The sequence below is a fragment of the Silene latifolia genome, chromosome 3, assembly GCF_048544455.1.
Source record: "Silene latifolia isolate original U9 population chromosome 3, ASM4854445v1, whole genome shotgun sequence".
NCBI classification, from domain to species: domain Eukaryota; kingdom Viridiplantae; phylum Streptophyta; class Magnoliopsida; order Caryophyllales; family Caryophyllaceae; genus Silene; species Silene latifolia.
The window spans coordinates 133,757,825-133,902,003 of record NC_133528.1 but is presented as its reverse complement, the minus strand read 5'-3'; the positions used below and the strand labels follow the sequence as shown (position 1 = coordinate 133,902,003).

The 144,179-nt window shown below is 38.6% G+C and overlaps 1 long non-coding RNA gene, 2 other non-coding genes and 1 pseudogene across 3 annotated transcripts; 2 read left to right on the top strand and 2 right to left on the bottom strand.

Moving 5' to 3' along the window:
• Positions 1 to 6,109: 6,109 nt before the first annotated feature.
• Positions 6,110 to 6,216, bottom strand: LOC141650295 (small nucleolar RNA R71). Its single transcript, XR_012546335.1, has one exon. It is a non-coding gene; the product is annotated as a small nucleolar RNA R71 (small nucleolar RNA).
• A 7,352-nt stretch (positions 6,217 to 13,568) lies between these two features.
• LOC141646309 (uncharacterized) lies at positions 13,569 to 19,322 on the bottom strand. The gene is made up of 3 exons (XR_012545493.1): positions 19,241 to 19,322; positions 18,159 to 18,237; positions 13,569 to 13,654 (listed from the first exon to the last, which is right to left on the bottom strand). It is a non-coding gene; the product is annotated as an uncharacterized LOC141646309 (long non-coding RNA).
• A 32,242-nt stretch (positions 19,323 to 51,564) lies between these two features.
• LOC141650361 (small nucleolar RNA R71) lies at positions 51,565 to 51,671 on the top strand. The gene has a single exon (XR_012546400.1). It is a non-coding gene; the product is annotated as a small nucleolar RNA R71 (small nucleolar RNA).
• A 14,551-nt stretch (positions 51,672 to 66,222) lies between these two features.
• Positions 66,223 to 133,024, top strand: LOC141648087 (acyl-CoA C20 Delta5-desaturase-like; annotated as a pseudogene).
• Positions 133,025 to 144,179: the final 11,155 nt, after the last annotated feature.

The window sequence follows — 144,179 nt, the reverse complement described above, 5'->3', positions numbered from 1 at the left end:
GATGCCGATGTCTCAATAAAGGGATCTAAATCTGATGCATCAATGACGTCACTGCATAGTCAGTCTTCTTTCAGTATTCTAATGCAAGACTCTCAAGATCCTTATGAAGATTTTATTTTAAATCCGAAAGAAATAATTCCGGATGATGGGTAAAAGAAGAAAGGAAAGGACAAATGTCTATTCTAACTTTAATTTGGAATTGACATAAGAGTTTAGGTGTCCAGGACAGCTGTCTGTCTTTTGTTCTTTATTAAAGTTACTTTTGTAAAAGCATTTATAATGCTTAATTATATTGTCTATAATGACGTAAGTGCTTACGTATTGTTATTTGTCTTTCCTTATCCCTCTGCCTATAAATAGAAGGCTTGCCTCTTTTCTAAAGGCATCAAGCTTTCTAACGCCTTCTCTCTCTCTCTCTATAAAACTCTCTTGTAAAAAATCAATAAATAAATCAAGCATTCTTCTTCTGATCACGACTTAAGTTTGTAAGTATTTTCTTTGTTTTTCTTTTTTGTTTTTTTAATTCACATTTTAGATTAAGGATGAGCCTTATAGCCTAATCCTCTGTATTACACTATGACTATCTGAACTAATAATTATTTAGACTCCATGATTCTTATACTGGGTGCGGTGCTGGTGCTTTTATACCTTGGCCTGTTTTTTGGAGATAGTATAAACTTGGGTTATTATTGTTATAGGCTCATGGGATCGTCCTGTTTGCTCGTGTTTGCCTGGGATTGGCATTTTGGGTGTTTGGAGTGGTCATTGAGCTTGTAACCATATTAACCTTTGAGTTTTGTAAAACTGCTACTGTCTCCTTGGCTGGGTTTAAGAGCTCCCCATTTTGGTATCGGAGCCATGTTAGTTGAGGATAATTACTTGGTTTGGTTAGTTATAGTGTAATACATCTTTTAATTATGAATCTTATAAAGTATGGTTTTGGTAGTAAAAATACTATCAAGAATGATGTTAGTTATGAGGTTGACTTACCTAGAGACTTAGATCTGCTTAATAAGTGGACTATTCCAGAAGTGGAATTAAAAACCATCTATAAATTAGGGTTTTTTGAATTATTAGGATTAAAACAAGTAGTTAAGACTACTGAAGAATCTGTATCTTTGCATAATGAAGAGATGTTTTTACAACTATTAACCAATAGAGACCTTGATCCTTACAGGACAAAGGACTACAAGTTTATTCATGTAGGTTTAGTACAAATTGCTTTTAAACCATTGACCTTAGAAGGACTGCCTGAAAGTTTTGTTGCAGCCTTAAGGGATGGAAGAAATTTGGACTGGAAAAAGTCTATTATGGGAATTATAAAATCTAGTCTGGCACATGGACCAGTTTATTTTGATGTTTATCCTAATTTAACTCTTTCGTTATGTGGTAGTAATATTCTAGATGCTTTGACTTTAAATATTAAAACTCGTGGTTATAATTATGCTCCAGGGTCAGAAGTTATCTGTATATGTTATAGAATTTATTATAAACCTTTATACACGATGAACCCTCATTGTAGAATAGCTGATAAGCCTCTAAATGAGACTATAGTTACAGAAACCAATTTCCATAAGTCAGATATTACGACTAGAAGAAAAATTAAGTGGGAGGAAATAGACTTTCCTGATAGTTGGAAAATAGAAAGAGCTATGAAACCACAGCTTAAGGTTGACACAAACCTTTTAGATGTGTTACAGACAAGTGATGGGCCTGTAGATTTAATTTTTAAAAATCAAGCAAATCTTTTGAAAGATAAGTCTTATAGACTATCCAGATCTAGTTCAGTTAGATCTTTTATTTCCCCTTTAGATTATGAGTTGGACAGACCTGCTCCTTTTAGGGCCTCTACTTCTCAATTAGAGGAAGAAAGTGATAATTTGCAAGATATAAGAATAAAGAATTTAGAGAGGTGTAAAGAGAACATTCTCATAGGACAAATTGATGAACCTCAATATAAGACTTTGTCTCAAGCTAGTTTTAACTGTCTTAATGGATAGGTAAGGAAAGATAGATTTTAGCTTTAGAAGCAAAGCTCGATATGTTATTAAGGAAGAATTTAAGTTGTATAAATGGGAAAAGTTTAGAACTTGGTTCCTAAAAAGCTTTACTAATGAGCAAAAAGTTAAGCTTCAGAATAAGTTTTATGAGGAATGTACGCAAAGAAATGAGATCATGTATTTTGCCCCATGGTTTTTCTCTACCTATGTAGGACCAAATTTGTCTGTCATGGAAAGACAGTATAAATTGACAGAAAACAGAACTGTTAAAAGTGTTTATCCTCCCTTGGAAGGATTTCATTTAGGAACTTGTCAGTTTACTGCTTTATCCAGTATTTATCAGTCATCTGAAAATGCTCTAGCTTTAAAAGCTACGCAGTTAAATGTGTTGATTGAACAGCAGAATTATGCTAATCTTATATTACACATTGTGGGAGAACATTTAAGTTCTTTACAGGAGAAAGTTAATAATATTGAAAAAATTGTGATTTCTTTAAAGGATAAAGTTAGTACTGGAAATTTGGGAGTAATTCCCCAGAATATTCCGAGTACCTCTAGACTAGGACCTTCAAAAGTAAATATACAAAGTCCTTACGATATACAAGATTTTATAACAAAGGCTCCTGTGAATTGGGAGAAAGCTCTCAAAGAGCAAGAAGATTTAAGTAAGCAAGTTGAGTTGAAGCTCAAACAAAAATTTGATAAATTATCTATAAAGACTCTTAATAATGGTTTTGTGCAAAGTCTTTCGGATAATGAAAATAACCGTAGACAAGTTATAAAGGATGAGTTAAATAAAATGGATAAAAGGTGGGCAGATAAGCCTACTCAAAGGTTATTTTATTACAATAGACCTTCACCTATAGATGTTCTTCATGAGGAACAAGAATACCATTTGAATAATGGTTATAGTGGAAAATGCATCTATGAATGGAACATAGATGGCTTTACAGATAAACAAATTTATAATCAGATCCACATGATTATGATGTATAGTACTATGTGCAAAATTGCTGGAAATAGCGATGTTGTTATTGCCAAGATGATTACTGTAGGATTTACTGGCCAATTGAAAGGTTGGTGGGACAATTGTTTGTCTCAAGAAGCTCGGACTATGATTATTGATACTAAGATTGATATGTCTGATGGTATACGGAAGGAAAATGCTGTGTATACCCTTGTAGTCAACATAGTTGAACACTTTACAGGGAGATATTCTGATAATAATGAGAATATTAGAACCCTATTACAAAATTTAAGATGTAAAACTCTTACAGATTTTAGGTGGTATAAAGATACTTTCCTTAGTAGAGTTATGGAATTACCAGAAGCCTCCAGTGAACACTGGAAGTCTAAGTTTGTGGATGGTTTACCTTATCTTTTTGCTGAGAGGGTTAGGAATAACCTTAGAAATAGGTATACCTCTATTCCTTATGATAGCTATACATATGGTAGTATCATAGGAACTTGTATTCAGGAAGGTTTGAACATTTGCAATGAGCTCAAATTAAATCAGCAATTAAAGAGACAGAATCTACTGGAAAAGAATCAATTAGGTGAATTTTGTAACCAGTTTGGAATGGATGTCCCTAATCATCCTAAAAAAAAAAGGTATAAGAAAATTTATGGTAAAAACTTTGAGGAAAAACCTTATTATAAAAGGAGGAAAAACCTTATTATAAAAACCTTATTATTATTATTATTATTAATTTTTTTTTTTATTTTTTTTTTTTTATTATGATGCGCGCAGCTTTCATTAAAATAAAAATAAGAGTTTACATGAAATTGGTGGGGAGCCGAGAGACAATATGGGCTCCCACACCCTTAGCAATAGCAAAGCTAAGTCTAGTAAAAATGTAAGCGGCTTATGCGTGTCATTTATATGATGTTTTACACCTCATTTTACACGCATTTCAGAGCTCATTTGTGTAGTTTAAGCTACCATTTCCCCTATTTCCGTCTACTTTCGTGTTTTTGTACTTTATTGCAGAAATGTGAAGAATTCAGCGGAAATCAAGCTAAATCTGTCCCCGAGTATCCTGCATTGCATTTGACGTGAAGTATTCACTTAAGGAACGAGCTTGGTGCGCATTTCAAGGCTCAAAGGACAAGTCCACGGGATTATAGAAGTCAAGTACCAGGTAAAGCAGTCAATCGACCAGTACCCTTAGTCGATCGACCAACCTGCGGGTTCCAGAAGCTACTGTACACTGCTACTCAGTCGATCGACCGCCATGCTTAGTCGATCGACCAAGCCGCTACTTCAGACGAGAATTAAAAGACCGAGGAATAGAAAGCCCAAGGCGTATTAGGTTTTGCGAATAATGTTACGTTATAATCTATATAACGTAACCTAGAACATCAAGTTTTGATCTAAGTTTTTACATCTAATTTTTATTCAAGTTTTTACTAAGTTCTTTAGTCAGTTTTCAACATTCAAGAATTAGGGTTCTTAATATTATTTCGTACAATTACTTTTGCATTCGGGTTCTGGATCTCTCGCTGAAATTTCAATCGGTATTCTTCTGCTAATATTTTAGTTTGCTTTATTATCGTTTTGTAGGATAGAATTGCTAGTTAGTTTCCCGAAACCGATTCATCGTTTATGTTAATTGTTTGTTCTATTATTTCAAGCATGAATTCTTCTGTTTATTTCGTTGGTTTTATTGTTGTTATCATTCTTAGTATGAGTAGCTAAATTATTTGTGCTAGGATGTAGGGGAATTATAGTGTAGGCGGCATAGAATTAACATGGCCTGAAAATCGCGTGTCAGTCGATCGACTGCCATACCTTGTCGATCGACTGACCACGTGAGGTTACCTTCGTTTTAATTGATTTAATTGTTGTATTTGACGAATCGAATGCATGCGACTAGTTTAATGCTTAATATATGATTGACCCATTAGATCGAGAGATAGGGAAAGTTGTTAGATCACCAATTAAAATGACTAAACTATGCTGAGATTCAAAGATAGGTAAAGTTTAGATTACAAGTCACTTTTCAGGACGAGAGTCAGTATTAGTGATATTAGGGACTTGTAGCGAGATCGAAAGATGCTATTTGTTAAGAGTGGACCGAGAGGACCTCTTTATTTCTTACCTCATATGTTTGATTTAGACCTACTTAGTATGCTGTCGCCGAAACTATAGTGAACCGACCATCCTAGTACTCTTCTTTTATCTGTTTTATTCACGTATTTAGTTTATTGTCTTTTATTACTCGTAGCTATAGACCAAATCAACTCAAAACCCCCACATTCGTTACTTAGACTAAAATTGAGACAGCTATTAATTACATTCGCCTCCTTGTGGTTCGACCCTGTTACCACTAGCCTAGGATAGTTTTAATAGGAATTATAAATACTATTTTTGGTACTCACAACGACGGGTATCAAATTTTGGTGCCGTTGCCGGGGAGGCAATTGTTCTAGTTTTTAGTTGTTTTATTTTAGTCTATTTCTTAGTTTAAGGGACATCTGTTCCTTAAACTCTTCTTATACTTTTCTTGTAGTTTCATCTTATGCGCAGGTCACAGGGCGGTGAACTACTACCATTCAATCCTGAGCTTGAGAGAACTTTGCGAGCAATGAAAAGATCGTTTCAAGATCAACAGTCAGAGGAAGAGCCTGGTTCTCATTCTAGCTTTTACGAGAACGAGCTGTTCGAAGAGAATCCACCTTCATCTCCAGTCTCTACTTCATCAGTCGAGACTGTCACATCTCCAGAGATGGCCGAAGAATCGAGTATAGCTAGTCACTCTGAACCGACAGCTGCGAATCTTTACAAAGGATTTGCATTACCAGGGGAAGACAGAAAATTCGAGCCGAAGCCTTCTTATATTAGTTTGGTTGAGAAAAACCAATTCGGGGGAGCTGCAAATGAGGATGCAGCTAAGCATATGGAGATATTTATCGATTATTGCTGCTCCATATCCCCACCAGCCGGCTTGACCCCAGACCAAGTAAAGGAGACTATGTTTATCTTCTCCCTTCGTGATGCTGCAAGGGAGTGGTATAGAGACTTGGATCGATCTGCTCATGGGATCACCGACTGGAATTTTTTGGCATTGGCATTCTACAAGAAATACTTCTCTGCCTCAAAGACGAATGCCATTAGAGCTCAGATCACGAGTTTTAAACAAGGGCCAGATGAAAACTTTCATGAAGCGTGAGTCCGTTTTAAGAAGTTGGTCCGAACCATTCCGCACCATGGGTTCGAAAAATGGAGCTTGTGCAATCAGTTCTATAATGGACTGTATGACGATCAGAGGGCTATTTTGGATGCTGCAGCCAATGGCCGATTTGCTGATAATATGGGAGAGACTAAGGGGTGGAAGATCATTGATGACTTAGCCACCCACAAAGCTGAGTATGGGAATTCCAGAGGGAATCAAAGAAGGAGTGTTGAATCTCCTTCTGTAGCTGCACTTGAAGCTCTCACTGCGAGATTTGATAAATATGAATTGGGAGGAGCTTCAAAAGGAGGTATTTACCATGTAAATGCTGTTTCAGATGGTCCTTTCGTCTGCAAAAGGTATGGAGCTGAGGGACACGTTTCAGAAAATTGTCCTAGTCCCTTTGAGTCTTGTGCTGCCTTTCAACATTATAGGCAGACAAACACCTACTATGAGCCTAATGTTCATCCCAACTTGAGGTGGAGTAGCCAGAATGTCCTAAATCCAACTCCACCTCTGCAGCAACAGCAGCAGCAAAGTTATGTGCCCCCTCACAAGCAACCATATAAAAAACCTCCCTATGTGCCGCAGCAGCAACAATCCCAAAATTCCGACTTTGCTGAATTTAAGAATATGTTACAAAAGGAGTCCCAAGCTAGAGAGGTCGGAATGAAACTTCTAGAGAGCCTAATTGCTCAATTGGCTAGCAAGAGTACCACTCGAGCTCCGGGACACTTACCGACTCAAACTGACCAAAAGGAGACCCTTAATGCCATAACTTTGAGGAGTGGGTCTACCCTGGAGGGGCCTGCTATGGTCGAGGACGCTGCTGAAAAGAATGAGGCGGAACTGAGTCAAAAGAAAGCTGTAACGAATAATAGCAAGAAAAAGGCGTCTACCAGGTATATCAGTCGATCGACTGATGTACCTGGTCGATCGACTGAAGTGCGAGTTACAGGAGCTTCTGGAACTGTAGACCCCAGTCGATCGACTGACCAACCTGGTCGATCGACTGGAACCGCTGCTGATATTGAGCAATTTCGTCCTCCAATGCCCAATAATCTGAGAGACCACTTGTTTCGGGGTATGACAACTCCAAAGGTTTTGGGGCAAGACCCGAGTGCTGATGGGTCAGTCCCGGCTCCGAAGTACGACCCAATGTCGATCAATGGTTCATATTTGAGACGGTCTGAAGAGGGGTCAAGCTTCAATAAAGACAAGGTCGTGGACTTCCAGCCTAAGTCCGCGGATGCCGGCATGCGTGACTTAGAGGAGAGGGCTAAGTTACTTCTTACAGCCTCTTATCCAGAGAGATTAGTGCCGACAAAGGAACAGGTATCTTTCAATAAATTTGAAAATGTTGTTCGTAGTCTTAACGTACAAGTACCTTTCCTAGAATTAGTGAATCAAGTGCCTGCTTATATGAAGTTTATGAAGCAATTACTTTCTAAAAAGAGGTCACTTGAAAAAGTGCATACTGTCGCACTCACTAAAGAGTCGTGTTCTTATTTGACTCACACTGCACCCCATAAGCTAGAGGACCTGGGTAGCTTTTCCGTTCCTTGTAATATAGGTACCTTCTCTATCGAGAAGGCATTATGTGACCTAGAAGCTAGCATTAGCGTCATGTCCTTGAGTCTTGCTAGAAAGTTAAAATTGAATAGGTTTGCAGTTACGGACATGACCATTCAGATGGCTGATCGCTCTGTGGTCGAGCCTATAGGAGTCCTAGAGGACACCCCTTTGCAAATAGGGAAGTTTTTCTTTCCTGTAGACTTTGTAGCCCTAGATATGCCCGAGGATGCCCACATACCTATCATTCTAGGTAGGCCATTTCTGCACACTGTTGGTGCAGTTATTGATGTTGGTTCTGGGACCCTGACCTTCAAAGTAGGGAAGCACTCTATTGTCTTTGCTCAAACAGCTAGGAAGAAGGACCCCATGTGGCCTGTCATTTGTAACACGGTTTCTGAAAAAAAATCATATTTTGTGCTTCCTGATATGCCTGTCTCTATTCCTATTCCTGTTGTAACACCTCCGCCCCAGACTGGGAGCAAAAAGGAGGAAGATTTTGATGTTTTAGACATTGCAGGAGCTGGTTTGGGGAAGGAAGAGCTGCATGTTGCTCCAGCTATGAAGGAGCAAATCGTTTCGAGATGCGGTCTAGGGTGCCTGAGCTATGGCACTGATGAGGAGCTTGAAGATGAGCTAGCCAGAGTGAGGAAGTCCGACTTGGACTTTGACGAGCCGGAAGAGGTCATTCATTGGGGAGATGACGAAGCTGTTGATCCGTCAAGTTCTACGGATGTTAAAGTTGAGAACGGTGCAACTGAGAAGATGAGCACCGTTGAGGCTACCTCTTGTAGCCAGAAGCCGACGAAGTGGGCCATTCCATGGCCGTTCTTGATCAACTATCAGTTGATTGAGATTTCATCAAAAACTTTCATTTTATTGCTTTTAAACTATTTTTATTGATTTTGTGTGCGCGAGACTTCGCATTTATTTATTTTGCTTAGGATTTTTAAGCACTTTAGACTTTAATTTGAGTTTTGCGCAATTTTGGGCGCGTATTATTGTGCACTTGCATGTTTTTAGACCTCATTAGCTCAAGTTATTGAGCAAATACGGAGAAATCAGAAGGTTACAACAGCATTCCCAGTCGATCGACTGATTACCCTGGTCGATCGACTAAGGCACGACTTCCAGGAGCTTCTGTTCCTGTTCACTCTGGTCGATCGACTGGGCTATGTGGTCGATCGACCACCCTGCACTGCTGTACCTGTTCACGACCTCTCCCCTGCTGTGTTTGGTCAATTTGCGGAATTGAGGGAGTTTTCTACTCCACTTTATCTTCCGTCAAATTATTTATTTCTTCTATTTTCTCAATTGTGCACATAATTACCGCTTCATTATTGTCTTCTCGATTTTATGCGTGGTTTTGTTTGTCTTTCAGGTACTTATTGGTAGCACGGCTGGCTACTGAAACCTCCTAGCTCACGCTGGTTTGGGGAGGTTTTCTTTTTGCTTGCCCTAAAGTCTTGTGAGTTCCCGATTTTCACTTCATGTCTTATTTACTTAATTTTCTCGCAAATTCCCGTTTTCCATTTTTCTTCATTACATGATTTTGCACATTGGAGACATTGTGCGATTTGGTTTGGGAAAGGGTTTTGCGTCGCATATCATTTGCTTGCATTCACGTTTACATTTCAGTTTGCATTTGTTTATTTCATTTCTCATATATGTCAAAATTTCAAAAAACAAATTGGAAAAAATCAAATTTCAAAAAAATGCACGTTTATTTTAGCATATAGGTCGAGTCGGAACGGTAGTATTTCAATGATGATATTGCAATTTCATTTGTTTATGCCTAAGCCTTGCTAATTGACATGTTATTAGTAGAATCGTATATGTGCATATCTACGAGTTTTTCGTTGATTTCTTGCTGGACTTGAGACTTGACTTAGATATTTGGCAAACTACTTATATTTTCTGAGTTATTAGAGCCTATAACTGGTGTCATCTATGACAAGTTTATCTAGGAATGTGAATAGTACTCCTTATGAGACATGTTACATAAATATGCATAAATATGAACTTAATCTGCTTAATACCTGTATGCATTCGGTTTATGGTTTGTTGACACATGTGGTAGAGGTTTCCCTTTATTCGTTTTGCCCATAAGCTTCACACTGCCAAAAATAGCCTTTTTGTCCCATTACTACATCCTACATTTAGCCTGCCTTTGTCAAGCTAGTAGTTTAGTTTTTGGGATTGTTACTCGTTTTTGGTGGCATATGCTCTGTTGAGAGGATGATTGGAAAATGGAAAAGGAAAGAAAGAAACAAAAAGAAAAGAAAAAGAAAAAAAAAGATGAAAAATATTTCGAAAAAGAGAAAAAAAGAGTTCTGTACTGTTTAATGTGGTCGATCGACTGGCATCATTGGTCGACCGACTGGGTTCCGAAGAGAATCAATTCGCATAATTTCACATCCTTATCTTATGGCGATTTTTGCTCCCATGTTGCATTAGTATCTTATGGGGAGTTAGTTGATTACTTCTATACTAGAGATTGTGAGTCTTGTGCTTTCTATAGCACCGTTTCGTTTGATTATGAGCAAGAAGTTGGATGTTGTCATATGGTTCCATTTTGGTACTAGCTTGATCACCTGTACCTCCACTTTTCCATAAATGTTTTGCCTCTTCTTACCCATACCTCACATATCCATATATACCTCGGCATGTGTCATGGTCTTTTGTTGGTTGGAATGCATATGTACGGTCATAGAATTTCTTTCATATTATATTGCAGGCATGTTCTTATAGGTCGTAGTTAGGTGAGAGTCTTTACAGAATGAATTCTTTCTATCTTTACATATATTCACCTTGTGCTTATTTGAGTGATTTGAGCGACCCGTGAGAGTCTGTAATGATAAGTCTCTATAGTTGACGGTTCAGCAGTTTTTAACGACTTCATAACTCGGTTGCATGATTCATAGTTGCTAATTGATTGTTAGTTATTGCAATAAAATGGTTTAGGCTTTACATGTTGCAACTCACTCTGAGATTGAACTCGTTCCATTAGGTCATTAGATCGAGTTTAGTTCTTGCTGGGGGCCAAGCAAGGGTTTGGTTTGGGGAAGTTTGATGCGTGTCATTTATATGATGTTTTACACCTCATTTTACATGCATTTCAGAGCTCATATGTGTAGTTTAAGCTACCATTTCCCCTATTTCCGTCTACTTTCGTGTTTTTGTACTTTATTGCAGAAATGTGAAGAATTCAGCGGAAATTAAGCTAAATCCGTCCCCGAGTATCCTGCATTGCATTTGACGTGAAGTATTCACTTAAGGAACGAGCTTGGTGCGCATTTCAAGGCCCAAAAGACAAGTCCACGGGATTATAGAAGTCAAGTACCAGCTAAAGCAGTCGATTGACCATTACCCTTAGTCGATCGACCAACCTGCGGGTTCCAGAAGCTACTGTACACTGCTACTCAGTCGATCGACCGCCATGCTTAGTCGATCGACCAAGCCGCTACTTCAGACGAGAATTAAAAGACCGAGGAATAGAAAGCCCAAGGCGTATTAGGTTTTGCGAATAATGTTACGTTATAATCTAATAAAACGTAACCTAGAACATCAAGTTTTGATCTAAGTTTTTACATCTAATTTTTATTCAAGTTTTTACTAAATTCTTTAGTCAGTTTTCAACATTCAAGAATTAGGGTTCTTAATATTATTTCGTACAATTACTTTTGCATTCGGGTTCTGGATCTCTCGCTGACATTCCAATAGGTATTCTTCTGCTAATATTTGAGTTTGCTTTATTATCGTTTTGTAGGATAGAATTGCTAGTTAGTTTCCCGAAACCGATTCATCGTTTATGTTAATTGTTTGTTCTATTATTTCAAGCATGAATTCTTCTGTTTATTTCGTTGGTTTTATTGTTGTTATCATTCTTAGTATGAGTAGCTAAATTATTTGTGCTAGGATGTAGGGGAATTATAGTGTAGGCGGCGTAGAATTAACATGGCCTGAAAATCGCGTGTCAGTCGATCGACTGCCATACCTGGTCGATCGACTGACCACGTGAGGTTACCTTCGTTTTAATTGATTTAAATGTTGTATTTGATTAATCGAATACATGCGACTAGTTGAATGCTTAATATATGACTGACCCATTAGATCGAGAGATAGGGAAAGTTGTTAGATAACCAATTAAAATGACTAAACTATGCTGAGATAAAAAGATAGGTAAAGTTTAGATTACAAGTCACTTTTCAGGACGAGAGTCAGTATTAGTGATATTAGGGACTTGTAGCGAGATCAAAAGATGCTATTTGTTAAGAGTGGACCGAGAGGACCTCTTTATTTCCCGCCTCATGTGTTTGATTTAGACATACTTAGTATGCTGCCGCCGAAACTATAGTGAACCGACCATCCTAGTACCCTTCTTTTATCTGTTTTATTCACGTATTTAGTTTATTGTCTTTTATTACTCTTAGCTATAGACCAAATCAACTCAAAATGTGACACCCTCATGTATTGCGGAAAAGTAAACACGTAATTCTAGAATAAAACTGCATGGATATGTTTGTAATAGGTTCATTTGGGTAAAAACCTGTAATTTTTAAAACCTGAACCTGTTATAAAGATATCCAAATTGGAAGGTGTCAAACATACAAGGTCTAACTAGAAGTTTCATAACCTGACCATCGCTAAAGTCGCGAATAGCAAATTATACAACCAAATGTAAAGAGGGAGACATATGTCCCTAAAATGTATGTGACATAAAAAGGGTTTAAGGGTCACCATAAAATAAAACCAGTCTAGGTCCCAAGGTTACTTTGCTCGCTAGCTCGTCCATGTACCCCATATATGCATCACCTACCTGTCATTCGCATTTTATACAAATGCGAAAGCCACAGTCAGTGGGGAGTAACTCCGAGTTCTCCCAGCCACGAAATGTCATAATTAATATAACATGTAAACATAAGAATATGAATATGAATCACACACTGCCTTAGCATATAGATGCTAAGGCAATCGTGCTTATCATGTGAACAACAATATAACGCCACATAGTCCTAGCATGGGAATACTAGACCGACTCATACTACACTATCATGTGAATCACATAACATCCAGGAATCCAAACTCTATCAACCATAGCCGGCTTGCATCTCACCTTCTATGATTCATAGAATCATCAAATAAGAAAGGGCAATATATCAAAGACAGGCATAAGTTCTTAGTCCCGTCAATAGTCACTTTGTAACTCGAGTCTATACCACGAGGTAGGGAAGGTAATCGAACCGGTATCTTGGCTCAGCGGTTACTATTAAGAAAACATGGCCAAGAGACAACACAACCCTAGCCTAAAATCTGCGCAGACCTAGACAATGCGGATACACACCACCGCACCCAAGACCCACAACCTTTTTTTAAAACAAAGTGAAGTGAGTACCCTAAGGACACCACCGAAGGGTTGGCTAGTACTTAAGCCGACCACTTACTATCAAAATAAGTACCGAGGTCATGCCCCAACTTGGATATAAATCCACTAGTCAAAGAACACAAAGGCTATCAAGCAAAGAACATATACTCGTCGAGACTATAAAGACCTATCTATGATGAAGGCCGAAGTACTCACCTAGGACCTAGTCCCAGCTAGTCCCAGCTTGAATACTTTAGCCCACACCACACAAGACAAATAGGACACCCACTTAACCATAAGAGGGCAAAGAGTCCAACTTACCAACATAAATGCTAACATTCTATCATGTGAAAGGCGAAAGTAACACATTATCAATCACCTAAACACTTAACAAACAACAGGCACACCTTAACTACTAATGTGACATTAACTCGTCGAGTAACTCGGAATAGTTACCTTAAGCTAGCAAAGAGACAAGCAATAACTTGAGAAAGCTTCTAAAACCCAAAATTACTCTTCCTCTTCAACCACATATGAGCCACCTAAAATAATTATGTGAAACGACGATATTAACGAATTATCTTTATATAAAATATGAGACGGAAATTAATTTAAATCAAAACATGTAAATCATATTCATTAGCTACTGTCTTATGTTCATAAACCATTATGAACCTCCCTTTTGACAGGCATACCAAGAAAATTTTCACAACTTTTACGCCCTAGAAACAGTCCCATAAAGCACCATTTTATCCGTCCCAAAACTGATCCCAAACCAGCCTGTCACGGCTCCCAAAACCGAGGCCAAAACAGCCCACACGGCCTCCATTTCGATCGTCCCAAAACAAACAAAGTCGCACAAAATCGTATCAAAACAGAGTTCAATCAATCCTAAACCAGTCCTAAATTAAACCGAGTCAAAACAGTCCCAAAAATGTCCCAAAGTACCTGCAAAGCGGACTCAAAAACAGTCCTAATTTACTGCACAATACCACAACTAAACAAGATCCCAAATAGCATCCCAAAACGATCTCTACATATCAGTATCCACCGTCTCAAATATACCACTTACTAGCTAGCATCCCAAATGATCCCTAGAGGTCAGTATACACCGTCTCAACTATACAACTGACTAATTAACATCCATAATGATCCCTATATATAATTATACACCGTCTCAACTATAAAACAGACTAACCAGCTTTCAAAATACACATATTTAACAAGTAATACTGAGTAACCTATCATTATTACCTTTTTCCGATTGAACTAATCATTTATGACTAACAATTATTCTACCAGACCGTCTATTTAGTACATACAACCGTCTTATAATAAACAAAGCTAAAAATATAAATTGGGTTTGTAAAAATACATAACGAAAATGAATTTTACTTACAACGGATTGACGAGAACGACGAAAGGAGCGCTATGGAACAAAAATAATTGAAAACGGATAAGGAACGAAGTACCGACGTCGATCAACAGATCAAATTTGAAAAGGAAATAAGAATTCGCGAAGAAGAAAAACAAAAAGAACGAAGAAGAAGAAAAGTTGACGTGAGAAATTAGAAATGAGACAAAGACACCTAGCCTTTGCTATTTATTATACGTACGTTTCTTCGTCGTTAAGAAACTTCGATCGTTATTAAAATCGTTTCGAGTTAAATTTAACCGATTTAAGTAAAAGTTTCTGTAATAAAACGGGATCAATAATAAATAAATTTAATGAGTGAAAATAAAATAAACTCAGCTAGTTAACGTAAATAATACAATATCAGCTTGAATCGGAATTATTAGCGATTTTTACGAAACTAACGGATATTAATAAAAATTGCTATTTTAGTGAAATAAGCTCAAAATAGCTAATTGGACGGTTTTGTTCCCAAAATTCATCTAGGGTTCACTTAAAACAACTTTCGTAAGGACTCGTAAAGAAACGGAAATTATTAAATAAATAAACTCGAACTAACTTTAAATAAACTTATTAATGATTATTAAAATTAACGTATCGAATTATGATGAAATTAATTAATTAGCTAAGCATATATATATAAATCGTTAAATGATGTAATTAAATTCAAAATAGCAATTAACAGAATTTTATCCAACTTAATAAAATACGGGGTGTTACAATCACCCCATCTTTTTTAAAAAGTTTCGTCCTCGAAACTTGAAAGTAGAAATGGGAGGTTATGAAAATAAAACTTGAATTTTTGAAATTGGTAACCCAAAATATTAAAAGGTTGCAAATAGTAAGAATTAAAATTCTTTCAAAGTTTCAAATAAAATTTTCTCATCGAACCGATTCTCATCAAAGGAACGGAAGTGCTCTCGTTGCGCATTCAAGAACATCACATTCCAAATCCAAGATAAGGTCAAAGGCAAATCATTTGTATAAATCGAAAATCAAAATACTTTCAGAAACATTAATGAAAAGTTTTCAAATGTATAAGTCTCATTCATGGAACGAAATTGCTCTTGTCGTGCACACAAGAGCGCTAACTTTCCAAGTCAAAGACAAATTTAAAACCGAAAATCACTCGTCGACAAGAGTAGAACAAGTTATTAAACAGTTCTAATAACGAGTTCTAACATCCGATCAACGTTAAAATAAAAAGAAAAGGTAATTTACCCAAATTTTCTTTTGCAAAAAGCCAAAATAGAAATAAAGGTTTCACTTTTAAACCCAATTGGGGGTCAAATCCCTGAAAATGTAACATTAAACTTTGACAAAGAAGTTATAAATAGATCAAAGTTAACAGAAATTGGATAAAATTTAAAAAAAATCTCAGGTTTAGCAACTCAAAACTATGATAAAGAAGTCTATACTCAAAGAGCAATTAGAGAATTAAATCGAATTTTCATTTTCAAATCTTTAAAATAGGTTAGGTTTGCAGAAGTGACATAAACTTTAAAAAAAAAGAATCGAAACTGGTAGCTTGAAAGTTTAGAAGTTGTACAAAAAGGAAAGTAACTTAGATAGCATAAAAACAAAGTATGTTAAGAGTGCTCTAACTTAACCAACAAAAGAGCTATAATGACTTTCATAGGGTAAAAATTGAAGTCAAAATTACAAGGATGTTAAAGATAGAGTTTCACAAGATACGAGTGTCAAACTTAAAGGAGGAGCAAGATGAAGTGAGGAAATGAGGTATGAACGGTAACGCTTATGATCAAGGAGAAAGGGAAATTAGCCAACAAGGGAACGCCAGACACTCTTATCTCAAACAACAACATCACTCAAAACGGTTCCGAAAACTTCCTAACAACAAAACTCATAACCACATCACTCCCAAGGGTTTCCTCAATCGCTTATGTTACCTCATCCTAATCTATTCCCTGAAACAAGGTACTCCACTATAAGTGTGATCTCATCGCTCCAAATCCTCAAACATCCAGAAACAACTTTCACAAGCCTAAGGTCAAGGCTTCCAACAAAGCTATATTCGTATCCAACTAGTGACAACTATGGGTTCCTTAAAAAAATAAACCTTCAATCAAGAATCCCAATACCAAGCTCCAACTCCAAGAGAAGGTTCCTCAAATATTCCACAAGGTTCTCATTTCAAAACAAGGTAGTAACATACCAACCCCAAAATCTGAAAAATCAATAGGATCTCAAGTTTCTCTATCCTTTTACTTATCAAGGATTCCCAAAAGCGGAACTACACCCACTACACTCGCTACGACATCATCCCATCATCTCAGGTACTCAATGCGACCTCAAGGTCTATAAAACTATAGGGTTAACAAATTCTTCTCAATACTAAATCTCTCTCAACTCAAGAACTCTCAAGAGCCAACTAATAATCCCACATTAGCTTTTCTCATATGGTCATACCCATTATCAAACTCTCATGTCCAAAGTGATTATGGAAGCCAATCACAACTCGACTTACTTAGTCAAGGAACTAGGTATAAGAATCACTAAGTATGTCTCATCACCTTACCTAAGTCTTTCTAACATCACGACTTCTCAAAGCCAGGGTTAAGGGTCAAACACAAACAATCTCCTCAAAAGTCGAATTTTCCAACCCAGGTCAACATTCCTCAAAAGAAAGAGTACTATCAAATGGCGTTAAGGGAGGATAAGAAAAGAACAAAAGACAAGTTAGGAGTACAAGCGTAGCTTTTAAAGTAAAACTGAAGGGAGTTTAGAAGGAGGATAAGCACCAAGAGATTAAGAATAAGGCGAGATACAAAAAGAAAGAGAAACATCTTCAAGGAAGTAAAAGCATTCTTCAAAGGTTGAACAAATCTTCAATCCTCAGCAATCGGCACTAAATCTTGATCTTCGTAAAATATAAGTGTCCTTTCAATGGAATGGAGATACTCTTGGCGATCACTCAAGAACATCAATATTCCAATTCAAAGACATAAAAATACATTTTTACACCAACAAATGATAAAACTAATTATCAGACGTCTCCAATAACAAGCTTTAACACTAATTGACGTTAAAACCAGTGAAAAACATTAAAATATTTTCAAAACCTTTAGTTCAATTTTTTTTTTATAATAAGGGTAATAAATCCATTAGCTATAGATAAGCTCATGGTCATTGATCCAAGAACGCAACAATTATTAAATGACAATCAACAAACAGGTTAGTACCTAACAAAGAACAAACACAAAGAGACTACAACATAAGATCCTAAATCTACCCATCCTACCTGTCTCTCAAGTTTATTATTTTAAGGTCAAGTTATTTATAGTAGGGTGCACAAACGTGCGTCGGGAGCAAATATGCTCGATACCAACCGACACCCTCATGTATTGCGGAAAAGTAAACACGTAATTCTAGAATAAAACTGCATGGATATGTTTGTAATAGGTTCATTTGGGTAAAAACCTGTAATTTTTAAAACCTGAACCTGTTATAAAGATATCCAAATTGGAAGGTGTCAAACATACAAGGTCTAACTAGAAGTTTCATAACCTGACCATCGCTAAAGTCGCGAATAGCAAATTATACAACCAAATGTAAAGAGGGAGACATATGTCCCTAAAATGTATGTGACATAAAAAGGGTTTAAGGGTCACCATAAAATAAAACCAGTCTAGGTCCCAAGGTTACTTTGCTCGCTAGCTCGTCCATGTACCCCATATATGCATCACCTACCTGTCATTCGTATTTTATACAAATGCGAAAGCCACAGTCAGTGGGGAGTAACTCCGAGTTCTCCCAGCCACGAAATGTCATAATTAATATAACATGTAAACATAAGAATATGAATATGAATCACACACTGCCTTAGCATATAGATGCTAAGGCAATCGTGCTTATCATGTGAACAACAATATAACGCCACATAGTCCTAGCATGTGAATACTAGACCGACTCATACTACACTATCATGTGAATCACATAACATCCAGGAATCCAAACTCTATCAACCATAGCCGGCTTGCATCTCACCTTCTATGATTCATAGAATCATCAAACAAGAAAGGGCAATATATCAAAGACAGGCATAAGTTCTTAGTCCCGTCAATAGTCACTTTGTAACTCGAGTCTATACCACGAGGTAGGGAAGGTAATCGAACCGGTATCTTGGCTCAGCGGTTACTATTAAGAAAACATGGCCAAGAGACAACACAACCCTAGCCTAAAATCTGCGCAGACCTAGACATGCGGATACACACCACCGCACCCAAGACCCACAACCTTTTTTTAAAACAAAGTGAAGTGAGTACCCTAAGGACACCACCGAAGGGTTGGCTAGTACTTAAGCTGACCCCATACTATCAAAATAAGTACCTGAGGTCATGCCCCAACTTGGATATAAATCCACTAGTCAGCAACACAAAGGCTATCAAGCAGTGAACATATACTCGTCAGAGACTATAAAGACCTATCTATGATGAAGGCCGAAGTACTCACCTAGGAACCTAGTCCCAGCTAGTCCCAGCTTGAATACTTTAGCCCACACCACACAAGACAAATAGGACACCCACTTAACCATAAGAGGGCAAAGAGTCCAACTTACCAACATAAATGCTAACATTCTATCATGTGAAAGGCGAAAGTAACACATTATCAATCACCTAAACACTTAACAAACAACAGGCACACCTTAACTACTAATGTGACATTAACTCGTCGAGTAACTCGGAATAGTTACCTTAAGCTAGCAAAGAGACAAGCAATAACTTGAGAAAGCTTCTAAAACCCAAAATTACTCTTCCTCTTCAACCACATATGAGCCACCTAAAATAATTATGTGAAACGACGATATTAACGAATTATCTTTATATAAAATATGAGACGGAAATTAATTTAAATCAAAACATGTAAATCATATTCATTAGCTACTGTCTTATGTTCATAAACCATTATGAACCTCCCTTTTGACAGGCATACCAAGAAAATTTTCACAACTTTTACGCCCTAGAAACAGTCCCATAAAGCACCATTTTATCCGTCCCAAAATCGATCCCAAACCAGCTGTCACGGCTCCCCAAACCGAGGCCAAAACAGCCCCACACGGCCTCCATTTCGATCTGTCCCAAAACAGTCTGAAAGCCGCACAAAATCGGTATCAAAACAGTTCAATCAATCCTAAACCAAATCTAAATTAAACCGAGTCAAAACAGTCCCAAAAATGTCCCAAAGTACTGCAAAGCGGACTCAAAAAACAATCTAATTTCTTCGCACAATACCACAACTAAACAAGATCCCAAATAGCATCCCAAAACGATCTCTACATATCAGTATCCACCGTCTCAAATATACCACTTACTAGCTAGCATCCCAAATGATCCCTAGAGGTCAGTATACACCGTCTCAACTATACAACTGACTAATTAACATCCATAATGATCCCTATATATAATTATACACCGTCTCAACTATAAAACAGACTAACCAGCTTTCAAAATACACATATTTAACAAGTAATACTGAGTAACCTATCATTATTACCTTTTTCCGATTGAACTAATCATTTATGACTAACAATTATTCTACCAGACCGTCTATTTAGTACATACAACCGTCTTATAATAAACAAAGCTAAAAATATAAATTGGGTTTGTAAAAATACATAACGAAAATGAATTTTACTTACAACGGATTGACGAGAACGACGAAAGGAGCGCTATGGAACAAAAATAATTGAAAACGGATAAGGAACGAAGTACCGACGTCGATCAACAGATCAAATTTGAAAAGGAAATAAGAATTCGCCAGAAGAAGAAACAAAAAGAACGAAGAAGAAGAAAAGTTGACGTGAGAAATTAGAAATGAGACAGCAGCCTGCTAGCCTGCTATTTATTATACGTACGTTTCTTCGTCGTTAAGAAACTTCGATCGTTATTAAAATCGTTTCGAGTTAAATTTAACCGATTTAAGTAAAAGTTTCTGTAATAAAACGGGATCAATAATAAATAAATTTAATGAGTGAAAATAAAATAAACTCAGCTAGTTAACGTAAATAATACAATATCAGCTTGAATCGGAATTATTAGCGATTTTTACGAAACTAACGGATATTAATAAAAATTGCTATTTTAGTGAAATAAGCTCAAAATAGCTAATTGGACGGTTTTGTTCCCAAAATTCATCTAGGGTTCACTTAAAACAACTTTCGTAAGGACTCGTAAAGAAACGGAAATTATTAAATAAATAAACTCGAACTAACTTTAAATAAACTTATTAATGATTATTAAAATTAACGTATCGAATTATGATGAAATTAATTAATTAGCTAAGCATATATATATATAAATCGTTAAATGATGTAATTAAATTCAAAATAGCAATTAACAGAATTTTATCCAACTTAATAAAATACGGGGTGTTACACAAAACCCCCACATTCGTTACTTACACTAAAATTGAGACAGCTATTAATTACATTCGCCTCCTTGTGGTTCGACCATGTTACCACTAGCCTAGGTTAGTTTTAATAGGAATTATAAATACTATTTTTGGTACTCACAACGACGGGTATCAGCGGCTACCCGAGCCCCCGCATCCTGCGATACTGAGAATTTCTGGATTCGCTTGAGCAAGGCAATAGCATCCGAACCCAGCTCCCCAAGTGAAGAGAAAGAGAAAGGAAGGAAACCATAACCCGCTACCGCGCACAAATCCCCATACTTAGCACACTTTCGCTGAGCAGCATCAGCGATAACCCGGCCAGGCACAAAATCCGTCATCCCAGTCTGAGTCAAAGGAGAAGAACCTGTCAAGTCAACGCACACATCACGCCCCCTGTCCCAAGAATAAAGCAGTAAATCCGCAGGACGAAGAGAGCCACCATGTCCATCAACCAAACCGATATCAACCTCCTTTCCCGCAGAATACCATCTATAGCGGATGTCAAAAAGAGTGTCCCTGACAAGGTTATGCCGATGTTTAACGCCCACAAGATATCGGACAAGAAACAGCGTGGTCCCCAAAAACATCCTCGAAAAAACGCGAGAGCAAGCTGGACAGGGGCCTAGATACCGTGAATAACGGAACACCCAGACGATACCCCAGCACACTACGGTAAGTCCTCCCGTTCATAGTCTGACCCAACCCCGAGATAGGAACCGCACGTAACCAATCAGAGGAGTGAGAACCCTGCTGAGACTGCCTTAGAGCAAGCTGGCGTGGTGTCAAAGAGAAAATAAACTCTGAGGCAGCAGCAACCGTCGCGAAATAAATATCTGCCAATTTCTTCATGAGTTTGGGGCAGCAATTTCACTTGGGTTACTTAAAATACCAGATCCTGTAGTCGTAGTAAACACCTGTGCGGCATCATCAAAAGCAGCGCCAGCAGCTACAATACCAGAAGGGTCGAGGAGCTTAGCCGCAAAACCCAAAGACTATAAACGGACGCAATAAAAGCATAAAATAAAACATCTCCCGCCGCATAGACACCAAGACCACCAAGCTGAAAAGGGAATGTAGCAAGGCGCCACTGCCAATCCCCAAAACCCGGCCCTGACGCGGTGACAATACGTTCCAAGCTAGAACGAAGAGCGGCATCAAAAGGAAGATGGACAGATCCAAAAACACTAGGGGAGCAAGTACGAAGTGAGAAGAATCCATTAGCTCAATGGTCTTGGTTACTCTCTTCGCCACAATCCCACTGCTAAAATCAGAACAAGCACTGACAGGTCCACCCAAAACTGTGACACCACGCAATGGCCGAGAAATAGAAGGAGGAATAACCCCAAAACTGTGACACCACGCAATGGCCGGGCTGGAATGACAAAACTCCACCCAACGGGAGAGAGCCGGGCAATGATGGCGGACCTCCTAAAGCATGGTCGAACGATCAACAAGGTTGAACGCATTCTGCAAATCAACCAGCAACATAGAAAGCCCCACCTGAGCCCCTCGATCCTCAATAAGCAGGTTCAAGGCATGCAAGATAGCCTCTCCTCCATCGGACACACCCACCCCGAACTGAAGCCCATCAAAAAAAGAAGATAAAGATGGACCAACCATAGAAGCACCAACCTTAGAGACAAGCCGTCTCCAAACCGTACCAACAGCAATAGGACGAACCCCACCACCCGGTGTAACGAGTGGCGTAAGAGGGGCGCTGGCAATGTACTCACCCAGAGGAAGAGGACACCGACCCTCAAGAAAAAGATTAACCACCCTAGTAATAGAATTGATCAAATCGTCAGAGATAGCCACAGCAGCGCCACTCAAACAGTCCATAAGGTAATGGGCACGAAAACCATCCCTCCCACAAGAAGTACCACGTGGGAAACTCCGAATCATATCCAAGACCACCGCCGATGAGGCAACTAGAGGATGATGTTCCCCAGACAAAGGAGGCAATGTAGGAGGCGGCGCGACATGATGTTTCTCACGCAGGGCCACAAGAGTGGCATCGGAGTAGGGGGCAACCCCAGAGGAAGAAAGCACCCGGACAACAGCAGTATAGTGGCCATCAGAAATCTTCCGCCGACATTGGCGGAGGTTAAGCTCACTCAGATCCAGATCCTCTTCTACGGAATAAGAAGAAGGACCCTCATCAAAACACTCATGTAACAACTGCAAACCCCCCCCCCCCCCCCCTCATGCGCCCCCCAAGCAAGGATAGCCCTGGCAATACTCTCATCCTGATGCTGACGCCGAATAGCAGACTGACACTCATGATTACTCCGAGGAGCGAAAGTCTGAAGCAAACAAAGCGGTAGAACTACCAAACGAACCCAGCGGGAGAGATCACTAGGGGCATCAAACACCGCATCCAAGGCCCCTTTCAAAGCCCTAGCAAACCCAAGACGGCATTTAGGAGGAATGGATTTCACTGTGTGAAGGCCTAAAGACAACAAACGATCCAGCGAAGATATAGACCACTGAACGAGCTCGACACTATCATCAGAAGAAACCGGAGTAGAAGGAGCCAAAGGTCTTGGAATACCATGAATATGGAAGGTGTAGAGGCCATCAACACACTCAGGATGCATCACAATTTCACCCCGACTATGCCGACATCTAGCTCTAATAGTATGGGTTTCAAAACACACCCTACACAACCAGAGCCCCATCCGTCTCAAAGAACTCTCGGCATCGGAATAAACAGTCAAACTATCAGTAAGAGTCTGACGCTTAAGTTCCAACGCACCATCCTGACAATGTCGGACCTGAAAATATTTCTGCCAAGCTGCCTTAGTTAGGCCCTTACCAAAACCATCCCGACACCCAAGAAGACCCGAAAAAGGACAATGGTACCGCACAAGCACGGGCATGAAGGAACATTCCCCCCCCCCCCCCTGCACAAGGAACTATAGAGCCACCAAAAACCACCACCCAAACGAAAACCACTAAACAGGCTCACGTACAAGCAGCTAAGAGCTCAAAATGTACCCGCTACTGACAGCCAAAATGGTAACCCAGCTGACCACCAACGCACCACCCACTCCGGTGATGAGCAAGAACCAATCGCACCCACCACCAAAAGCTAACGGCAAAAGCACCCCAAAACCCCACAAAACCGCTATACGAAAACACCCACATAAACCAAACACCAGCAACAGGGGTGGAAAAGGTGGCCGAACACCGGAGATCAGAAAGCAAAGGGAACCAGCAACACGGGATGGAGAAAAAAAAATGGAACCGAAACCGAAAACGAAAACAAAGAATTACGCTAAAAACACCACGAAATGCACTTACCAGCCGTGGGTCAAAGGACAGAGCCGTCGAACCACCACCTTAGACCGGCGACGTGATGTCTGGTGGCCTAATGGTGGTGGTAGTGGGAAAAACTGACATAGGAGACGACACAAAACCCCCGAATGACAGCCACTCCCTCACGCAAACCCGTCGATAAAGAAAGCCGTATAAAATGGCAAATAACCACTACCCAGACCAGCGATGTGAGGTCTAAACAGTCGGATTGGTGTGGTGGTCAGTAGCCGTCGGCAGATAGGCGTTAGACGGAGACGATCGTATGCCCTAATATAACACACTGCCCTAATCTTACAACCTCTACAGCCCCCAACAACCCTAACAGACGCCGACGATGAGATGGCCGGAGAAGGACTAGGGTGGTGACGGTGAAAAAGGTGGTGGTGACGGAACAAGACTAGGGTAGCAGCAGTCGGCTGGTGATCGTCGCTTGATCACAAGTGGCTTTTAAACCCTTAACTCTTTAAGGATTACCGGAAAGCTTTATAGCAGCTCTAAGAGATGGTAGAAATTTAGATTGGCAAAAGTCAATTATGGGAGTGGTCAAGTCTAGTTTAGCTCATGGTCCAGTTTATTTTGATGTTTATCCAAATTTACAGTTATCTTTAACAGATACTAATATTCTTGATGCTTTAACTTTAAATGTTAAGACTCATGCTTATAATTATGCTAAAGGATCCGAATTAATATGTATTTGCTATAGAATTTATTTTAAACCTTTATACACATTAAATCCCCAGTGCAGATTAGTTGATAAGTCTATTAATGAGACTATTGTTATTGAGACTAATTGTAATAAATCTAATATTACAACTAGAAAATCTATTAAATGGGAAGAAATATCTTTTCCTGAAAACTGGACAATTGTGAAGGCAATGCCTCCACAACCTATTATGCAAAATAATTTGCTAGATGTTAAACAAACTCTAGAAGGAACGGTTACTCTAAATTTTGGTGACAATCATTTCAGACCAAGAAGTAGTACTTCTAGATTAACTAGATCTATTTCTAATAGAACTTTTATTTCAGCCTTAGACCATGATCTGGATATTCCTAGCCCATCTAGATACTCAACTTCTCAAATAAGAGATAAAGACATTATTGAAACTGATGAAGATGTTTTAAGACTTCATTCAGATACAATTTTAAAAAGACAACCCAAAAAGGATATGGAGACTATGTCTCAAATGAGTTTTAATTTTAATGATTAATACATCTTTATTGGATTTCACCTCTGGTTCAGAAGCCAGAAAGATTATTAGCAGTGAATTCAATTCTCCTATATGGGAAAAATTTAGAAATTGGTTTTTTAACAATTTTGATGATAGTCAACAAAAGATTCTTCAAGATGAATTTTATGATTTTGTATTTTAAAAAAAAGAAATTAAACTTTTTGTTCCTTGGTATTGTTCTACCTATCTATCTAATTATTTAACTGTGCTTGAGAGAAATTTCAAACTTTTAAATGGTGATGATTTAAAGGGAGTTTATCCTCCTTTACAATCTTTTAAGCTTGATGGATGCTGTTATATGGCTCTTTCAAAAAAATTTGATAACGATGTAGCCGTAATTACTACAAATCATATTAATGGTTTAATTCAGCAAAATAATTATGCTAATTTATATTTAAAAATTCTTGGTGATCATATTACCGATTTACATAAAAAGACTGACAAAATCATTAGTTTAATGAATAATTTGGCTCAAGATAGAATGGACAAATTTAAAACTGCATCTTCTAGAATTCCTAATATTCAGGATCCACCGGAAATAAAGAATTTTAAATTCAAGCCTGATCAAGAAACAACATTAACTGAAAAGTTAATTAGTACTTTGGCTGATAAAGTAGCCAGTCTTAGTATCAAGACCCTAGATGATGAATTAAATCCAGAAAATGATGACAGTGTTAATGTTATCAAAAAGAATAAACGGTTTGATAAGCCGATTAATACACAATATTATAATACTAGACCATCACCAATGGACCTCCTTTATGAAGAGCAAGAGTATCACATTAATAATAGTTATAGTAGAACTCATATTTATGAATGGAATATAGATTGTTATTCTGAAAAGCAAATTCATAATTATGTTCATAGGATGCTTATGTATTCAACTATTTGTAAAAATTCTAATAATGACGTCGTTACTGTTGCTAAAATGATAGTAGCAGGTTTTACTGGTCAACTAAAGGGTTGGTGGGATAATTATTTATCTGAAGAGGAAAAACAGGCTATGTATAATACGGTATAAACTGAAAATGGTGTAACTTCGCATCAGGCTGTTTATACTTTGGTCATAAATATTATTGACCATTTTACTGGCCAATATGCTAATAATCAAGAATCAACTAGGACACTTTTACAAAATCAAAGGTGTAAAAGTTTAACTGGTTTTAGATGGTATAAAGACAAATTTCTTAGTAGAGTTATGATACTACCAAAGACTAATAGCTCTCATTAGAAAGCCAAATTTATTGATGGTTTACCTCATTTGTTTGCTGAGAGGGTAAGGAAGACCCTTAGAGGTAATGATACTTCTATTTATTATGAACGTTATAATTATGGACAACTAATAAAAGTTTGTACTCAAGAAGGTTTAAACCTTTGTAATGAGATTAAGCTTAACTAACAACTAAAACACCAAAATCTAAGTTGAGAAACACCAATTAGGTGAATTTTGTGAACAATTTGGTATGGATATGCCTTCTTCGTCTAAAAAAAAGAAGAACAATAATATTGATCATAATTACCATAAATATAAGAAAAGGAAGTATTCCATGAAGAAATTAGAAGATAGATCTCAAAGTAAATTTCATAGACAACAATATAAAAAGAATTATAGGAAAAAGGGTTATACTCCTTCCAAACAAATAAGATGCTTTAAGTGCAATAAAAAAAGGTCACATGGCAAATAATTGCTGGACACAGAAACAGATCAATAATTTAGAGATTGATGATGATATTAAAGATAAACTGTCAAAATTATTTTTAGACAATAATGATAAAAGTGAAACTGAAGGCATTTCTAGTAGTTCTAGTAATGATAATGTCAAAATCATTGATAATAGTTCCGATACTTCTGAATCATCCAGTTCGGAATGTACACCTTATGGTATGGGAAAATCTTGTACTAGTCCAATTAAGGATGATTTTTATAATTTGGTATCTCAATTCCAAGAAAATTATATTAATACCCTTGATAATGATCAATGGATAAATTTATTGAAAATAATTCAAGACCCTGAAACACTGTCTAAGATTATTGAAAATATTCCTAGCACTTCTCAAAGTACTAATAAGTACAATAATGATAATATCGTTACTGATAGAAATCCTTATACCATGAAAGAAGTTTATAAGCTTCTTCAGATTAAAGAAAAAGACTCTAATCCTACTCCTACTTCTTTACATGATATTTTAAAAGAAATAGATATTTTAAAGTCTGAGATAAAAGATTTAAAAGTTCAAGATAAACGTAATGACAAAAGAATTTCTAATTTAGAAATTCTAGTTATTTTCCAAGAAGAAATTTTTAAAAATAATAATTTAGTTAATAATGATGATAATCAGAATATTAATTTGGGAGATGATCAATTACATAAAACCCCTGATAAATCTAATAAGTTTCTTCAAACTTTAGAAATTACTACAAGCCAGAAATGGTATGTAAAAATCTTACTCCGGACTGATAATCAATATTTAAAGAATTTACTGCTTTAATTGACACTGGAGCAGACTTGAATGTCATACAGGAAGGGTTAATTCCTACCAAATATTTTGAAAAAACCACTCAAACTTTATCTCAAGCAGGTGGAGATAAACTTGATATTCAGTTTAAACTTCCAAAAGCAAATGTTTGTGACAATGACACTTGTATTCCTTTAAGTTTTTTACTTGTTAAAAATAAACTTTCAGTTCCAGTCATACTTGGAACACCTTTCATCAATAAAATTTATCCTTTTCAAAGTGTTGATAAAAATAGGTTAATTGCATCTTATAAGGATAAAACTATTACATTCAATTTTATAATGAAACCCTTTGTTAAGACTATACATGAAATGTATGATCAAATATCTTTAAAAGAAAATCAACTATGTTTTTTAAAACATGAAGTTAATATTTTAACTATAGATGAAAAACTTAATAATCCTAAGTTAAAAGCAAAGATTTTTGAAATCGAAAACCAATTTTCTTTGGCTATTTGCAATGATCATCCAAATCCCTTTTGGAGTCGGAAAAAACATATAGTTGACCTTATTTATGAAGAAAATTTTAAAGAAGAAAATATTCCTACTAAGGCAAGACCTTGTCAAATGAATTCAGAATATTTGTCTTTTTGTAAAAAAAAAAAAAAATCTCTTATAGAGAAAAAACTTATAGGACCATTCAAATCACCATGGTCTTGTACAGCTTTTTACGTAAATAAAAATGCTAAGAAGGAACGAGGAGTTCCTAGATTGGTTATTAATTATAAACCTTTAAACAAAGTTTTAAAATGGATTAGGTTTCCTATACCTAACAAAAAGGATTTACTTGATGGATTATACGATGCAATCATATTCTCGAAATTTTATTTAAAATCTGGTTATTGGCAAATTCAAATTAACCCAGCAGACAGATACAAGACTACTTTTAATGTTCCATTTGGACAATATAAATGGCATGTAATGCCATTTAGATTAAAAAATGCACCTTCTGAATTTCAGAAAATTATGAATGATATTTTTAATGATTACAGTAATTTTATTATTGTTTATATTGATGATGTTTTAGTATTTTCCAAAACCATAGAGGATCATTTTAAACATCTTAACATTTTTAAGAAAATTGCTATTTCAAATGGTTTAGTTATATCCAAAACTAAAATGTCTCTATTTCAAACGAAAATTCGTTTCTTGGGTCATAATATTGAAAAGGGAAAAATCATTCCTATAAACAGAAGTATTGAGTTTGGGTCTAAGTTTCCAAATGAAATTACTGATAAAACTCAGCTTCAAAGATTTTAAGGAAGCTTGAATTATATTTCCCCTTATTACGCGGATTTAGCAAAAGATACAGCTATCCTCTATGACCGACTAAAAAAGAGTCCTAATATGTGGTCTAAAGATCATACTAATGCTGTCAAGAAAATTTAAGAGTAAAGTTATATATTTACCATGTCTTATGTTAGCCAATCCTTATTGGGATAAAATTATTGAGACTGATGCTTCGGACATTGGTTATGGAGGAATTCTTAAACAGGTTAATCCTTTGGATAAAAAAGAATATTTGGTCCGATTTTATTCAGGAAAATGGAATTCAGCACAATCTAATTATGCAACTTTTGCAAAAGAAGTTCTTGCGATAGTAAGATGTGTTTTAAAATTTCAAAATGATTTATATAATCAAAAATTTATAATTAGGACAGATTGCAGTTATGCGAATTTTATGTTTCAAAAAGATTTTAAACATGATGTTTCCAAACAGATGTTGCAAGATGGCAAGCACATTTAGCCCCTTTTGAGTTTGAAATTTTTTATAAAAAAGGTTCTGAAAACCATCTCCCAGATTTTTTTAACAAGGGAGTATTTATCTATTTAATGTTTAATCTTTCAGGAATGTATCGTGGTACTGGTCGTGGCACTTATCCCTCTAATAGAGGGAGAGGAAGATATTTCCCTAATAAGGGAGGTAATTCAGAATCAGGACCAAGTAATATCTTGATCCATCATGGAAACAGAAAGCTTATAGCTAAATCTTTCAATGATGAAATCATAGAAAAAGAAGAACTCGATGAGTTCAGATTATGGAAACAAAAGGGACAAGATCAAGTCTCTCCTTCCTTTAGGAAGATAATAAAGGAATCGATTGATGAAAAAGAAAAAATGGTTAAAAAAGGAGAAGAAAGAATTATACTCCTTCTTAATATGGCTGATAAAAGATGGGAAGATCAGCCCTGGCTTCTATGTGAGAGATATCTCATAAATAGCAATTATACAATAGAGTCATATAAAAACAGAATTTTTTATGAAAACATACTTTCATCAAATCAAATGGTTGTGAAATCAATCATTTCACTACTATTGACGCAGAAATTTATAATTTCTCAAAAATTATAATTTGAAAGGTTATATCCATTGAAGAATGGGGAATCACTTCTCTCAAAACAAAATCCTTAATTATCAAAGGAACTCGTATTGAGTATAATTATTGGGATTATATTCAAGCATTTGATAAAACTTTTTTATATGAAAATGAGTACAGAAGTCATACTTGGTTCATAAAAATTAGCCAAGAAATTTATAACCAAATTATACCGCCCTGGTTAATAAAATGGTGGCAGTTCTATGGAACATCAGAGGAAATATTACCTCAATTATTTAGAGATCTATATAATGAATGGAAAAAGGTTATACCAAATGCTCCAGAGGATAATATTCCTGGAATTATCCAAATGCAATTTTTTATTGAATTTTCTATTCCTTGGATTTGGAAATTTATTCCAAAAACCCGGTTATACCCATGAAAATTTATTTTTTTTTAAAAAGAGAATCATATTCTCACTTCTGGGACACCATGCTCAGAGAAAATAAAGACACTAAAAACCTCAATTGTAGCTCTACTCTTGATCTTATTCAAGAAAAAATTGATAGTTTTACTATTCTTTACCTCAATAATGAGGATGATCAATCAGATGGTGTGTTGGAATATGTGTCCTCCGAAAATAATTCGATCACAATTGTCGATCATATTGATCACATGTTTAAATCTCATTTTAAGAATACGTAAGGGATGATTCATTTTATAGTCAACTGATCAGCATTAATCGGTAACGATTGGCTCGCTAGAGTTTGACGTTACTGTCGTGGGACGGTGGTGGTCAGTTGATCCCTTAAGGTCACACCTAAAGGATGATGCCCTTATCTATAAAGTTGGTTAATTGTATGACGATTCAAGTTGATCAATTCCTTAAAATTGAACAATTCGATTTGTGCGAGAGAATAATTATCTTATTGTAATGGGATTAAATAAGATTTATTTTAGTAATAAAATGCTTTGTTACTAAAATTGTTTATTGTTTGAGAAACAATAGAGATAAGAATGAATGGTTAATTATAATTACAAGATGTTGTGAATTATAATTACATGACCCATTTTATTTATGTGATCAAGTATCACTAGTCAATTTATTGGATGTACTTTAATTAATTCATAAAATGATATTTATGTGATAAATATGCATTAAATTAATTAATAACATGTATCATACTACATGTGACATATTGTGTGACAATTGACAAATTGACAAAATAAAATGGTGGTCCATATTATGAGTAAACCGAAATGGAGGAGGAGTTAGTGGGTTGTGGTTATTTTATTTTATGTGATAAAAAAAAAACAATGATGCCTACACCTAATAGTCTTACACCTACTCTTACACATCTATTTCTTGTGAAGACAAAAAGTGGAAAGTACATGCCATATACTCCATTCCAACCGTGAAACCTCCATAATTAAGAGGATTTTATTTTCTCTTATTATTCATTCTAAGATAACACATGCAAAAGGTTCATAAAATTATGCTCTCTTCTCTCTCTTTAATCTTCATAAAAACATGAGATTTTTGATTCAAATTGTTCATAAAAGATTACTAAAATTATTAGTGTAATATATGAGTATTAGTAATCAATTTTAAGGTAAACTACTAAACTAATATCTAGCTAATATTATTTAGTGGGGATAAGGGATAATCTTGGGTGCAATCAAGAGGAGAATCTCGATTACGGGATTTTGGAGGATCATCCTTATATTCATGGAAAGCTCAAGAACTAACAAGAAGGAGATCTTGTTGGTGCCCAATATGACCGAAAATTTGTTGGTGAGAAAACGATTTTCTCATCTTTTGTCATTAAGTTTGCATGCATAAGATTTAATTAATTTTATGACTAAATTAATTTTGAAACATATATGAATATGTTTTATAATGAGATATATATTTTCACACAAGCGGTATCAAGAGAACAAGGTTGTTTGCATGCAAATCGGTTATTGGTTTTCCGAGTTATACGATTAACATTTAAAACTCATAAATTTGTGTTATTATGATATATCAAGAAATTTATTATGCATGTTAAAGTTTCTGATCCTAAAATGTATTTAGGATATTTTGGTTAATTTATGAATTTTTATTGTTCATTTTATTTAATAATGGCATTAAAATGTGATTTTATGATAAAAATGTTATTTTTGGACGAAAATTAGCTAAACATTGAATTTCATCTGGTTTTTCGATATGTTTTCACATATATTATTTTTAGATGATATGGAAATTTTCAAAATTTTTGAAGTTCTTATGCTCGAAATATGTATTTTTCATGATAAAAATCGAATTTAAATGAAAAATAGGTTAATATGAGAAATATTTCGAATCTGGTCATAAAAATTTAGTATATTGTCACATAAAATTTTACAAGATGTGTGTAAAATAATAGGCTATAATCAAGTCTTCATGCATGATTTATGGATTTTTGATAAAAATAGCATAAGTAGTGACTTAATTAGTGAAAAATTGCTAAAACATACTTCATGACTAAGTAAAAACGTCACATGTTGCATTTTATTATCTTTTTCAGATTTAAAATTGAAAAGTTTATGAATATAATTTTTCTCATGATTTTATGATTATAATTGATAAATCCGATAAACCGCAACATTGTTTTTCCCGATAAATTTCAAAATTTTTAACCTAAGTTTTTTGAACATTATGAGTGTCATGGTATTTTTCCAGAATGTTCATGAGTTTAAATTTCAAATTTCAAATTTATTTGAAATTTTTGTGATTTATTTGAAGTTTTTAGCATTTTTATTGTAATTTTGAGTCCTCTAATGAACAATTTTAAGAAATATAAGTTAATTATAGTCATATTGTTAGTGGAGACTAATTTTGAGTCCTAAGATGGTTAGGATAATTAACTTGTGCATAAATATGATTTTATGTAATTTATTGTGATTTTAAAAGGTTGAATCACGCAAATCCGTAAAAACCGTTTAATATACGATATTGGCTACTTAAAGGCGATTTAGCATAAAATTGGGCATGTTCATACATATTATAATGTTGCATTTTATTTATGATTGTAATAATTTTATTTTATGTAAATTTTTGAATTATGTAATTTTACTTAGTATGGCCTTAGTTTTTAATTGGTATTACCCGAAATGTATGGGAATATCGATTCGGTTGTAATTTATTGTGATCTCGTATCACCGTTTTGTAATTTAATAGATTTATTTTATTTTAATTATAAATGTATAATAGGAAATTATGTAATTTGTTATGTAATTTATTTATTTCGGAGTTCCTTGAAGACGGTGTCACTCAAGGAAGACGATCCATTAAAGACGGTGTTACCTCGAGATGTGTGCCAAAACCGAAGTTCAAGGGACCAATGGAGTTGGTTTCCGAATTTGTAATAGTTTATTAGATTTACTATTCTAGGAAGGCCATACTAGGATTTATTTTTATGCTTTGCATTTTATTTATATGTTGCATGCATCGCTAAATCGCCATAACTAAAATATGCATTGTCATATTAATCGAGTTTATCGACCGTGTCAATTACAATTATCGTAGTTCACCGCTTTAGTTCACTTAAAACGTGATAGATAATAAATTGACATGATCTCTCGCTAAATAAACAATTGAGACTTAGCTTTACCAAAAAGTAGAAACCATGAAAACCTATTTCGCGAGGGAGTGCACTCGGCCACCCCGGGGTACAAACCTTGTTACGTAGGGGAAGTGGGTGATAAATTTCTATCCACCGAATTCATGTTGATGAGGGTTTCATCGGCTACTCCGTGCCCAAGTTAATGTGAATTTGGATCATGGACACATTTATTCGAAATTTGGGTTGAACTCAACAAAAGTATCGTTAAGGGTTTCATCGGCTACCCCGTGCCCTTGTCGGATGTGTTTTGGGCTAAAGATAAATGTTAATGTAATTTTATCGGCCGAGAGTTCTAAAAGTAGAATCGATTAAAGAGTTAATCCACCGAGTTATATTGATAAGGGTTTCATCGGCTACCCCGTGCCCAAGTTAAAATGAATTTGGATCTCGGAATCATTTATCATAGTTGGGTAGAGGTCACCATGTAAATGCTTTACTTGTTATTTACAAGTATTAATAAAACGATAAATGTTAAGTTTTCAACTATTCCGTTATCCTTTTGTTCTATTTCTTTACCTCTTTTTATACGATATCATTTCGATTCAAAACTCCATTAAAACATTGTAACTAAAGACAAATTTGAATTTTGCTTTTAAAACCTCAAATGAACCATTGCTAAGGATCTCTTGTAAAGAGTATAGATATAAGTTATTCATTATCAAACAGGTTTTTGATTCTTGACTAACACATCTACTTACAATGGATTGTTTTTCATATACTTAATTGAATTAAGTACCTTGAAGCGATAAATTGTTTTGGTGATTAGATTTGTCAGAATTCGTAATTGACCAATATAACGCAACCACTTCAATGAAAGTTTTAAGACTAAAACGATTGAATTGAAGAGTAGTCTTCATAAGATTCAACTTTGCTTCTCTAAGTAAAGAATCTTTGAAATGAGTGGGAGCATTCTCTTAAACCGTTAAGAAAAGGACGAGGTTCAAGAAGTAAAATTAGAATGGAATTAATACAAGGTAATGTTAAAGGTAAAGTTGTTGAGAATGACGATACTAAACCTATCAATCCTGACCGATAAAGTTTCCATTGTCTTAAATGTTGGACACTGGAAAGGAAACTACCCCAAATTATTGAAGAATCAACAAATTAGTTGTGGGACATCTAATAGGATCTTCTTCTTTAAATGTTTATATGATTGACATAAATTTTGCTAGTACCATTTCGTCAATATTAGAAACCGGTGGTGGTTTTCATCATTGTATGTGATACATAGAATGATTAGAATATGACGACTAGCAACAATGACGTTGAGAGATAGAGTCATTATGTAATCAATCTAGTTTTGGGTTTATAGTTGTACTTAATTATGACTATTAATAAGAATATAAACTTGTTAAGATACAAAATAGGTTTCACTTTTGTGACCCTGTACACCACGATTTGATGTATGGCTAGCCCATTATCAAGGTGAGTATATTCTAAACCAAACTAGAATGATATATCATGAAGATGATACAAGACTCAAATTGGTAACCTAAGATTAAACCTTAAATTCTAGAATAATGAACGCAAAGAGTTATCGAGTACTCTTGAAACCATTAGATTGTTAATGGTTTATGCGTATCTTGTATTCAAAGCAAGATATCTCGTGCTTTTGGTTGAAAAGGAAATCGAGGTTGTAAATCATTGATACAGAATAGGTTGATCATTTTCTTTTACCATCAATTTTAGTTAACACCAATATGGTTACTTAATAAAGTAAAAGGAGAAATATTTGAAGGAGTTCAAAGAGTTCCATGAATCACGATCAAGTCGTGATGGAATTATCAAAGTGAAGACTTTGATATAAGGCAAAGGAAATGTGATATAGTATCACAAATTAATCTCTCTTAACACACATTATGGGATAATGTGTGGTTGGATAAGAATTCAAACGCTGTTCGATATGGTTTGGACTTCAATCAAGTTATTTTGAGTTACTTGATCCTTTTAGGGATTTTATCATTTTGTCTAAGTTGTTTTTCCACTAAACCTAAACGATACATATGAGATATGAAATGGTAGAGTATCATGCTTGTAAGTTTTCACAAGAAACAAATGCTCATTTTTCCCTTTCAATTATCACGAGTACTACGGATTTTGCGGCTCGTGAAACTGTCTTTCCAAAATACAAGTTTATTTCTAGAAGACAGAGTGGGAGAAATTATTCAAGAGTCACAAAGAATGTTATGTCCTACTGGTCTTTCTTGACTACATGAGACGTTTTGTGTAAGACGTTGTTTCTTCAAAACCTAGGAGGTTAAAGTCATCACTTGTTGAAAATGATGAATAAGCAACTTACAAAGAAATTGTTTGATTCAAGTTGATTACTTCTGGAAAGAAATGAACATATGACTTACATAAGAGTATATAAGTCACAACTCATTACAAGGCTTAGAGCCATGAACATATGACTTACATGAGAGTATATAAGTCACAACTCAATACAAGGCATAGAGCCATGAAAATCTGAAATAAAAAGGCTTGATTAGTGACAAAGGGTTTTTGTACTAATAAAGAGAGATTTCAAAGCAAGATTGGTGGCAAAGAGTTTTGCACTGGTTGAAATGCTTAAGTCTATTTGGATCTTCTTAGGGATTGTGTTTCATTATTATGAAATACATAGCGAGTGAATCTAAAACCCACTTCTTCAATTAGAAGGAATGTATTCAATACATGTCTTGAGTTTTGTAGATTCTTGCAATCCTAAGATAATGTGAAACTTAAGAGAGGGTCTTAAGTAGGACATCAATGAGTTGGAATCAATGATTTGATCATGGTATAAAAACTTTTCTCGATAAGACGAGAAACTGTGTTTATACATAAAGTTTAGTGGGAGTTACGGAAATTTTAATTAGTCTAATATGTGGATGACACATTGATCATTGGGAATGGTTTAAGACTTGGAGATATATATAATACATCTTTAATATCTAGATTTATGGAGATAAATCCACATGATATTAGCGTCAGATAAGAAGTCTTACGTTGATAAGATTCATGACTAGTTCAATTAAGTTGAACATATTTGATTGATTCCATTTGCTTCCGCTGCCGAATCAATTAAAAAGGAAATGATGTATAACACTTCATATACTTTAAGTATGATGAATTGTTTCAAATCGAATTTAAGTAATAGTTACCAAGTAAGCCATAAAGATTACCCTTAAATGCATACAGAAGCATTAAGGATGTAATGCAAAGTATTTTTGATGCATTTTTGTGTAAGGGCGTTACACAAATGACAATTGACAATTGAGATTGTGCATGGTTTCCGACAAAACCATAATCAAAACATATTAGGATGGTTAAGATACCATTGTGTCTATGTTATTTAAGAAATAGATTTTCTAGAATCATTCTAGGCAATAAAGAACAATCAGAAATATATACAACGGAAATTGAGTACACTTGCAATCATGAGATGTGCAAGAAGGATGAGTCCCGCACACTGTGAAAACAGTAGGAGCTATTCTAAGGCTAGAGGGCCTATGTCTTGATTGGATCTCGACACGTACTCATAAAGTTTTGTAATGCAAATGTATACATTACAAAGGAAAACGAGTATGTAGTGAGGTTGAGTAAGGTACAAGAAGTTGATAAAACCTACTAACCAAAGCCTTCTCATAGGCTTACCATGATGGGTCATGTCATTTCAATTGAATTGAGATGAATAACTACATTCAAGATCAAACTGGATTATAGAATAATAAGTAGTAATCAGGCATTGACTATTCATATGTGATAATCGCATTTGTCGTTCGAGTTTTACTTTAAAACTCTTTTATTATACTTTGTTACATCCAAACGGGTTGTAGAGACAATTGAACCCCGTTAAAGTGAACCTGGATTAACATGGTATTCGCCCATAGTCACTTGTATGAGGTGACGTCTCGAAGTGACTAGAGTGTGATGCGATTGATGGCAAGTTCAAGTGCCATAGAGTCATGTGAGATGACTAGTCGATCACATAGGCAGACTGTTAGGAACACTTTGTCGGGCAGTGACCGCTTATAGAGTTCTGGCAAATTTATATAGCCTGGTCGTGGCGAGAGCTACTATAGTATTCTAATGAGTCGATTCTTTTGACTAAAGACTGTTCGCCTAAGATGGCACAGTTTCAGATTAACTTTGATTTATGTTACTACGACCTTCGTAAGTGGGGTCAAATGGGCATATTTTGGGTTATGATGGCTGTGGCTAGTCGAAGGGTATAAGTGCGATAGGAATTGTCCACCCCCTTGTCAGGGTTAAAACAATATCTCAGGGCCACTCGAGGAGTAATGAACTGGAAATGCGTGGCCACGCTCGGAAGGTATCTATGGTAGATAAATTCCGGTTAATCAGTTATTCTCCAGATCGAGGAAACCACTCTCGATATGATCACTTGCAAGTACGACCCGAGAGACACCTTGCATTGAGTGGGAGATAGTAATAGGACAAGAGAATTTGTGACGCACACTTGTCGAGGACAAGTGGGAGATTGTTGGAATATGTGTCCTCTGATAATAATGCGATCACAATTGTCGATCATATTGATCACATGTTTAAATCTCATTTTAAGAATACGTAAGGGATGATTCATTTTATAGTCAACTGATCAACATTAATCGGTAACGATTGGCTTGCTAGAGTTTGACGTTACTGTCGTGGGACGGTGGTGGTCAGTTGATCCCTTAAGGTCACACCTAAAGGATGATGCCCTTATCTATTAAGTTGATTAATTGTATGACGATGCAAGTTGATCAATTCCCTAAAATTGAAAAATTCGATTTATGAGAGAGAATAACTATCTTATTATAATGGGATTAAATAAGATTTATTTTAGTAATAAAATGCTTTGTTACTGAAATTGTTTATTGTTTGAGAAACAATAGAGATAAGAATGAATGGTTAATTATAATTACAAGATGTTGTGAATTATAATTACATGACCCATTTTATTTATGTGATCAAGTATCACTAGTCAATTTATTGGATGTAATTTAATTAATTCATAAAATGATATTTATGTGATAAATATGGATTAAATTAATTAATAACAAGTATCATGTGACACCCCTCGATGAGGCATCAAAAGAACTATTAAATCTAAGCGGAAAATACGAAATTTTTAAAACCTTTAAAAGTTTAAAGTGCAAAATCCATCATAGGTTATCAAACGACAACGAAAAGTAAGATAATTAAGTTTTACAGTTAAAAACAAAGTTCGTTGGGGAAAAGATATCCCACGAATAGACACAAGTCCAACGATAGGTGAGTCTAAGCAAACTATAACTAAGGTCCAAGGGTCAACGTTCTCGCTAGCTCACACGTCTTCCCCATAATCTGCATCACGAACCTGTCATTCATGTAAACATGAACGCCACAGTCAGTGGGGAGTAACTCAGGGTTCTTCCAGCCACAATATGTCAAGATACATGTAAGCAAGAACTTAAATAAACATATTGATCATACATCTTACTTGAATAATAATGAACAAGGGAATATAACGATAATCATAACGAGATAGGCATATTGCATTCAAAATGAGATAGGCATCGAATCATATGAAGAAGATAAGTGACGGATCAATTGAATAGAAAATGCATGGGTGGAAACCAATAGCCATTACTTGAAAACCTCTTAACAACCATAGCACGGGACGTGGCTACTAATGTCACATTCATACTTATGGCTTGCATCTCACCATAAGAACGGATGGGAACATCAATCCCGGCGATCATATCGCAACTAGGGCTTGCATCTCACCACTAGTATCCGATAGGACCAAGACTCTCACAAACATCATAGAAGACATGCATTCTCATATATAAGAACACGCCAAGGACCGTAACAAGCAAATACATTTACAAAGGATTGACTCAAAACAAGACAAACCCCTAGACTCCAACCTCCTGGTAGGACGACGCTCATATACGGTCCTAGTCTAAATCTGGCCAGACTCTCGGGATGGACGTCACCCGATTCGATATGCGGTGACCGATCCGCATCCAAGACTCGATCCATGACACCTAGCCGTGCCCCAAGGTCGAGTAACCCCGAATCGGAACAATGGTACCTAGCCGTACCCCAAAGTCCGAAGAGGCGGAAGGAAGATAGCCCAACTCGGAGACAATGGCACCTGATCGTGACCCAATGTCCGAGGGTAAATAAATAAGGAATGTCGAGTAGTCACACAATGTAAACTGTCACGCTCCGGTCACAAGTACGAGTAACAATAGTTTGCATGAACATAACGTCAATAAGTCTTATATTAACCAAATACCAATAAGGAAGAAGATGCATGCATAAACCATTGATCATAGGGAGTTACAAGTGAAAAGGAGCATACAGGGACTCCCAAATGAGGGGTACCGCCCCATTGACAAAGATGCCAAAGTCAAAGTTTTAAATAAAACTTACAAGGTGCTCTCCCAGTAGGTTGGTGGACCTATTGCCGCCCACCGGCTGGGAGTACAAGCCAAATCCCAATTTCACAAAAACCATCAGTGTACTCCCAGCCGGTCAGTAGACCGGCTGCCGGTCACCCGGCTGGGAATACGCCCAAAGCACAAAATCACATAAAACCTTCAATGCACTCCCACCCTGGCAAGAGACCGGCATCACGCCACCCTACTGGGACTACAAGCTTACGAAATTATGTCCAAAACTTACAGAATCTCCCAAATGGCAGACCACCACGCACTGGCCGACCGCCGGGAGTACATACACACGGTTTCAATGCAAATCGACTTCCAAACCATTTGAAACCAACACAAATCGTTTCCCAACAATTGTTTACGTATCCTAGCATGATTCTAACTCGGAAAAACAACAGATTTGAGAAGGAAATCCAACAATTACGGATTTAAAGCAATAAAGATTGAAACTTTAAATCAAACATGTGAGAAATTCATATGAAGATACAATTCAACCAAAATTCAAGTAGAACACAACCAAAATCAGATTTCAACATTTGAAAGGTTAAATTAACAAACAAAACACACAAACTTTAACATAAAAGTCGAGTAACCCATCACCGTTACCTTTTTGAACTTAAATCCACAAAAGACTCGTCTACCTTTCAAGAATCCACTTCCGGGTCAACTAACCTTTCTCCTAAACATAAGAAAACACAAAATAAGACTAAAAATCGAAACTAGAAAAAGGGTACCATGTAGAGGATGGCTCGACAGCCCTATTAATGGAGGAAAGGTAGTTGTTTTCCTACCTAGAAAGAAGGAGGGCGATGAGAGGAAGAGATAGACGCGAAAATCGTTGAAAACCGATGAGAAATGAAGGTTTTATGGCCAATTTAGTGAAGGAGGTGGAAGTTGTGTAACAATGGTGTTGTAGTTGTGTGTTTGTTGGAAAATTTCAGAATTTAGGAGTGAGGGAGATGGAGTTGTGAGGGTTTAGTTGGGGGTTTTGTGAAGGGAAAAGAGAAGGGAAAAGCCTATAAGTTATAAAAAGCCCAACAAGTCAAATTGAGTCGGTTTCCACTAGAATTTTCGTCTCAAGCCCACTATAACTCAAGACGGGAAATATTATTAATATCATCATTATTATCCGACCAAAATATTTATTTTATATAACTTAAGCTTTAAAAATATAATATTTGTACAAATCATGTTTAATAATGAAATTAAATACTTTAAAATATAATTAAGACAATAGAATGGTTAATTAAATAATAAATGTCAAAATGGAAAATTCGCGGGTGTTACAATCACCCCATCTTTTAAAAAGTTTCGTCCTCGAAACTTGAAAATAGAAATGAAAAGTCATATAACAATAAAACCGGAATTTTGAAATCGGTAACCAAAACATTAAAAGGTTACTTGTAGTAAGAATCGAAATCCTTTCAAAAGTTTCAAATAAAATTTTCCGACAGAACCAGATTCTCATCAAAGGAACGGAAGTGCTCTCGTTGCGCATTCAAGAACATCACATTCCAAATCGAGGATAAGGTCAAAAAGCAAATCATTTGTATAAATCGAAAATCAAAATACTTTCAAAAACATTAATGAAGAGTTTTCAAAAGTATAAGTCTCATTCATGGAACGAAATTGCTCTTGTCGTGCACACAAGAACGCTAACTTTCCAAGTCAAAGACAAATCTAAGACAAAAGTCACTCGTCGACAAGCGTAGAACAAGTTATTAAACGTTTCAAATAACGAGTTCTAACATCCGATCAACGTCAAAATCAAAAGAAAAGGCAATTCACTCATATTTTCTTTTGCAAAGGTCAAAATGGAAATAAAGGTTTCATTTCTAAATTCAAAAGGGAGTCAAATTCCTGAAAATATAATATTAAACTCTTGACAACGAAATCATAAGTAGATCAAAGCTAGTTAGAAATTGAGCAAAGTTAAAAGTGACTCGGGTTTAGCAATTAAAAATCAATAGAAAGGAGTTATACTCGTAGAACAAAAGGAGAACTAAATCAAATTCTCATTTTCAAACCTTTAAAATAGGTAGGGTTTTGTAAGATTAACATAAACTTTTAACCATGGATCAAAATGGTAGTTTAAAATGTTTAGAAATTTTATGAATTGAAAAGAACTTAGATATCATGAAAACAAAGTACGCTAAGAGGGTTCAAACTTAACCAACAAAAGAGCTATGATGAACTACCTAGGAGAAGAGTTGAAATCGAATCTACAAGGATATCAAAGATTGAATTTCATAGGTTAACATCAAATTTAAAGGAGGAGCAAGTAGAAATGAGGAAAAGAGGTATGAACGGTAACACTTATGGTCAAAGAGGACAGGAAATTAGGCAACAAGGAAACACCAGATACTTAAATCTCGAACAACAAAGTCACCATGAACGGTTCCGAAAACTTCCTAACCACGAAACTCATAACCACATAACTCCCAAAAATTTCCTCAAAATACTCACAATTTACTCTTATGCTATCCTGTGGGTCAAGTCACTCCACCACAATTGTGATTCCATAACCCTCGAATATAAGCCATCTATAAACGATTTCCACGAAAGATCAAAACTACTAACAGAGTTACACACATAACCAACTATCGACTACTAGGAGTTCTCACTATGGTAAAATCCTAAATCAAGGTCAAAATCTCAAGGTCTTTATACTTTCTAACACTCCAAACCAAAATCTTATTCACGCCCGAATTCACAAGCATAGATGATCACGTTCCCCAAATCATAAAGACCACCAACCAAAAGTAAATAGGTTTGTCATACAGTTTTTCCTACCCAACTCAGCTCAAGTTCCACTAATCCAATATTGACGAAATCAAGGTTTTACAAAGAATCCTCAAAGAGAATCTCACTCACTCTAAAACGTAGCCAACAATGCCATCACTCCACTAAAGAAACAAAGAGCAATAACTAGGTCAAGAAATGATAGGAAATTTCAAGGGAATACATGAACATGACGAGATGTGAGATTAAACGAGTCAAATAATAAAGATAACTAGTTAACGCCAACAAGTGATATTAGAGTTAGAGAGGTATTTAAGGCAAGGGAATGACAAGTGAACTTTTATACTTAAGAATTAAATCTAATCAAGGTATGAACGAAGGAAAGGGAGATGATCAAAGGTACGTAGGGAAATGTTAAGGCTTAAACCATACGCTTCCTAAGACTTAAGGTTCTCTCTAACAAGGTCACGCCTATTAGGATATCGTACCATCATAACAAAACGATCAAATTCCAAAACGAGGGTCAAGACAATTCATCTCATTCCTTATATGCAAGTCTCTCTTAAAGGATTACACCTCTATGACCGATCAAGGTAAAAATAAACGCTCGCTTAAGGGTTGATAAATTGGTTAGATTCATTGTTCACCTATCCTATCACATATTAGGATTTCCCAAAAGTAAATCTACCACTCAAGTATAACAACATCTCTTTATCTCAAGTTCTCGACACAATCTCAATGTTTTAAAAATCAAAGAACGAATTAACAAAGATTCCTTCACAAAATTCTCAAGGGACAACTAACATCAAATCACATCACCAATCTGTACAGGATCATTAACATCTAAAAATGGGTTTTCTTCCAAATTCATATCCTAAACTTATCTCATGTTTACTCCTAAGGTGACGACGCTCAACCTACTAAGCTTTCAAATCCCAAACATAAACAACAAAGCCAAGTTCTATAACTTTAATCACATAGGCAACTCATTCCTAACACAAAGAATTCCACCAATCATATATACTCACTTTGTCAAGGGACTAGGTACAAGAATCACTAAGTATGTCTCATCACATTACCTAAACCTTTCTAACGTCACAACCTCTCACAACTAGGGTTAAGGGTCAAACACAAACAACTCCACAAAAGTCAAATTTTCCGACCAAAGTTAACATTCCATAAGGCAAAGATGAAGGTGTACAAGAGGGCTCTTATAAGGAGAGAAGGTACAAAGACAACTCCCAAGATATGGAATAAGAGTTGCGAACGGCATAGAAACACCAAGACAAGGGAATATGATAAAGAATTCAAAGAGAGGGAGGCATCTTCAAGACGGTAAAGACATTCTTCAAGAGAAAGAGGTCCATATGCAAGATGTTATGGAAGGAGAAATAAAAACGAAGGATAGGTCGAGTGGGTACCAAACAAGCTCTCCAAGGTAAAGCAAAAGAGAGTTTAGAAAGGAAGGATGAGCATCACGGGATAAAAGTAATGAAAGGTGGATCGAGGATAGAAAACACACCCATAGCGGTGTCGGGAGGAACAATGGCTCCGACTTGATTCTCGACAAGAATGATTCTTCTTGGCTCGGCATCCGGAGCATGAGGGAGAGGAGGAGTAATCTTCTTCTCGGGGCAATCCTTCATGAGATGTCCTGGGTCCTTGCAATGGTAACACTTCAAGGATACATCATAGCATCCAATCCCGGGGTGACAAGCGTAGCTTTTAAGGTAAAACAGAAGAGAGTTTCGAAAGAGGATAAGCACCAAGAGATGAAGAATAAGGCAAGATACACAAAGAACGAGAAACATTTTCAAGGAAGTAGAAGCATTATTTAAAGGTTGAACAAATCTTCCATCCTCCGCAATAGGCACCAAATCTTGATCTTCGTATAGATAAGCTCACGGTCATTGATTCAAGAACACAACAATTATTAAATGACAATCAACAAACATGTTAGTACCTAACAAAGAGCAAACACACTACAGACTACCATCTTAGGTCCTTAAGTCTACCCATCTCTCATTCATTATTCAAGGTTAAATTCGGGGTACACGTGTGTGCGTCGGGAGCAACATATGCTCTGATACCAACTGTGACACCCCTCGATGAGGCATCAAAAGAACTATTAAATCTAAGCGGAAAATACGAGATTTTTAAAACCTTTAAAAGTTTAAAGTGCAAAATCCATCATAGGTTATCAAACGACAACGAAAAGTAAGATAATTAAGTTTTACAGTTAAAAACAAAGTTCGTTGGGGAAAAGATATCCCACGAATAGACACAAGTCCAACGATAGGTGAGTCTAAGCAAACTATAACTAAGGTCCAAGGGTCAACGTTCTCGCTAGCTCACACGTCTTCCCCATAATCTGCATCACGAACCTGTCATTCATGTAAACATGAACGCCGCAGTCAGTGGGGAGTAACTCGGGGTTCTCCCAGCCACAATATGTCAAGATACATGTAAGCAAGAACTTAAATAAACATATTGATCATACATCTTACTTGAATAATAATGAACAAGGGAATATAACGATAATCATAACGAGATAGGCATATTGCATTCAAAATGAGATAGGCATCGAATCATATGAAGAAGATAAGTGACGGATCAATTGAATAGAAAATGCATGGGTGGAAACCAATAGTCATTACTTGAAAACCTCTTAACAACCATAGCACGGGACGTGGCTACTAATGTCACATTCATACTTATGGCTTGCATCTCACCATAAGAACGGATGGGAACATCAATCCCGGCGATCATATCGCAACTAGGGCTTGCATCTCACCACTAGTATCCGATAGGACCAAGACTCTCACAAACATCATAGAAGACATGCATTCTCATATATAAGAACACGCCAAGGACCGTAACAAGCAAATACATTTACAAAGGATTGACTCAAAACAAGACAAACCCCTAGACTCCAACCTCCTGGTAGGACGACGCTCATATACGGTCCTAGTCTAAATCTGGCCAGACTCTCGGGATGGACGTCACCCGATTCGATATGCGGTGACCGATCCGCATCCAAGACTCGATCCATGACACCTAGCCGTGCCCCAAGGTCGAGTAACCCCGAATCGGAACAATGGTACCTAGCCGTACCCCAAAGTCCGAAGAGGCGGAAGGAAGATAGCCCAACTCGGAGACAATGGCACCTGATCGTGACCCAATGTCCGAGGGCAAATAAATAAGGAATGTCGAGTAGTCACACAATGTAAACTGTCACGCTCCGGTCACAAGTACGAGTAACAATAGTTTGCATGAACATAACGTCAATAAGTCTTATATTAACCAAATACCAATAAGGAAGAAGATGCATGCATAAACCATTGATCATAGGGAGTTACAAGTGAAAAGGAGCATACAGGGGACTCCCAGCCGGGAGGGGTACCGGCCGCCGGGCCACCGGCTGGGACAACATGCCAAAGTCAAAGTTTTAAATAAAACTTACAGTGCTCTCCCAGCCGGTTGGTGGGACCATTGCCGCCCCACCTACCGGGAGTACAAGCCAAATCCCAATTTCACAAAAACCATCACAGACTCCCACCGGTCGGCCAAGACCAGGCCACCACCCTACTGAATACGCCAAAGCACAAAATCACATAAAACCTTCAATGCACTCCCACCGGTCCAAGAGACCGGGCTGCACGTCACCCCCTACTGGGACTACAAGCTTACGAAATTATGTCCAAAACTTACAGGAATCTCCCAGCCGGGCAGACCACCGGCTGCCGGTCGACCGGCCGGGAGTACATACACACGGTTTCAATGCAAATCGACTTCCAAACCATTTGAAACCAACACAAATCGTTTCCCAACAATTGTTTACGTATCCTAGCATGATTCTAACTCGGAAAAACAACAGATTTGAGAAGGAAATCCAACAATTACGGATTTAAAGCAATAAAGATTGAAACTTTAAATCAAACATGTGAGAAATTCATATGAAGATACAATTCAACCAAAATTCAAGTAGAACACAACCAAAATCAGATTTCAACATTTGAAAGGTTAAATTAACAAACAAAGCACACAAACTTTAACATAAAAGTCGAGTAACCCATCACCGTTACCTTTTTGCACTTAAATCCACAAAAGACTCGTCTACCTTTCAAGAATCCACTTCCGGGTCAACTAACCTTTCTCCTAAACATAAGAAAACACAAAATAAGACTAAAAATCGAAACTAGAAAAAGGGTACCATGTAGAGGATGGCTCGACAGCCCTATTAATGGAGGAAAGGTAGTTGTTTTCCTACCTAGAAAGAAGGAGGGCGATGAGAGGAAGAGATAGACGCGAAAATCGTTGAAAACCGATGAGAAATGAAGGTTTTATGGCCAATTTAGTGAAGGAGGTGGAAGTTGTGTAACAATGGTGTTGTAGTTGTGTGTTTGTTGGAAAATTTCAGAATTTAGGAGTGAGGGAGATGGAGTTGTGAGGGTTTAGTTGGGGGTTTTGTCAAGGGAAAAGAGAAGGGAAAAGCCCATAAGTTATAAAAAGCCCAACAAGTCAAATTGAGTCGGTTTCCACTAGAATTTTCGTCTCAAGCCCACTATAACTCAAGACGGGAAATATTATTATTATCATCATTATTATCCGACCAAAATATTTATTTTATATAACTTAAGCTTTAAAAATATAATATTTGTACAAATCATGTTTAATAATGAAATTAAATACTTTAAAATATAATTAAGACAATAGAATGGTTAATTAAATTATAAATGTCAAAATGGAAAATTCGCGGGTGTTACATATCATACTACAGACGGTAGTCGTAGTGCTAAACCAAAACAAAATCTTTGGTAATAAATGAACCCAACTTAGAGAAATGATCTCAACTTTACAACATATGAAAGCTAACAAACTACTCTCCAATTATGCATTAGACTCTAACAAACATCCTTTTGATCTTTGACAAAAACCAAATGAAGCAATCTCTTTTCTTTTCTTTGAAGCAATCTCTTTTCTTTTCTTTTCTTTTCCTCTTTTTTCGATTTTTTCTGTCTTTTTTTTTTCTTTTTTTTCTTTTTCTTTTTTCTTTCGCTTCATATTTTTCTTTTTTCAACACAAGGATACAACACAATTGCTAAATAAATACTTTGCTAAACCCACATGATAACAAGAAGTCCCAACCCGACCATAATAGAAAAATAAACATGATAAACAAGCAACTGAAACTGTCCCGAAAAGGTAGGCAAATTCTTGGATTGTAGCTCATAAGATGTAATTTAAGATTGGCTACAAGGATTCAAACGGGCTAACAAAAAGGCAATTGTAAGGCTTATTTGAACGGTAAGAACCGCCTATCCACATGTACTTAGTAGAATGAAAGCAATAAAAGTATCAAGAAATCAATGTCACACTTATGCAGCTTGATATTACATATTTCACAAGAAGAAACCACACTCAAGCTTAATTGACAATGAGACCGGTTTATTGATGTTCCTGGCCTAGGAAGCTCTATAAACCTCAGAATTTAAGTAGTTTACCAACAAAATTGTATCAAATCTAATCAATATAAGGCATGTCACTACGGTTAAGACTTGAATTATGAGCTTTGTTTTCATGGCTAACGAGTCAAAACAATGTACATGAACAACTATTTGAGATTCAAATGCAAAAACAATGCAATTTTAACATCATTGTTATTAAATTCACCAAGACTCGACCTAAAACAAAGGAAAAACATGTTTTTGTATTTTGAAATTTTTTAATTTTTATGGATTTTTTATATAAATGCACACAACAATAAGTAAATCACACAACATAATTAAACTCCTCCCCTAAACCTAAATGTCACAGTGTCCTCATTGTGACGCCTACAACATAGCAATCACACACAAATCCAACAACCTAAAGGACACAACTAACAAAAGGAATGGAAAAGAAATATATAATACAATTAAAGAAGGTACAAGGGAAGAGAATATCGGGTAAGAGCTTATGATTCCCCCAAACCAGCTGCAAAAATAGGGGAAATTAATCATCCGCGCAATTCCTATCATCGCCAGCTACGAAAAATACCCAAAAGACGTGGTTACTCGATCGAGCCTCGTCTTACTCGATCGAGGATCCATCTGGACGAACGACTTCCTGCATTTAAAATAAATGCGTACACAAATCATAATAAATGCAAGTTAAAGCTCGTAATAGTAAATCAAAAAGTAGCGCATGTGCTACACACAAGCATAAGTAGCACCAATAAATAGTCCAAGCAAAGAATAAAAAAAATGAAAAATGTCCTGGCTCATCAAACTCAAAGTTTATTATAAAATATGAGCAATGTTTATCATTTTTCAGGTCATCCTCTTGAGGAAGGATATAAGGTACTCCGTCTGTCATAGAAGCTTCATCAAAAACTCTAACTTGCTCTTCTCTGAAAATTTCAGCTTCAAAAGCATCCAATTCAGCTTCTATGTCAACATTCTCATCACAGCTGTAAATCATCTCAGGAGGAGGATCATCTCCATAAATAAGCTTCTTTATCTCGTCCACTTCCTTGCTCCATGGATATGACGCAGCAGAAGGGGCGTCAGGTGGATTCCTGTCAAAATACCAAGCAAGACAATCATCAAAAGTAGGATCAAGAGCATTAATCATATGACAAGAAGCTTTTAAATCAGGAGGGCGTGATGCTTTGTTAAGACCAAAAGTGATAGTATATTCTCCAATATTAAACGTAAGACTCCATTGTCTAACATCTATAACCGCTCCTGCGGTATGTAAGAATGGTCGTCCTAGAATAATAGGAACACGAGAATCCTCAGCTATATCTATCACTACAAAATCGACTGGAATGAAAAACTTCCCTATCTTAACTGGCACATCTTCTAAGATACCCATGGGGTGCTTAACAGACCTGTCAGCCAATTGGATAGTCATATTAGTACATTTAAGCTTAGTCATATTTAATTGCTTGCAAATTTTATAAGGCATGACACTAACGCTTGCTCCTAAATCACATAAAGCATTGTCAATATTTAAAGGGTCTATAGTACAAGGAATAGAAAAACTCCCTGGATCCGTAAGCTTAGGTGGAGAATTGGCTTGTAACGCGGCGTAACATTCATGAGTGAACGCGACAGTCTCCACTTCATCAAAAGACCGCTTCTTTGACAAAATTTCATTTAAGAACTTAGCATAAGCCGGCACTTGAGCTACCAATTCAGTAAATGGCACTATCACTTAAAGATTCTTTACTACCTCCATGAACCTTCTAAACTGTTGTTCAAGTTTGGTTTTCTGCAATCTTTGGGGAAAAGGAGTTGAATTTTAATTGGCTCGGCTTCTTTTGCATTAGGAGTACGTTTAGAAACATCAACGTCAGTTACAGAGGTGCCTTGATCGAGCCCAGTAGTTAATCGATCGAGGAACCTATTTTTATCCATTGTCGTAGCTGAAACACTGTCAGAAGAGGTGCCTCGATCGAGCCCGGTGTGCACTCGATCGAGTAAGGAAGATCCTCGATCGAGCCCGTGTCTACTCGATCTAGGAACCTGGCTTTTCCTCGCTTTTTCTTCTTTCCTCTCAACCCGTGTTTGATCTTTGCAATTTTCTTTCTCGTCATCACTTAGCCCCAAATTCCCCAATCCCTTAGGATGCATGTAGGGAACCTCATCTTCATTAGTGGGCATGTCCGGACCCTTATAAGAAGTACCGCTCCTCAAAGTAAGAGAATTAACGTGCTCATGTGCTTGTTTCCCTTGAGGAGGAAGGTCGGACTGTTTTGAAAGATTTTGAGCGGCCATTTGAGCAACTTGAGTATCCAACATCTTGTTATGAGCCACCATTTGCTTTTGTTGCATCATCAAAGTTTGTTGCAATAGAGCTTTTAACTCCGACACCTCATTACTTGGAACTTGAGGAGGAGGTTGAAATTGTTGAAAACCTCCTTGATTTGGCCTTTGATAACCTCCTTGTGGTTGATTACCACGGTATGGAGGAATAATATATGGATTTTGTTAAGGAGCTTGAGCATAAGCATTCGGACTCCTTTCAGTGAAGAAGTTAGAATATGGAGTACCTTGCATGAAAGACTGAAAGGCATGAACTTGCTCAATAGTACTCATACACTTGGCCGTAGTGTGGCCATCTATACCACATCTCTCGCAGGACACTTCTTGTTGAACCATATGAACCATCTCTTGCTTACCCAAAGACTGAGTAGTCTTCAATTCAGCTATTTGAGCCAATATAGTCTCAAACTGTGCCGCAACCGCACTATCTGAGCCACTTCCTCTCTTACTTCCTCTGGGGTTACCATACTCAGCTGTGTGAGTAGCTATCTGATCAATCAACTTCCAAGCATTACTGTCATTAGTGTTATCTTGGAATCTCCCATTAGCAGCAGAATCAAGTAAAGCTCTATGATCATCATACAACCCGTTGTAAAACTGGTTGCAAAGGAACCAAATCTCAAAACCATGGTGAGGGACGGAGCGAACTAATCTTTTGAAACGGATCCAAGCTTCATTAAAATCCTCAGTAGGACCCTGTTTAAAACTTGTAATCTGACTTCTCAATGCATTAGTTTTCTGTGGTGGAAAATACCTTTTGTAGAATGCAAGTGCTAGAGAAGTCCAGTTGGTAATTGCGTCGGTCTCCATATCCAAGTCCTTTAACCACTCAGCTGCATCGTCTCTCAAAGAGAAAGGAAATAAAGTTTGCTTGACCTGATCTTAAGACACCCCAGCTGCCAAAGGAATAGAACAACAATAAGTAACAAATTTCTCCATATGCTTTGCGGGGTCCTCTACTGCTTTTCCTCCAAATAAATTCCTCTCTATCAAACTTATGTAATAAGGCTTGATCTCAAAAGTTCCCTTATCAGCGGTAGGGAGCTTGAAGCCTTTAGGAATAGAATCAATCGTGGGTTCGGAGTGACTTGCTAATGTAGGTATCTTTGGTGTTGTAGAAGTCACAAATGCATAAATAAGTGTGTCCTCTTCTAAGGACGAGTCTACTGCGAAAGTATACCGCTCGTAGTCAAGTGTACTCAAGTCTTCCACTTGACTTACTTCTCTTTGAAATTTTCGTCTCGGGATCAATCGGTAGGATCTCTAACCTGTTAGACCTGGGCATACACGAAAACAACAAGAAAAGATAAAATTGTCTCAAGGAACTGAAGTTCCCTGAAACAAAAGACAAAAATAAACAGAAACAAACAGAACAATTGTTGCCTCCCCGGCAACGGCGCCAAATTTGATAAGGTTATTTTAAGTCGTATCACCTTAATCAAAATAAATCCTAGCTTAGTACTAACAAAATAGCTAGCGGTAAGTCAGGGTCGAATCCACAGGGAGGCGGTGATTATCTAGTTTGCTTATATTTAAATCTGTCCTAAAGTAACCAATTATGGGGGTTTTGATTGTTTGTATGCTAACAGCTAATTGCGAGTAATTAAAAGACAAATAACAATAATATTAAAGAGTCTAGGGATTCGGGTTCACTAGGTAGTCATCAAAGGGTGGAATTTAATTCATTGATTGAGCAATTTATATTGTTGAAAGTCATATGATCAGTCGATTCAATATTTCTTTTAGATCTAACTTAACATGCGATCGCTATCATTAAATTATCTCTATTCAATTATCGTGGACTATACTAGTCTTAACCCGGTCGGTGATAATCCTAGTTTATGTAAGACTAATTAATCAATTCTGATCAGTAATTAACTAATTAGAAATAATACGATAATCAAACAACAATTAAAAGCAATTTAACAATCAACTCATAATAATCCCTTTTTCTAACAACCTAGATCTCCTTTCACCCTAGATTAAAGGCTTAGCTACTCATACTAATAACAATAACAACAATAACGATATAATAAAGCATAATTAAGAACATAAAAGATGAACAAGTAAGTAATTGAAATAATAATTATTGAAAGATTAGAACAATACCGTAAAATAGCAATGTTTAGATCTGGAAGGAAGAACGATAAATAAACTAAACTAAGTATTTGAGAGAGTTTTCTAAGGTAGCTATACTAAACTACTGAAATAAAAGCATAAAAATAACCTAGAGAACGAGTTTAGGTATTTATAGTAGTCATAACCAACTTAAGGAAATTTGCGGAATATTATGAAAACAAATGGTTCCTCGATCGAGCCTAGGTGCACTCGATCGAGGCACCAATTCCCAGATACCCCAACTCTCGACATTGCAAAGTTTATTGATTAGGTTGGTTCCTCGATCGAGCCCAAGGTGTACTCGATCGAGCATGAAGTTCCTCGATCGAGCCTCACTGTACTCGATCGAGGCACCAACTTCCTGCTTCGCGCACTGAACTTCAAACGGCCTTCATTTCTTCGTTTCTTGTCAGAAACAAGCGATTTTTGCGGCGTTGGAAAGCTAAGAAGATAAGATTTCACCTCCAATTGGAATCACTTGAAAATCAGTTGTAGAACTCGAGATATGGCTCTTCAAAATAGGCACTTGTAATAAGAAGCTCTTTTCTTCGTGTTTTCTTCTTAACTTCTCTTCCTTCATTCTTATGGATTCTCGTGTCATACTTCGTGTATCCCTTCATGCCCACTCCGTGATGCTCATTTCATTCCTTTGCTCTTCAAATGCATCATTCCTGCATTAAACATCAAAAGACGGAAGTATCGACATTCTAACATAAAAGGCATGTAAATGACATAATTTAGCACGAAATCGTATCAAAAGCAATTAAGGGGAGGCATAAATATGTATATAATTATGACTCATCAGATTGCCTCACTTCGAGTTTAGCTTCCGCTGTTATGATTTTAGCTGTTTTGGTTTCAGTTGTATTGAGATTCATATACACTTTCTTTTGCTTTGGTTTTCAGACAATATAATCGTTTAACTTTATAGTTTAATAAATGTTTTGGAATGGTTACTTTTGATATACTAGCCTCGGGTAACCGAGATGGTAACAGCTTCTCATGCTAGGGTGGTCCTTGATAAGGCACCCTGGTATGTAAGGGTGTTACAAATTGGTATAATAGCGACGATTCTGGAACCTAAAACCAATGAACCTAAAGAACATAGAGAGTTTAAATAAAATAAACCTAGGTAGGAGTTGTTTGGATCTACCGCAAAGACTTAGGAGAGGTCTCGAAGTCGCATTGAGGACCTTACAATTTCGAGTCGGTGAACATGGGGGTGTCTTGGGAGTCGTTTTGTGTCGTACTTGTAACCATAATTTTTGTGAAGTTGTTGGATAAAATGAGAAAGTGAAGTGTGTATCTTCAACATGGTAGTATTTGAACATGATGTATGATTTATTACTTGGCTTTGGAAGGGTAGTAATATGTTGGAAGTATCGTATGCATGTTTAAGTATGTTTTCCGTAATTAGATAGCTCGTTTTGGCATGACTCGGCCGAGCAAGGCGGGTACTCGACCGAGTTGGGGATTGCTCGGCCGAGTAACCAAGCACTTGATCGAGCGTTCATTTGTGTGTACGAAGCAGTAGCTACTGGTTGTGATCACTTGGCCGAGTAAGAGGGGTACTCGACCGAGTGAGGCATACTCGACCGAGTAACATGTATACTCGACCGAGTATGTTTTATGTGTTTTTGAGGTTGGCTACTTGTGTGGAATACTCGGTCGAGTAGTCTCATTACTCGAACGAGTAGTCCTTACTCGACCAAGTATTTCACAGTACTCTGCCGAGTACTTCTTTGGAGGAGAGTTTGTTTATTATGACCCGTAGGCTATGTGCTTACGTTTCCTTGGTTATATCAGTTCAAAATGCCGCCAAAGAGGTCAGCTGCTTACATTTAAGATACCGAGATGACTGTGGATGAGATTGCCCGTATGATTGAGCAGCAAGATGCGCTCATGGAGGCACTCAAGAAAGTGGGAAAGGGCAGTGAGAAACCGGTGGACGCATCCCAACTAAGCACCACCATTTCTTTTCTTCCACCCCCCTACTTATGAGAGCACCGGTGAGCCAAAGTTGCTCGATAATTGGCATCACAAGATATAGAGTCTTCTAGACGTCGTGAAGTGTTCGGCGGAGATGGTGGTAGAATAGGTTGCGTTCTACCTAAGGGGTGAGGTTGGGGTCTAGTGGCAGAATGTAACAGAGGATGCTAGAGCAAACTACAAGGACCTGGGATACGATGCTATACCATGGGCAGGCTTCAAGAGCGCTATGAGGGATCATTTTATGTCGGAACATATCCGTCATAAGCTGAGGGCCGAGTTCGATTCTTTCACCATGGCTGATGATATGCCCGTCACTGAGTACTATCACCGGTTCCTAGAGTTGTCAAGCTACGCAGAGGACATGCAGTTGGGTCAATGAGGTTTAGCTCTTCGTTCTGAAAAGGGGTTGGCACCTAAGATCATGGTAGACTACCAGCTGGGGTACTTACTGACCTGAAAGAAGTATATGCACGAGCAAGGCATGCTGAGAGGTTAGTGGAGTTGACCAAGTAGGATAAGGAAATGAATGATGAAAAGAGAAAGGCGGAGAGTGAGGGTGACAACCAGTCGGGCCACAAGAAGGGCAATCACGGTCAGGCTAGGGCTTTTTCTAGAGGGTCTGGGTATGCCGGGGGGGTCTCGGGCTTGGGGAAGAGGAGGTGGTCGGAGTACTAGTGACAACTCCAACCTTACATGTTTCAACTGTGGCGGAGTGGGTTATAAGAGGCATGAGTGCACCAGTTCTAGAGGAGGAGGAGGTTTTCCGGGGACTTATCAGGGGAACTTTTCGCTGGATCTTAGCCAAAGTTTTGTTATTACCAAGCCATCTGGGTTGTGGGGCAGTCGTGGAAGGCAGAACAACAATAATGACGGCTATAACCACAACAATAGAGGGTCCTATCAGCGTCCGAACAACAATGTGACTCAGAACTCGGCAGCTAAGCCGACTACTTCGACTACCACAGTCCAGGGTGGAGGTAAAAAAATAAGTGCGAAGCTCTTTATGATGGGCAAGCAGGAGGCAGAGAACGATGCCCATGTTGTTATCGATACCTTTCTTGTTCATAATACACCATCTTTTGTCCTGTTTGATTCGGGGGCAACCCACTCTTTTGTGTTTAGGAGTCATGCCTTAGCGATGGGTTTGGGAGAGTATGACCTTGTAAAAGAAAGTTTGTTTATACCTTATGAGAAGTTGGTGTCCTGTTCTAAGTTGTATAGAGATGTGTCCATGTTGGTGGGGGAGGTAGACTTACCGGTCAACTTGTTAGAGTTTCCTATGGATGGGTTTATGGTCATTGTCGGGATGGACAGGTTAGGCAAGTATGATGCTAAGATAGATTGCAGAAAAAAGAGGGCGTCTTTAAAGGGGCATAAGGGAGTTAAGGTATCATGTAGATGGTTCGTGGTGAGACCTAAGCTTAAGTTTGTAGCGGTAATGACTCTAAAGTCAAGTTTGAGGAAGAGGTGTCCTTTGATCCTTTGTCAAATGAGGGATATGCGTGTGGAGGAGTCGTCGGCATCTGGAAAAGTGATGGCTATGGGTTTAGCTAACAATTTATGTGAGGAAAACAATTGAAAATTATGAATCATATGATCTAAGGCTCCTGAATCAAGGATCCACCTAATACAATCTCTATCCTGAGGTAAAACAATGACAGTGGAAGCAAGTAGCATACCTAAAAAGCTTAGTCCAATAGAAGCAGGTGACTGCATCCTGAAAAGCTCCTTAGCCACATCATAGACAAAAGCAGGATCAGGTGCAGTAGATGATGCAGCTGCAGTAGCAGTAAGTGTACTGAAAGTGGATGCTTGAAACTGAGGAGGTGGAGGCTATTATATCTCACATCGAGTATCATGAACATAGTCAATGCTTTCCTTAACAATAGTAGCAATCCTTCTATTTCCACCAGTAGACTTTGAAGCATCTTTGCCTCGAGTTTGTTTGGGCTTCAAATGCTTGTTTGCAGACCAACAGTATTGAAGAGGATGTCCCCCTTTCTTGCAATAAGTGCACTAGTAGTTATGACGCTCATTCTTAGGCCTCTTTAAGTCATGTTTCCAGACATTGGAACCTCCTAAAAAATTCTGAGACTGAGGATAAGCTTGTGCAGCATTGAGAGCAATTTCTGGTTAAGTTGAAGAAGATCCTTCCTCTGTAATGCTTTCCTGAACTTCTGCCTGATGTACCTTTGCAAAAGCTTGATTAACAGTAGGTAAGGGATCCATGGCCAGTCTCCGACCTCTCAATTACTCATGCTTCTTGTTCAATCCCATAACAAAATCAATCAAATTGTGTGCATTGTCTCTGTCAACAACTTTCTTGAGAATAGAACATGTACACTTATATAATGCACCACATTCACACTCAGGTAAAGGATCTAATGCAAGCATATCCTCCCAAATTGAGTGGAGTTTAGCATAATACTTAGCAACACAAGCATCACCTTGAGAAATATGAATAACATCTGTGCAAAGCTGGTATAAAAAAGGTGCGTTAGACTAATTATACCTATCATTGAGCTCATCCCAAAGTTGTTTGCTGGAAGTAACATAAGATAAACCAGCAGCAATCGTATCAGAAACTGAATGTTGAATCCATCGCATGATTGTGTAATCAATACGAATCCAATCATTTTAATTAGCACGGGTTTAGCAGGTTTTGGAAAACCTCCATTGATGAACCTGGCTTATTCTTCGTAATCAGTGCAATGCGGATGTTACGAGACTAGTGGAGAAACAATTTTCCTGAAAAGAATTGCGAAATTATCTGAAGTAAAGCTTGATCTGAAATAGTCAAGTGAAGAGGATCTTTGTAGACTGGTGTGTAGACTGTATGAGGCATGATGATCAAGATTATGAGGAACAATTCAAGCGATTTGATGAATTTCTGCTTAAACGAAGCTAAAATGAAGAAATTAATCAAAGAATTGATGTATTTTTGTGATTTTGATTTAAATTCAAAAAAATTGAAAGAGAAAACGTAATATTTTGCGATATTTTGCAACTGAATTTGTGTAAAAACAATCGAGATAGTTTGGCTCAATGAGGAGTTGCAAGAATTACATATACATGTTCCCAAACCTATAAGATTATATTGTGACAATAAAACTGTAACACCCCGCTTACTAAGGAGCCTTAACAAGACCTTCCTTAATAAGCAAGGGCGTTACGACCTCGGTTGCTCGAGGTAAGTATATCAAAAGCACCATAAAAGAACAATTAATAATGTCTTTACAAATTACAGCGGAAACAAAAGAAGAGGAACTCAACCATGACAATATAAGAAAATACAACTGGTGAAAGTAGCTACTATCGACCAAAGACCGACTCTATGTCACGCGACATCTCCAACCCAGCAGCTACATTGAGACAACAACCATATCAACCTGAAAAGTCTCACTGCTTACCATTTGCTGGCAATATCAAACAGATCACGGCAGACACAGACAAAAAGAAGAAACACAACAACCACACCACACAAGTTCAATAACAGGATATACAGACCGTAAAATAAGGCAAGTCAACATAACGGTACAAACTCAAGACCACTGATTACCGAGCTCCACCACTCCAATCTCATAGTATCCAATGGTTCCCATCGCAACTGGTAACTTGCACCGCCAGTGGGAAACCGCAACCTTGCAACCTAAGCCTCGCTCATTGCATCGAGCGAACCCAGATCATTAATGTGCACATCCCACTTGTGATGGGAGCCACAAAGGGGTGAACATGGGGGTGAAGACCATCTCCCGATAATGGCTCCACAATCCAAACCAGTAATGCCAATAATTCCATCGTCACCATCTCAACACTGTAATTCAACTAACACAACAAGATACTCATACCAATGGCAATCATATAACACGATTAAACAAACAAGCATGAACTGAAACTGGGTAGGGAAATCCTCCCTTTTCGCTACTCCATAGAAATGCATCAATCACATCATGCCTAGCAAGAATCCACATCATACCCTACAATCAACAATCATGCCCAATCACTAGGCTATTTAATATTAACTAAACGATAATCAAATATCCACAAACTCACCTGGAAGAATAATCAGATGCCAATGGCCGCGACGACCTGACTAGATGACTCATGCATAAGCTATCTCCCTCTCGGATTATGGTTCAAGGTTAACTCATGATTGGGTAGTGAGAGATGAGAGAATTAAGAGAGGGAGAGAGTTAGGTTTATAAATGATAAAACACATCGCGGAAATGAGTTAAGTCGTAACCTCCGTGTTATATAATAACACGCTGTCCGACGCATACTCGGTCGAGTATGGAACATATTCGGCCGACTACACTGCAGTCGGTCGAGTACCGAAGCTACTTAGCCAGACCCTTACTAGGTCGAGCATTCAGTCAAGAATATGGTATAACTCCCTCTTCCATCTCTACTAAGGTCTCCCATGGTCAATAGCTCAGTCAACGGGTCCCTAACAGGGCGATATTACAGTCTTCTCCCCTTAGAAGGAACTTCGCCTCCTAAGTTATTCCCATACGCCAACGCCAACTGCAACGCAACAACACAGCTCGAAGCATCACGCAGTACTCAACACAATGATCAGATCATGATAACATATAACAACATGTATACCACACAGTCACTACACCGTAACCCAAAACAACTAACCACCACGACATGTATACCACAGAGCCACTATGCCATCACAAAAACAACTGTAAAACGAATGTTTGTCAAACAACTGCATTACCACCATGCTCTTAACTAAATTAGTTAGTAGCAAAAATTCGTAAGATTAATAGAAATTACCAGCTTAAAGAGATTTTTATTGTCGCAATGTTATCTACCCCTTTTAAAAGGAACTTTGTCCCAGAAGTTCACTCCCAAGTTATAACAAGGAAAAACATAAACACGTGAGTACTATAAGTAAGCCAAAGCAATTATCACACCTCATTGTCGCATATAACTACACAAGAAATTGATCCAAAGCAATTATGCTTAAAGATTGAATGGAGTTAATATGAGTTCTATAACAAATGTATGTATTAATATATAACAAATCAAAACACACAAAATAGTATCACATTGCTACCATGTTCCTATCCACACCAACTCACATTTTACATCCGTCTCAAATTCCAACCATGTTGTTGGACCCTCATGATAGCCTCATGCCAACACCACATCGCCGTGCCTCGGGCCCATATAAATCACACTAAGAAACCAACCTCAAAACTCAACAAAAGGTTATATAAACAAATAACAAAATCACGAGTATAAGTCACGGACGTTATCCGAGAGTACTCGGTCGAGTAACAGGAGTACTCGGTCGAGTATCCGGTACTTGGTCGAGTAGTCAGTACTCGGTCGAGCACTCCGAAGGCAAAATAACGTTTCCACCAATTGTCACTTACGAAAACTTCAACTTACCAGCTGCAATATGAATTCTAACCATCGAAAGGCATAAAAAAATAATGTCCCAAGCATAACATAGTCTACGATAAGTAAAGTCTTGGCCTTATGGCCATATTACATCCACACAAAAGAAATCGAAACGTCGAAAAGTAATCAAATCCACCATCAGAGGGGAGAAGACAGCTTACAACCAGCCCTGGAGGCCCAGTCATGGATGCAAAACCACCTAGGACAGGCCCAATCAGCCCTGATAAGGGAGTCTTCTGGAATCCACACCTCAGAATCAACAGGGATGATTCCTTTGTCTTTCAAGATTTTCTCAAACTCTGATTTGAGGCGTTTGGGGAAAGAGTGTTGATCATCAGGCTCTTTAGTTGGTTTGAATTCAAAGTTCTTGTGAAAGATGAAGACCATCTCAACAGCAGGAGCAGAAGATGGATTTTCAGAGGTTTCGGGTTTATTTTCAGAGGTTGTTTCAACAAGATTTGGGACGAATGGAGCGCTTGGAGCAGTAGCACCTCTGGTAGACATTATCTTAGTAACCATAATTATATTTTCTGGGGATTTATGGAAAAAGATTGAAGGTTGAAGATGAAAATTAAAGAAGAGTTTAAAGAATTTTAGAGAGTTGATCGGTTTTTTTGGTGAAGGTTAATTCAAGAAGTGGGGATTATTTATAGTCGATAAAAATTTAGGGTAGACTGTAACTTGCACGCAGTAATTGAAGCGGTTGTGCATTAAAAGAACACTTGTCACATTTAAATCAACTAGTTGTTTTACAATGATGGGCATGCTAAAATGTCCCAAAGAAGTTGCTTAATTAAAGAGGTAATTATCTCCTCATTTCTGGCCTAACCCGACGATAATGAGAAGATAAGGGGTAATTGTTGGGCCTGATATTTTACACCATCTTAAGGATTGATTCCTACCTTGGCCTGACTATCAGGACAGAACCGTCAGGGTAACTCAGGATTGACACCAGGTAAGAAGAGGGCAATGGTCAAGTGTAAAGATAATATTTGACCAAGTTAACGAGGAATATATGTGATAATTATCATATAAATTTTGTAATTAAGAGAAGAATTGTGGTGAAGATTATATCATAAAGATCAAGCATTAATCCGGGTAATTAAGAACAATTAAGGAGCATTAAACAGCGTCACCAAGAGAGAATATTACGCCATTATGAAGGAGATTATGCAGCCGTTTGAAGATGACTATATAAGGAGGCAGCCAATATCATTTGAAATATTACTCATATTATATATCCTCTCAAATCATAGTGAAATCCTCTCCTGTCTTGGTGCCCGTGGTTTTTTCCCATTTAAAGGTTTTCCACGTACAAATTCTATCGTCTTATTTGTTTTCTTTATTTGCTTTACGGTACACATATACTGTCCTGCCCTACAGTTATTATAAAGATAAAATTGAGCTAGTTAACCTGCAATCATTCTACCCTATATACCGTCCTGCCCTGCAGTTATTATAGAGATAAAATTGAGTTAGTTAACCCTGCAATCATTCTACCTGACCTGATTCAACCTTGCGCAATATCCACTTTATAAAAGCTTCAGGAAAATATGCTCTGTACCTAAGCACAATTAGATTTAACGTGGTTATACAATGTTCTTATATAGCCGATTGTATAATCTTCTTTGGAAAATGAGATGGCGACACCGGGTGTTATTCAAATTGAGTGACACCCAGGGTATTATTGTAATTTACTTATGTATTTTGTGCTCCCTCCATTAAAATTCGAAATTTAAAACTTATTAGTGCTAAAGGGTATTTTAGGAAATTAACATTCATTAATTAATTTAAGATAATAATAAATAAATAAAAATTGATAGATTTTGAGCGTTATTTGCGTGCGTTATTGATGGAGGTTTGTTAACAATACTTGTTCGTTGCTGCATTCAATCCTTCATTACTAATGATCTTTTATGGCCCTTAGCCCTATGACCATGATTTAACCTTTTATATTAAGAATAAATTATTCAATGAGTAGCATATAAAACACCTTGTTATTGTGGTACCGTCTTATGTGAGGTAGTGAGTAGTCGGAGCCCGGAGGTTCGAGTCTTGTTAACAAATTATATTTTAATTTTCGTTCGTACAATTAAACGTACTTTAACAACTATGAATCCAGTGAATAAAATTTTCTTAAGGTATTTGTCGTTTCAGGTCTGACAATAGAATTCTATGTTTTTTCTTTTTATAATTGGTGAACTAAGATAGGAAAAACATGAAGATGTGTTTGTTATGATATGTATTGTTTTAGGTTAGATATAGTTTTAATTATTATCTTATATATTTTATTTTATTAATATAATAAATTAGTTAATTACGGTTTTATCCCTAAGATATTGGCGAAAAACGAAAATTACTTTTTTATTTTTATTTTTTTACTAGGGTGTTACCGAAACTCGGTAACACCCGGTGTCGCCCTAGCACTTCCCATCCTTTTTTGCCCTAATTCGTCCTCCCCTTCTTTCAGTTGTTAATAGTTTTAAGTCTTTCCAAACAATGAAAGTAGACTTATTATTCGAGAAACCAACTTTAGCATGCAAAATAAAAGAATGTAAATGGCCTTTTTTTTGGACGGAATGAACACATTATATTAAAGACAAAGGGAGTTCAAATACATCACGGGAGAGGGTCGGGGCTTAGTGTCGTACAAGCCGAAATAAAATCCGAATTACAATAATGAATTACAAAAGAAGGGGCATGAGCCCAAACATAGGCTCCATTGCGAGAGATAATGTCTTTAAGAGCAAACTTAGCTATAGCATCCGCTACTTTGTTGGCGCTTCTTTTCTCAAATACAAGCTTCAAATGGGATGAGTCTTTTAATTGTTCCCTACACTCAATCAAAATGTTAGCAAAGGGGCCACAAGGTGAATGAAGACTCGTAATGGCATTGACCGCATTTAGACAATCCGAGGCAATTATAAATTTACTTGTTGACTGAGACGCAAAAAACAACCCTTCTCTAATCGCAAGCACCTCACAAATAAAGGGGGAAGGGGCAGCCAATCTAATGGTCCATCCTCTAACCCAAGACCCAATACTATTCCTAGTGACACACCCAATACTAGTAACGGAGGAAGAAGGAGAGAATGTCGCAACAACGTATTGAAACACCAGATAAAGCGGCAACAACGTATTGAAACACTTGCCATATGTTGAAAACCAAATTAATTGATTTGCACTTTCTCGTACAAGACTTCCACTCATATAAGTCCATATTCGTCATTATTATTCTTGATCTCCGATATTTATATTTATCTATGTATTTTAAGAGACGTAAAGACGGAATTGACGATCGACTTGTGTAATTAATTTATGAAACGTGGTAGTGCCAGTTAATCGCTAGGCTTGTATATATAGCTAAAGGGTAAAAGGGTTTCAAGTGCAATAATACGAATTTTTTTTGGAAGGGGCATAGAAATAGGAAACTTGATTACTTGTTAGAAAGTAATCTCTCTGTTTCAGTCAATAGTTTACACATGTCTTATTTCCCGCTTACAAAATATTCATTGGGATAGAAGGAGTACTCCGAATATTACTATTATTTGGACGATGATTCAAGACAACTAAATCGGCATTGCAATCCTACACTTAAGAGTACTGTAACTTTCATGGATCTTTGCCGGTCTATTTTGATTCACAAAATCTCATTAAAGACGGTACATATCCGTCTATAATTAAAGGCGGCCAAATACAATATCACATTCCTAATATGACAAGCAACAAGTGGGGTGATGGGGCAAAAAATGTTACCACTTTCAAGTTATTTGACTCGTCTTTAGCTATTGACAGATATATCCGTCTATAGCAAGACTAGTTGATTTGATTATATAGTTAAAATACAAAAATATTAAACAACATGTAATTAATGAAATAAGATGAATTTCAAAAATTTGGGATTATAGTTAAAATACTAAACTACTGTAATTAATGAAATGACATGAATTTCAAAATTTTGGGAGAAAACGGAAAAAAACCATTGAAACTTACCAAAATACCATCAATGGTACTGAAACCCTCTTAGCTCGCCAGCTCGGCTATGGACCAAACAGTTTAAAGTTTTAGGAACAAAACTAATACTAATATACTATGGAAAAAAAGATACTATGGAAAAAAAAGATGGATAATAATACGGCGTCACCGGTGGCGCCTAATTTCGACGCCACTTTCTCATGCAACCTATGTTATTGTGGTCCTCATCATATGTTTGTGATGTACTCATTACTATTGGGATCCCCCTTATTGCATGTGAGAGGGTGGCGCAGAAATGGGCGCCACCGGGTGGCGCTACCCGGTGGCCTCCAATCTCGGCGCCACCTTCTCACATGCAATAAGGGGGTCCCAATAGTAATGAGTACATCACAAACATGTGATGGGGACCACAATAATATAGGGTGCATATGAAAAGATGCGCCGAATCTCGTATGGCGCTGAAATTGGGCGCCACTCAGTAACGCCGTATGCCCGTATCATTATCCTTTTCTAAAAAGGACACATAGTCGATATCCGGGAGGATATCTCTATTAACGTTTTCATTTCTTTTATTTTTTTTTTATAAGTTGGATATCTACCATTGACAACAGTTGAACTGTATATAATCATTTCAATCTATCCTATGATGAGTTTGTTTGCATGGAAAAAAAGGTATATTAAATTCAATGTGAGATGTTTCTAACCACGTCATTAGCAAAGTACAACCACCATTAGGGAACCACATACTATATTCTTAATACCTTTTTCACTAAAAAGGAATATTAAATACAATGTGAGATGTTTCTAACCACGTCATTATCAAAGTACAACCACCATTACGGAACAAAGCGTTTTGCTTGTGACCGGCTAATCCCGTCATAAAATGAAGACCTCTCACAAAAAGGGAGAAGGGACAAGTTGGGGGCACCCCTCATGTGCTTCCCCACTCACCTCTCATGGGTATTTTGTGAGAGGAAATGGTATCCGTCACAAGCTTGTGACGGATATCGCCGTCTTCAATGAGATTTTGTGATTACGGAACCACATGAGAATGGATCCTCTCCATTTTACCCTTATTTTCCTTTATTTTTATGCATAAATTTAGAACCGTTAGATGTTGTCAATATGTAATCCGGGCCATTAGTAGGTATTTACCTCTCCATTTTTTTTAGGAAATTAAGAGAAAATGTGCTCGAATCACATATATTCTTACTACTTTTTAAATACAATGTGAGATCACGTCATTATCAAAGTACAACCACCATTAGGGAATCTGCATGTGATTGGATTCGAACCCGAGTTAATAAATGGAAAATCAAAGCCTTTACTATTGAACCAACAGATATTTATTGTACATTTGATGGAATAATATTTTCTCCCTCTGTTTCGTTTATTTGTTGTCATTTTCCATATTTGGGTGTCTCAATCATTTGTTGTCATTTCTAATTTAAGAATGAACTTGATGAACAATTTGATCATTAACACTCAATTTGTTTCAATTGTCATTTAGTAATTGGCTCATTTCTCTTTCCTTGGTTTTTGTGGCAAAACCAAATGACAACAATTGACCGGGACAAAAGGTGTACTTATCTACTAATCAGCAATAATTAGGTAGCAAAAATCAATCTTCTAAATCGTATTTTTATAGGGTAGCGACCGTCACCCTTTACTACCAGGTGGGTCCGCCCCTGATTACGGACTACTACATTGCTCATGCCCTTTGTGTCCCTATATATGGTTATAACTTCTAGTTTTTACGCAACGTTTTATGGTGCAATGCAAAGTTAGAAGCTTTTTGTTTCCAAATTATTGTACCCAACAAAACTAGTTTCATGGCTACAATTACTGCTTCAATCACAAACCCCTACGTAAACCCGTTGTTAGCTCGACCACATCCCAGCCCAGCGAGCTTAAAGGCTAGAAAACTACCTTATTCATCATATGTCCTTAATACGAGAACAAATGTTACGACAAGGTTTTCGGTGACAGTAGCAAATGTGACACCCAAATCAACATCAAATTCCGGTAGAATTTGGCGATCTGATATCGTAGTGAATAGACCAAAGAATAATGTGTTGATAAGAAGTAAATGGAATTGGTTAGATATTAGGACATTATCTGTGATCATCACAACTCATGGGTTGGCTATGTTTGCGCCATTTTGTTTTAATTGGGGTGCGTTATGGGTAGCTCTTGTTCTATGGTTCATAACGGGCATATTGGGCATTACTTTGTCTTATCATCGGAATTTGACTCATAAGAGTTTTAAGCTTCCTAAATGGCTGGAGTACTTGTTTGCTTATTTTGGTAACTTAGCGCTTCAGGTTTATTTTCTTCTCATTTGACTTTTTGGTTAAGGCGTTGTTTAGTTGCTCCTAAAAAAAATGGTTGAATTGGAAAATCTCATGATTTGAAAAAATGAGAGATGTTTGTTTACCCCCAAATCATGGGATTTTCTTTTTCCTATGAATTAATAGAGGAGTTTGATTACATATCCCTTAGGTAATTGAGAACTCCTGTGTCAATTCAACTTTAGGCTGTCAATCAAACGAATTTTATTTGAGCAATTCACATGAATTAGTCAAATTCATGTGTGTTAAAAAAAAAATAGTATGCCAACCAAACAAGGCCTAAGATTTCAATATTTTTACCTTAAATATTTCTTAAATTTTACCCATTCCAATCAATCCTATACACATCTATTAAACGAATGTATAAAATTGATTGGAATGGAGGGAGTAATAAATTGTCATATAATACTAATATATTTATATTTATATTTACCATTTAAAAGTCTCTCACGAAATTATAGTTTCAACTAAAACAAAAATTTACATATAAATGCACTAAAAACAGAGTCAGTCAAACATTTTAAACCTAATAAACGTTAACTGACCATATCTTTTGGGTAGGAGTTCTGAAAGTGATGATTTTTTTTTTTTCAAATTAGCCATCTTTATGAGATCCTTGGGTTGGGAAAAAAATACTGCATTCGGAACTCGTGGCTCAAAGTTATGGTTAGTCAAATAATGTGTTTTCTGTTCTAAAGGAGGGGTACTAGGTAGAGCTCACAAAATAAACCCGAACACGAAATCCGATCGAAAATATCTGTAACACCCCCATACTCCAAGTGCCTTACCAGGACCACTCAGGTATGAAGATATTACCATCTCGGTTACCCGAGGCAATGATAATCAAATAAACAATGAAGAAACAACGTTTAAATATAAATACTTAGTGAAGAGTTACAATTCTCAAAACCAAACCAAAAGTGTAATACATGTTCTCAAACCGATCGTTCTAACGAAATGTAAATAAACTAGTAAGCTACGAAAAGGAAGACTCCTATCATCATGTCGTGGCAATCCCGGCTATCCCGTACTCATCTCATACTCGCTCAATATCTCTCGCCATCCCCGAATGGATCACCGCAGTTTACAAAACAACAACTCGGGGTCGAGACTAATCACACAACTCAATATATATATATATATATATATATATATATATATATATATATATATATATATATATATATATATATATATATATATATATATATATATATATATATATCAACAATAAGATAAACAGATGACTTAATCACACACACACAATCAACCAATTCCAATCATCTCAATCACCGATCGTCCACTGGGACCCGACCACGCCATGGGGGACCGCACCGTACCCACCAAATCCCCGCTCCACATAGTGAGCGATAACCCCGTCCATTAATGTGCACATCCCTTCCCGTGGCGGATTCCACGGAAGGCGAAACTAGGGCGTGAAGCCACTCCCGCAGTGACCTCACTCGGTAGAGGACACGCCCGAGAACCACGACAACAATCACAATCACAATCACGACCGTCACAATACAATTACTATATCAAACAATCAATCTCAACACATCAACAATCATCCCATTATGGGACTAATACGAGTAGAAATCCTACCGGAAAGTACACTTTGTCGACGGTCTCTCTTACTTTGTATCAAAAAGCTTCCTCTATGAACCCTCCTCCCTCGACGCAAGGAATTCAACGGTATAACCAACGATAAGAACCGACCTCCCAAACTCCAGGAATTGCTAACAATGCGATTAAGATGGTGGACTTGCTTGCTTTCTCTCTTAAATAGTAAATTAGGTTTTGCAAAAGTGATTTAGAAACAATGACGGAAGGTTATATATCTTAATCGCATAATTAACAAAACCTGAGAAAACTCCCCGTAAAACCGGCTACTCGATCGAGTACCCAAGGTACTCGATCGAGTACCCCCCTACTCGATCGAGTGCCCCAGCTACTCGATCGAGTACCCAACAGGTCAGAAACTTTTCTAAAACGCAACTTACCCTTACTCGACAGAGTAAGGCCTACTCGATGGAGTACCCAAAGACTCATAAATACGGAGTATTACAGTCTTCCCTCCTTAAAAAGAACTTCGTCCCCGAAGTTCAAACCACTACTAAACAAAGGTACTCCCATAACACTCCCGACTCAACAATCGAAACAAAATTCAACATAAAACATGTTACTAACCCAACTCATCCCGACAAACATACCGACGCGACATACAAAAAGGGGTATAAAAACTCTTAAAAACTGCTCGCGATCATCTCCTACCCCCCTAAAAGAAACAAGGTTACGTCCCCGTAACCATACATACCTGATCAAAAAGGAAAGGGTAACGCTCTTTCATAGCTTCCTCTGGCTCCCATGTAGCTTTCTCGGTCTCGTGGTTAGACCAAAGGATCTTAAGCAAAACTGTCTCACCACTCCTAGTCTTTCTAACCTTTCGGTCAAGAATCTGCTTAGGCACCTCAAGATATGATAAGGACTCATCTAGCTCTAAGCTCCCTGCCTCTAACACATGTGACGGGTCACTCACATACTTCCGCAGCTGCGATACATGAAACACATTATGCACTCTCTCTAATGCAGCTGGTAAAGCCAGACGATATGCAACTTCCCCAACTCGCTCTAAGATCTCATAAGGCCCTATAAACTTCTGACTTAGCTTGCCGTTCTTCCTAAATCTCATAACCCCACGCATAGGAGACACTTTCAAAAGAACCTTGTCCCCAACTTGAAACTCTATGTCTCGGCGATGTAGATCTGCATAACTCTTTTGCCTATCCTGAGCTGCTCTCATCCGTTCCCTGATCATCTTAATCTGTTCCACCATCTCATGCACCATCTCTGGTCCTAAAATCACTGCCTCAGCACTATCGTCCCAACAGATTGGACTCCTACATCTCCTCCCATACAAAGCCTCAAACGGTGCCATACCAATACTAGTGTGATAGCTGTTATTGTAAGAAAATTCTATCAAGTCCAACCTCTGTTCCCAGCTACCACCAAAATCCATCACACAAGCTCGCAACATATCCTCAAGAGTCTTGATTGTTCTCTCGTGTCGCAGGATGAAATGCTGTACTCATCTTCAAAGTTGTTCCCAACGATTCCTGCAACTCTTTCCAAAACCTCGATATAAATCTCGCATCTCTGTCAGACACTATGTCCTTAGGGACTCCATGTAACTTAAGCACGTTCTTTCGATAGGCCATAGCTAATTGTGCCTTAGTCCATGTATCTTTCATTGGAACAAAGTGAGCTGACTTGGTCAGTCGATCCACTATTACCCAAATCATGTTGTTACCTTGTTGACTCTTTGGCAAACCCACAATGAAATCCATGGAAATGGATTCCCACTTCCACTCAGGTACCTATAAAGATTGAATCTTACCTTGTGGTCGTCGCTGTTCCCCTTTAACTCTCTGGCATATCAAACAACGGGACACAAACTCAGCTGTCTCTTTCTTCATCCCAGGCCACCAAAACGTTTTCTTCAAATCCTTGTATAGCTTGTCGCCACCCGGATGTACTGAATATGGTGTACAATGCGCCTCTGTCATGATTGCCGTTTTCAATTCCTCATCATTAGGAACACACCACCTACCATCAAACCTCAAACTACCATCTGTATGAATAGAAAATCGGGACACTGTCCCTTTCTCTACTCCAGCTCTCCACTCCACTATCTTAGGATCCAACGCCTGCTTACCTCGAATGTCATCATAAAACTCAAGTCATCTTTGTCATATCACCCATGGCATCTCCTTTCTGCATCATATGTATCACAAACCTCGCTACCTCATCTCTCAGCCTCATCAAAGATAGAGCTGTACACAAAGAATGTACACTCTTCCTACTCAAAGCATCAGCAACAACATTGGCCTTCCCTTCATGGTAGATAATTTCCATGTCATAATCGCCAATCAGCTCCATCCACCTCCTCTGCCTCATGTTCAACTCCTTTTGAGTGAAGATGTACTTGAGACTCTTGTGATCAGAAAATACCTTAAAGATTGCTTCATAAAGGTAATGTCTCCAAATCTTGTGAGCAAACACCACCGCACCCAACTCCAGATCATGAGTAGGGTAGTTTTCCTCATAAGGTTTCAATTGCCTAGAAGCATAGGCAATCACGTTACCATTCTGCATCAACACACATCCCAACCCATTCTTCGAGGCATCTGTATAAACCTCAAAGTTCTCGCTCCCTTCAGGCAATGCTAAGACAAAAGCTGTGGTCAAACGCTCCTTTAATGTTTGGAACGCCGTCTCACAACTCTCATCCCAACGAAACCTGTTCTCTTTTCTCATCAACGCTGTCATAGGTCTAGCTATCTTGGAGAAATATTTTACGAACCGTCTGTAGTATCCCGTTAAACCCATAAAACTCCTGATTTCAGCAACATTCTTTGGTGCTTCCCACTTTGTCACTGCCTCAATCTTCGCCGGATCCACAGCCACTCCCTCCTTAGAGATCACATGCCCCAGAAAAGCAACTTTCTATAGCCAGAACTCACACTTGGACAGCTTAGCATACAACTCATGCTCCCTCAACGTTTGCAACACGAACCTCAGATGCTCCTCATGCTCCTCCTTAGTCTTAGAATAGACTAAGATATCATCGATAAATACCACCACAAACTGATCCAAGAACTGTCTGAAGATTCTGTTCATCAAATCCATAAACACTGCCGGTGCATTAGACAACCCAAACGGCATCACCACATACTCATAATGGCCATACCTCGACGTGAAAGCTGTCTTTGGTATGTCCACATCTCTAATCTTCACCTGATGGTACCCCGACCTCAAATCAATCTTAGAAAAGACTGATGCACCACTCAACTGATCAAACAGGTCATCTATCCTTGGCAAAGAATACTTGTTCTTTATCGTCACTCGGTTCAGCTCCCTGTAATCTATGCACAACCTCAAACTCCCATCTTTCTTCTTCACGAAAAGAACTGGTGCTCCCCACGGCGATACACTTGGTCTAATGTTTGCCTTCTCTATCAAATCATCCAACTGCTTCCTGAGCTCCTCCATCTCCTTAGGACCCATACGGTACGGTGCCTTAGAGATTGGCCCCGTCCCTGACTTCAACTCAACGGTGAAATCTATCTCCCTCTTTGGTGGCAACCCCGGAATCTCATCAGGAAAAACGTCGGCAAACTCTCCCACTACTGGTATCTCATCAACTGTCAGACTCTCTATCCGGTCATCTCTCACATGGCACAAGATCAAAGGACATCCCTTCCTCAGTTAAGACTTCAAGGTGACAACTGGAATCAACTTAACTTTGGGTTTGACTAGAAACCCACGATAAGACACACTAACACCCTTAGAACCTCTTAAAGACACTTTCTTTTGATGACAGTCTATCTGAGCTTTATACTTTCCTAACCAATCCATCCCGACTATCATCTCAAAACCGTCAAAAGGAAACTCTAGCAAGTTTACAGGTAGATCAACTTGCCCAACTATCATAGATACATCTCTAAACAACCTCCCACATGATACAGACTCACCCGAAGGTATAAAAACTTGCTCACTAACAGACTCATATACCCTCAAACCCAATCGCTTAACATGACTTGAAGACACAAACGACTGAGAAGCCCTCGAATCAAACAAAACAAAGGTAGGAATACCATTAACAAGGAAAGTATCGGTGATAACGTGTGCATCCTCCTCAGCTGCCTTCTTCTCCATCATGAATAACTTTCCACTGGTCTTCTGTCCACCTCCTTGGACAGTACTAGCTGAAGTGGTCGGCTTAGCACCCGACCCTTGATTGTTGTTGTTGTTCGTTGGTGGTTTCTGATAAGAATTACCGCCGTTGCGGTTGCCTCCACTCTGGTATCTCTGACTTCCCCGGTTTGGCCATGACCCAGCCGGTCTGTTGCTCGCATAGCTCTGCACTGGTCTCTGAAAAGATCCCGGTGTACTTGTGCACTCATGTCTCTTGTGGCCTACACCACCACAGCTATAGCAGGTCACTCCCCAACTACCACTAACACTTCCATGGCCGCGCCCAAAGGAAGCCCCAGCACTGAACCCTGACCCAGAAGAAAACCCCTTAGACTTATTGTGGTTGCCTTTCTTGTGATTAGACTGGCCACCACCCTCGCTCTCAGACTTCCTCTTCTCAGCACCTGACCTCTCCTGAGCCATCTCCACCAGCCTCTCAGCTCTCCCAGCCCTCTCATAAGCTTCCTTAATATCAGTAAGGATTCCCACGGGTAGCTTGTCCATAATTCTAGGGGTCAACCCCCTCTCAAACCTCAACGCCAGATTCTCCTCACTCAAACCCATATCCTCAGCATACCTAGAATTCTCATTGAACTGCATGTAGTACTCGGCCACAGACGTCTCAGCGGTCATCTTAAAACTGTCAAACTCTTCTCTCAACTTACTCCTCACATGCTTCGGTACGAACTCCTTTCTCACAGCCCTACGAAAATCCTCCCAAGGTATAGCAGGTAAACCTTGGTTTGTATATATCTCCTTAGCACTCACTTTCACTGTATCCCACCACTTGCCAGCTGCCTCCCTCAGATAGAATGCAGCCTGTTCCACCCTCATCTCATCAGGACAGTGAACCAAATCTAATATGTTCTCCATCTCTCTCAGCCAACTATCAAGAAGGTTAGGCTCCCCAACTCCCTTATACTCTTTCGGGTTAAACCTCGCTATATAGAGGCTGATTTTAGAATGATCAACCTCCTTCTCCTTATCCTTATCCTTATCTTTCCCCACAGTCTTTAAAGCCTCAGTAAGAGCATCCTGATGCTCCAACATCTTAACGATGTCATCCATGGTCATAAGCTCAGCTCTCGCATACAAAGCATTCTTCTTGGGCGGCATCTTGAAACTATATATAAGAAAGGGTAGACATAAACACACGTACTAAACCTCAAAACATGAAAACACGTTGCCCAGAACCTACTCGATCGAGTGCCCAAACATACTCGATCGAGTAACGGGCTACTCGATCGAGTGCCCTCCATACTCGATCGAGTGCCCCAACATTAGACTCCAAACAGACCTTCTGATCTCTAACATACTCGACCGAGTAGCTAGGCTACTCGATCGAGTGACCCCCTACTCGATCGAGTGCCCCATGTACTCGATCGAGTGCCCAAAAACACGATTCTGGACTCGAAATCATCAAAAACCCACCCGATCAAGTCAGTCCCACTCGATCGAGTCATGCTAACTCAGAAACGCTACCCGCATGCTATACCATATGCTAACATGCTAAAAACTTCATAAAACCACATATTATATTATAACTAAACATATAATGCTACGCATCTTTTCACACGATCTACGAGATCATTATATCATGTTATTAAACGCCACCTTGTAAACATCCAACATGTTATCATTCCAACAACAAGTTTCCATATATCATCAATCTTTCTTTCATATTCTCAAATTTCTACTTCAAACATCCAACAATTACACACACTTCATCACATTGACACACAAGTTAACCAAACAACACATACGACTTGACAGACACTCCCCCATGTGACCGGTTCAAAATTGTAGGGCAAGTTCGCGACTTTAGGACGTCTCCCAAGCCTTTGCATTAGCTCCTACAACTTTCACCCCGGGTTCATTTTAATTGACTCCCTATGTTCATTAGGTTCATTGGTTACAAGTTTCAGGATCGTCTCTCTGATACCATTTGTAACACCCCCATACTCCAAGTGCCTTACCAAGACCACTCAGCTTTGAAGATATTACCATCTCGGTTACCCGAGGCAATGATAATCGAATAAACAATGAAGAAACAACGTTTAAATATAAATACTTAGTGAAGAGTTACAATTCTCAAAACCAAACCAAAAGTGTAATACATGTTCTCAAACTGACTGTTCTAACTGAAATGTAAATAAACTAGTAAGCTACACCGGAAGACTCCTATCATCATGTCGTGGCAATCCCAGCTATCCCAGTACTCATCTCATACCTGCTCAATATCTGCTCACCATCCCCGAATGGATCACCGCAGGTTTACAAAACAACAACCGGGGTTAGTACTAATCACACAACTCAATATATATCAACAATAAGATAAACAGACAGCTTAACTGTCACACACACACAATCAACCAATTCCAATCATCTCAATCACCGATCCCTTTTGGACCCGACCCGCCCGATGGGGGACCGCAGCCGTACCCACCAAATCCCCGCTCCACAGCGATAACCCTGTCCATTAATGTGCACATCCCTTCTGTGGCGGGTTCCACAGAAGGCGAAACTAGGGCGTGAAGCCACTCCCGCAAGTGACCTCACTCAGCCGAGGACACGCCCCGAGAACCACAGACAACAATCACAATCACAATCACAATCACGACCATCACAATACAATTACTATATCAAACAATCAATCTCAACACATCAACAATCATCCCATTATGGGACTAATACTGAGTAGGAAATCATACCTGGAAAGCACACTGTCAGACGGTCTCTACTGCTGTATCAAAAAGCTTCCTCTATGAACCCTCCTCCCTCGACGCAAGGAATTCAACGGTATAACCAACGATAAGAACCGACCTCCAAAACTCCAGGAATTGCTAACAATGCGATTAAGATGGTGGACTTGCTTGCTTTCTCTCTTAAACAGTAAATTAGGTTTTGCAAAAGTGATTTAGAAACAATGACGGAAGGTTATATATCTTAATCGCATAATTAACAAAACCCGAGAAAACTCCCCGTAAAACCGGCTACTCGATCGAGTACCCAAGGTACTCGATCGAGTACCCCCCTACTCGATCGAGTGCCCCAGCTACTCGATCGAGTACCCAACAGGTCAGAACTTTTCTAAAACGCAACTTACCCTTACTCGACAGAGTAAGGCCTACTCGATGGAGTACCCAAAGACTCATAAATACGGAGTATTACAATATCAGAATTGATAAACAATCCATATGACTAACCTAAATATTACCCGAAACTAGACTCTATCTGAATTGAAGCGAAACTGAATCGAATTCAATAATAACCGAATGATACCTGATCCATACCTGAACCGATAAGAACCGAACTGATTCACCTGAAGTAAAAGTATTTATTTTCTCATAATAAACTTATATTTTAGGTGTTTTTTCATTGATTATTTATTTATTAATGGCATTATGAATTATTACCACCTGCTTGGAAACAGCACCCCCTCCTTGTCACCAACTACTAGGTTGAAATTAAGAACCCTGATTTTTATTGAATGATTGTGGTTATGTGGGACCCTACACGCTACAATATATTTGTTCCTTATAAAGTATGTAGCTATGAAGTAGTATAACTTGAAAAGTTGACAGAGCAAATCAAACTACAAGGTGTTGTAACTACCATTATGAATGCTAAGAGCATCTACAATGGTAAGCTACAACCTTTCATCTCAAATTTCAAGCAACATAACTTGTATAAGTACCTCACAACACCTTTACCATTCAATAGGAAAAAAAAACAAGTCACCTAATTTTCAAATTAGTATCTTGGTGGAGCAAGTATTGTTTAGAAGCAGACTATATTTTCATTGCTCTAATGACAAGAACTTATTAACAATTTAAATTACGAAAATAAAAAGTGGGTGATTTTATCATTAGAGTTGGTGGTGAATATCATCATTACAACACTGAAGTTTAGACATGAAAAACATGCTCAGAATAGAAATAAAATAATTCTAAGATTAGGCCGAACGTAGAAATGAGGTAACTCCTAAGAATTACTGAGAGTATTAAAAAATAAAACATAAAACATTGAATAATAATTAAAAAAAAAGACATAAACCATTAACATAACATGATTGTGACACCCCACAGTTATACAACAAAATAAACACCTATATTGCAGCTGAAAATGCGAGATTTAAAAAAATTAATAATAAAAACCGCGAAACCACTCAATCATAGAATCAAAACATACGATTATAAGTATCATACCAAATCCCATCAATCGAATCACTTTTTTACGAGAAATACGAGACAAATATAACGAATATAGATCCCTTAAAAAGCACAAATTCTATACTAAACACGAGACTAAACTAGAACGAGTAGGGTCACTTGTTGTAAGTCCAACGCAAGCTAACTCATTCGTCAAACCCTATGTAAGCCCCTACTTCAACATGTTCATTCATTAAAAATAAATGGCACATTCAGTGGGAAGTAATTAATAACTCGAGGTTCTCTCAGCCATATTAATCATCATTATCAAGCAGTGAAATAAAGGACAAGTAAATAACTTAACATGTGAATCATGTGAGAACAATAAGAAAAGAATAAGCGATAAAGGACATGAATAAGTCATTCCATGTCAAAAAGGTAACCAATGCAACATGTGAATCATAATCGATAGCACACGTTTAATCTAATATCCTCATCATTGACATACATAGCAATAGGGTAACAATAATATAATATATATATACAAACATATATAAGTGAGTACATGAGAAAGAAGAGCAATATATGGATACTAAGGGGGTGTTTGGTTCACTTAAAAAAGGTATGAGGTATGAGTTTAGAATGATCTAAACCCATACCATGTGTTTGGTTTGCAAATATGAGGGTTTCATACCCATACCTCAAACCCATGAGGTATGGGTTTCTCATACCCAAGGAGGGGGGTGGGTATGAGATTGATACCAGGGGAATGAAATTAAATAAGCAAAAATGTGAAATAAAAATTATTGCATAATATAAATCAAATCATCTATATACTTATTTGATTAAATTTTTATTTTCATGATTTTATATTACTAAAATTTTCGATTTAAAATATTTTATTTTACTGATTTTAACTTTTAATTGAACTCCAAACCCATACCGCTGAGAATTGAAACAAACGCATGGTATGAGGAATCAAGTTCCAACTCCATACCACCTAGGTATGATTCCTGATTCCAAACCCATACCCATGCACGAAACAAACGCCCCCTAAGAGGATTGCATCTCACCCCCTAGTGCTTAATACTAATAAACATATATGAGTCAAGCAAGATAAAATCATATCAAGTCAAATGCCAAATCCTTGGGATATCGTTTCCCAATGCAACACAGTATCGTTCTGAGTCTAAACGTGGCAAAAGGCTCAAAAGTGACTCATATTACATATAGCACATCCAAGACAATGTACAAGATATTATTCTCACGGTAAATGACACATGTAAAACGGGTATAACTATCAACAAAAACTCAATTTACCTGGTAGGTCGATGGTAGGATTAAAACCGGTGTCGTTAATTCCTAGTGATTAACTACCACATTAGATATTTATAGGACTTAACTAGACTCTAGAGTAACTCAAATTAAAGGTAGTAAGTGATAAGTTAGGGTCGAACCCATGGAAAATCGGTTTAACTAAAGCTAGACTCTTAAACTATCGACTATTTACTAACTAATTAAGACCCTAATAACTGATTAGGACTCACTGATTATGGAAATTTCAAAAAAATAGTTAATTACAATGGTAAACAAGTGGTTGACATGAAAAAGAAAAGTTTTGAGTGGAGTAATTGAAAACATGTGAAATTTCAAATGTTACTTGTTTACCAAGCAAACTATCAAACACTAAAAGTGCAATAAATTTGTCCATTTTTACCCACCTTGAGCATGAAATCTCTAATATCGTTTCTAAATCTCTAATTATATACTCAGCTAATCACAAGAAAGTAGTCTACAACATTAAACAATGAAATATTCCATTCTTAAAATGTCAATACATGTTAAACCACACATAGAAGATTAACGAGAGTATTAAAATAATTACCAAGTGAGTAAAAGTTAGAATAGGTTACAATCTAAAGGGAAATGCATATTTAAATGTAAACCCACATCGATTTCCTACTCAAGAAACAATCTTTAAACCATGATTATGCTAATAATAGTTTACTTCAATCAATCTTGCATTATTTAAATCAACATCACAAGATTTGCACTAGTGAAACAATACAAATGCTAAATTGGCAAAGTCCAACATCATATTATCCGAGAATAACAAGCAAACAAGGAAATCTAATAACTAAAGGAAATAAAAGGTTTCATAGAGACATACAATGCTTAAGATGGGATTTTGGAACAAATTACACCAAGAGAAAGGAACTTAGCCTTCCATAATCCTATTACAATCCACTACATGGAAAAGAATAACATAAAAATGGATAAAGATTAAGTATTTGATTATCTAAATGCAACTTTCCCAAAATATGAACGATTAGAAAATAAATCAAATTAGATGATTCTTTTAGATCTTAAATTTTTGATATTTATATGGTTGTACAAGTATATAGTTTAAACTCGAGATTGGGCCCCATTTGTTGCAAAAGAGAAAACTAAAACCATCTGAAAACATAGAAAACGACAGACTGCAGGTTTTCCTGCAACACAATCTTGCGAAAGCCATATCTCCCTCGTTTTTTGGCTAAATAAGGCATGTTGTCCGAAAGCTAAGATCACAGGCTTTCACCTCCAGTTGGCTTTGCAACAATGCGAGCTCTAGAACTTGAGATATACCCTTTTAAAGTTGACCCTCTTGAAACCGAGATTTAATTTTTCATATTGGCTCTTATTTGTGCATACCAAAGCTTCAAACTTCCTTTTGCTTTCTTTTCTTAACTTTGCACTTGTTCATTTGCCTTACCTTTGTCTCTCCTCCTTTGCCTTAGTGTAGGAAAGATGGAGACCGAGTTTCCAATTAAAAAATACAACTAAAGTCCGAAATTACAAAAGTTTACAAAGTTACAAGTCTAAATTAAGTAATAGTTCCTCCGTTTTCATATGATCTACCTATTTTATTAAAATACTACACTCATATATTCAATAAATGGGTATATCATATAAAAATGGAAGAAGTAGCTATTATCATTGATGGAGAAATTTGTTAGTGCATCCACCGCTCGATTTGCCGACCTCTTCTCAAAATTAATCTTCAAATGAGGTGAGTCCTTCAATTGTTCCTTACACTTAAGGACAATATTAGCATAAGGACCGCAAGGAGGGTCATTTCTTGTAAGAGCATTGACAACATTAAGACAATACGAAGCAATCAAAACATTATCCGTGGACAAAATAAAACAACGCAATAACTCTTCTCTAATAGGGAGCACTTCAAAAATGAAAGGGATTGGGGCAAAGAAATGGGTAGACCATCCCCGAACCCAAGAGCCAATACTATTCCTAACAATACATGCAATACTAGCAAAAGAGGAGGAGGAGGGCAAAGTCGCGTCAACATTGACTTTGAGCCAATTCTGCGGGGGAGGGACCGAGCTGATTGGGTAGCAAGAGGCAGAGGGACGGACAACATAAGGCGGGGAGGGGTGAGAATTACAGTGATTGTCAACAACCCAAGATGATGCTTTAGAGGAAATGACACTAAAGAAGTGAGATCGAGGAACAAGGGAAGAAGAAGAGAACGTGAAATCACATCGTCTTATCGAAAGACGCCAAACGGCAAAAGTGAAAACGGTGGTCCACAAAGAATCTGCGGAAGTACAATTCTATTGAATTCAAACTTGCAGGTTAAAGGAGTAAAAACAATGGTCACAATAAAGTGGGCCTACACCTTAGTAGCAAGACTACAGTGCCAAAGGATGTGGAAAGAGGATTTCTGGAGAGAGGGGCTCATGCACAGATTGCATGAAGAAGAAGGGGGATGGTTCTTTTGAAGAGAGTGATATTGTAGGGGAGGTTGTCCCACCACGACAACCAAATGAATAACTTAATCCTAGGTCGCGTAGACAGGTCCCATAACTGCAATAAATCAATCGATTAGGAGGGAGGACGACAACAGAGGTTAAAGAAGGAGGCATAATAAGATCCTAGAGAAAATTTGTACTTAAGGGCAAGTGAAGTAGTAAGTATGTCGTATCCTCTAGAGGATGAGAGGGGTACAGCAAGGATATAATCAAGGATAGGGGCCCGAAGGATGAATTCAAGATTATCAAGGTTTCACCTCTCACTAGAAATATTGAAGCTACGCTTAGCACCAATAAAAAGAGAGCTAAGAAGGCGGGAGATGATATTCTTAAGGGGATCGAAGTTAGACCAAGTGTCATTCCAGAAGCAAATAGAGGATCCATCATCGATGGTTCAGATAACGTAATTTCTCAAGGTAGTTCAACCAATTCCTACATTCCTCCAAATATGATAACCCAAGAGGAACGAAAAAAGAGAAAGGAGTCAAGTGTTTACTTCTAATGACATGAGAAGCTAAAGATTCTTTGTGAAGTAATAGCCTTCATTCGTGCCAACTTAGTAGCAAACACATTATTAAGAGGCAGAGCAGCTTTGATTTCAAGGCCTCCAAGAGCAAGAAGTTGGGTAACCAAATTCCAATTGGAGAAATGGAGTTTTTTTTAGGAGCGGCCAGACAAGAGGAAGGAACAAACGAGTTTATCAATGTCACCTAATATAGAGGAGGGGAGACGTATCCATTTCATGGTGTGAGAGGGGATGACATTCAAAGTACACTTGATCAAACAGAGTCTACCCTCTCTAAATAGAAAACAGGTTTTGCAGTTATCAAGTTTTGATTGGATGGTATCAATGATGAAGCAATAATCTGATCTCTTTAGCTTATTCTAATTAAGGTGAGAACCAAGCTATGTACTACGATTTTTAGGGGTCTTAGTCCCTAAGGAGGCCTCGAACATGCTGATATCCTCGGCCAGGGTAAGCTTAGAGAAGATACTCTTGCTCTTAAAGCAGTTATTCTTTTGACTCGATGAAGAACAAAAGGAGAGAAGGGTATCTTGGAGGTCACACAAATTCTTTTCGAAAGATCGCCGAAACAGGAGGATGTCATCAATAAAAGGGAGGTGAGAGAAGATGGCTCCACCTTTCCCTAGAGGGAAATGAGTCCAATAATTATTGGAGCTGGATTGGTGAAAGAGTAGAAAGGGACCTTCTATGTAGATAATAAAGATGTAGGGAAAAAGAGGCCGCCTTGCCTAATACCCCTAGACGGGTAAACCTCAGGCGATAACGTCCCATTAAAGATGACATGGGTAAAAGCAGAGGAAATTCAACTCGTAATAAGGGAAATGGTATCAGTATCATTATTGGAGAGAGAAAGCCAAGAAAGGAATAAATCCCATTCGAGGTGATCAAAGACCTTCTCGAGGTCACGCTTAAGGGCGAACCATCCTACCTTGCTTTTTGAAACATGCATAGGGTGAAGGATTTCAGAAACAATGATTAAATTAGTATCCGTACCCCTTTCGGGGATCAAACTACCATGGTTGGAGGACATGATATTGGACATGAAGGGCTTGGGATGGTTAATAATAATTTTTGTAACCATCTTATAAGTTGCGTTATAAAGGCTAATGGCGCATAAGTTAAAGATTGATTGAGGATGAGGGATTTTAGGAATGAGGTATATATAAGTTTTGTTAATGGACTCTAGGAGGCGCCTGTTAATAAATATGGTTTGGATGAATGGGATAATATCAGAATTAACTATGTGCCAACACTTTTTTTAAAACCCGCGTGGAACCCATCAGACCCCGGGGCTTTATTTCAGCCAAAAAAGAAAAGAGCCAAAAAAATCTCTTCCTCAAGGGGGATAGAAAATGAGGTGATAACGGAGAATAGGGAGACATTGGAGATGAGATCAACATCCCTAGAGATAGTATTGCCCACACCATCGACAAGAGAAAGGATATGGTTAAAGCTACAATGGAGGGTCATAGATTTTTAAAAAAAGTAGTGTTCTTATCCCTATCAACCAATTAATTGATGCGGGATCGGTCTTTTCAATACAAATACTCAAAGTTAAGGACATTATTGAGTTGATGAAGAAGGGAGTCATTGAGGCTAAGAAGGAACTGTGAGTTAGGGTGAATACAAAGCTCGTGTTCAATGCTAACAAACCTAGAATTAAGAGAATTCTTATTTTTAACAAGGTTCCCAAAATTCTAAAGAGCCTAGTTATAGAGGACGAAGCTAGGAGAGGCGAGTTTAAAAGTGCCGCAATCATCAAAGGCAAACCATGTCAAGGCGACAGTCGAAAGGAAACTCGAATTATTGGCCTATAAGGACTCAAACTTAAAGGATTTGGGTTGGGGTTTGAAAATGAGGGAAGACCTAAGAAGGTTACGACAATGGTCAAATGATAGACGAGTGATATGGTAGTTGTGCGAGTTAGGGAAATGGCCAACCCACGGTTGATTAACCCAGACCTGTTCAAGGCGCTCTAGAATAAGGCTGGAATGTCGTATATTAGTCCATATAAATTTCTGGCCAGAAAAACCAATGACAATCAGGTTACAAGAATCCATAATCAACTTAAAAAGTGTGACTTTATTCCACTTATTACCACAACCCCCAATTTTTCTGAGACACAAGTAACATCATTAACGTCACCGACACAAACCCACGGATTACTAAGGTTTTGGGAGAGGGTATAAAGTTGATTCCAGAGGTCCAATCGGTACCTAGACTTAGGTTGGCATAAATAGCAGATAAAAAAGAAAAATGGAGCTCTTAGAAGTTACCTGAGCCACCACATTGATAATTTGATCACCTTTGTTGACAAGAGTAACAATAACATCTCTTGCATTCCACATGATGATGATACCACCAATGTCCCCAACTGGATCCAAAACATCACATGAGTCAAATGAGAGTCTGTGCACAATGGGAGTCTGTGCACACGTGACACGACATCCCATGAAATTTAGGACACCGGACACGTTATATAAATTTAATAAAATATATATTTTATAGTTGTAAACATTCGATTTTCTTTTTATAAAAGTATTTGATATTAAATTTAAATAACTAAAGGAAAAACTTGTCTATGATTATAACTCATTTTCATTTTTCATCAAAATCCATCTTCTAATCACGCTATTTCAACAACTCATATCTCGTCTAAAGAACATCATTGACCCCAAATGATACCCAAATATTTTGGACATGCGTCGGACACGACCCAAATACCATGGATACGCGTCTGACACGTGCCCAAATAAATGTTGAAAGTTAGACACTGCTTTATAGGCGTTCGACACGTTTTGGCGTGTGTCCGAGGAGTGTCGGTGTCCGACACGGTGTCGGACACAGAACGACTGATTAAGAGAAGTGTCTGTGCTACCTAGAATCAGGGTTGAATTGGGGTTTATCCATCACTCGGCCTCACTTTATCTCTCTTCTCTCACATCTCTCTTCATGTTTGTTTTCTATCTTGAATTGTTTATATTTACTTGTCCATTTTTTCTACTTACAATTCCATCATTACAAGTACTGTACCAAGAGTTCAATAAAAATCGTTATATATATGCAATTACCTTATGTAGTACTTACATTTAACACATCCTTTAATCTTAATCTCAATAACTATCTTATATGTATAATTGTATATACTCCGCTCTAATAATACAAGTCCTACTAACTATGTTATATGTATAAATGTATATATACTGCACTCTAATAATATAAGACCTACTAACCAAATGATGATGTTGTTGTTATATTTTTGCTTAATCTTATGTAATTTTTTGAAAAAAAAAAACTAGGATGATCCAATTACATGGGTGAGCACACATAGGTGGCATCACAAGTTTTGTGATACTAAACAAGATCCTCATAGTCCCCTTGAAGGATTTTGGTTCAGCCACATCAACTGGCTCTTTGATAACACAAGTATCCTTAAAAAGGTAATAAATTATCGTACCTTCCCTAATCTATATGATTTTATTACAAAGTCCATACTTTTATTTTGTTGTTTTCACTAATTGTGTTAATGTTAGCGTCTCGTATCTAAATATACCATCTTAAGTTAGTTAGATAAAAATACAAAATCATACTTATTTTTAGAGTCCAACCCGTAGTGGGGTGTCTTGGAGGGTACTCCAAAAATATTCCTAAAATATGTTAGAGCATATTACGATACCCATAATATACTCTTATCTAATATAATTATTCTCCTAATAATTAATACCACATTTGTGTAAAATGGCATGTTAAACTATTAGCCACAATACAACCTAGTTTCCGAGCTTGTTATAAACTTGGCTTGAGATTATCTCGGGTTTCTTTGGCAACGATGATGCATTGAAATAGATTAAGAAACCAATTTAGTACAAATCATGAGAGCTTGGGTTTGTGAGTAGAGGGGTTCCAAAACCCAAAACCCAAATCAAAAATACATAATACGTTTACACAACAAGGAGTATAGAGAGTGTTTTTGCGGTTGAAAAACGGGATTTCAAGAAATAGAGAATGCTGATTGACTTTCATAAAATAGATGAATAGGTAAGTTAAGCGAAACGCGGAACGTGGGGAGCAGTCTATGAAGCCCTTTGAGTTTACAGATAATGTAGGCCGTGGAACGATACTCAGCCTGTGCTGAAGATTTTGAAAAAAGTTTTTTCTTCTTTCATTTTCAAAGAAGAAATAGGATAATTACCGAGAAAAATAATATATGCATTGATCACAATACGCTAGGAGTTGTAAATACCCATTGAAAAAAAAAAGTAAAATACCTTAACCCGAACTTGATTTTAAATATCAAACCACCTAAAGAGCCGCACCCCAGCATTGATCTTCTTTTGGAGCATGGATAAAATTGAGCACAAATATGAACACAATATTTTAATTCGGGCGAGTAATTGTGAGGCAGATAAAACTGACTGTAGGAGCATTAAGAAATTATGCTAATAATTACTCCCTCCGTCCCGGTCATTTGTTGTCCTTTTCCATTTTGGGATGTCTCAGTCATTTTTTGTCCTTTATATTTTAGGAATGCATTTGATGAACACTTTACTCATTCACACTTAATTTGGTACACATGTCATTTAGTAATTGACTCTCTCCTCTTTTCTTGATCTTTGTGTCAAAACAAAAGGACAACAAATGACCGGGACTGAGGGAGTATATGCTAAATTCTATAGCCAATAGTGTGCACAATGACAAAACGCTAAGCTAGATGTGCACTTACTCTCCCACCATATTTATCTCCGGTTAATGGATAAGTCGTACCTTTTTAACAAAAGAAGGTGGGAATCAAAAGGTGTTGAAATTACCTAACTTATCCCTCCTCTGTATGTTAAGAAATTACCGGGCCTCTTCAGTTTCTGGTAGCGCGGTCAAGTCTGACCCGATCCGAATCTGAGCAAACCAAACTCGATAGGACCTGAAAATATTGCGACGCAAAACCGACTCGACCCGATGATGACTCATAACCCGATTAAGTGTGACCCGAAACTGAACCAGACTTGACCCGAGATGATCTGTGACCCAAGTCAACCCATTTATGTACTGACCTGACCCTGTCCAACCCAACTATTAACCCGTTTTGATTGATAACCCGAAAGTAACCCGAAAGCTGACTCGAAAGTTGACCTGACTCGAAAGATAGCCCGAAAATAAAACAACAATTAAATCATTGACAAGAAAAAAAAAGTAATTTAAAAAAAAAATCCATCATTTTTGTACCTCTTGTTCCTTTTTTTCTCACCACTTAATAATTTTTTTTTTTATTTTTTTCCGACTTTTTGTAAATAAATCGTTATTATTAAAACCATGCGTGAAAATCAACAATAAAAAAAATAGTAAAATAAACTAACATTACAGTTGAATTTAAAACTTGGGGCCAAAATAAAATATTTGAAATATTTGAAAGTTAGACTTGGAGTTAAGACGAATTTTCAATTTTGACGTGGTTTCCAGACGAATTTTCAATTTTTGATTTGGCTCCAATGCTTGAAATTCAATTCCCTACCTTGGTGCCAACTTTGAAAATTCAAATTTCGGTTTTTTGAAACTCAAATACGTCTAAACTGGATAATTAAATGTGAAAATATTATGTTTTATTACTCAAAATTTAAACTTTATATTTTTAAACTACTGTTTTAATGTTTTTGGAATATGGTTATTCACCAAAACAAATAAATAGTCGACAAAAGTATTTGTTCTTGGTCATACATTACTAATTACATAATCTCACATTGAAATCTCTAACTATGAACAACAAGGTTCATGCAAAGAACTATTTCGATATTATTAAACGTTACATTCTAAAACTGTTTCTGACTAGGGATGGCAATGAATCGAGTTGGATCAGGTTTTGCAAGATCCAAACCCGATCCACTTACTTATTGGATCACCGATCCATATCCAAACCCGATCCATATCAAAAATATTGAAATCCATACCCGATCCATTATACCCCCTCCACATTTTAATGTTCTTCCCATTTCTCCATTTTATGTGAGTAGTATATAATGAAATGGGAAGAACATAGAAATGTGGAGGGAATACCTTTTTCAAATCCATATCGGTTCCAAATCCATACCCGATCCACCATATAGTCAAAAACTGGATCCAAAACTTGCTTTTGCCATATAAAAAATTCCTTTAATATGACAAATTTGAAATTTCAAGCTTAATAAAGCCTAAATTTTCAAAAAAAATTGAATGGATCGGGTCCATCGATTTGGTTCGAGTTTTCCAGTGGTGGGTTTGAATATAGGTATTTAAATAGTGGATTGGGTATGGGTTTTCAAAAGTTGTATTTGGATCGAACATTTTCCTTTGGTTTAGTTCGGTTTCAGTTCGGTGTGGGCCACTATTCCCATCCCTACTTCTGACTTGTATGCTCTACACAACCTTGCAAGACGACTTATTAACAATCCTCAATACTAATGTAACACCCCATTTATTCAGGAGCCTTTAGCTAGGCCTCCCAAGTAAATAGGAGTATTACCATCTTAGTTGCTTGAGGTAGTAAATATAAAAGACAAACAGATACAAAAGTAATTTAAAATAAATAATATTTAAATGAATAACTCAAGAGGTTCTATTAAAAACTCAACTGAACTGTTTAAGATAACTTGAATTACAAAGCAGCGGAAATATAAATAAAGTTCTTAAGACACTAAGTGATAGCTATATTCCAGAAGTCATCTCGTCCCAAGCTCCCTGATGCAGGAGCAGAGTCGAAGAAGGAAGCAAATGAGGTCTTACTTAGTTGGAACATTTTTCTCATCCAAGAAAGACTTAAAATGAGGCTCGCATCAAATAATGAAGCTAATTTAGGACGGAAATTAAGAAGCTTGGACAACAATAAGCTAAATTGTATCAATCAGATCAACTAGCTAACACGAAATCCTAGACCGTGTAGGAGCATCCGTGAAAGAGAAGGCACAGTTTCCTAGTCCTAAACCGTGTTGGATTACCTATTAGTTTATTTTACTGTTTTTGAATAAAATTAGGAAACTCTGCATTTCCTAATTCTAGTTTTATTTAGCTTCTTCAAATCTGATTTTTAGTAGTTAATTATTAAAATAAGTTTCCTAGTTAGTTTAGGAAGAATTAGATAGAAGGAATTAGAGTTATAGTCAGATTGTTGACTTCAAGTAGGACTATAAATAAGGACCGGTTGTGACTTTATTTTTAAGATTACAATCAGATTTCAATAAATTTTACAATTAAGTAATGTTTTAAATCGAGTAGTTTAAAGAAAATAGTTTTTATATGAAGCTGATCATTTTATTATATTTTTCTAATAGTATAAAGGTTCTTTTTTCTTTTTTTTTTCAATCAAAACTACTTTCATAAATAGTGAATCGATTTTTCATCAGAAAATGTCTAGATATACACAAATCTTCTGTACAGATTGTGAATTCTAGAATTTTAAGGGCTTAATTTAAGAGAATTAGCTTAATTGTATCCCAAAACATCTATACAATAAGAATACAAAAATAGGCTTAATTCTAATATGAAGTATTTAGGTGTGAAAATTTAGATTTTTTTTTAATCTCTTAGTAGATAGGGGATGTGGTTGAGCTAGGAAGTTTTATACGTTGTTAAATAGTAAACGCTATTGGCCTTCTTTAATATTAAAAATAACCGAGTTGAGTATACTGTAGCAATTACAAATCTAATTTGTAAATGAGATACATTATAATCGTGTATTCCGTGGCACTCCCTCCATTTTGTTTATACACGATATACGTGTATTCCATGATACTATTAATCCTTGTCATTTAATTTGTCAATTTAGCTTTTCAATGATGTTTTTCCTCCAATTACAAGTAATCATACAATGTTTTAGAATCTAAAGTTAATATATACGGTCAAAATAAGACTTGATACAAATATACATGTTTTTTGTTTTCCATTTTCAAGAGGTATTTATTATGCTAAACTACTACGGTAACATCTTCAATAATTTTTTTATTTCTAGTAAAAAAAAACCTCGAACAACATATTAAATTAAACCAAATGCATGGAGAGAATATTAGATTTTTATAATTCACATTGTATTACAAAATAAAATGACTCTTGTTTATCCTTATGTATGACTAATTTTTCAGTGTGGAGAAACAAACAATGTAGAAGATTTGGAGAGGCAACCATTTTTACAGGTTTTTGAAGAGTACAACCTTGTTGCATTCATTTGGCCTTGGATTACTCTTGTATGCTCTAGGAGGATTTCCTTATCTTGTGTGGGGGATGGTGAGTTCCACTTTAAGAACTTGTCCATATTCCGTCTTTTTCTATAATCTAACGTTTAACTTATTTTTGTTAAAGTTCTAAATATTTAATCTTGGATATTTTAAAAGTTTAACTTATAATACTCCTTATGAAATTAAATTTTATTTGTTCAATTATTTGTTTACTTTATTTATTCTTTATAACATGTATTTTAATCAACGAAAAAAATTATAACACCGGGTGAATTGTCATACATGTACTTTTTTTTTTGGTTTATCAGTCAATAATTATTTACTTTTGATTTTGGTAACTTTTGGTTGAAAAAAACATATGTGCAAGTGGGTAAAATCCTCTAACTCCATACTTTTATTATATCACACTCTATTCCAATCCATTGATTCAAATGATCCCTAAGAGATTAAGCATTTTCAATTGGTTTCCCTCTCAATGCATTTACCTATATATAAGGAAACAAATAAGATATTTTTCATTAAAATATTATCATTTCATTAAAATATAATCATATACATAAATTATAATATTTTCATCAAACTCAAAATTATGATTTTATAAGTTAAATAAAACAAAATGGTATAAAAATATAAAATATAATTGCTAAATCTTTCATTAATGCAATTTATTACTTTAGATAAGGACTTGAGTAGTTGACACCTATTTACTATCACAAATTCTCATTATCCGTCTATACTTATAGACGGACACTATCCGTCTATACTTATAGACGGATACCATTTTCCCTCATAAAATACCCATTTGCCATAAAGTGGGAAGCACATGGGGTGCCCCATCTTGTCTCCCCTACCCATTTTACTAGAGGTCTTTATCCGTCTGTTCGCCCCACCCGTCTATACCAAGACCTATTGATTTACTATTACCTTCACGACAAAAAAAAGTATTAAAATAACTAAAGAAATTTTTTAACATGAAATCATTGATTTGTTTAATGGTAAATTTTTTTTTTAAAATAAATATTTCATAACTTTACTCAATTCACTTTGATTTGTTTTCCATTTCAATTTTTTTTTGTTACATATCAAAATATAATGGGATGAAATATTAAAATTTAATGAGGTATCGATTTAAAATCTATAAGTTGTACCCTAAAAAATAAAAACTATATGTATACCGCCTAGATCTATAACATTAATATAAACAATTGATCTATTTTGCCAAAATTAATAGATAATTATTAACAGGGAAGAAAGAAAATAAAACAAAATCACAAAATAATATTTTCAATATTTGTATACTATATAATATGAGAAAATATGGTTAAGATATTGCCCGAGAGATTCCAAAGTCAAATATAAATGTATAGTGAAATCAGATGGTAATAGATTTTGGTTTCACACCGATTTTATGTCCTCATTAAATCATTTGCGTTACAATCATGCAGGGTGTAAGAACTACATGTCTTTATCATTGCACATTTTTCGTGAATTCTGTGTGTCATATTTGGGGAAAACAAGCTTGGAATACGGGTGATTTGTCTAAAAATAATTGGTATGTGTTCAATTTTTCAATAGCAGTTTATTTATTAAAGATGTTAATAAGAGAAGGATTTCCAAGAATAATGCTTTAGGTATGGTAATTGTAAGTTCATATTTCAATTTATGATGATAGATCTTGCAAATCCTTCCCTTATTAGTAAAGAGTACACATTAGAAAAACTCGTGTATAAATAGAGGAAAAAAATATAAATATTGATTTTTTTCTTAAATAGAGCTGAAAACCAAACTAATTATGAAAATAAGACTATCTTCAAACTATTTACATAAAATGAGTTCACAACATCATTTATTTATGTTTTGGTACGTTAAGTAATCAATCGCTACTTTACACAACGATGGGTTCTCATAATATCTTTTTAGGATTTCAAACTAGTTGTTATTTAAGATAAGCGGCTTGTTCGAAAATCATACTAATCAATGTCTCAAACATTGACTAGCTTTAAACAATCAGCCGAATGTTGTGTGCCAGGGCTTATGTCCACACACCAATACAACTTGTACAAAGTGACAGATATAGAACACTTTAGACCAACACAAACCAATGCCAATTCAACACATAGAAACGTAAATATGATAGCAAGATTCATTCACAAGTGTTATATATGTGTCATGTGACTCTTTGAGTCGCAGTAGGATATGTGGGAGTTTGATTAAAGATGGAAGTTTGATTTGTTTTAGGAAAACTCAGTTTAGGAAATTGTATAGGTTTTATATTAGTCTTATTTCTTAATCTTGATAGGTTTTTTAATTTATTTTAATGTGGAATAACACTAGGGGTTGTTTGGTTGCCCATGGAAAAATATGGGACGTGGAACTTCCCATTTCCCATGAATTAGTAAAAAGTGGAGTTGTATGGTTGCCACTTTTTTTTTTTTTTTTTTTTTTTTTTTTTTTTTTTTTTGTAAAAATGGGTGAAGTCGCAGTTGCCATGGAATTGACTTCCTACAAAAATGTAGGAAGTTGTTTATCAACAAGCCCATTGGTAAGTTGAAGTTTCTGTGAAAGTAAATTCCCACATTGACAACCACACAATTTTGAGAAATTTCCATGAATTGGTTGAGGGAGTTTATTTTCCATGATATTGTATTTCACGTGATCTTGCGATTTCCGCATCAACCAAACAACCCCTAGGTATATATAATAGCCTTTAAGGTAAGAGAAAAATATAGAAAACTTGAAGAGGCAAGTTTGAGAACTCATATTTTGCAACCTGTAATACTCCCTGCATAGTGAAACTTTTCCATGGACGTAGCTGTCATATTGATAATGAACCAAGAAAATTCTTGTGTTCTTTATTTTGTTATTGTTTTTGCATCGTTTCAACAGTTTCCGCCACAACAATTGGTATCAGAGCCCAAGGTCGAGTAGGGCTAAACTCAAGAAGAAGATCGAGTCAAGACTTGAAGGTGACATATACTGTAAGGCGTGGAATCCCTATAGCTCGAGGGACAACTATTATGTTCGCGAAAGGCGACATTGGTCTCACAACGATTAGACATGCCATCCAAGAGAAATCCATCATCAACCCGACGAAATGGTCTGGGGCTTAATGGAGGCAACAAAAAAACAGTTTATGGTAACTCCAAAGGCGATCGGCGGTGGCTTGCTATGGCAATGGATGTAGACCCAGTTCAGGTTATATTGGATGCAGAGAAGTTTGGTACGCAAGTATAACACAAGTGCCATGAATGGACATATAGGCCCCCGGTGAGGCACATGGTGTGTCGGTTAAGAGGAGTTTATCAAGACTTGATGATGATAAGTGTAACAACCCCATTTACCGAGGAGCCTTTAGAAAGACATTACCTAGTAAAGGAGAGTGTTACCATCTCAGTTGCCCGAGGTAGTACTTATAAAATTAACAATAAGGACAATTTAATAAACTTTATTAATTAGATGCGAAATAAATAGGGATTAAAATATAATACAAAATCCTAAATCTCAAAATGGAGAACAAATGTGCTACTACTCAAAGACCTCTAAGTGTCCTATATGCGCTCATTAACCGCGTCCAACCAACCCAACCAGCATCCAAAGCCATAAACAAGTCTACATGTGTAGACACCTCATTTCTGCACCTCCCGCAAACCACCCGGTGATGATTGGGCCGCATGTTTGATTCGCGGAACGATTTGTGACAGTTCGTAAGATTATCGTCAAGTGTTTGCTCAAATATAAATGTCGACCTCTTAGTTGTCATCTACGTCCTGATACGGTCGTTTTGGCAGTAATTAGAGTATATTCGGAGTCCGGTCAAAAACCGTCTCCATTTTCTCGATGGTCATTAAATCCCGAGTCGAATGTTCGGAATGTTCCGGATATTTCTATTCCATATTTCACAAATTTTATCTTTTGGCAAATAATATCCCGTAATATTCAAAAGATAACCGAATTATTTCCGTCCTACCATAACTCAAACGCGAAATCTTTCTTCAAAGAGGAAACCTCACGGGAACAGACGCAAAGCCCAGTCTTTGCGCCTCTTTCCAAGGGACGCAGTGGCTGCTGCGCCTCTTCCCAGGCCCTTCTTTGCATGATTTACGTATCTTTTTTATATCTTTCCGAGATTCACTTCCAAAGAGTCTCCGAAACCCTATTCCTTCACGTGATTAGTATAAATAGGAGCTTTCGTTCCTCATATTTCTCACGCGAGTGTCCGCCCTTCTCTTCTCCCTTTGCATTCTAGACTTCGTTCTTACTAATTGGCGCCTACGTGCTTGGACTTCCGACCACGTAAGCTCGGATCTTTCCGGGTACCAGCCTCTCCGTTGCATGACCGACCAATTTGACCAACTACACTCAATCAATCTAAATTAATCAATCGTTTTCCTCTTACGAGGGCACTCTTTCCTTGCATTCGCGTTGAGCATTCACTAGTTGATTTTCTTAGTTCATCTCGTTCCGTCAACATGTAAGTCTGAGGGTGTATAATCCTTATTTATTTATTGTATTTTAATTTTCGTATCACCATTGTAAGATTTATGTCGAAAACACCATTAAAACCGATTTCTAAAACCGTGCTTTGAAACCTGTTTTTACGGATTTCCAGTAGACAGACGTCGAGAAAAGACGCAAAGAATCGCTGCGCCTCTTCGAAGGAGCGCGCCTTCTGCCGCGCCTCTTCGTGAGGGCGCCGAGCTTCTCGCTTCTTTTCTTCTTCCTCCGTCCTCTGTAATTCGTGTTTGTTTGTTTGTTTTCTTTTGCTTATTTCGTTAATTCTTCATCATGATAGTTTAATAATTTCATATGTATATTATTCATTCATCATTAACATGTTTAATTCATCATTGTTCCGACTTAAATCCTAAATAATCAATATTTACGGGTTTTCGTCTTTAATATTCAAACCCGGATTTTAGAAGTTCAATCTGTTCATATTGGGTTTCTGGGATTCGTCATCGATATATTTGCATCCATATTCGTCATCATTCATCATGTTTAGTCTAATTAATTGTTTAGTTTGTTCTATTCACCGATGTCACTAATTAATCATTCATTAACATCGTCCCTTCACATAAATAATCCGTTTAATTCCGTCTCATTCATGTTTTACTGTTTTTATGACTAATTCATATGTAATTAATCCATTAAATCACTTTCATCCGAGTCAATCATCAAATCAATCATTAAATTTACCAATCGACATTAACGATTTGCAGTTCCGGCTTCACAGCCAGAACTCACCCTTGGAATGACGCGAAAGAATCGCTGCGCCTCTTCCGAGGGCGCGATCTCTCTGCGCTTTGTTCGAGTTGAGTTACGTCTCGAACTCGTTTCTGCCTTGACCTAGTTTAATTAGCTTACGTAATTAATCTGCTAATATCCGTAATATCACGCTAACTCCTGTTCGTTAATTTATTTGTTTATTTCTTTTATTCTTTCGTTCCTTTTTCTTAAATCATCCGTTTTAAAGGTATTTTCGACATAAATCGCCTATCCAATGTAATTAATGTAATTTTCATTATTGTAATTCATAGTTATTGTATTTCTTTTATTGCTTGTGTGTTTTCACATGTAATTGAACATTAAATCCAACTTCGACAATAATTGTATGCTAAACTAATTGTTCACCGACTTAGCCTAATTTTCACATGTTAGGATTAATCTATTGGATGTTGCATTGCATGCATATAGCCGACGATATATCGAGTACGAATAAACTCCCTAATCATTAGTAGAGGCCGCTATCGAGGCGGGCGGGATTAGGTGTTCGATCAAAAGAGCTTCCTAATACGTACCCTCACCCCTTACTCCAGATCTCCGTGAGCACCCGTGTTCATTGGCATCCACGAGAGTCATTCTAGACATAGAATGCTAAGGGTAACGATTGCTTAGTGTTCATGTCACTACTTTGTGTCTTGACATGACACGAGGTATTCGAACGGTTCCAATTTCCCATAAAAATTGGTGGCGACTCCTTACAAAATGCAAACGCTTGTCCCTCGTTTCTCACCAAGCGCCCCCGTGGGCGGCCCGCTGTCCACAGTTTGGCGACTCCGCTGGGGATCATACACTTACGTGTAGCAAGGGTGAAACTTGAACAAGGTTAGGGAATAAGTTTGTACAAGACAATTGTCGGTTTTCATAACTCGGTCTTCCTAGACCGTTTAATTCGGCCTTCCTAGGCCCAACCCAACCCATTCGACCAATCGTCCCGTCTAAACGGTCCTAATTCTTATTTGGGCCTAAGGATGGATAGCGATTGACGTCATCCATACCATGATGCTTACTCTTGTTTGTATCAAGGGCCTTCACTACTTGAGGAAATGGACTAGGAATCGGCCTTACTCTTGTTTGGCACGAGCCTCTCCACAGACTTCGGGTTTGATGGTTCGGTATGGCAACCCACCCTTTAAACCAAAACCCTTTTAAATGCACTCAGCATCCCGTTGTAATGCTTGTATAAATATGTAAACCTTACGTGATCACCATTTCTAAACAAAACCATGACGAATTTTCAAAAATTCAAAATCCTCATTTTCAAACAAAAATTTCGAAAAATTAGGCCTTTAATTAGCGCAAAATCCGGTCAAAACTCTGTCCGTTTGTCAAGTCAAAATTCGGGCCACAAGCCCATTTCAAAACCTCACTTCGAGTCCACTCCTACAACTACACTACAGTTGACTAGGACACACATTTTCAAAGACCTTGTCTTTCTTCAAAACTCACTCAACACAAGTGGCACACATCCACTTCATGAGTCAAATCTTTCCTCTTTTAGCTAGTGTGATAGAATGGTCGATCGTGTTTTGATTCGTCGCCGATCTCTTATCCAGTTTCCAAGATGCCTGGGTCAAGTGATGAAACGAACCTCCAGCAAATTCAAGAAAGTAATGATCGAATCCTGGCCGCGATAACCCAAATGCAAATCACTCAAGAACAAACCTATGACCGCCTTGAGCTTATCGAAGGCCGTATCTTTGATGTAGAGGGGAAGTTACCTCCCCCTAAAGGTGGAGTGCTACAATTTTCCGATGACGAGTCTAAAGATGAGAATCCTGTCCTAGGAACAACTGCAGCTGAGAAAAGACTCCAATACCTAGAGGAGCAATTGATGTACCTTAAGGGGGATGACATTTACAAGGAGAACAATCGCAAGTATGAAGCCGTCAATTCCAAATTGCCCACTAACTTTAGCATGACGGATATCCCTAAGTTTAAAGGACATGAGAACCCTTTGAACCACATCCGCGCCTTCAAGGACTACATGTCTATCAAAGGCATCAAACCCGAGATGTTCTTAAGGATCTTTCCTTCATCTCTTGACACCATCCCAAAGCAATGGTTCTACACTTTAGATCACAAAAAGGTCGCTACTTGGGAAGACGCCGCGATCGAGTTCTCGAAACAATACGCGGATAATGCCGAGATCCAAGTCAACATGCGTACTCTAGAGGTTCTTACCCAAAATGACAAAGAAGGATTCACCGACTTCCTAAGTAGGTGGAGGAAGACTAGTACTCAACTAGTTGAACGCCCGGATGAGGCCACCCTCGTGGAAAAGTTCGTGGATAATCTCAAACCCATATATGCCAACCATTTGAGATATCAAAACATCAAGACCTTCAAGGACTTAACTGTACTAGGAACACGAATCGAAGATGACATCGGTAAAGGGCTCTTGTCCAAAACGGTAGGTCGAGGATATCAAGGGTCCACGACTCGTTCATACGGCTCTACTAGCAAGACCGACGAAGTTAACCTTCTCGAGCCATCCAAGAAGACTAGCCCACCAAGGAAGTTCACGAACCTTGGGGACACATACTCCAACGCTCTAAAAAGGCTAATGAAGCAAGGTAAACTCCAACCCATTGGACCTACTCCCGAACCCGAAAGAAAGTCCAAGTTCTGGGATGAAAACTCCTACTGTGAGTACCATAGGGGCAAAGGACATTACACAGAAAAATGCTACAAGTTGAAACACGTGCTTCAGGATATGATTGAAGACGGTCGACTTCCAATTCCACCAGGAGGTAAGCCCAACAACACTCAGAATCCTCTTGGAGTTCTAGTGATTACAAGTGACGAATCTACCTTAGATTGCTCACATCTCATTTCTCCCACCGAAAATGAAATTCATGCAATTGAGAAAGAAAGTCTCTACTCTACCATCTCCCCTACCATTTCCGACTTCATCGCATGGGCAAGGAGTGTAGATAGACAAGTATGGGAACTAGAAAACATGGTAACAACCTTACGCGATCCCAATGCAACGCCTAAAGAGCGTGTACCATTGATCTTCTCTCAAAATGCTACTATGCAAGAAGTAGTCGCCGTGGTTGATAAACTAGTTGATCAAATCATACAACTAGAAAGTGATATCATGAGAATGAAGGAACTAGCTGCAATCAATGGGGTGTGGGCCGATGACGATGAAGACGAATACCTCATTGAAAACTCCTTGGTCAAGGAAATAGTCCAAAATGGTGAAGACCAAGATGTGGATCACCTAACTCGTTCGGGTCGCCCATATCAAAGCACCACTCAAAACGGTCCAACCAAAGTCATCACGCCAAATGACAACGAAGACGACCCCACTGATCATTTGCTCAAGCAATTACAGAAAACCAAGGCTGATCTTTCAGTCTGGCAACTAGTGGCAAGCTCATTTCCGCATCGCCAAGCTTTACTGCAAGCTTTGGCCAAATTGAATGTAGCGCATAACTCTACTCCCGAAGATGTAGTCAACTTGGTCTTCCAAGAATCGCCGAGGTTAAGTAATCCTATTACTTTCTCAGATGAAGACTTGCCACCTTTTGGCGCTAGTCACAACCTCGCTCTATACATCACTGTGATTTGTTTAAAGAAGAATGTGCCAATGACTTTGGTAGATGATGGCTCCGCGGTCAACGTCATACCCCTCAAAACGGCATATAAACTAGGCATGAAAGAGTCGGATTGGACTCCCACCAATCAAGGTGTACGGGCATATGATGGTATGCGACGAAAAGTGGTTGGACTTGCTAGCCTAACCATAGCCACGGGACCAATCGAGCGAAAAGTCAACTTCCAAATAGTGGACATCGAAGCTTCATTCAACATACTTCTGGGAAGGCCTTGGATTCACGCTTCCAAAGCGGTAACATACACCCTTCACCAAAAGATCAAGATCCCACTCAATGACAAAGTTGTGACGATCACTTCGTCACCTATCAAGGCAATAATTGAGAAGCAATCAAACAATCAAGTCCTTGCGGATCCCATATACGAACTTGGGGGCTTCCAAAGTGTGAATGTCATAGAAAGTGAGTTGGCACCCTTGTACTATAATCCCTACTCCAACTTGGTGGTCAACCACATACTCAAGAATCAAGGATACTTCCCTGGAATGCCTTTAAACCCAGTTCGGAAGAACACCTTTGCACCATACAAGAAAGGAAACTCGACAAGGATACCACTTGGGTTAGGATACAAACCCACAAACAAGAAGTTCTCGAAATGCTCGCTCAAGTCCAAAATCGCAAGTACGTGGGAGTCCAAATGAGGCCATATCTCCCCACCTTAAATGGGTACTTCGTTCAAGAAGGAAGTTCAGAACTCTTTCATGGGTTTCCCGAACCTTGGCATTATCTTGAGAGGAAGTTAGCCGGAATCGAGATCTTTCACGATTGCTACTTCATTCCTCCCGAAACGGTTCCTACCGTCAAAACCCGTCAAGCACCTTGCTTCGACGAACAAGCCGTTAGCCTATTATTTGGAGAGGACCGATTCATTAGGGCCGCGCAGGATGAGATCATTACTATGATACTTCAGGACGATCGCTTCAACCCCACCGCGTTAATCACAGAAATCGACACAAAGCAGCAGAAAGGATGGAGGAAATCCATCAAATGGACCAACAACCAAGGAAGGCTCTTCAAGCTCACTACTGGAGGAGGAGAGATGTTCAAAGGAGAACCAGAAGACGACGAGTTCGAGTCGGAGTCGGAGTCGGAGTCAGAGTCGGAGTCTAGAGAAGTCATTAGAGAGTCTACTCCTGTTGTCATCCCCACTCCCTTCGTTTCTCCCAGCCTAGCATCGAGTAGTCACGGTAGTTCGGGGAATGCCCCGACTACTGTTCCTTTGCCGCTACTGACCATGGATCAGTTGGCTTCTTTGTTTCAACTTTACTCAAATCTTAATATGAATAAATCAGGTTCTGCTTACTCTCTGTGTTCTTTCGAGTGCAATTCTGTTTATGATGATACTGAGGATGACCAAGACCCAGACTTGACCGAAATACCTCCCTACGTAGCCAAAGAAATATTACGGGAAGGGGAAGGGGGACCGAATAGAGGACACTGAACCCATCAACGTAGGAACCGAACTAGAACCCAAAGAACTTAGGATAGGGACTACCTTGAGCTCTACCGAAAGGGCCGATTTCATAGACCTCCTAAATGAATTCAAAGACGTTTTCGTTTGGTCCTACAAAGACATGCCAGGGATCGACAGGGATATCGCCGAACATAGGATCCCGATTAAGCCGGGTTTCAAGCCCGTGAAACAGAAGCTTCGACGAATGAGAACAAAATGGGCTCTAAAGATTAAAGAGGAAGTGGATAAGCAATTCAAAGCCGGGTTCATCAAAGTTTCCGAGTACTCTGACTGGGTAGCCAACATAGTACCCGTACCCAAAAAGGATGGGAGAATCCGTGTTTGTGTTGACTTCAGGGACCTAAACAAAGCAAGTCCGAAAGATGATTTCCCTCTACCTCACATTGACATATTGGTGGACAATCTCGCACCACGCATTACTATCCTTCATGGATGGGTATGCGGGTTATAACCAAATCAAGATGGCCATGGAAGATATGCACAAGACAACTTTCGTCACCCAATGGGGAACCTATTGCTATACAAAGAATGCCATTCGGATTAATCAACGCCGGAGCTACATACCAACGCACCGCAACTACACTCCTACACGACATGATGCACAAAGAAGTTGAGGTATATGTAGATGATATGATCGTCAAATCCAAGGAAAGAGAGGGACACATTGCAAACCTTCGCAAGTTCTTCGCAAGGCTACGAAAGTACAACATGAGACTCAATCCTCAGAAATGCACATTTGGGGTAACATCCGGAAAACTCCTGGGATACGTCGTTAGCCAACGCGGTATAGAAATAGATCCCTCGAAAATCAAAGCTCTGATCGAAATGCCACAACCTCAAACAGAAAAAGAAGTCAGGGGATTCCTGGGAAAGGTGCAATATATAAGTCGATTCATATCGAAACTTACCATGATTTGCGAGCCTATCTTCAAGAAACTCAAGAAAACAGACCACACCATGTGGGATGATGATTGTCAAAAGGCGTTTGACCGAATCAAGGAGATATTGGCCAAACCACCAGTGCTCATGCCACCACAACGAGATCAACCTCTTGGTTTATATCTCACAGTAACTGAAACCGCCATGGGCGCTATGCTAGCTCAAACTGTAGGAAGTGAAGAAAGAGCTATTTACTATCTAAGTAAGAAGTTCTTGGAATATGAGTGCAAGTACTCGCAACTCGAAAAGACATGCCTCGCTCTTGTGTGGGCAACGAAGAAGCTACGTCACTACATGCTTAGCTACTCCGTCAAAATATATTCCAAAATGGATCCAGTCAAATACCTCTTCGAGAAACCCGTCCTAAACGGACGCCTTGCAAGATGGACTCTGATGCTCTCAGAATTCGACCTTAAATATGTACCACTAAAAGTCATAAAAGGTCGCGCCGTCGCCGAATTCTTCGCAGAAAATCCTATCAACGACGCGCAAACCATAGACACTTGGTCATTTCCCGACGAGGATATACTCCAAACAGACGTAGACTCGTGGGATCTATACTTTGATGGGGCATCAAATTTAAGAGGATTCGGAATAGGAGTGTTGCTCATTTCTCCTGAAGGTGAGCATACACCGATCGCTGTCAAACTCGACTTCGAGGTGACAAACAACGCTGCAGAGTATGAAGCTTGTCTCATTGGACTTCAAGCAGCAGTAAGCTTAGGCATCAAAAACCTCCGAGTACATGGGGATTCATCACTGATTATCAATCAAGTTACAGGGTCCTGGAAAATTCGAAGCGAAAGCCTCGCACCCTATCAAGCTAGGATTGACCAAGTGGCTCAATTCTTTGATCACGTAACCTACTTACACCTACCTCGAGAGGAAAATCAATTTGCAGACGCTCTTGCGAAACTCGCATCTTTGATAAATATGCCAGATCATATGGTAGAAATGCCTTTGTGTATCGAACGACGATCGAACCGCTTATGTCCATCAAATCACCGATGAAGAAGAAATCACACAGGAACCCTGGTTCCAAGCGATCCTGGATTTCAAGCTTAATGGTACCTATCCACCGGATATGGACAAAAGGGGACAACGTGCTATACGCCTACTAGCTTCCCAATACATCCTGATGCAAGGAGAATTATACAAAAGAACACCTCTTGGTGTAGTCCTACGTTGCCTTGATCATTCACAGGCACGAAAGGTGATGGAAGAAGTCCACGACGGAGAATGCGGTCCTCACATGAGTGGGCCCATGATGGCAAAGAAAATCACACGTCTAGGGTATTATTGGACCACAATGGAATCCGATTGCATTAAATACGTGAGACACTGCCACAATTGCCAAATCTTCGGGAATGTACAACACGTACCTCCCTCGTTGCTATACACGATGACATCTCCTTGGCCATTTTCCGCATGGGGAATTGACATAATCGGGAAGATAACCCCAGCCGGAACAGGAGGTCACTGTTTCATTCTAGTAGCAATTGACTATTTCACCAAGTGGGTAGAAGCAGCTTCTTACACCGCTCTTACGGCTAAAAATGTGGCAAAGTTCATACAGAACAACATCATCTGTCGATATGGTTGCCCACATGAGATCATCAGCGATAATGGGTCACACTTCCAAGCTGAAACCGAACAATTTCTAGCCAAATACAAGATCAAGCATCACCACTCTTCGCCCTATAGACCACAGACTAACGGCGCGGTGGAGGCGGCGAACAAGAACGTTGTCACAATTCTCAAGAAAATGACCGACAACTATAGAGATTGGCCAAGCAAGATACCCTTTGCTTTATGGGGATATCGTACATCAGTAAGGACGCCTACTGGGGCTACTCCTTTCTATTTGACCTACGGCATGGAGGCCGTACAACCAGTCGAGCTAGAAATACCATCCTTGCGTATTCTACTCGAAAGTCAAATCCCTGAAGCCGATTGGAAGAGGGATAGATATGAAGAACTCATCCTCCTGGATGAACGTAGGCTACGTGCCTTACATAATGTCCAAACATATCAAGCACGCATCAAACGAGCTTTTAACAAAAGAGTTAGAACAAGAAACATCAAAGAAGGAGACTTAGTACTCAAATCGGTTAGAGCTCTTTTACCCGTCGACCCAAGGGGAAAATTCAAACCTAATTGGGCCGGACCATACCTAGTCAAAACCATACTTCCAGGAGGTGCGGTTAGAATCACAGACTTAGATGGGAATGAGTTTTCGAACCCCACAAACCTTGACCAACTGAAACGATACTACGCCTAGAATAGGACAAAAACGCGCCTCGCGTAAATCCATGTGTCGCTCTTGTGGCACTAAATAAACGGCCCTGGCCAAGCTAAAATAAGCTAAGTGTCACTATGCTCTTGCATTTTGACAAGATTGTCATCCTCATATCATCAAATAAACTAAATTCGCACCTTGAGAACAAAAGCTCATGCTTATTTTCTATGTTCATTACAAGCTCTTGCTTCGAACAATTATTCTTTTACATTTATTCGAACTACGCGCAAGGATTTGATTTCGCTTCTTTAAGTGAATACGTAGGCAGTCCTTCACCGGATTCAACCCAATATGCCTAAAATGTAAATAGAAGGACATTTGCATTGCATTTGAAATTCGACAAGAATAATAAAAGAAAATCACAGCGGTTTCTTAACCATTCAACCTTTTTTTATTCCATTCATTTTCTAATAATAATAATACGTTGCATAATAAAAATAGAATAGGCTAGGATTCTAAAAATCCCTCCTTTTTTATTACAACAATAATAATAATACTCAAATAATAAATAAAGACTCGGGCTATTCTTCCATCTTCCCTTTGCCCTTGTCATTCTTATCATATTTCTTGTCACGACCTCGAGCTGGGCGCTCTTGCACCACTTCAGACCTAATCACCAACGGTCTTTCTCGAGGCCTGACTCTTCCATTCTTGCCAACCACCATTTCCGCAACAGGAGTAGTCTTTGATTTCTTCGATGGATGAATGACCAAAATCCAGCTTCTTCTTCTCCTTCACGATGCTTCTCCTTCTCTTTCTCTCCCTCGCGAACCTTGTAGTCGACAGGCTCGCGTTTCCTCGATCTCTCGCGTTCTTCCGGTTGCGCCTTTCTCCACCTCCGATAGGAATCCGACACCCACAAAGCATTGGCGGAGAAGCTCAAGAACCACATATTCCTTTGGGCCCATTTGATAGCCCATTCTCTTCGGCTCTCGGTGGTAAGCGCTACGACGATCATGCGGAACGGTATCAAGCCTCGGGATAGTCTCGCCTTCACCCAATCTGCCTCATCAATCTCTCCGGAAAGATGCATACCATGAACTCTAATCCCGGAATGCGCACGGACCTGGTAGGATCCAAAGAAGACACTCCAGTGACGGACTTGAGATGCCACCACGGTACGACCCACCTAATCAACGGGCCATCATCGTTCTTCAACTTGTTTTTCCAATAATCACAGACCCGGGTGAAGTCCACCATGTACAACCGCGTCCTCATCGCAATCATACGGAATGATACGAAAGTGCCTCGAATCGGGGCTCGAGCGATCGGCCGCTCCATTAGCCAAACCTACCAAAAGCAGGTATTAGACACCAAAAAAAAAAAAAAAAAAAAAAACAAAAAAAAAAAAAAAAAAAAAAAAAAAAAAAAAAAAAAAAAAAAAAAAAAAAAAACAAAAAAAAAAAAAAAAAAAAAAAAAAAAAAAAAAAAAAAAAAAAAAAAAAAAAAAAAAAAAAAAAAAAAAAAAGAGAAAAGGTGTCTTTTACCTGTAAGATGACGGGACTCCCCAAGAATGGAAGATCGCGGTTGAATTTCCTATTATCCAAACCCAAGATAATCTCCCCTAAGCACAAGCAAGCTGGGCTCCTGCGCAGCTCCATTTGCTCGATAAGACCCAAAAGACGGGGATCACCTCGCAAATCTTCATCAACATGTCCATGAAAGACATACACATGCAAAGAAAAATGAAGCCAAAGGCTCTCCTCCACAGCAACATAAGAGACTGTGGGGTCAGCTCTGTTGATGAATCGGTCTACAAAGTCCAGCATTCTCACGCCTTTCGGGGTAACCAAGCGGTCCACCTCGAGCCTAGTCAATCCAAGCAAGTCTCTGAATTTGGTCTTATACCCTTGTGAAGTGGAAGGAATAGCGGGTAAATGCTCAGGATCCCACCCACCAATAGCAGCAATCTCCTCCGGAAAAGGACAAATATCACCACCTGGGAACGCGAAAACATGACAATTTGGGTCCCAGTAGTCAAGACAAGCATCCAAGAACGGTTTTACCACCTTAATGAGTTTCAAACTCAATAAGGACCCAAGGTTATGAGCACCCATATCGTGCTTCTCAACATTCGAAAATTCATTAGTCCATTCCTTCAAGCGGATCTCCAAAGTATTCATGATGACAAATTTTCTCTTGAAAATTTATTTTGGGAGTTTTTATGAGATTAACGGAGAAAAGACGGAAGAATTATATGATTTAAAGCTTCGTCGACGCTGCTATTTATACTAATTGCTATTTCCAAATTCCGCCAGGAAAAACAAACTTGGGAACAGGCGCAGCTCCTGCTGCGCCTATTCAAAGCGACGCAGCTCATGCTGCGCCTCTTCCCCAGGCTCATCTCCTGTGATTTCCGCGTTTGGATCTTTCCTAACTCTATAACGAATAATTTCCTATTCCTACGGGATTTTATTTTGGTAAATACGAGCAGTTTACCATGTTCCCAACTTCCTAAATTTGCGGGCACGCATTTCGAGGCGACATCGACACCTTCGCCATTTTCATCACACTTAATTCTTTTTTTAATTATTCTTAGGAAATAAAATTTCATTTTAATTAAGTTTTATAAGTTTCATTTTAATTTCATTTTTAGGAAATAAACTCTCTTTTGTTTTCATTTCAACATTTTCATTTCTACACTTACAGATTTCTATTTTTTCTTTTTTTAGGGGGTAACCCTCCCTACCGTCCGGTCATTTCTGACAAATTTTTTTTTTTTTGCTTTTTGCATTTTTGCACCTTTTGTATACTTTTGAGTCTCTTTTGCGCTAGTTAAGGCCATATGTGTATAAAATGTATATTTTGCGTGATTTCCATGTAAATTTCGGCAGCATGACGGCGTAAACCGTTGTCTACCAAACCTGTCCAAGAACTAACCCGCACAGTACAAGCAACACAACCCGGCCAAAAAAAAGGCACGCAGGCCATCATATATACAAATGTACAAGCAAACTGGGGGCTTGCGCCCCGAACCGGATCCAAAGTCCAAGCAAACTGGGGGCTTGCGCCCCAAACAAGTCCAAAAATGTTCAAAATCAAAAGTCCAAATGTACAAGCCTACAAATCAGATGCGGAACTACTGCTGGGTACCCTCCAACTCAGCAACCCTCGCCATAAGAGCAGCAATCTCGGCGTCCCGAAACTCGAGCTCCCTCGACAAGCGAGCCGTCTCCTCCCGAGACTGGGCCAACTCTCGCTCCAGCTCGCGGTCACCCTGTAAACAACAAAATTGGCTCATGTCAATCAACTCAAACAAAACTGAAAATCAAAATCAATCAAAAGAAATCAAATGAGGTTCGTACCTGACGACCTCGACCACCGACGAGTGCCTCGATGGCGGTAGCTCGTAGCCGGTTGGCCACCTTCCATAGTGCCACGAACCGAGATGGCGCGACCTGCATTTCAAAAGAAAGTCTCAGTAAAGTGAACAAGTTCAATCAAATGTGTTCTTACACGAAAGGTACATAAGGTGGAGGCTCACCCTCCGAATCAGATGCTGCCAGTCGTCTAAGCCAGCATCCGTCACAGCCACGTCAAAGTCACGCAACTCGGAGATCGTCGTCCTCCCAGTCGAGTCAGTGTACTCAAGAGTCTCGGGGTACACTGGGGGCTCGATGCCCGCCGCCTCGACCTTCTGCAAAGACAAATAAGCTCTCATTAATCGATGATCTTTCATCATAACTCTCGAAATCAAATCAAGAAAAGTAAAGGATGCTCACCACTACTGGCCAGTACGCCAACCTCCCGTAAAGGAACGCCGAGTAGTCCTCGCCAGGCAGAAGAAGGTCGTCGCCACTGGCACCAGCCAGGTCCGCCTCCCTCTCAACCTCAGTAGGCTCCCTGAACATCGTCCTCGGAGGATCAATGGGAACCGTCAACGCGCCCCGAGAGCACTGACGAGCCAAACGCTCGCCCAGATACCACACAGGACCCATCGACGTCCACAACAACAGCCGGCTCGGACTCCTAGGTCGAAGGACCTCAGCGACGAAAGGAGGCGCTCCAGCGTACTCCGCCCAAGGTCTGGGCACCCACTGCGACAATATAAAGGCAAGGATCATTCCTATGGCCAAGTGAAAGCAGAGTACAAGAGGTATAAAAACAAGTGGGATACTCACGCTGCTCAGCTGAAGGGCGTTCACATCCCGCCGGTAGACATTGTGAGAAGAGCGCTTGCTCTTCGTCCTGCACATCACCCAATCCCTCACCACGGGATAGGCCTTCTCCAGCGGCTCTGTCCTCTTCGGCGCGAGACTCGGGAAGTAAGAGTACACCCATGCCTATAAACAGAATAATCAATAACGATCTTTCGTATTTCGACAAAGAAAAGAATTTATTTCGGTCTAAGGGAAGGTTCATACCTCCAACAATAGTCCAGGTCCGACAGCGCCAGGAGAAGTCCCCTTCTCCATCAACTCCGGACGAACCATGGCCCTCATGAAGCGGATGAGGACCGCAAAACCAGCAGTGACCCAGTCCCAACGTCCTAGGGAACTCAGGTCAGAAAGGAAGGGAAGAAGCTTCGTCGATAGCCTCTCGCCCTTGTCTCCGAGGTAAATCGAAGACAAGAACCACCAAAGCCACAGACGAGCTCTCTGCTCAGCTGTACAAGGGGGAGGAGCAGTCTCCCTCCCATCGATCGTCACCGACACCGGGGTCTTCCCCGCAAAGTAATCTCGGACATAGGTACTGGGTACCAAGCCCGGCACTGCAACAGCCTTCGGCGACAGGTTCCAGCCGATCAACCTCCTCGCCTCGGCCGAATCCGCTCTCATAGCAGTCTCCGGCCACACCATCTCCTCGGTCCCGCACGGCAGACCAGAAATCATGCCGTAGTCCTCCAGAGTGACTCCCACCTCACCAAAAGGTAGGTGAAACGTGGAAGTCGTATCCCAGAATCGATCCAAGAAAGCACGGACCAAGCTGAGGTTGGCCCGCAACTTCCTCTTCACGATATCCCTCCAGACCTGAACCAGAGGACCAAACGCTCCGCGCTCGATCATGGCTCTCTCCTCCGCCGACAGCCGCTCGTAGTGCTCCATCGCTGTCGTGTAACCCGAGAACGACCTGATGTTCCCGGCCTCCTGTTATGATTTGAAACAAAGCTATCTTTAGTTTTGAATGGAAATTTGCAAGGAATGAAAGAGAATAGGTGATGAGTAGTGAATTCTTATTTACCAAGCTCTTCACCGTCCTGTAGGATAGGTGACCCTCTGCAGCCCACACAAGGTGCCTACTCTCCCAGGTCTCAGCCCACGCAGGAGCTCCTCTCAGCTGACGACCTCCCCGCCTGACGTTGGCCCGTCTCGGGGCCTCCTCATCCTCCGCCTCCTCGTGTGCCTCGTCTCCAGTGGCCATCACCGCGTCGGTGAAAGCCTGCTCCAAAGCCTCCTCAACCACGCTGGCGTCTACCTCTATGGGAGTCCTCCCGGAAGTGGAAGCCCCATCACCTGCAACGTTAAAGTAAATTTAGGCCGCGTCACATGACAACGAGCCTTTGTTAAGAAGTTTTCGAGCCTCCGGAGCCCTGAAAACTGTCCTTTCTGGCCATCTTTGGTCATATTCCCGCCAACCCGATCACTCATGTGATAAATTGGGTCAAGTCAAGTCCAAGTCAAAGCCTAGTTCCGGGTTCGAGTCGAAAATTCGGCAGCATTTCGTTATAACGGCGATTATGCCCTAGAAAGGTGCCCTGAAAAAGTTGTCACAAACCAAAATTTCGAAATAACGGGAAGTTTACCCATCATCCAAGGGTCCCAAATATCAAATTTCATCGCCAATGGACAATCCTAAGGCTATTTTCGAAGCAATTTACGGTTCAGCTGTAAAACCGTCTCAAAATTCGCTCAAGGGCTCAAAACTCGACGAAAATTCAAAGTAAATACATGGTTGTGTTCCTAACATTGCCTACTATCCATTTCTAACATCAATTTGGCAAAGCAAATCCATTTGGGGGAAAAGCCCCAAATTTTCGATTAAATGGGTCGAAAACCCTAGTTATTGCGGCTCGAAATTCGACAAATACGGATGATTAATGCAAGATTAAGACACATACCTCGGTTAGTCATATTTAAAGCAAGCTTTTGAATCCAACCTTGGCGGAAATGGTGAAGATTTGAGAGAGAAATTGAAGAAAATGAGTTTCGAAATAATGAAACATAAACCTTCTGATTTCGCGTTTTTACGCAGAAATTGCCAAATTGGGGAAAAGACGCAGCAGGTGCTGCGCCTCTTCCAAGAGACGCAGCTCTTGCTGCGCCTCTTCCTTTTATTCCCTCCATACGAATTTTCAAAAATTCGTTATGGGTTCGTTATTTGTGGGCCCATCTTTGGTGCGCCTCTTCTTCAACGCTATTATATCTTTTTGGTCCGTTTCGACGATTTTCTTTCGTTCTGGTCCGCGTTTTATCCAGCGCGACAATATTTTGCAGTATTGTCCAAACCCATTTTATCCCGCGCCGCAGTATTTTGCAGTATTGCTCAGTTTGTTTTGCCCAGCGCAGTAGTATTTTGCAGTACTGCTCACGCAAGACTTCTCCCGACGATCAAGATGTTCCTAGTCGTCAATATATTCCCCAACAAGAGTTCGCTTGAGACCGACGCAAGCAGATTCAACCTCAAGTTTTCTTGCAAGAGTTCGTTTGAGACCGACGCAAGCGGATTCCCCAACAGTTTCTACCGACGTCCTGCTGCTTTCAATATTTCTTGTTTCCCCGCGGAGTTCGACAGGGTGTCGTTCTCCAGAAGTTCCTATACCCAAACCTTTAGGTCGAAACTCATATTTGGCCTCCTTCCCGTCAATGCTTTCCTTTAGGGTCCCACACCCTAGCACAATCCTTATATAACTTTTAGGTCTTACCCTTAGCTCCCAAGCTCAAACCTTAGCTCCTATGCACCTCCGAAAGCATCTCGAGAAGAAGTCTCAGGTATGGTCTCTTCTTATGGCTGGCGAGCTTCCTTACGTAGTCTAATGGACTTTAAACGACCCTCCCCGATAGTCGACAGACTCTAAAATGTTCCCGACGACAGGTCCTTGGCTCAGACCCCTTGAGCCGCCTCGCGTCGCCATAGTCGTCAGGTTGTAATCTTCGATTGACCTGATGGCTATACTTTGACTTTCGCCTTATCCAAGCCTCGGTCAAAGTGGGGGCTCAGAGACACCTCGTTTCTGCACCTCCCGCAAACCACCCGGTGATGATTGGGCCGCATGTTTGATTCGCGGAACGATTTGTGACAGTTCGTAAGATTATCGTCAAGTGTTTGCTCAAATATAAATGTCGACCTCTTAGTTGTCATCTACGTCCTGATACGGTCGTTTTGGCAGTAATTAGAGTATATTCGGAGTCCGGGTCAAAAACCGTCTCCATTTTCTGATGGCTGTTAAATCCCGAGTCAGAATGTTCTGGAATGTTCCGGATATTTCTATTCCATATTTCACAAATTTTATCTTTTGGCAAATAATATCCCGTAATATTCAAAAGATAACCGAATTATTTCCGTCCTACCATAACTCAAACGCGGAAATCTTTCTTCAAATAGGAGGAAACCTCCGGGAAATGCAGACGCAGCAGTCGCGCCTCTTCCAAGGGACGCAGTGGGCGCGCGCCTCTTCCCGAGCCCTTCTTTGCATGATTTACGTATCTTTTTATATCTTTCCGAGATTCACTTCCAAAGAGTCTCCGAAACCCTATTCCTTCACGTGATTAGTATAAATAGGAGCTTTCGTTCCTCATATTTCTCACGCGAGTGTCCGCCCTTCTCTTCTCCCTTTGCATTCTAGACTTCGTTCTTACTAATTGGCGCCTACGTGCTTGGACTTCCGACCACGTAAGCTCGGATCTTTCCGGGTACCAGCCTCTCCGTTGCATGACCGACCAATTTGACCAACTACACTCAATCAATCTAAATTAATCAATCGTTTTCCTCTTACGAGGGCACTCTTTCCTTGCATTCGCGTCGAGCATTCACTAGTTGATTTTCTTAGTTCATCTCGTTCCGTCAACATGTAAGTTTGAGGGTGTATAATCCTTATTTATTTATTGTATTTTAATTTTCGTATCACCATTGTAAGATTTATGTCGAAAACACCATTAAAACCGATTTCTAAAACCGTGCTTTGAAACCTGTTTTTACGGATTTCCAGTAGACAGACGTCGAGAAAAGACGCAGCAACTGCTGCGCCTCTTTGAAGGAGCGCAGTTCCTGCTGCGCCTCTTCGTGAGGCTGCCGCAGTTCCTGCTTCTTTTCTTCTTCCTCCGTCCTCTGTAATTCGTGTTTGTTTGTTTGTTTTCTTTTGCTTATTTCGTTAATTCTTCATCATGATAGTTTAATAATTTCATATGTATATTATTCATTCATCATTAACATGTTTAATTCATCATTGTTCCGACTTAAATCCTAAATAATCAATATTTACGGGTTTTCGTCTTTAATATTCAAACCCGGATTTTAGAAGTTCAATCTGTTCATATTGGGTTTCTGGGATTCGTCATCGATATATTTGCATCCATATTCGTCATCATTCATCATGTTTAGTCTAATTAATTGTTTAGTTTGTTCTATTCACCGATGTCACTAATTAATCATTCATTAACATCGTCCCTTCACATAAATAATCCGTTTAATTCCGTCTCATTCATGTTTTACTGTTTTTATGACTAATTCATATGTAATTAATCCATTAAATCACTTTCATCCGAGTCAATCATCAAATCAATCATTAAATTTACCAATCGACATTAACGATTTGCGGTTCGCTTCACGCCCGAACTCACCCTTGAAACAGACGCAAAGAATCGCCGCGCCTCTTCCGAGGGCGCGATCTCTCTCTGCGCTGTTCAGTTGAGTTCTGTCTCTGAACTCGTTTCTGCCTTGACCTAGTTTAATTAGCTTACGTAATTAATCTGCTAATATCCGTAATATCACGCTAACTCCTGTTCGTTAATTTATTTGTTTATTTCTTTTATTCTTTCGTTCCTTTTTCTTAAATCATCCGTTTTAAAGGTATTTTCGACATAAATCGCCTATCCAATGTAATTAATGTAATTTTCATTATTGTAATTCATAGTTATTTTATTTCTTTTATTGCTTGTGTGTTTTCACATGTAATTGAACATTAAATCCAACTTCGACAATAATTGTATGCTAAACTAATTGTTCACCGACTTAGCCTAATTTTCACATGTTAGGATTAATCTATTGGATGTTGCATTGCATGCATATAGCCGACGATATATCGAGTACGAATAAACTCCCTAATCATTAGTAGAGGCCGCTATCGAGGCGGGCGGGATTAGGTGTTCGATCAAAAGAGCTTCCTAATACGTACCCTCACCCCTTACTCCAGATCTCCGTGAGCACCCGTGTTCATTGGCATCCACGAGAGTCATTCTAGACATAGAATGCTAAGGGTAACGATTGCTTAGTGTTCATGTCACTACTTTGTGTCTTGACATGACACGAGGTATTCGAACGGTTCCAATTTCCCATAAAAATTGGTGGCGACTCCTTACAAAATGCAAACGCTTGTCCCTCGTTTCTCACCAAGCGCCCCCGTGGGCGGCCCGCTGTCCACAACATGTCAGAACTCTCTGCTCACCATTTTATGAAAATATTAAATAGCCACATGTAGTTTTAAAGGCAACAACAAAGGAAAAGAACCTGGAAATCATAGCCAACATAAATCATCATGTTCATAAAGTAATAACATCATTAACTATCTGATCTTATCACATCCAACACCAATAGCAATCATAACTGAGGCACTCTGCTCACAGGGCGCACCTGCGTGGCCTCGGTGGTACTATACTAGTCTACTCCAGGGCGCCACTTGCTCGGTTACCCAACAATCACTGGCTCTCCACTAACAAAGGGCACCAACTCAACCGTCCTGAAACCAGATTATTAATGTGTACATCCTTCTTGTGGGTCGAATACCACAAGAAATGACCTTGAGCGGAGCCAATAACAGAATTGGACTCCTCACTACAAACAACATACACAATGTAATAAACATTCATCATCATATCAATATTACGACCATCGTCAACAATAATTATACAAGTAGCATGGCATAATCATTCATTTAACCACAACTGAGTAGGGAAACCCTATCTTAGCAATAGTCCACGAAATCCCTACAAGAATCTTGAATCTCTCCTTTACGAACTCTTCACCTACATAATATCATTATATACAATTATAAAAATACCCAACAATAATCCAATTAACCATAACCCACCAAAATCCCCAATTACTAGGGTTAGTCATAATATGCATAATCATAAAAAAGACTTACAGAATCCCGGTGATAAGAAATGGTGAGGAATGGCGCTTAATACACCAACAACGATTCATCTACTTACTAGATGCTTAGAAGGCTTAGAAATATGATTAGGGAAGAGCTTAAAAATGTTTCAGGGTTGTAAATGATGTTTAGAAACTGATTAATCGAAATATAAACCCCTTCCTTAAGCACGAAAATAAACTGGCTCACCTAGTCGAGTGCCAAAGGCCTACTCGACGAGTAGCACCTACTCGATCGAGTGCCTCATCCGCTCGGTCGAGTGCCTCATCCGCTCGGTCGAGTGCCTCATCCGCTCGGTCGAGTGCCACCAAGTCAGAACCAGGTTTAAAACACAATCCTACTCGGTCACCTACTACTCGAGCGAGTACAACCCACTCGGTTGAGTACTCCACCCTACTCGACCGAGTGAACCCCCTGAACCTAACGATTGATATCTTTAATCACAAAAGTTAATCGGCGAACTAATCTCAAAACGGCTCACTTGGTCGAGTGTCAAAGGCCTACTCAATCGAGTAGGACTTACTCGACCGAGTGCCTCATCTGCTAGGTCGAGTGCCACCACATCACAACTAGGTCTAAAACACAAACCCACTCGGTCACCTACTACTAGACCAAGTATAGCCCACTCGACGAGTGCAACACCCCCATATACCAAGGTGCCTAACCAAGGACCACCCTAGCATATAATGGTGCTACTATCTCAGTTACTTGAGGCAAGTATATCAACAGAGACCATCAAAGATCAATTATTAAAGTATAAATTTAACTTATTACATGTCTCAAAAGCCAAAACCAAAGTATAAGAAATTTAAGCCGACTACAGTTCATAAAGTATCAAAAGACTCATGACAGCAGAAGCTAAGACTCTAGGTGATGACACTCCCTTCCTCGATCCTGCAGCTACCATAAGATCATCACTTGTGAATATCTGCTCACCATCCCCGAATGGAACACCACAGTTTTGTAAAACAACAACAGGGCCAGTTCACTGAATAATCAAAATAAGAGAGGTAGCAAAACAACATCCAAGCAACTCAATCACATTTCTCTAAACTCCCCCAGTAACCAGTAATCGACTACACACCGAAGTGTGCAGCCCTGCCGAGTTCCCATCACAACAGGAGACCCACACCGCCAGTGGGGGACTGCAGCCTTGCCCACCTAAACCCCGCTCATCGCAACGAGCGAATAACCCATGTCTATTAGTGTACACATTCCCCTTGTGACGTGAACCACAAGCGGCGAATTAAGGGCGTGAAGCCATTCCCGATGATGACTGCACTCAGCCGAGGGCGCACCTCGCGAACCACAGACAATCAAACAACCAAGCTCACAATACTAATACAGACATGCCAAATCCAATGTAACAATCTCAACAATAAAAGTAATCATGCCAGTAAAACAATCACCATTTATATTTAATTTCATAGTGAACTAAGTATGGAAATCCTACCTTTTGCAATCCAAGCACACACAAGCAATCAATAACAATTCTTCATGACACCGTCACCTACACACAATAATCACATACCAATACTATAAACCATTTCCCCAAATTAACCCAAATTAAGGTTTGCACTAATTCTAACATCCCCCTACTACTAAGAGAATAAAAATTCTCTTAGTTTTCCCTCCAAAAAACATCTAGCTAAATAAGGTAATAAATAAATTTTTCTTTCATTACATTATTATCTTTTTAATGATTAAATTCTTATAAATAAACTCTAATTTTTTAAATAAATTCATACTTATGATTTTTTCATTAAAATAAAATAAAATTGATATTAAATTATATAGTATAAGTTGCTAAATTTTTCAATAATGCAATAATTATTACTGTATAGAATAACTTGACACATGCTTACTATTAGCTTCGTGACAAAAAACATTCACTAAAAAAAATTCACAACTTAAATAAGTTTTTTTATTAGTTTTCCATTTCAATTTTTTTATTTCATATCAAAATACAATGGAGTGAACTGATAAATATTAATGAGGTGCAAATTTTAAAAGTATAAATCCTCCTATATACTAATAGAATATAACTTCTCTAAAGTTTCTCTCCAAAGTGCTCAAACTTATATATGGAAATAAATTAGATTTTCATTTATTAAACTAATTTTCATTTAAAATAATCTATACATAAAAACTGTATCTCCTATTATTAACTTCGTGACGAAAAAAGTTTTTTTAAAAAACTTTGATGCAGTTAAAATATTTTCATAAAAAACACAATTCATGGAATTATTCAATTCTTTTGATTAATTTTAATATTAGTTATTTTTTATAAAAATTCGCGAGATATAAATCTAAAATCTATAACTAATACACTAAAAATTAAAAGGCTTATATTTACCGCGCATTTGCGCGGGATCTACACTAGTTAATAATAATAAACTGATTAGGAATACTAGAGACTTACAAACACAATCGACACGGAAAACGAGATCCAAAAGCTCACAATCGATCAACCTTCGTTTAGGAAATGATGAAGATGATTAGAGGAGTTTAGAACATCGTTAGGTTTTGTAAAATAATGATATAGAAACTGACTAGAAACTGCTCAACACGCTATTTATACTTCTTTAATCATTTTAATCAAAATCGCTGAAATTAACGTGTCAGACTGGGTACTCGGCCGAGTATGACCAACTCGGTCGAGTATCTCACTACTCAGCCGACGTGTTCTTGGAGATTAACCTAACCAGAAGTCACACGACGATTTACCGAGTAATTAAGGACCAGAAACCCGTAGTATCACAGTCTTCCCTCCTTAAAACGAACTTCTTCCTCGAAGTTCACACCCATACCTACATAGCACACTCACATACCACTCCACCCTTCAACAACACTCAACTCTCATCCTACAACCTTGACATTAACTCACCCAACAACGCCTACCTCAACAACAAAGTTCACAACATAGCATCAACCATAGAATAGCCCTCCTAATTCCATAGTATTATCGAATACCAACAACACCAACGCCACCAATTTTGTCTTACTTCCATACCGATCACTATAAAATCAAATACTAATAGAATCCACCAAGCGAGATGTTACATTCTACCACCTTTAAAATGAACTTTGTCCTTGAAGTTTACTCACACTCATAAACGTCACCACCAAAACCATGAACACTATCGCCACCATACTACCTACAACCTTAGTCCATAACCATACATATAAAATACATACTACTGCAAACATAACCTTTACTTTTAATAATATCCACCACAAGCCCATCCTTATTCTAAACTAAAAATACACTGCATCCTGCATAGCCATCAAACTTCCTCTGTCACATCCTACCACTCTTAAGATAAAGGTTACGTCCTCGTAACCCAACTAGTACTATATTCTTAGCTATTTCTGTGCATTATCACCATTTCATATCACCGATCACCAACTATGACCTCAACACCCACACCTATTTCCATATCCAAGGCTCTCTTTCTCTAATAGTTCCATACCGCTAAACACTCCGCACACCACCTAACATATACAACAAAATCCTCGACATAACCACCCGTTCAACTCTTCCACATTACCGCACCACCACATACTTCCCTATTCTTGCACCTATCCCCACAACATCACCCACGATCCATAAATTGTTACACACTCACTAGGTCCTCAAATTTTCCTTTTTCTGCCGCCAACCTCGTCCATAATCTAACATGATACTATTTCCAAACACTCCATACTTACTGGCCCCACAAAGATTATGAACCACCTACAACTTCCAGCTCAGTATACATATGCTCTCCCAATTACTTGACACAACTATGTCAACAATGCCTCATAAAAAAAAAGATCGAAAGTATTCCTACAAAATCCCACAACTATATCCCATCAGAAAAGTATCACTATTCTATAACAACAACAACCACATGCGCAACTCCCTTCCATATGATACTCTACTCTCACCCACAAGCCGAAAATCACAGAAAACAACAGTAAACAGAATAAGAATTTATATGCTCATAATAGGCTGGCATATACTTTCAGAAGTTTGTCTCACAAGTATCCCGTCTGCTCCACCACAACCGATTACGGCATCGCAACACCGCCACCAACAGCCACACCGCACCGCGAAAGTACTCGCATCGCAACACAGAGTACCATGCCCGAATCGGAACCCAGAACACAACAACCAAATTAGTAATAAATAGTGTCCCGACACAACGATCATCTCACGACTCATCCAACCACGCAACATGTTACATGGAATAATCGGATACCAACTTTTTGAATATCGTACCATACCACTACTCATGAGGTCAAAACCTCAGACAATTACTTACACACATCATAGACCCATAATCAATCTAACTAGCCAATCTTAATCATGTAAGTTACCACTTGATTAAATACATCTTTCACACGAGGTTAAACTCATATGCCCCTTCATAACACATTCTTGCAATTCACGTAGCTACTACTACCCCGACCAAAGTAACCATAACCTTAATGCTCAATCACTAGCAACCGCCTCCTATATTCACATCTTATAAACCTTTGCACCCTGACATACTGATCCAGTCGCCACAAAAATAACCAATCTCTTTTGAACGGCTCACTTTCTTTTTTAATATAATCCGTAACCACTAGTGACAACACCATGACACCATCATATTTCATATCACTACTCTTTTAGAATCACCTCTAAATATAACAATTCATTTCCTCTCTTTGGTTATCATCCCAAATAACAAACATCAAATCAATCAACAAAAATTACCTCAATAACTATTCAAATTTTATCCTTGATTATATCGTCACCTAGCTCACCACCATAGTCTCATACCATGCAAATACTCTACCAACTTCTTACTCCTTTAATTCCTCAAAACTCATGACTAACAAGTCATCCTTCAATTTTAATATATATATATATATATATATATATATATATATCCCTTAACTCACACCCTCATGATAGTATCACACAACTCAATGATTCCTTACTTTCGTGTCCCCTAATTCTTGTGAACATTCACTCAACTTACCATCATCCTTCTCTTCCCATTACATCAAAAAATCAAATTCCATTAGCCTATTTCATTATCTTTCATTCGTTTCTTATCAACAATTCAACTCATAATGCTTGTCACTTATACTCCCTACCGATAGATCCACCCACTCAATGATTTCTCCTAAATTGATTACATCTTCTTTTAATAGTTCTAGAAAACCAAGATTCACTTCATCCCGTGACCTCCTAAAAGATTTTACACTAGGCTCACCTTCTAGTAATACAAATTTCTATAACGATTACTACATACAAATATTCATTGCGGCATCCCTCGTTCTAAGCTCCCTGGACACAAATCTTTTCCATTTTTTTTATCAAGACAACCTTCCATTACACATCTCCTCACCCAACATCGTCATAATGATCAACTCTCTCCAGAAATCACTATATACCCAAATTACCAAATTTTCACATCTCTCATTTCAACTTTTCTTTCTCACATTCCTCGAATTTACATTACCACTCTCATCACCACTCGACCATATACGGTCATCACTACACGACTTAAGCCAACGACTAATTCACTCACCATAGCTCACAGAATATGCTCCTTATCTCACTAACTCGTCAACTTTGCTTATTCTTTCCACTATCCATCATAATCGCGTGTACTCATGTCCTCCTTACCAAACACATATCCTTTATAAGCTGGTATTCTCCACATCATAGTATCTGGTAACTTACGTATCAGGACCGTCACATATGTAAAAGAATGCTTTAAGACCCAAGACATACGTGTGCACATAACCTACGTCTCAAAACAAATGTAAGAACATATCCGCCGACTCAAAAAAACCACCCAAAGAGGTACTCAGTTGAGTGCATGACGTACTCGGTCGAGTACAGAACATTCGGTCGATTAACTATACAACTCGTCCGAGTTCTCGACTCCAGAAGCTGACCAAAATTATCACAGAAAGTTTACCCGGTTGAATACGGGTTACTCAGCCGAAGACACAAGTTACTCGGTCAAGTTTCTGCACAGTTCTCAGCAACGTCCAGTTTTCGTAAAACAGTCGTATCTCACTCGTTTCTTGGTCGATTTGGGCGTGTGACCTATCTTGGAATCGTAAGAGGACAAACTATCACTTCAAATTAGAATCACATTAATATCATTCCTAGAACTCAACTTATGACCATATAAAGACAACTTTCCCAAAATCGGACTTCTTACAAATCAATCTTTCTTACCCAAACAACTTAAACAACAACAACACAGACAATAACAACTCAATACCTCTAAAACGAGTGTAATAGATGAGCTCTCATCATACCAACATGTAAATCAAACACAACGTATAATATACAGCCATGCTATAAGTCATGTTCACCTTTATGCCATATTACATCATATCCTTCATCGTTTCCATATCATATAAACTTTTCAAGGAAACAATCACATCCACTCTATCACGCAAAAACAACGCATTACACATAACATGTGATACCCCTATATACTAAGGAGCCTTAACCAGACCTTCCTTAGAATATAAGGGCGTCACCATCTCGGTTGCCCGAGGACAGTAAATATCAATTGTCGATAAAAGAACAATTAAGTTATTTACAAGTGATTAACAACACTAAAGATATACAAAAGGTACAACTCAACCACTAACTATTATGTGAACTACAGCTGTCGTGACTCGTGAAAGACTCGTCCCGCCAAGCACCCAGCTAACATCAAGATCACAACCTGTTAAGACTGACTGCTCACCTTAAGGGATCACGGCAGACACAACAGAAACAAACAACAAGACAAAACCACACAAGTTCAGTAACTGAAGAAATACACCAATAACCACAGAAACAACACAAGCACAACAGAACATACACACAACACATCTCCTCCAACCGATCAGCGTCGACTACCCACTGGATCAGCCATGCCATTGGGGGACCGCAACCGTTCCTACCTAAGCCCCGCTCATCAAAACTGAGCGATAAACCCATGTCCATTAATGTGCACATCCCCTTTCGTGGCAGATTCCACGGAGGGCGAACTACGGGCGTGAAGCCACTCCCGCAAGTGACTCCACTTAGCCAAGGACGCACCTCGAGAACCAGAGAGACACAATCACAATCAGTTGTACCACAACCACGACAATCAAACAATACAACACCAACTAATTACCACAACCAGTCAGCTATACCGACACAACAACAATCAGACCACATCAAAAGACACACTAGATAACCAATAGTACTAAGTAAGTGAACCTACCTTTAGCGCACCGCAACAATTCCACTTCCGATCACAAGATACCAATCAACCACGCAACATACCTATACCAACAGTACAATCACCTATTACTATTACTACAACCCTAACTGAAAACAACAACGACAATGATGATGACGATGACATACCTACGCATAGCAATCCGACGTCAAGACAGCTACCCGACTCAAGCAACCAATCCCCATGGCATAAACATCCTCAAGGACCTCAAAAGAAGGAACTATGGTGAAGGGAAGAAGAAGAAGAGGTGGCATCTAGGTTTAGGGAAGAAAGGCGGAAATGATTTGAGGTTTCACAAAACATGATTTATAATTCCCCGCTGCAAATCCATTACTCGATCGAGTTACTGACTTACTCGATCGAGTGACCCCTACTCGATCGAGCTTCCAAGCTACTGGATCGAGTAGCCTCAGCTAGACCGAGTCACACACAAGCCAAAGCTCATATCGTCACCAAACATCACTCGTAAAGCTTCCGAAGGTCAAGACATGTCTCTAAGGTCGGTCAACGTCGGTCAACAGGTCCCTAAAAGGACGGGTATTACAGTCTTCCCCCCTTAAAAAGAACTTCGTCCCTGAAGTTCGACTCATCCTCTCCTGCAACAGACAACAAGGAAACTAAGGTCATCACCACCGTTTACCCGACACTGGTCAACACAACCGTTTAGAAATACCATCCCGCTACGTATGTTCATCAGACATCATCATCATCCACCTTAGCACACAATACACAACACGACCCTCAACGAATCGCTAACTTCCTTTTGAATCACTGAACACATACTAATCATAAGAATGACTAACTCAATCATCGCTTGCACTTACTACATAATACTACTCAAACGTACACCACACGACTATCAAACTATACTTTCATCCATCAGTTGTTGCCGACTACCAACTACGGAACACACAAAACAACAGTCCTACCATTGATTCACAACGAGACATTGTTCATTCCACTCTATTACTTTAACCACACAACACAATTCCACTAATGGCAACCCCATTACTGCTAATAACATCATATTCTCATGACAACATAACGAATAATTACTGAAAATAAAGTATAACGACATGCTATTTTGTTCAACAATTATAAACTCAAACTCAATTATACAATACCCACAATAAAACTATTCAAACAATTATAAACTCATACTTTAAATGTCACGGAGATACTATAAACTATCACGAAAATACTGTAAAATTGTTATAATTACGTCATTTTTGCTTTGCGACATTACTCTTCCTCTCTTAAAAGGAACTTCGTCCCCGAAGTTCACCATCAAATGACTTCCCAGTCCCTCAAACCGATACACATTATACCATATTGACATTACGCACAAATTACAAGGCAACCTTGACTCATGATAACCCAACTTACCTTTTTTGACATTACACAATTAACTCGCATAAATGTAAAACCACCGAAAGCGTGTATCACCCTACAAGATATACCATTACCAACTAGCAGCCAAGTCATTCATTACTTTGGTATATGATCACATCAATTATGCACAAATTCACAATCATTGTACACTACTTTTCTAAGGTAGCTTGATATAAAATACAAATTATGTAAGTACCACTGGGAGTTATACAAAATAACCAATATGCAGGTTTGACCCATGACAGCCACGACACTCCCTTGACATTACGTAAACATGACTCACATGATATATATATATATATATATATATATATATATATATATATATATATATATATATATATATATATATATATATATATATATATATATAACTAGTAAGAAAATGAACAACGTCGCCGAACATCCAATTATCAACTATCAAACTTGTCACGAATAACGCCCTTATAAGATCATACCCACATACAACAAGAGTTACAACCGTCACATATTATATTACCTGGAGCAATATGCTTTATCATTTTAACCGATATACATATAGCATTGAATATTGTATACATCGCACGACCACGCACAATTATATAACTATCTTTGAGGCTAAACAATGATATAAAACACACTCAACAAGAAATGATATAACAACATGTAACAATATGATGATTCAATCAAGTATTAAAACAAAAAGTAGCTGTAACAGTGCTACTCGATCGAGTTGGTTTGGCACTCGATCGAGCTGGGCTTACTCGATCGAGTTCATCAGCTACTCAATCGAGTAGGCTTAGATCAGAACACTGCTCAAGTCTCACACTTGCAGTTACTCGATCGAGTGAGGGGCACTCGATCGAGTAGCCACATGTTAAGAATCCCTTCTAAAACACCATGTTAGGCTCAAACGATCATATAAATACGAGTCGGGACGTTTCCCCGACTCAAAGTCCTGCAAAAACAGTCTAAAAGTATCCAAAATACGGCCTTATGGCCAACATGAAAAACGAAGTCTAACAAAGTACTAAACAAGACAAGTACTATCAACTACAAATCCATGACACGATATATATAAAAAGAAGAAGAGGAGTGTCATCACTCCAAATCCTGCTCGTCCATCCCCTGGTCACCACCATCACCACCTGACGTTCCCGCTCCTGCTGCATCATGACCGGCAACATCACCAACACCCGTATCTGCTCCCATCCGCCATGGGGCCAAGCAACCATAGGGATATGACTGGGGTACTTCCCAAGTAGACCTCTCCACGCCGAAAGAGTGAAAAAATCCACTGCTGTCCCCAAAGCCTCTCCGACACACGGGCTGCGCTGCCTCAGTCTCGATGCCCTGCACATACGCCATCTCATGGAGATTCCGGAGTGTCTCGCTCACTCTCATCTCAGGGCTATAGAAAGAAGGAGAACCGGGAAACTGGTACTGTGGGGGCATAGGCTGCTCCGGCTGAGTCTCACCCACCCACCCTCTCTCTCTCTCTCTCTCTCTCTCACTCGGCGTGGTCCTCTTCCTACCGTTGGCTGGGCATCCTTAGGTCTCACACGATCCCCTTTCCTCGGCTCGGGAATCACCTCTAAGATATCTGGGTCAATGAGGTACACCTGCCTCATGAACCTCCTCCTCCTCATCGTCAGCCACTACTGCCGCTGGTAAAGGCTCGGTCACTAGAAGGTGCTCAGGATCGGGTATCTTCATCCAACTCATTCCCCAAATCCTCCAAGCTAACCCACCACCCTCCAAAGTTCTCAACCATTTCAGGTCAAGGAAATACTCACGGTACAAGGTCGGTACCGAGTGGGCCAAGGGTGTATAGGCCGAGGACGCCTCAAAAGAGGTAAGCCTCTCTCCCAACCGGGTCGCAATGGCACCACAACTCAGAAAACACGAGTCAGAAGAAGCCATTAAGGCTAAGCTGGCACACACAATGTCCGGAGCACGAAAGGTGACTCTCTGAGATCGGGTGGGGTTAAGGTAGGCCGCAAGTAACATCACCTCGTGTGAGTTTAACTTACTCACATCCTTCCTCTCATAAAGCAGACAGGTCAAAGCACGAAGAAAGATTTTTAAGGTGACATGTTGAACATCAATCAACATGTTGCTGGAGGTTGGGGCGGGTTTGACAGTAAAACAAGGCATCAAACTACTAGCCCCACACTCAGTCGGGATGTTCCTAAGAGCTCCCTTTGTGGGTCTAGCCAAACCGAGGTGGGTAGAAAACATATCCATGGTAAGGAAGAAGCTAGTATTCATGAGGCGGAACTCAACAGTCTGTTCCACCGCATCATACTTAAATGAACTCATGAACTCACGGGTCAAAAAAGCATAAGAGTGCTTCCGGAGGCGATATAACCCAGTCATCCCCAAGGTCTCGAAGATATGTCTAACATCAGTCTCAATCCCCAAGTCAGTCAAGAGAGTTGTGTTAATACAACAGGTGGGTCTCATCCGTCGTCTCTGCAAGGCAACAAAGTTCTCTCTTTGTGCGAAATCCACAAAGACAACCGAGGGGTAATCAGGTATTGCTGGGACCGTAGGTCCCCCACTCCCCTCTCCTTCCTCGGGCTCAGAAGCCCCCCCCCTCTTATTCTGACGGGTGCCAACAGTTGGTCTCGGCATCTGTTTTCAACACATGTCTTAGATACACAAACCACATATATTTGAAAGCATGTAGACTTTCATATAAGGATCTTCAAAAGACTTACTAAGTACACACTTTCACCAAATAATCCAGAAATTATAAGTATAACTCTTAATTTTTATCATCAGACGGTCTCTACAGCTGTTACAATTGTAGCAAGTATGGCATCCATTTACATCACCACTACCAATTTTGAAAATTAAACCTTCAAAATAGCTTTATAAACAGACAAATTTCACAATATTGCAAGACGAATTTCAGTCTGGGGCACTTCTAAGACGGAGTTTTAAGGCAAAATTTTGAGTAAAAACCATCAAAAATAACTCTACATATGATACTCATAACAAAAATCACTTAAATTTCCCCCTTTTTACATCAAAAGACAACCAACATCCAAATTAAAATCTCAAACCCTAGAAATTTTGAGACACATAAACCCCCCCAATTTGATTCGATTTTTGCATAACCAACATCAATACCCAGCAATGTAAAGCAAATCTATCATGTTACAACAATTCCAAGCAAGATTTATGTATATAAATCGATTTTTCAGCAAACACCAACATCCTACATGCTTCTAATTAATCAAAAACATAAAAATAGGATAAATATTCTTACCTTGATTGATTGGCAAGCAAAGAGAACGAATTAAGCAAGGAAAACACAAGATTCAAGCACTAAAATCACAAGGTTGGGAGTAACTTGAAAGAGATTAGGAGATTTAGGGTTTTGGATGAATGAAGAATAAGAAAGAAAGAAGATGGAAATGGGTATAAGAATCCCGTAATCCATCCGGGTACTGTTCACTTACTCGATCGAGTAAGTAGGTTACTCGATCGAGTGGCCTCTATTCGATCGAGTTGGAGCTACTCGGTCGAGTTTTCGCTGGCAAATCCAACTTTCTCGAGGTTATAGCTTCCTAACTAGATCGAATGAGGTCTACTCGATGGAGTAGATACTCTTTCTCAGCGGGGAAAGATTAAGAACGGGGTTAAAAGTTATGAATTTGAGTAGCAATTCCTGCAAAACAACAACTCGTGTCGATTTCAAAGTAAATTCGGAAATCGGCATAAATTACTATATTCATTCACAACATATTACTATTACTCAAATACAACTCAACGATTTCATTCAACTAGGTTACACATTACTTCACTTTATAACAAATATTACGCAAACAACAGACTATACTATTGGCTTTCTCATGCATACGTCCAACATATTATTTCACTTCCAATCATGCATTTGCAAATTCAACAATACAACTAACATTTATATTACTATAAACATTCATCCAACATCATACCATTACTTATCACCAAGCTCGTGAATAATTCAATCAAGTCACCACGAGTTATCAACTACGTTATTCAACTTAACTATGTCATATTATGAAAGCATTCAATCATTCATCCATCACACTTATCAAGTACTACTTGTCAAACGTTACAACTAATTCAAAACTTGCTATCCACCATCATCACCATATACAAGACTCACAATTCTTTTATATGAATGCACTAAGAACGGCTTAGAACACGCTACCATCACTATATCACACCACACTGTCACGTATTATAATCATTCCACCACTTCCACTAATTTCATACACACTTCTACTCAACCACAGAATTTCACAGTTTCTCATCACAATTACACACACTAGCATCTACAAGGCTCCATCACAAACATTCCTAACATAACCATTACGCACTAGGCACATAATTCCCGACTCAATATCCCATAACCGATGACTGGCTTAAGCATAATGGGGCCATAATTTTGAAATGAGGGCGCCTACTCACCTAAAATCTAGTATCAGCCGGGGCTCCCAATATACATACACCATGTTCATTTTATTAGACTTACTATATTCATTAGGCTCATTTGTTACAGGTTCCAAAATTGTCGCTCTGATACCACTTTGTAACACCCCCATATACTAAGGAGCCTTAACCAGACCTTCCCTAGCATATAAGGGCATCACCATCTCGGTTTCCCGGAGGATAGTAAAAATCAAATATCGATAAAAGAACAATTAAGTTATTTACAAGTGATTAACAACACTAAAGATATACAAAAGGAACATCTCAACCACTAAATAATATGTGAACTACAGCTGTCGTGACTCGTGAAAGATTCGTCCCACCAAGCACCCAGCTAACATCCAGATCACAACCTGCTAAGACTGACTGCTCACCATAAGGGATCACGGCAGACACAACAGAAACAAACAACAAGACAAAACCGCACAAGGTCAGTCCACCAACAACCACAGATAAAACACAAGCACAACAGAACATATACACAACACATCTCTTACAACCAATCACCGTCGACTGTCCACTGGACCAGCTCTGGCAGTGGGGGACCGCAGCCGTTCCCACCTAAGCCTCGCTCATCAAAACTGAGCGATAAACCCATGTCTATTAATGTGCACCGCAGTGATTCCACTTCCGATCACAAGATACCAATCCACCAAGCAACACACCTATACCAAGAGTACAATCGCCTATTACTATTACTACAACCCTAACTGAAAACAACAACGACAATGATGATGACGATGACATACCTACGCATAGAAATCTGGCGTCAAGACCGCTACCCGACTCAAGCAACCCATCCCCATGGCATAAGCATCCTTAATGACCTCAAAAGAAGGAACTATGGTGAAGGGAAGAAGAAGAGGGGACTTCTAGGTTTAGGGAAGAAAGGCGGAAATGATTTGCGGTTTCACAAAACATGATTTATAATTCCCCGCTGCAAACCCGTTACTCGATTGAGTAACTGACTTAATCGATCAAGTGACCCCTGTTCGATCGAGCTCCCAAGCTACTCGATCAAGTAGCCTCAACGAGACCGAGTCACACACAAGCCAAAGCTCACATCGTCACCAGACATCACTCGTAAGGCTTCCGAAGGTCAATACTTGTCTCTAAGGTCAGTCAACGGGTCCCTAAAAGGATGGGAATTATATAACGAATCTGAAGACATCCCTGTAGTGACCAACTCAAAATTGTATGGGTAATTTGCGATATTAGGACGTCTCCCAAACCTTTGCGGTAGCTCCAAAAAATTCCTATCCGGGTTTATTTTATTTAGACTCCTTATATTCATTTGGTTCATTTGTTTTAGGTTCCAAAATCATCGCTCTGATGCCACTTTGTAACACCCCCATATACCAAGGTGTCAGATCAAAGAACACCCTAGCATATAATGGTGCTACCGACTCGGTTACCCGAGGCAAGTATATCAACAGAGACCTTCAAAGATAAATTATTAAAGTATAAAGTTAACTTATTACATGTCTGTAAAACCAAAACCAAAGTATAAGAAATTTAAACCGTACAGTTCATAAAGTATCAAAAGACTCATGACAGCGGAAGCTAAGACTCTAGGTGATGACACTCCCTTCCTCGATCCCGCAGCTACCATAAGATCATCATTTGTGAATATCTGTTCACCATCCCCGAATGGATTACCACAATTTTGTAAAACAACAACGGGATCAGTTCACTGAATAATCAAAGTAAGAGAGGTAACAAAACAACAGCCAAGTCACTCAATACACATTCCTCCAAACTCCATCAGTAACCAGTAATCGACTACACACCAGTGGGGGACCGCAACCTTGCCCACGTAAGCCCCGCTCATCGCAACGAGCGAATAACCCATGCCTATTAATGTGCACATTCCCCATGTTAAGCGAACCACAAGGGGTGAATTAAGGGCGTGAAGCCATTCTCGATGATGACTCCACTCAGCAGACGGCACACCTCGCGAACCACAAACAATCAAACAACGAAGTTCACAATACCAATATAGATATGCCAAATCCAAGGTAACAATCTCAACAATAAAAGTAATCATGCCCGTAAAACAATCACCATCTTATACTTAATTACACAGTCAACTAAGTAGGGAAACCCTACCTTTTGCCATCCAAGCACACACAAGCGATCAATAGCAATTTTTCATTACACCGTCACCTACAAACAATAATCACATACCAACACCGTAAACTATTTCTCCAAATTAACCCAAATTAGGGTTTGCACTAATTCTAACATTAATAATAATAAACTGATTAGGAATATTAGAGACTTACAAACACAATCGACACGGAAAATGAGATCCAAAATCTCACAATCGATCAATCTTGGCTTAGGAAATGATGAAGATGATTAGAGGAGCTTAGAGCGTCGTTAGACTTTGTAAAATAATGATTTAGAAACTGCTCAACACGCTATTTATACTTCTCTTATCATTTTAGTCAAAATCGCGGAAATTAACGTTTCAGACCGGGTACTTGGTCGAGTATCTAGGGTACTCTTCCGAGTACGACCAACTCGGCCGACTATCTTACTACTCGGCTGAGTGCTCCTGGACAGTAACCTGACCAGAAGTCACACGACGACTTACTCGGTCGAGTACTACCTTCTCTATCGAGTGACTAACGATCAGAAAACAGTAGTATCACAGCGAGTACTCCACCTTACTTGACCGAGTGAACCTCCTGAATTAAATATTATTAAACTAAGGGTGTCTAAAAGTTGGGGATGTAGGGTGTGGAGACTTCTCGGTAGAGGTTAAGGTCCGAGTTATGATGATGGTCCTTGGTTTGAGAGAAGGATCGTTAGGGTACAAACTCATGTTCCACGTTGGTGTTGTTAAGATAGAAGATCATCTTTATAAATCATCACAAAATATAATAGTACGACGTTTTTTGGAAGGAGCTCAAGACTAAATCAGTGAATGCTTGGCCCGAAGCGTACAATATCGTACTATTATGAATAGTGGACAGTGGTGGAGCACAGGCCTGACAAAAAGTAATAATACGCTTCGGCGCTTAACAACAAGAAACCAAATTTCATAATCAATTTTAAAACTAACTTCACAAACTTTAATTCATACATACCCACTTTTACTACTACCTTAACCTGCCTTACGATTTTTCCCTTCTCGCATGTTCTTTGAGATAGTTACGCTTATTCCCTCTCTTGAGTTGTGGCATGTTGTCGCCGGTGTTTTACGGCAGCGAAAGCCGTATCTTGGCGGAGATTCTCATCTCGTCGTATTGAACTAGATGTCCTTGTCTTGTATTTTGTAATGCATGGAGTGACAACATTTATATCCTTTCTAACACATTGTATTGAGCCAGAAGGATGTAATCGGACATGTTGGAAATCATTTCTGTTGTATTGTATGTGAAAATATTTGCTCGAGTTTGCATCATGGAAACTATATTAGTATAAAACTTAAGATAAAGCAAAATAGGACATAAGAGATGATAAAGTGATCGAACACTTACTAAGTGTCTGGAAATCGGTTGCGGCCGGGTACTAGTAATATGAATTTCATAGTCTTCATAGAAATTTAGGCTTAGGAGACTAATGAGGTGCGTGGGGACTAATGACCTGATATCATTCCAAGTAATCATCATCATCGCTCATTATATTAAACCTCGGTAAGCATTCCTCAACTCAACCGTATTCTCCAAGCCGTTGTGTCGTAATTTAATTCACTCCTTATGCACAGTCTCATAATTTGTTTGAATATCGCTCTTCTTAGTAATATTATGCGAATCGATAAATGTATTGCACGGAGGTGAGAATTTTTTATGTCTCCGAAATTGACGCACAGTTCTTAGCAGAAAATGTCACTCCACAATCTCAAAGAAAATGAGTAGTATGGTACTATGGATCATAAATGATGTCGTATTGGGCGAACACTGTATTTCTAAATGTTAAAACGAAAATCATACTTTTAGGTGATATATGAACAATTTACAAGGAAGTACTATGTTACTATCGCGTATTTAAGTAATTATTATCTCTTCCTCTCATATAGCTAAACTCCTATTAATTTTCCAAATGTGAAAAATGCTCTCATCATTTAGTCTCGTTTCCATATAATACAATAATACAAATCTAACATACAACAACCTAAATTACTATCTCACCATTAGAATAACCTCAAATCTAACATTACAACAACCTAAATTACTAAGACATACAAACGAAATAATAAAACAAAAATTTCAGTAGGTAATCTAGTTTATTAACAAATAAGAAGATTTTAATGATACTAGTAAAAGTTGGTTGCTTTTGAGATATTAAAGGTAAAATGGGATAATGGATTTGGGTTTATTTTGGAAAGAAATTGATTTCGGGGGTGATTTAAGGTTAGAGGGATGATTTGGGTGTTTTTGTTTTCGATTATGTAAATGAAGAAACTAGTCGATCTGTTTTAGTGTTTTATTTACGCTAGGTAATTAGTCGCTATGTGAGATATCGACTAGTTCCACACTTCAAACTAGTCGTTGTTTCACGCACAAATATTAATTCCAAAGAGAAACTTAAGTCGGAATGCCTCTCTTTAATGGGTGCTTGTTTTTCACTGCTCTAGCTATCATAGTCCTTGTCTCATACAACGCCTGCCTTTAAATATTTACAAAACAATATAATCGTTGTTTCACACACGACAAGTATTGATTCCAAGAGGAAACTTAAGGCGAAATGCCACTCTTTAATGGGTGCTTGATTTTCAATGTTGCAGCTAAAATACTCATTGTCTCAAACAATGCCTGCTTTTAAATCTTTACAATATATATATATATATATATATATATATATATATATATATATATATATATATATATATATATATATATATATATATATATATATATGGGTTAATTGATAAATACTACCAACTTTAACACTCTTTTTCATAATCACTACCAAGATAAAAAAAGTTTCAAAATCACTACCCTAAAATCACCTCCGATCTAAAAACACTACCAAATAGCCAGAAAATCTCATTAAATTCGTGTTTTTCAAATTTCCCGCCTAAAAAATCCTTTTCTATTCCCATTCTACCCCTCCCCTTGTTAATTAAAGCTTCCAACTCTATTCCCAAATCTATCCCCGACATTATAAGGCGTCGTTGGTGACACGCCAATATACGTTGGCAACGACTCAGTTAATGCCGGCGAGCCAACCGCGTTCGTCATTGCCTACTGCACATCTCGCCGACGAATCCTTTGCGCCTCCGACCACCACTATACACCACCAGAAATGCCCACACTCCACCATTACACTTCTCGTCGTCACCTCCGATTACCATAAACGGAGCTTCGGCATTGCGCAAGGGTGAAAAGAAAGGAAAAAAAATATTAGAGGAGAAGCGGGCATCACGATTGACGGCGAAGATAAGTGGTGCAGACGAGGCGTCCGGTGTATTGTCGGCTTGATCTGGGATGCGGTTGTGAGTGGCGGTTGTAGAATAGGAATAGAAAAGAAATCGGTATGTTGGTAGATTGGGAATAGCAAAGTAACACGAGTAATGAAAAAGAGGAATAAGAAATGGAGTTGAAGAGTTATAGAAGCAAGGGGCAAACTGGTCATTATTTTCTTAAATTTGACGGAAAAGGCCAATTGGTAGTGTTTTTGGATCGGAGATGATTTTAGGGTAGTGATTTTGAAACTTTTTTTATCTTGGTAGTGATTATGAAAAAGACTCTTAAAGTTGGTAGTGATTATCAATTAACCCTATATATATATATATATATATATATATATATATATATATATATATATATATATATATATATATATAAAAGCAACAGTGGTTGTGTAAAGTAGCGACTGACTACTCAACCTAGCAAAAAAATAAACAAATGATGGACGTGGACCAATTGATGTAAATAGTTTTAAAGCAGCCCATTTCCGTAATTACTTAGGCTTAGCAAAAAGAAAAAATTCTAATAATTTCGGAGTATTGTTTACCTAGTATAGAGTATTACAGCTCTTTTACAAGTCAACTACAAGTTAATCTAATATAATGATTAATTTTTTTCAAATGCTACTAAATCGGGCGAAGGAGTATCGTGGGGTTGGGATTTCCCGACCACCCATTTATTTATCATCACGTATAAGATGTGAAATTATGTAAAAAAATTATGTATAAAACCAAAATAATTGTATGATTCTTGAATTTTGCTTTACAATATCGTCACACTGATGATTTTGGAATTTTGCATTGTACCTCTTCTAACAACTTGAATGCTTCTAACATATAGAGTATAAACTAACATACTTGTAAATGTTTTTCAGGTGGGTGGCGGTGATAACAGGCGGAGAAGGGTGGCATAACAACCACCATGCGTTTGAGTACTCAGCTAGACATGGCTTGGAATGGTGGCAAATTGATTATACATGGTACATTATCGCGCTTCTTGAATTTATTGGCTTAGCTAAGGATGTTAAGCTTCCAACAGAGGCTCACAAACAACATTTGGCTTTTAAACTTAAGGACGTGAAAGGTTGATAAAGATTGCAGTGCCAATTAATGTATATTTTAAAGACAAAATATATTTGAAATTACTGATCCTACAAAGTTTATATTTATCATCAAAAATATTTTAAAAATTCTCTCTTGAAAAAAAATGGTATAGAGTAATATAAAAATGTCAAAGGATATGTTGTATTATCTTGAAAATTACGTATTGTCAAATGATGAGTGTTTTGCGACTAAGACCCTATTCTTGGCTAGATTCGTTGTGATCCTATAAATTAGATATTTATAAACCTTTACTCATAAAATAAAATATAGTATTTATCTAGTAAGTTAAGGGTTGGAACCCTATATAAGGTTTTGTTTAGCAAGTGTCTTAGATGGTTTCGAATAAAGGGGTTTTGATTTTATTGAATCTATCATTGATGATGACGTTGAATGAAATCTAATCAAATCAGTAATAAAAAAAGATTCTCTATGAACCCGCGTGGTTATACAACGAGATAAACATAACTACAACGGAAAATGCAAAAAATTTTAATAATAAGAATCGCGAAGTCACTAAGTCATAAAATCTAAACATAAAGTTAAAATGCTTTGATACAAAATACAACTTATATGAATATATGGTATCTCGATCCCTCAATAACGTACAAATATAATACTAGACACGGGTCTAAACTACAATGTGCAAGGTTAATCATTGCAAATAAAACGCTCGTTAGCTCACTCGTCAAAACCCCTTGTAAACACTATTCTGCAACTTGTTCGCTCAATAAAAATTAATGCCCCAGTCTGTGAGGAGTAAATCAGGGTTCTTCCATCCATATTACATCATTTTTAAGCAATAAAGTAAGAAACAAATAAACAACTTTACACCTGAATCACGTATGAATGATAAAAAAAGAGTAAACGAAAAAAGACACAACCATGTTATTCTATGCCAAGAAGGCAACCAACCCTACATGTGATCCGAATCGAAAGCACAACTTTAATCTGATATCATGATGTGACATTTTCAGCAATAGGACAACAATATAATACATGTGGATTAAACCGTAATCATTTCCTTTGAAAACATTTTATTAGTTGACAAACAATGCACGGGCCATGACTATTAATGTAACATGCATACTTAAGACTTGAATCTCAACATAAGTAGAATGCGAACATCAATCTCCCCAATCATATTGGTACTAGGAAGCTTGTGACTCACCCCTAGTGCTCAATATGATCAAATGTCTCTTACGGTAAATAACACGTGCAAAGCAAACACAAATAACAAGACAAGATTCAAATCCTCAGGGTAGGACGATGACTACATACGGTACTAGAGGCCGAGTAACCCCAAATCTAGCCACATGGCACAAATAAATTTACCATAGAATCAATAGAGGTAGAAGAGAAGGTCAAATTAACGAATCAATGCAAAATGACACCACCTCGCACAAGTACAACATTTGACGGTCTGGTCAATCAACGCTAAGCATCCACCTCCCAAAAACATCGTCATAATCAGTGGCATACTTAACATATCCAAGAAACTATGTACAAGTGCCCGTATCAGAGGTATTCAACTTGTCCGAGACACTAGTTACAAGTACGTACATGGCTCATAGGAATCAGAACATGATGATTGAGTCAATGTCAATACTCATCTATTCAACTACACTATATAGGACTCACCCATATTGAATCCAACACGAGGTATGCAAGGAATGAAAAAGTGTAAGAGACATGACAAGTCAGTACTACTAAAACGAGCATGATTCAATGACTATTCAATGCACACATGTCAAGACACAAAGCCATTGTTAATCATGGGAAGAACAAAAATCCAAGTGTTCTAATGTTAAGGGTTAATGCATCATACATAAGCATTTAAAAACAAGGGTTTAGAAGCAAACACAACAAGAACATAAACCCAACCCGAAATAACAACTTTGGAACCTGCCTACAAAAATAGAAATCTTTAAATAATTATAACTTAAGTTCTATATAAGATAATGGAATAATTTAAGTTGGAGGTGATAGTTTATTCTTAAGTTTATACGAAAGGTCACACGCCCATATCAAACAATAAACATGGAAGATATGGTCGTTACATGACAGCATCTCACTGAAGAAGTTTTGCACGGCAAAATGGGAAACACGCAGCCAGAAATGCACAATCCCTTCTTATCTAACATAGAAACGCACGGTCAATGGACATAAGCACGGTCACTAGGTAAAATGCAACGCCGCTCAATTCTCGCCTAATTTCATTTTAAGACTTTCAACCTTAACACAACTTGTTTCCTCAAGCCAATACACAAACAACACCATCCAATCAACATGTACTCATTCATCCATGAACAACTCATAGGTCTCGCGAATGCATCCAGTTACTCAAACACCGATTGATTTGTGCGATTCTTATAAACACAATTACTCAACTTCACCCAAAGTTCAAAGATCAATGTTTGGCATAATAAATCTAAACCGTCTTTAAAATCAATGAACAATTGAGACACATGTATCATACAACACTTATATGCAAGAGTTCATGGAAAAATTACTACATGACACTCATTAAGATAACAAATATATCGATAAAACATCAATCCAAAACATGCAAGACCTCTAAATTGTCTGATGAGTAAAATATAGGTAGGGTCAAGTCTCTTATCACCAACAATAATTTTAACCCAATTTAGTGTGTAAATCGGGGTCGAACCACGAGGATGGAGGGGTTTCTACTTAGCTTAATTAGGAGTCTAGTCTAGTCAAAAATGAAAGGAAGGAAGTTGATTAATGCAAGCAATTGAGAGGAAATGTATACGATTGATTAAAAACTAGGGCTTTCGGGATCATCTAAATGGTTTAAGGGGCAACATGATGATTTAAAGGGTCTATGGTGAGAGTTTATCCTAGGATGATGAATCAATGTCTTGATTATACTAAGGGTGACCAATAACTTTCATTAAGAATCACACCTCTCTTAAGCAAACAATAAGACCACCACAAACTTTCATTCAATGGAGGAATTAAGCAACAATGAAAAAATGCATAAGCTTTCACTCATGAAAATCATCAAACACCTTGTGTGCAAGATTAAGAAAGGTAAACAATTTCACCAAAAACTCAAATAATCACACAATCATGCCCATTAATTCCATTTAGACTCCCCCTAAACCCTAGAAAGATTACAACTCACTCATGTTCAAATTGTTCAAACAAATAAATGAAAAAGAACAAACAATCAAAACAGATGGCATGGTAAGGATTCCAACAATTATAAAAGACAAGTTAAAATGTAAACAATTGATTAAGCAAGTAAATAAGAGAAGAGATGTACCAAGAAAGAGTAAAGATGATTGCTTTGATAGAATTAATGAAGAGAATCCTTCAATATCTCCCAATACAATCCAAATACCAAATGTAAACTATTGATAATAACTACTACTAAGCTAATTTTACTAAAGGATTAATATTAATTATGGAAAGATTAGTGCTTTCATTAAGGAAAGATTACATAAATTAGGGAAAGTTTTCAGATCTAGGGTTGTCTTTACAATTGATTAGGGAAGGGGTATTTATAGTGTTTCATTGGATTAAAGGAAGAAATGAGATAAAGCCCATTTGCGTGTTGTGTCATCTTGTGCCGGCCAGCCGGCTGCCGGCTGCTTCTACCGGTAGCGACATCTTCAAATTCTGGGGAAAAATAGACCTGGTGTATTCTCTGCCGGTGGACCGGCTGCCGGTAGCGAGTCCTTCAAAACTTGGCCCAAAATTCAACTTTAAAATGGCTAAGTATTGGGCGTGTGTTCCTTGCCGGTGAACCGGCCTGCCGGCAGAGAATACCTCTCAGCTACTTTTCTTCCTTTTCTCCACAAAGCAATGTCCCCAGCCGGCAGAAAACTACGCTTCAGCTCCTCATCTCCCTTTTCTTCATGCTTAGGCTTTGAAACGCCTTACTTGCCCCAATTCCTCTATAATCGCCTTGATTCTTGCAAGAGGGGTACACCTAATGACAGATACGGGAATTGGGCACAAAATGCAAGGCAAAGCACACAAAACTGACTTGATATGAGTCGGAATGCATAAAAGAAGAAGGGAAATTCGGTGCAAATAAATCATATATCAAACCTCCCCACACTTGAACATTACTCCTCCTCGAGTAAGTCCAAATTCAATGCACAACAGACTACAATGGTGAGCATCAAGAGTGCATGCAAAATATAAGCATCACTCATTTATTCTACTACTTAAGCCGATCGAGTATTAGCGCACTCAACACCCCTTCAACTCACAATTTGACACTCATGAGGGAAAAGTGCTCTATTGCCAGGCAAGTTGGGTCTTGCTAAAAAATTGCGATGCATCCATCATGAGAGCACATAATCAAGAAATAGAATGCATGTAACAAAATGGTCCACTTTCCTCATCTAAGTGGCCATATTTTCAAGCAACAAAACGTGGTCTTGGTCGGGAATACCGTCTCAAAAGTTCCAACGGAGGTGCCAAGCCCCTAAGCATGGCTAAAGCAACCGTAGTGTGACCAATACTAACAAACACATTCAAGAGCGGAGTAAGGGGAAGTAGGCAAGTCCGCCGAGAATTAAAAAACCGACACGAGATTCAACCAAAAGATCCATGACTAAGGGGACCTAGGCCAACGACATCCTCACGGTTTTCACTCGCCACTCAATGAAAGAACAAGGTGATTTTTGTGACAAATAGTAACCAAAGTCACTCTCCTAACTCGACTAGCGAAAAGGTGCCCGCAATCTAATGTGTAAGACCGTCCTATGTCCAATAAAAGGCAAACAATGGTACAATGCACACAATATGAAACAAGGGTTGTAACGGGGCTAGGGAGTAGGACAAAACGAGATTGGTGCAAGCACCGTTTGGATATGTGGAGTTTAAATCAAGAATAGTCAACACATCACATCCCATTTCTTATTGCAACACATGAGACACGTCTATGCCCTAACATAGAATTGGCTACCAACACTATGCAAAAATTGCATAAACCCAACTCAAATTGGAAAAATTTGAAAGTACTCCTCTTATTTCAAAAAATGGTAACGTCTAGATCCTAACAAAAACTCGGTTTCCCAAGCCATGCAAAAATTGTGTAAACCCGACTTATTTTGGAAAAACACCAAATTGCCCCTTTTTTTAGGAACGGCTTTTTCTACCCCGTTTAATGATGAGGAGGGGTGTTGCTTGCCTTTTTCTTTTCTTGACAATATATATACATAACACGACTCATTTTTTTTTTATTTTTCAAAACTTTTTCACTTTTCTATTTTGTTTTTCATTTCAATATTTCAACCTCTTATTTATATATAACACCGAATGTAGACTAATTTTCGACCCAATGGACTTGTACTTCGTCCATCACTAAATTCCGACTCCATCACCTTGTGGACGCGGGCCCACGGGGGCAAAAAGCGAAGCAAGCTTTTCTTTTGTTTTGCATTTGTGGAGTCGCCACCAGTTTATTGTGGAAAATTGGAAACCGTTCGAATACCTCGTGCCATGTCAAGACACAAAGTAGTGACATGAACACCAAGAACTCGTTACCCTTAGCATTCTATATCTAGAATGACTCTCGTGGATGCCAATGAACACGGATGTTCACAGAGATCTGGAGTAAGGGGTGAGGGTACGTATTAGGAAGCTCTTTTGATCGAACACCTAATCCCGCCCGCCCCGATAGCGGCCTCTACTAATGATTAGGGAAATTATATTCTTTCATTTTCATTTTTTATTCCTTTTCTGCTTCATTCAAGATAAAAATAGCTTTTGTTTAGAATCAAAATAGGAGGCCGGGAACATCAGACCGTTCTCGGGCTATACGACGACGATGGGGTGCTACGAGAGGCTGTCGGCTGAGGAGCGAGCCATCATCGAGTGAGGAGCATTCCGTGCCTTGGTGCAGGCTTGGAGGGACATCATGAAGAGGAAGCTTCAGGCTAACCTCAGCCAGGTCCGAGCTTTCTCGGATCGGTTTTGGGACACGACCTCCACCTTTCACATGCCTTTTGGTGAGGTGGGGATCACGTTGGAGGACTATGGCATGATTTCTGTTTTGCCGTGTGGGACCGAGGTGGTGGAGTGGCCGGAGACTGCCATGAGGGTAGACTCGGCCGAGGCTAGGAGATTGATCGGCTGGAACTTTATGCCGAAGGCTGCTGCGGTACCCGGATGGGTGCCTAGTTCTTACGTCCGAGATTTTTTTGCGGGGAAGACCCCGATGTCGGTGGTGATCGAGGGGAGGGAGATGGCTCCTTCTCCCTGTACTGCAGAGCAGAGATTCCGTTTGTGGCTCTGGTGGTTCTTGTCTTCGATCTACCTCGGAGACAAGGGAGATAGGCTGTCGACGAAGCTCCTTCCCTTTCTTTCTGACATGAGCGACCTAGGCCGTTGGGACTGGGTCACTACTGGTTTTGCGGTCCTCATTCGCTTTATGAGGGCCATGGTTTGTCCGGAGTTGATGGAGAAGGGGACTTCTTGTAATACTACAGATTTTCTTAAGTTGTATACTCGACCGAGTAGAGCCTACTCGAGTAGTGCTAATTGCGTAGTCCGTTTTGGTTCTGCAGAGGAATACTCGGCCGAGTATGAAGAATACTCGACCGAGTAGAGGATACACGGCCGAGTATAAACTTTACTTGACCGAGTATCCGGTATGGCGAGCATTATTTTAGCGGTTTGATGCGAGAGTGTTTAGGGTTATTTTTATATTCAAAGTCAGTTTCTAAAACGCCACTTCAATCCTAATCATTTTACGATTACTCTAATCACTCTCTAATCACTCTCTAATCACTCTCTAATCACTCTTTAATCACTCTCTAATCATTCCCCTAATCTCATTGTGTGTGTATTCGTCGTGGTCCATGCGTGTGATCTCTCATCCTACTGTTGGTAAGTCTACTCCCCATGTCATTTATGTTCTTTTAGGGTTACTGTATGTATTGAATTGGGGAATAAGGGGGTTTGTACAATGTGTAATTTTGCTATGTGGTTATTGTATAGGAGAAGACTTCATAGAAGAGCCTTTCTGATTGTTCGGTTTCCGTCTGCTGTTGATTGCTAAGGTAGGGTTTTCCCTACTCAGTTTACTGTTCATTGTTTAAGACATAATTGTGTTGTGATTGTTGTTATCTGCTGATTATCGGTGTTCGGGCGTTGTTGTGACGGTGTTGGTGTGGAGATGTTGTGACAGATGTGATGCTGGGTGTGTTATGTTTGTGGTGGAGTCACTTGCGGGAGTGGCTTCACACCCTAGTTCGCCCTCCGTGGAACCCGCCACGCGAGGGGATGTGCACATTAAGGGACATGGATTGTCAGCCGCTCGTTGATGAGCTGGACTAGGTCGGATCGGCTGCGGTCACCCACTGGCGGCGAGGATTACCTGTTGCGATGGGTAATCTGGCAGGGCTACACACTTCGGTGTGTAGTCGGTTACTGTGTGAGATCGGGAGACTGGGTGTGGAGGATGATCAGCTGGTTACCTCGTTTGTTTGTCTTATATTGATTGAGTAATACTGACCCCGTTGTTGTGGAATCTGCTGTGATCCATTCGGGGATGGTGAGCAGGCTTGACGGGTATTGCTAGTGGTGAGCTTGGGGCAGTCATGGGAGCGTTGTCATCACCAGTCGTAGCATCACCGTCCGAGTCTTAGTTTTGATTTCATTAGTTGTCAGACATTGGAGTTGTTTTATTGAATCAGTTTTGGATTTTTGGTTTGATGTAAACTTTAACACTTTATGGCATTTTAATAAATGTGCTCAGTTCAGACGCTTTTGATATGTACTAACCTCGGGCAAACGAGATAGTAACACACTTTCATGGTGGGGTGATCCTGGTTAGGCACCTTGGTATGAGGGGGTGTTACAAAGTGGTATCAGAGCCGAAGATTCCGGCACCTAAACAAATGAATCTAATGAACTTAGGGAGTCTAAATAAAATGAACCCGGGAAGAGTTGTTTGGAGCTACCGCAAAGACTCGGGAGACTTCCCGGAGTCGCAACTTGGCCCTCATTAACTCGAGCCGGTCACATGGGGAAGTGTGTTGAGAGTTGTGTCATATATGTGCATGTATGTGAAGATTCATGGTGATAATAAGTGATGGATGGAAATTTGTATGTGGAATTCATATGTACGGTGAATGGAAAAATAGTAGAAGGGACGGGTATGTGAAATTTGGTGAATTGGATTTAACATGTGAATGATTGGTATGATTGTGTGTTTATAACGTGGCATTAAAGTTCCTGTTGTTATATGTTTGACGAGGGAATATAAAGCATGATAGGGGGCTTTATACTATGTTATATGGCTCGGCCGAGCAGGGCAGGTATTCGACCGAGTAGGGAGTACTCGGCCGAGTAACCAAGCACTCGACCGAGTGTTGTATGGTAGTGAGCAGTAATGGCTACTGTATGTGTTTACTCGACCGAGTAAGTAGGTGTACTCGACCGAGTAGCGACTACTCGGCCGAGTATTGTTTGTACTCGACCGAGTATGCATTCTGGGTATTTGACGTTGGTTACTGGAGTCGATTACTCGACCGAGTATCTGGGATACTCGACCGAGTACTCGTTACTCGACCGAGTATCGTCTTATACCCGGCCGAGTGTTCCTTTGGCGGAGGATTGATACATTTTGAGCCGTAGGCTTTTGTGCTTACGTTTCCTTGTTTCTTATCAGCTCAAAATGCCGCCCAAAAGAACCCCCGCACAGATCCAAGCTTCTGAGATGTCCCTTGATGAGGTTGCTCGCATGATTGAGCAACAAGAGGCTCTCCTTGAAGCTCTTAAAAATGTGGGAAAGGGGAATGAGAAGCCAGTGGATGCTACTCAGCTCAGCATCATCATTGCTCGCTTCAACCCTCCCACATACGAAGGGGTGGGGGAACCAAAGCTGCTCGAGAAGTGGCACCGCGAGATTGAAAGTCTCATGGAACATGTAGTATACTATCTGAGAGGTGAAGCCGCTGTGTGGTGGAAAAACGTCAAGGAAGATGCTAGAGCCTATTACCAGGTTGAGGGTTTGGGAGCTATCCCGTGGTCAGGGTTGAAGAGCGCTATGAGAGAGGAGATTGTGTCGGAGCATATCCGACACAAGATGAGATCCGAGTTTGATTCCTTCACCATGTCAGAGGAGATGACACTCACTGAGTACTATCATCGGTTCCTAGAGCTATCTCGCTATGTTGAGGACATGCAGTTAGGACAGAGGGGTTTGGCTCTTCGTTTTGAGAGGGGTTTATCTGCCAAGATCGTGAGCCGTATGCCAGCTGGGGTTGCTACTGACCTTAAAGAGGTATACCTAAGAGCGGGCCAAGCTGAGAGAATGGTAGATCTCTCAAGAGAGATCAATGAGAGGACTGCTGCTGAAAAGAGGAAGGCTGACAGTGGAAGCAACAGGCAGTCGGGCAACAAGAAGGGAAACTTCAACCATGCAAAGGCTTTTTCTGGTGGAGCTGGTTTTTCAGGGGGATCTCGTGGCTGGGGAAAGACTGGAGGTTGGAGTCTGAGTGACAACTCCAGCCTCACATGTTTCAACTGTGGTGGAGTAGGCTACAGGAGACGGGAATGCACGAGTTATAGGCCCGGCACTGGTTCAGTAGATCAGCAGGGGAATTTCTTTCTAGGCCAACTCAGAGTTTTGCTAGTAACCGACCGGGTTGATCATGGGGCAACAGAGGTGGACAGGGCAGTTATAACCGCAGTGGTGGTGGGTCATATCAGCGTCAGAACAACAGCACCACCCAAGATTCAGCAGCCAAGCCAAGTACCTCCAATGTTTCGGTTCAGGGTGGAGGGCAGAAAAACAGTGGGAAGCTTTTCATGATGGACAAATAGGAAGCACAGAATGATGCTCATATAGTTACTGGTACCTTTCTTGTTCATAATTGTTTTAGCAGGATTTTCCTGAAGGGATCCGGCTTAGTTATATAGTGATCAGGGTATCTAGTTCTATAAGATTAGAATGGTATGAATAAATGATAAAGAAAGAAGTAAGTATAAAGAATGACGTTTTTATTATTTTGATAGACCGGGCACAATGTTGTATGAATATCTGAATGCTCAAGAAAAAGAAGATAAAGTATAGATCAAATTAACTAATAATGAATATCTTTTCAATTGTTAAATTCTCCTATTTATAGTTCTATCCTCCCTTAACGTTATAATGAGCAACGTTTACAATCAAAGAACCTCTTCCCCAAATTGTAGGAGTCATTGCCGGGAATAATAGGGCATGCTTCCTATTAGCTCGCTTGACCCGTTCTCAACTCAACCAATCCTTAGCTTTTTCTCTTCTTTCCGTCCAGATTCATGGATTAAATAGTTTTAGGTTTGGACTTGGTCTTCCTTGAGAATAGGGCACGGTTATTTGGCTTATACAATCGCATTTCTTGTTTATCTGCTCAATCCAGGCTATTTTTAGTAATCCGCCAAGCTAGGATATACTGACTATCGGGCTTCTCTTCCAGGATTTAGTAGTCTTCTTGCCATAATATTCTTCATCAGCTAGATAGTAGTCGGTCTTGTCCGGTCTTCGTCTCAATCAATCGGCTTTATTGAGTCGGACCAGGTTATGGTCAAACCAGGCTAAACTGGGCCTAACAATTGCCCCTTGACATTTTACCCGTCTTTGGATTCACCAGGGGGTGAGATGTCAAATTTACCGGTTAACCAATTAAAAAGAATCATATTCATCCGGTGACTCTTAGACTCCTATTTACCGTTGAACACCGCAACGGCTATGTGACATCATCTTTGACGATTTTGCAATTCCTAGGTTTTTCATGCCGTTATTCACTTCTCTATAAATACGGTATTTAGGGCAAGGTTATTTTTCACCAATTTTTCCTCCACTTTCTTTGCTGAATATTCTTCTCCTGAAATTCCTCTGAAATTCTTCCGAAATTCTTCCCTTCTTCTTAGTAATCCTGTTCATTATCTCGACAATTTCAATAATAAATCAAACAATCTAGAAATATGGGAGCCAAAAAACGCCCTGCATCTCAGAGAGCCGCTGCTGCTCTTGTTGAGTCTGAACCCACAGATATTCAAGAGGAGGAGGTAAGGGAAATTGACCCTCCCGCTCGGCCGTGGCTTTCAAGTATCGTGGATTCTGTATTCACTGCTCTTCAATCTCTTGATTCTTCTTTCCCTGAGGAGAATTTGCTAAAAACAAACTATGACAAGATTCTAAGGGAGAAGAAAATAATTCCTGAATCTACCGAGGTGTGGATCCCTGAGTCTTGCCCAGTCAGGGCTAATTGGGTATCACCTGGCTGGTTCACGTATTTTTGAATGGGCATTCAAAGCAGTCGTAAGTTACCTTTTACTCCCTTGATGATTGATACCATTCGTGCTATGGAGGTATCACCTTTTCAGATTATGC